This window comes from Papio anubis, chromosome 17, assembly GCF_008728515.1.
Source record: "Papio anubis isolate 15944 chromosome 17, Panubis1.0, whole genome shotgun sequence".
NCBI classification, from domain to species: domain Eukaryota; kingdom Metazoa; phylum Chordata; class Mammalia; order Primates; family Cercopithecidae; genus Papio; species Papio anubis.
The window spans coordinates 3,884,436-4,028,614 of record NC_044992.1 but is presented as its reverse complement, the minus strand read 5'-3'; the positions used below and the strand labels follow the sequence as shown (position 1 = coordinate 4,028,614).

Genomic DNA, 144,179 nt, shown 5'->3' with positions numbered 1-144,179 from the left:
GAGACCCGAGATGCCTGGCCACAGCAATCTGAAGCCTCAGAGTACACACAAGACCCAGCCTCAGCAGGAAGCCACCTTGTTCCAAAGTACTGGGTCTTCCTCTTAATATAGTACTGGGCCTTTCTCTTAATATTTGAAGCCAAAGGAAAAATACATGGGAATCAGAGGAGTCAAAACTGGACACATTTCCTGCTCCTCATTCCCCCTTCTTTTCGTCCTGAGTTTGGAATCAGAGGACTTGAGTTCCTGTCCTAAGTTAGCCCTGGCTCCCTGAAGAAGTCACTCCCCTTCTTGGGGCCTCATTTGCAAGAAGAGGGGCTTGGGCTCAGAAAGCTACATATTAACAGGTGTCCCCAGGTGGTTCCAAGGCAACTTTTTTTTTTTTCCAGTGACAGGCTTTTTTTTTTTTTTTTTTAGACAGAGTCTCGCTCTGTTGCCAGGCTGGAGTGCAGTGGTGCAATCTCAGCTCACTGCAACCTCCACCTCCCAGGTTCAAGTGATTCTCCTGCCTCAGTCTCCCGAGTAGCTGGGATTACAGGCATGCGCCACCACGCCCAGCTAGTTTTGTTTTTGTATTTTTAGTAGAGACGGGGTTTCACTGTGTTAGCCAGGATAGTCTTGATCTCTTGACCTTGTGATCTGCCCGCCTCAGCCTCCCAAAGTATTGGGATTGCAGGCGTGAGCCACCAGCCCGGCCTGTAGTGACAGGCTTTAAGAAGCAACTGTGGCCAGGCATGGTGGCTCACGCCTGTAATCTCAGCACTTTGGGAGACTGAGGCAGGCAGATCACTTAAGGTCAGGAGTTCGAGATCAGCCTGGCTAACATGGTGAAAACGTGTCTCTACTAAAAATACAAAAATTAGCCAGGCGTGGTGGTGGGCGCCTGTAATCCCAGCTACTGGGGAGGCTGAGGCAGGAGAATTGCTTGAACCTGGGAGGCAGAGGTTGCAGTGAGCTAAGATCATGCCATTGTGCTCCAGCCTGGGCAACAGAGTGAGACTCTGTCTCAAAACAAACAAACAAACAAACAAAGATAAAGGACGAACCCACTGGTTTGCAACAACTGGAATGAATCTTAAAATAATTATGCCAGCCTGGGCAACATAGTCAGACCCCTGTCTCTACAAAACATTTCAAAATTAGCCAGGTGTGGTGGTATGTGCTGGTCGTCCCAGGTACCTGGGAGGCTAAAGCAGGAGGATCGCTTGAACTCAGGAATGTGAGGCTGCAGTGAGCCATGATTTCACCACTATACTCCAGCCTGGGAGACAGCAAGACTCTGTCTCAATACTACTACTAATAATTAACTAATTAATTAAAAATAAATAAATGGCCAGGCACAGTGGCTCATGCCTGTAATCCCAGCACTTTGGGAGACCAAGGCAGGCAGATCATGAGGTCAGGAGTTTGAGACCAGCCTGGCCAACACAGTGAAACTCCCATCTCCACTAAAAATATAAAAATTAGCCGGGTGTGATGGCAGGTGCCTGTAGTCCCAGCTACTCGGGAGGCTGAGGCAGGAGAGTCGCTTGAACCCGGGAGGCGGAGTTGCAGTGAGCCGAGATTGCGCCACTGCACTCCAGTCTGGCGACAGAGGGAGACACCATCTCAAAAAAAATAAATAAATAAAAATAAATAATAAAATAATTATGCTGAGTGAAAGAAGACCAAAGAGAGTACATAGGTTTGCTTTCATTTATAAAAAATTCTAGAAAGTGACAGAAAGGGGATCAGAAAGCGGCTGGAGTGAAAGGAAAGAGGGAAAGATTACAGCAAGGCACAAAGAAAACTTTTAGGTGTGATGGAGAGGTTTATTATCTTAATGGGGTGATGTTTTCATGAGTGTTTACAGTATGTCAAAACTCGTAAGTTGTATGTCAATTATCAGGTCATTTTAAAAGGTGATGATGAATGAACATGTGTTCAGCATATACCCTAAATGCAGCCAGACACTGAAGTTGCTTGTGGAAATCAGCTGGATGCATTTTTTTTTTTTTTTTTTTTTTTTGAGATGGAGTCTTGCTCTGTTGCCCAGGCTAGAGTGCAGTGGCATGATGGCTTACTGTAACCTCTGCCTCCTGGGTTCAAGCAATTCTCCTGTCTCAGCCTCCTAAGTAACTGGGATTACAGGCACTCACCACCACACCCGGCTAATTTTTGTATTTTTTGGTAGAGACGAGGTTTCACCATGTTAGCCAGGCTGGTCTTGAACTCCTGAACTCAAGTGACCGACCAGCCTCGGCCTCTCAAAGTGATGGGATTACAGGCATGAGCTGCTGTGCTTGGCCATGGATGATCTTAAGAACAAAGAAAAGAAAACCCAACTTGAAGTGAGATAAACAATAATAAAATGTACCATCTCATCTACCTGGAAGGCCAGAGGCTACAGGGACAGTTTGACTGCTCCCCTCCTAGTACCAGACGCTATATTGAGCTACATCATGGAAGCTCCATAATTGTCAGGGAACTTAGCTACAAATAACGGAATCTACTCTAACTAGTTTAAGCAGCCAAGGAATGTATTTAAAGATATAAATGACTCACACAGTCTCTGAGAGGGATAGAGAATTGGGCTTGGAGGCTACTTGGCCGGGAACAATACCCAAATTTTGCTGCTGGACTGTTATCAGCAGAGCCTCTGCTTTTTGCCATCACTAGGCATTGCAGCTCACAAGTGGAAGAGGCGTCTCTACTCCCGGGGCCTCCACTCCCACTGCCCTCAAAAGCTCTGTGTCAGCCAGGCACAGTGGCTCACGCCGGTAATCCCAGCACTTTGGGAGGCCGAGGTGGGCGGATCACGAGGTCAGGAGATCGAGACCATCCTGGCTAACACGGTGAAACCCGGTCTCTACTAAAAAATACAAAAAATTAACCGGGTGTAGTGGCGGGTGCCTGTAGTCCTAGCTACTCGGGAGGCTGAGGTAGGAGAATCGCTTGGACCCGGGAGGCGGAGATTGCAGTGAGCCGAGATCGCGTCACTGTACTGCAGCCTGGGCGACAGAGAGACTCTGTCTGAAAACAAACAAAACAAAGAAAAAAAGCTCTGTGTCTACAGCATTCTCATCCTCGTACAGCTCACCTCTGAATGGATATCAACTGCATCTGATTGGATGAGCCCGCACTGTATGCCTGAGTGCTAGCTACAGGGGAAGCTGGGTACAAGAGTCTATCTTCTACCTTGGGGAGGCAGAACTCATCGTGTGTTGACACAGAATGGGTTTTCAAAAAGATGCTGAATGGCCGGGCGCGGTGGCTCACGCCTGTAATCCCAGCATTTTGGGAGGCCGAGGCGGGCAGATCACTTGAGGCCAGGAGTTTGAGACCAGCCTGGCCAACATGGTGAAAACCCATCTCTACTAAAAATACAAAAATTAGCCGGTCATGGTAGCACACACTTGTAATCTCAGCTACTCAGGAGGCTGAGGCAGGAGAATCCCTTGAACCCAGGAGGCGGAGGTTGCAGTGAGCCGAGATCGCACTACTGCACTCCAGCCTGGGCAACAGATGGAGACAGTCTCAAAAAAAAAAAAAAAAAGAAAAAGAAAAAGAAAAAAGAAAGATGCTGGGTGGTGACAATATTAAAAACATCCACTATAAGCCCTATTAGAGATTATTCCAGCCTGGTCAACATGGAGAAACTCCATCTCTACAAAAAATACAAAATTTAGCCAGGCGTGGTGGCAAGTGCCTGTACTCCCAGCTACTTGAGGGACTGAGGCTAGAGAATCACTTGAACCCCGGGCAGTCAAGGCTGCAGTGAACTATGTTCCTGCCACAGCACTCCAGCCAGAGTGACAGAGTGAGACCCTGTCTCAAAACAAAACAAACAAAGAAAACAAAACAAAAAAAAGAAAAGAAAGAAACTAGGAAATAAAGAAAAATCAGAATGCTGTACCTGTTGATGGAAGTTCACAATACTGCATATGAAAGAGTCTAGGAGGCCGCGGGCGCGGTGGCTCGCGCCTGTAATCCCAGCACTCTGGGAGGCCGAGGCAGGCAGATCACGAGGTCAGGAGATCGAGACCATCCTGATTAACACGGTGAAACCCCATCTCTACTAAAAATACAAAAAATTGGCCGGGCACAGTGGCTCAAGCCTGTAATCGCAGCACTTTGGGAGGCCGAGACGGGCGGATCATGAGGTCAGGAGATCAAGACCATCCTGGCTAACACGGTGAAACCCCGTCTCTACTAAAAAATACAAAAAAAGTAGCCGGGCGAGGTGGCGGGCGCCTGTAGTCCCAGCTAGAGGCAGGAGGGAGGGAGGCTGAGGCGGGAGAATGGCGTGAACCCGGGAGGCGGAGCTTGTAGTGAGCTGAGATCACGCCACTGCACTCCAGCCTGGGCGACAGAGCGAGACTCCGTCTCAAAAAAAAATAAATAAAAAATACAAAAAATTAGCCGGGCGTGGTGGCGGGCGCCTGTAGTCCCAGCTACTCGGGAGGCTGAGGCAGGAGACCCCAAGGTGATCAAGTTGCTACATCCGACTACTGCTTTACACGAAATACAGAAAATAGGAATGTTAAATGATACCGTGAGGACACAATCAGTAAAACCCAGATTTTGTTTTCTCTATCTGTTTGTTTGTTTTCTGAGATGGAATTTCACTCATTGCCCAGGCTGGAATGCAGTGGCCCCATCTTGGCTCACTGCAACCTCCGCCTCCCAGGTTCAAGCGATTCTCTTGCATCAGCCTCCAGAGTAGCTGGGATTATACAGGCGCCCACGACCACACCTGGCTAATTTTTTAGTATTTTTAGTAGAGACGGGGTTTCACCATGTTGGTCAGGCTGGTGTCGAGCTCCTGACCTCAGGTGATCCGCCTACCTCGGCCTCCTAAAGTGCTGGGATCACAGGCATGCGTTACCGTGCTTGGCCTTAAATCCAGATTTTAGGAAACTGTATAGGAACACATGACAAATGTTCTTTAATAAATTGCAAGAAAAAAAGAAAGATTTTAGAAGATGGAACCTCGTGATTAAAAGAAACATGAGAGACATATTAACCAACCAAAACATATGGCTCTTTTTTAGATCATAATTCAAACAAAGTGTAAAGAGAATAATGACGATGATGATGAGACAGTGGGAATTTTTGAACACTGAATATTTGATGATATTAAGGAATTATTTCACACCTGTAATCCTAGCACTTTGGGAGGTCAAGGCACTTGAGCCCAGGAGTTCAAGACCTGGGCTTGTGAGCAACATGGTGAAACCCTATTTCCACAAAAAATACAAAAATTAGCCGGGTGTGGTGGCATGCACCTCTCATCCCAGCTTCCTGGGAGGATCACTTGAGTCTAGAAGGTGGAGGCTGCAGTGAGTTGTGATCATGCCACTGCACCCCAGCCTGGTTAATAGGGCGAGACCCCCATCTCCAAAAAAAAAAGAGATAGAGGCCAGGCCCGGTGGCTCACGCCTATAATCCCACCACTTTGGGAGGCCAAGGCAGGAGGATCATGAGGTCACGAGTTCAAGACCAGCCTGACCAACATGGTGAAACCCCGTCTCTACTAAAAATACAGAAATTAGCCAGGCATGTTGGCGCCTGCCTCTAATCCCAGCTACTCTGGAGGCTGAGGCAGGAGAATTGCTTGAACCCAGGAGGTGGAGGCTGCAGTGAGCCAAGATCATGCCACTGTACTCCAGCCTGGGTGACAGAGCGAGACTCCATCTCAAAAAAAAAAAAAAAAAAAGAAGAGATGGAACTGCTGGGGGCTGGAAGGATGTTACAAGGTCTCCGTCAATTCGTACCGTGCTGGCAAAGCCGAGTCCAGTCAGAGAAAGCTGTAGCCTTCAGAGAGCTGCAGAGGGTGGTATTGACAGCAGGGCACCTTGGTAAGCCTGGGGCCATGTGTCATCCGCTGCAGTTCCTTTGGAAGAATTAATGTTATTGCTTTGATGATATGGCTATATTTTCATACACATTTCCAAAGCCAGGTGTGGTGATTTATGTCTGTAATCCCAGAGCTTTGGGACGCCAAAGTGGGAGGATAGCTTGAGCTCAGGAGTTCAAGATCAACCTGGGCAACATAGCAAGACCCCATCTGTAAAAAAAAAAAAAAAAAAAGAAGGAGGCCGGGCGCGGTAGCTCACGCCTGTAATCTCACCACTTTGGGAGGCCGAAGCGGGCACAGCACAAGGTCAGTTCGAGACCAGCCTGGCCCATGTGGTGAAACCCCGTCTCTACTAAAAATACAAAAATTAGCCTGGCATAGTAGCAGCTGCCTGGAGTCCCAGCTACTCGGGAGGCTGAGGCATGAGAATCACTTGAACCCAAGAGGCGGAGGTTGCAGTGAGCCGAGATCGCACCATTGTACTCCAGCCTGGGCGACAGAGTGAGACTCCTTCTCAAAAAAAAAAAAAAAAAGGCCAGGCGTGGTGGCTTACTGCTGTACTAGATGGCTTAGCCTCCCAAGTAGCTGGGATTAGAGGCAGGCGCCAACATGCCTGGCTAATTTTTGTATTTTTAGTAGAGACGGGGTTTCACCATGTTGGTCAGGCTGGTCTTGAACTCCTGACCTCATGATCCTCCTACCTTGGCCTCCCAAAGTGCTGGGATTACAGGTGTGAGCCACCGGGCCTGGCCTCTATCTCTTTTTTTTTTGGAGACGGAGTCTCGCTGTATTAACCAGGCTGGGGTGCAGCGGCATGATCACAAGTCACTGCAGCCTCCACCTTCTAGACTGGCCTATACTCCCAGCACTTTGGGAGGCCAAGGCAGGTGGATCACGAGGTCAGGAGTTCAAGACCAGCCTGGCCAAGATGGTGAAACTCCGTCTCTACTAAAAACACACACACACACACACAAAATTAGCCAAGTTTGGTGGCAGGCGCCTGTATTCCCAGCTATTTGGGGGGCTGAGGCAGAGAATTGCTTGAACCCAGGAGACGGAGGTGGCAGTGAGCCGAGATCGCACCATTGCATTCCAGCCTGGGCAACAGAGCAAGACTCCATCTCAAAAAAAAAAAAAAAAAAGGAATTATCCAGGCATGGTGTTGTGCACTCACATTCCTAGCTATTTGAGAAGCTGAGATGGGAGGATCCCTTGCGCCCAGGAGTTGGTTACAGTGAGCCATAAGCACACCACTGCATTCCAGCGTGGGTGACAGAGCAAGACCCCATCTCTAAAACATAAACAGAAACAATACACACTTCCAAAGTAGAGCCAAACAGAATAACCAGATGTACTTATGCTTTTTGGGGGACTGGGGAGGTACATGGCGTGTTTATGCGGACTCTGTCAAAGATAAATAGTCACGGGCTTGCTCTTGTGCAATTCAACATGCACCGTTCAGAGCGATGCGCTGTGCGGGAAACACCATCCAAGATGAGCCGTGCCGAAGAACTAAAGTACAGTTTCTATCTCAATCAGAATCTCTAAGGCAGTGGGTGAAATGCCTTTGATTTTCTTCAGGAATGATAGCTGCCTCTTAAGGGCAAGATTGCAAGATTTTTATGCCTTCGTGTAGGGCAGGAATTAGGTCTTGAATGCTGCAAGATTGCCCGTCATTGCCAGCTTTTTCTCATTTGCACATACCTGCTGAATGAATGTGTGGAAAATAAGTGAATGAATAAGCAAATGATTGTCTGAAGGAGCAAATAAGTGAAGTTTTAACCATATCAGGAATAAAACGGGGTCATTACATACAAGCTCCTTTTGCTCCTCTGAAAGAGAGCAATCTTTTTTTTTTTTTTTTTTTTTTTTTTTTGAGACGGAGTCTCACTCTGTCAACAGGCTGGAGTACAGTGGCCGGATCTCAGCTCACTGCAAGCTCTGTCTCCCTAGGTTATGCCATTCTCCCCTGCTCTCAGCCCCTCCCGGTAGCTGGGACTACAGGCGCCTCACCACCTCGCCCGGGCAGTAGAGACGTGGGTTTCACCGTGTTAGCCAGGGATGGTCTCTGGTCTCTGACCTCGCGGGATCCGCCTGCCTCAGCCTCCCAAAGTGCTGGGATTACAGGCTTGAGCCACCGCCAGCCTCAAGCAGTCAAGTTGTTGTTGAGACGGAGTCTCACTCTGTCACCCAGGCTGAGTGCAGTGGCCGGACTTCCAGCTCTCACTGCAGCTCCTGGCCTCCCGGTTCACGCCATTCTCCCGTCTCAGCCTCCCCGAGTTAAGTTGGGACTGGCTAGCCACCACGCCTTCAGCTAGTTTTTGTATTTTTAGTAGAGACGGGTTCTCTGACTGCAGTTGGGGCCAGGATGACTAGCTGAGTGCAACTGGCACTCCATCTTGGCTCACTGTACCTTCTTGCCTCAGCCAGAATTTCTCCTGCCATAGTCTTCCTGATAGGTGGGACTATAGGTGCTACCACTACCAGCTAATTTTGTATTTTTAGTAGAGACAGGGCTTCACCCATGTTGCCTACGGGATGGCCCGGATCTCTGCTGACTCCAGATCCCACCGGCCCCCAAAGTGCTGTGAGCCACCACACCTGGCAGAAAGCAATTCTTTAAAAATTGGACCTGGCCGGGCACAGTGGCTCATGCCTGTAATCCCAGCATTTTGGGAGGCCAAGGCAGGTGGATCACAAGGTCAAGAGTTTGAGACCAGCCTAGCCAAAATGGTGAAACCCCATCTCTATTAAAAATACAAAAATTAGGCTGAGTGCGGTGGCTTATACCTGTAATCCCAGCACTTTGGGAGGCCGAGGCAAGCAGATCATGAGGTCAGGAGATCGAGACCATCCTGGCTAACATGGTGAAACCCTGTCTCTACTAAAAATACAAAACATTAGCTGGGCGTGGTGGCAGATGCCTGTGGTCCTAGCTACTTGGGAGGCTGAGGCAGGAGAATGACGTTAACCCGAGAGGTGGGGGTTGCAGTGAGCTGAGATCACGCCACTGCACTCTAACCTGGGCAACAGAGTGAGACTCTGTCTCAAAAAAAATAAATAAAATAAAATAAAAAATACAAAATATACAAAAATTAGCTGGGCATGGTGGTGCACGCCTATAGTCCCAGCTACTCAGGAGGCTGAGGCAGGAGAATCACTTGAACCCAGGAGGTGGAGATTGTGGTGAGCCAAGATCGCACCACTGCACTCCAGCCCGGGAGACAGAGTGAGACTCCGTCTTAAAAAAAAAAAAAAAAAAAAAAAAAAATTAGCCAGGTGTGGTGGTATGCGCCTGTGATCCCAGTTACTCAGAAGACTGAAGCAGGAGAATTACTTGAACCCAGGAGTCAGAGGTTGCAGTGAACCGAGATCGTGCCACTGAACTCCAGCCTGGGAGACAGAGCAAGACTCTGTCTCAAAAACAAAAAATTGGACTCGATGGCCAGGTGTAGTGGCTCATGGCTGTAATCCCAGCACTTTGAGAGGCCAGGGCAGGAGGATGGCTTAAGCCCAGGAGTTTGGGACCAGTCTGAGAAACACAGCAAGACTCTGTCTCTAAAAAAACAAACAAAAAAATAGCTCGATGTGGTGGCACACACCTGTAGTCCCAGCTTTTTGAGAGGTTGAGGCGAGAGAATCGCTTGAGCCTGGGAGGTTGAGGCTGCAGTGAGCTGTGATGGTGCCATTGTACCCTAGCCTGGGTGACAGAGTGAGATCCTGTCTCAAAAAAAGAAAAAAAGGACCTGTTGCTTAGAAATGTTAAGTTTGGCCAGGTGTGGTGGCTCACACCTGTAATCCCAACACTTTGGGAGGCCGAGGCAGTCAGATCACTTGAGGTCAGGAGTTCAAGACCAGCCTGGGCAACATCGTGAAACCCTGTCTTTACTAAAAATACAAAAAATTAGCTGGGCGTGGTGGCTACCTGTAATTCCAGTTACTTGGGAGGCTAAGGCAGGAGAATAGCTTGAACCCGGGAGGCGGAGGTTGCAGTGAGCTGAGATGGTTCCATTGCAGCCTGGGCGACAAGAGTGAGACTCTGCCTAAAAAAAAAAACCAAAAATGAAAAAAGAAATGTTACGTTCAAAAGGCACAGCTCTCAGGATTTGAACCATTAAGGAATCAGCTCACAGCCTCTTCATACTCATCAAACTGCGGGTTCCTTTATCCTTATGTATTTGCATGCGCCCCCGTACCTGTAAAGAATGGGCAAGGGCGGGTGTGGTGGCTCACGCTTATAATCCCAGCACTTTGGGGAGCTAAGGCAGGTGGATCACCTGAGTTCAGGAGTTCGAGACCAGCCTGGCCAACATGCGGAAATCCTCTCTACTAAAATATAACAATTAGCCAGGCATGGTGGCACACACCTGTAGTCCCAGCTACTCGGGAGGCTGAGGCAGGAGAATTGCTCGAACCTCGGAGGTGGGGGTTGCAGTGAACCGAGATCTCACTATTGCACTCCAGCCTGGGTGACAGAGTGAGACTCCCTCTCAAAAAACAAACAAACAAACAAAAAACAACAAAAAATAAAAAACAGCCAGGCGCAGTGGCTCATGCCTGTAATCCCAGCACTGTGGGAGGCCAAGATGGGCAGAACACCTGAGGTTGGGAGTTCGAGACCACCCTGACCAACATGGAGAAACCCCATCTCTACTAAAAATACAAAATTAGCTGGGTGTGGTGGCCTGTAATCCCAGCTGCTTGGAAGGCTGAGGCAGGAGAATCGCTTGAACCCAGGAGGTGGAGGTTGCGGTGAGCCAGAGATCGTGCCATTGCACTCCAGCCTGGGCAAGAAGAGCGAGACTCCATCTCAGAAGCAAAAACAAAAAACAAAACAAAAGAATGGGCAAAAGTTCATGAAAAGGGCTGATTTAGGTTCTAGATGGGGTGAGGTATTAAAGAACTTTAATGTATAAGATGATATTTGTGGCCGGGCGCGGTGGCTCAAGCCTGTAATCCCAGCACTTTGGGAGGCCGAGACGGGCGGATCACGAGGTCAGGAGATCGAGACCATCCTGGCTAACACGGTGGAAACCCCATCTGTACTAAAAATACAAAAAATCAGCTGGGTGTGGTGGCAGGCGCCTGTAGTCCCAGCTACTCAGGAGGCTGAGGCAGGAGAATGGCATGAACTCGGGAGGCAGAACGTGCAGTGAGCTGGAGATTGCGCCACTGCTCTCCAGCCTGGGCTACAGAGCGAGACTCCATCTCAAAACATAAAATAAAATAAAATAAAATAAAATAAAATAAAGTAAAAATAAAAACATAAAAATTAGCTGGGCATGCTGGTGTGTGCCTGTAGTCCCAGCTACTTTGGAGGCTGAGGCAGGAGAATCGCTTGAACCTGAGAGGCGGAGGTTGCAGTGAGCTGAGATCATGCCACTGCACTCCAGCCTGGATGGCAGAGCCAGACTCCGTCTTAAAAAAAAAAAGAAAAAAAAAGAATGTCTGAGCCAGCCAGACAATTAGGCTGGGAGGCTCTAAACCTGTACTGTTCAGTACCACAACCACTAGTCACATGAGCGCCTGAGATGTACTTCTTTTTTTTTTTTTTTTTAACACAGAGCCTGGCTCCCAGGTTCAAGCGATTCTTCTGCCTCAGCCTCCCGAGTAGCTGGGATTACAGGTGCCCACCACCACGCCTGGCTAATGTTTTGTATTTGTAGTAGAGACAGAGTTTCACCATGTTGGCCAGGCTGGTCTCCAAGTCCTGAGCTCAGGCAATCTGCCTGCCTCGGCCTCCCAAAGTGCTGGGATTACGGGCCTGAGCCACCACATCTGGCCTGTTTTCCTTTAATTATTATTATTATTTTTACTTTTTTGTCTACAAAAAGTTAGTAAAGTCAATACAGGCTTATTCTGTGGTGTCAAGAACACAGAATAAGCCTCTGTTAACTTTACTAACTTTATTTTAGATAAAAATATTTTTAAAAGGCTGGGTGCGGTGACTCACACCTGTAATCCCAGCACTTTGGGAGGCCGAGGCGGGCAGATCACGAGGTCAGGAGATCGAGACCATCCTGGCTAACAGAGTGAAACCCCGTTTCTACTAAAAATACAAAAAAATTAGCCGGGCATGGTGGCGGGCACCTGTAGTCCCAGCTACTTGGGAGGCTGAGGCAGGAGAATGGCGTGAACGCGGGAGGCAGAGCTTGCAGTGAGCCAAGATTGCGCCACTGCACTCCAGCCTGGGCGACAGTGAGACTCCGACTCAAAAAAAAATATTAAAAAAAGAACATGAGGCACGTTATTTGGTAACACCCTCTGCCAGGTACACAAACCCAAATACCCAAATTTAATAAGCATAGTCCTATACTTATCCGGGAAAATTACCCTGTTATTAATTTTATAGGATTCATGAGTTCATTCAAGAGATATTTGTTAGGTGCTACTGCATAGCATTATATTAAGCTCTGTGAACAAAGACATGAAAGAGAGTCCTGCCATCACAAGCTTATACACAGAAAAGAAAAATAATCAATTGCAATCCTGCATGACAAATGCTAGGATAAGAGATGTAATACAAGCTGGAAGCAGGAAACAGGAAGATAAGATTAGTTTAGAGACTGCCAGAGGTATTCTGGAGGAAGTTGCTTCTTTCAAGGATCTGAAAGATGGATTTGTAGATATTAACCACAAACATTTAGCAGAAAAGAGCGGTGTTTGTTTTTGAGATGGAGACTCGCTCTGTGGCCAGGCTGGAGTGCAATGTGCGATCTCAGCTCACTGCAGCCTCCGCCTCCCGGGTTCAAACGATTCTCCTGCCTGAGCCTCCCGAGTAGCAGGCGTGCACCACCACGCCCGGCTAATTTTTGTATTTTTAGTAGAGATGGGGTTTCACCATGTTGGCCAGTATGGTCTCCATCTCTTGACCTCATGATACTCCCGGCCTTGGCCTCCCAAAGGGCTAGGATTACAGGCGTGAGCCAGTGCACCTGGCCCAGAAAAGAGTATTTTAAGCTACTGGAATACCAAATGGAAAGACCTTTTGGAGAAAGGAAAGAAGTGTAGTGTGTCAGAAGTAGAGTGTGTTAGGATGAGGCTAGAGCATCCCTGGAGACCAGATTGTGAAGGGCAGGCCTTTAAACCAAAATGGGGTCAGGCGTGGTGCCTCACGCCTATAATCCCGGCACTGTGGGAGACTGAGGCAGGCGATCACTTGAGGTCAGGAGTTCTAGACCAGCCTGGCCAATAGGGTGAAACCCTGTCTCTACTAAAAATACAAAAATTAGCCGGCTGTGGTGACGGGCGCCTGTAGTCCCAGCTACTCGGGAGGCTGAGGCAGAAGAATCATAGAACCTGGGAGGCAGAGGTTGCAGTGAGCCGAGATCCAGCCATGGCACTCCAGCCTGAGTGACTAAGCGAGACTCCATCTCAACAAACAAGAAAAGAAACAGGGTCTCAACCGGGTGTGGTGGCTCACACCTGTAATCCCAGCAATTTGGGAGGCCGAGGTGGGTGGATCACTTGAGGTCAGGAGTTTGAGACCAGCCTGGCCAACATGGTGAAACCCCATCTCTACTAAAAATATAAAAATTAGCTGTGTGTGGTGGCGGCACATGCCTGTACTTCCAGCTACTCGGGAGGCTGAGGCAGGAGAATAGCTTAAACCTGGGAGGTGGAGGTTCTGGTGAGCCAAGATCAGGCCACTGCATCACTGCACTCCACCCTGGGCAACAGAGCAAGACTACGTTTAAAAAAAAAAAAAGAAAAGAAAAAAAGAAAAGAAATGATAGTCAGGATGGGTGACTGGAAACTGAGAATCGGGGTGTGGTGTGGTTTTGGGTGACAAGACTGTCTCATGGGAGAGACCATGTCTCATAGAGAGGCCAGCTGGTGGGAAGGGGAGGAGAGGAAGTCATGTGGTGAGAGGCGGGGATACTGGATGGGTCATTCACGTGAGTAATTAGGTCCCCAAGGAGGAGGGCCGGAGTAGAAGGAAGAGAAGGGCTGTGAGGCAGGAACCAAAGTTCGTGATGAGTGGGTCTGCAGGTCACAGCACCAAAGGGGAGTAACAAGTGCTGCAGCTGGATGGCATTAACCTCAGACGAGCTAGGGGCTGGCTGGGTGCGGTGGCTCACACCTGTAATCCCCAAAATTTGGGAGGCCAAGAATGGGCGGATCACTTGAGGCCAGAAGTTTGACCAGCCTGGACAACATGGTGAAACCCCTTCTCTACTGAAAATACAAACATTAGCCAGGCGTTGTGGTGGGCAACTGTAATCCCAGCTACTTGGGAGGCTGAGGCAGGATAATTGGTTGAACCCAGGAGGCAGAGGCTGCAGTGAGCTGAGATCGTGCCACTACACTCCAGCCTCAGTGACAGAGTGAGACTCAGTCTCAAAAAGAAAGGGCTGGGTGCGGTGGCTCACACCTGTAATCCCAGCACTTTGGGAGGCCGAGGTGGGCGGATCACCTGAGGTCAGGAGTTTGAGACCAGCCTGGCCAACATGGTGAAATCCCATCTCTATTAAAAATACAAAAATTAGCTGGGTGTGGTGGTGTGTGCCTGTAATCCCAGCTACTTGGGAGGCTGAGGCAGGAGAATTACTGGAACCTGGGAGGCAGAGGCTGCAGTGAGCCGAGATGACGCTACTGCACTCCAGCTGGTTGACAGAGCAAGACTCTGTCTCAAAAAAATAAATAAATAAAAATAAAGGCCAGGCGTGGTGGCTCACGCCTGTAATCCCAGCACTTTGGGAAGCCGAGGCGGGCAGATCACCTGAGGTCAGGAGTTTGAGAGCAGCCTGGGCAACATGGTGAAACCCCGTCTTTACTAAAATACAAAAATTAGCTGGGCGTGGTGGCACACGTCTGTAATCCCAGCTATTTGGGAGGCTGAGCCAGGAGAATTGCTTGAACTCGGGAGGTGGAGGTTGCAGTGAGCCGAGATCGCGCCACTGCGCTCTAGCGTGGATGACAGAGCAAGATTCCATTTCAAAAAACAGAAACAAACAAACAAAAAAGTGAAGGCCCAGGTGCAGTGGCTCACAAGTGTAATCCCAACACTCTGGGAGGTCAAGCCGGAAAAGATGGCTTGAGGCCAGGAGTTTGAGAACTGGTTTAGTATGTATGTATGTATGTATGTATGTATGTATTTATTTTTGAGGCAGAGTCTCACTCTGTTGCCCAGGCTGGCACAATTTCAGCTCACCACAACCTCTGCCTCCCGGTTTTAAGTGATTCTCCTGCCTCAGCCTCCCAAGTAGCTGGAACGACAGGTGCGCCACCATGCCCGGCTAATGTTTGTATTTTCAGTAGAGGCGGGGTTTCACCATGTTGTCCAGGCTGGTCGAACTTCTGACCTCAAGTGATCTGCCCATTCTTGGCCTCCCAAATTTTGGGGATTACAGGTGTGAGCCACCGCGGCCAGCCAGCCCCTAGCTCATCTGAGGTTAATGCCATCCAGCTGCAGCACTTGTTACTCCCCTTTGGTGCTGTGACCTGCAGACCCACTCATCACGAACTTTGGTTCCTGCCTCACAGCTCTTCTCTTCCTTCTACGCCAGCCCTCCTCCTTGGGGAGCTAATTACCCATGTGGATGACCCATCCAGTACCCCCGCCTGTCACCACGTGACTTCCTCTCCTCCCCTTCCCACCAGCTGGCCTCTCTATGTTCCCATGAGACAGTCTTGTCACCCAAAACCACACCACCCCCTGATTCTCAGTTTCCAGTCACCCACCCTGACCACCATTTCTTATCCTTCCAACTTACTTGCTTTAGTGTTCACACCACGCAACTCTTCCACCTCAACAGGACCCCGTTCAGTGTGCCACTTTTTCACTCTCCATCATTTCCCTCCTGTTTTCTCTTCCCTCTCTTCCGAGCTTAGAGAATAGTCCATTACTACCTCCCTTCTCTGCATACACCCTTAACAAACTGGGTTGTTTGTCCCCCTCTCTCTGCATTTTACTTGCCTGGCTGATCCTCAAGCCTGAATGAACCCAACTACCAGTCATAACTGCACCTGAGCAGCCGAACATTACTGGAAAAAAAAAAAAAAAAAAGAAAAACCTCAACTGGACCTACAGGTTGCACTTTCAGTTCATGACCACAAACCTCAAATAAGCTCCCAGCATTGAGACCTCCACCTCCTTGCCCTATACTCAACCTTCAGCCCACACTGCTCTGGTGGCCCTCAGCACCGCTCCATCAACATCCTCCATCAGGGTCAACAGCAACTTCCCGGTTTCAGAATTCAGAGCACACCTCTCAGCCTTCATCTTTCTCTACTTCTCAGCAATACGGAGTTGTTGACCCTTCTTTCCTTCTGGGAACATTTTCCCATCTTGGCTTTTGCAACACCACACCAACTTTCTCTCTTCTTTTGTCTTTTCTGTCTCAACCTCCACGGCTGGCTCCTTCTCCATCTGACCTCTAAATCTTGAGGTGCTTCAGGGCTAATTTTTAGGCCTTTTTATCCTTATTTTATTTTATTTATTTATTTATTTATTTATTGGAGACAGAGTCTCACTCTGTCCCCCAGGCTGGAGTGCAGTGGCACAAACTCGGCTCACTGCAAGCTCCGCCTCCCGGGTTCAAGCAATTCTCCTGCCTCAGCTTCCCGAGTAGCTGGAATTACAGACACGCGCCAACACGCCTGGCTAATTTTTTTATTTTTAGTAGAGACAGGGTTTCACCATGTTGGCCAGGCCGGTCTCGAACTCCTGACCTCAGGTGATCCACCTGCCTCAGCCTCCCAAAGTACTGGGATTACAGGCATGAGCCACAGCACCTGGCCCATTTTTTATTATTTTTATATTTTTTGAGATAGAGTCTCGCTCTGTCTCCCAGGCTGGAGTGCAATGGTGCGATCTTGGCTCACTGCAACCTCCACCTCCCAGGTTCAAGTGATTCTCTTGCCTCAGCCTCCTGAGCAGCTGGGAGTACAGGTGCCCGCCACCACACCTGGCTAATTTTGTATTTTTAGTAGAGACGGGGTTTCGCCATGCTTGCCAGGCCTGTCTTGAACTCCTGACCTCAGGTGATCCACCTGCCTCAGCCTCCCAAAGTGCTGGGATTGCAGGTGTGAGCCACAGCACCCAGCCTATTTTTTTATTTTTATATTTTTACAGACAGAATCTTACTATGTCACTCAGGCTGGAGTGTGGTGGTGCCATCATAGCTCACTGTAGCCTTAAACTCCTGGGCTCAAGTAGTCCTCCTGCCTTAGTCTCCTGAGTAGCTAGAACTACAGGCACGCACCACCATGCCTGGGTAAATTGTTTTCATTTTTTTTTTGTAGAGAGAGGGTCTCACTATATCACTATGTTGCCTAGGCTGCCTGTTTGTTTTGTTTTTAAATATCATTACACATTCTCCCCAGGAAACCTAATACTGACCTCTACAAATTTACGTCTGTAACTTTGGTTTCTTTGCTGAGCTTGTCTTATTAGCATATGCTAATTTGACACCTTTGATTGGATGTCTAATAAAGACACAAAACATAACTCATCCAAAATAGATGACTTGATATCACTCCGAACCCTATTCTCTTCCCCATTTTGAAATCAAACCAGTTATTCCAGAAGTCATAAACCCAGGATTCATCCTTGATTCTTTCCTTTCCCCACCATCCACATTTATTAGCAAGACCTTTCCATTTTAATTCAAAACTGTATTTCAAATCCTTTCCCATTCCACTCTGCTGACAAATTTTATCATCCTTGCCCCTATTCTGGTTCAAACCATCAGGAACTTTGCCTCATCTTCTGTGACAGACTTCTAACTCGTCTTCTAGCAATCTTTTCTCTTTTATTTTTCTCCTCTCCTTTTTTTTACGTTTTTTTTTTTTTAGAGATGGGGGTCTCACCATGTTGCCCAGGTTGGTCTTGAACTCCTGGGCTCAAGCAATCCTCCCACTACAGCCTCCCAAAGTGCTGAGATTATAGGTGTGAGCCACTACACCCAGCCCTCTTTTCAATAAATAACAAAATGAGCTTTAAAAAATGTAAATCCGGCCGGGAGCGGTGGCTCAAGCCTGTAATCCCAGCACTTTGGGAGGCCGAGACGGGCGGATCACAAGGTCAGGAGATCGAGACCATCCTGGCCAACGTGGTGAAACCCCATCTCTACTAAAAACACAAAAATTAGGTGGGCGTGGTGGTGCGCACCTGTAATCCCAGCTACTTAGGAGGCTGAGGCAGGAGAATCACTTGAACCTGGGAGTTGGAAGTTACAGTCAGCGTTACTGTACTCCAGCCTGGCAACGGAGCAAGACTCCATCTAAAAAAAAAAAAAGGTAAATCTGGTGGGGCACAGGGGCTCACATCTATAATCCCAGCACTTTGGGAGGCTGAGGTAGGTGGATCACCTGAGGTCAGGAGTTTCAGATCAGCCTAGCCAGCATGGTGAAATCCCGTCTCTACTAAAAATACAAAAATTAGCAGGGTGTGGTGTTGCACACCTGTAGTCCCAGCTACTCTGAAGTTGAGGCAGGAGAATCACTTGAATCCAGGAGGTGGAGCTTGCAGTGAGCCAAGATCACGTCATTGCACTCCAACCTGAGCGACCAGAGCCAAACTGTGTCTCAAAGAAAAAAAAAAAAGTAATCCAGATCACTCTCCTCCCAAGGCTTTTATTTATTGCAACTAAACGATATTCTGAACTCTTCACTGTGGTCAACAGGGTCCTCTGGGATGAAACCTGCCTGCCTCTCCAACCTCCACTTATAGCTGCTTTTTCGTTAGGCTCTAATGGAGGTGCCCCACCCATGCTGACCTCCTTTCTGGCCTTTTTATTATTTTTCTAAATTTTTTATTATCTAAAAAAATGAGATGACTGGAACTTGCGGGTTGCGGGGGAGAGGGTGGGTGGGTCTCACGATGCTGCCCAGGCTGGCCTCAAACCCCTGGGCTGAAGAAATCCTCCTGCCTCGCTTCCCAAAGTGCTGGAATAACAGGCTTGAGCCACTGCATCCCACCCCACCCTTTCTAGTCTTTGTAGCAGCTGATAATTCTCAATTGAGAATCTTTCCTACCAGCGGGTTTTAGCGGTAGCCGTCTCCTCTGCATGGAATGCCCTTCCCCAGATTCATCAAATGGCATATCCTGTTTGTAATCTCATCCCAATTGAAATATTTTCAAAGGCCTTCCCTATCTTATCTAGAACAGACCCTATTCCTCAGTTTTTCACTCACCTTATTCATTTCCATCTTATCACTTATCATAATCCAATGCTGATTATTTTATTTTTATTTATTCATTTATTTTGGAAACAGGGTCTTGCTGTGTTGTCCAGGCTGCAGTGCAGGGGTGTGATCATGGCTCATTGCAGTCTCAACTTCCTGGACTCAAGGGATCTTCCCACCTCAAGCCTCCTGAGTAGCTGGCTAATTATTTTTTTTATTATTTTAGACGAAGTCTTGCTCTTGTTCCCCAGGCTGGAATGCAATGGCGCCATCTTGGCTCACTGCAGTCTCCGCCTCCTGGGTTCAAGCGATTCTCCTGCTTCAGCCTCCTGAGTAGCTGGGATTACAGGTGCCTACCACAACGCCTGGCTAATTTTTATATTTTTAGTAGAGACGGGGTTTCACCATGTTGGCCAGGTTGGTCTTGAACTCCTGATCTAACACCTTAGAAGTGCTGGGATTACAGGTGTGAGCCACCGTGCCCAGCCAGTTTTTAAATTTTTTGTAGAGATGGGGCCTCACCTTGTTGCTCACGTTGGTTTTGAACTCCTGGGCTCAAGAGATCTGCCTGCCTCAACCTCCCTAAGTGTTGGGACTACAGTTATGAGCTACCAGGCCCGGACAAATGTAGTCCTTAATAGTTGTCTCCTTTTTTTTTTTTTTTTTTTTTTTGAGATGGAGTCTCACTCTGATCTCAGCTCACTGCAAACTCCACCTCCCAGGTTCAAGCGATTCTCGTGCCTCAGCCTCCCAAGTAGCTGGAATTAAAGGCGTTTGCCACCGTGCTGGGCTAATTTTTATATTTTTAATAGAGACGCGGTTTCTCCATGTTGGCCAGGTTGGTCTCAAACTCCTGACCTCAGGTGATCCACCCTCCTCAGCCTTCCAAAGTGCTGGGATTATAGGCGTGAGCCACCGCGCCTGGCTGTTGTTTACTTTTTGACTGTTCTGTCCCATTAGATGTTAGTGTCATGAGGGTAGGAACCTGGTCAGTGTAGTTTACACCTAGACCTCAAATCCTAGGATTATGTCTAGCTCACAGTAGTTGCTCAGTAAATGTTTGTTAAATAAAGCAATACAGTTAGACAGTTGGGTGTGCAGGGGTTCAATCAGGCTTGAGGATCAGTCAGGCACTAAAAAGAAGAGAGAGGGAGACAAACAGCCAAGTTTGTTGAGGGTGTATGGAGAGAATGGTTGTAGTAATGGACTATTCTCTAAGCTCAGAAGAGAAGGAAGAGAGAACAGGAAGGAAATGGTGGATAGTAAAAAAGTGGTACACAGGGCCGGACGTGGTGACTCACGCCTCTAATCCCAGCACTTTGGGAGGCCGAGGTGGGCGGATCACGAGATCAGGAGGTTGAGACCATCCTGGCTAACACGGTGAAACTCCATCTCTACCCATAATACAAAAAAAAAATTAGCCAGGCGTGGTGGCACGTGCCTATAGTCCCAGCTACTCGGGAGGCTGAGGCAGGAGAATCCCTTGAACCTGGGAGGCAGAGGTTGCAGTGAGCAGAGATCGTGCCACTGCGCTCCAGCCTGGGTGACAAAGTGAGACTCCGTTTTAAAAAGAAAAAAAAAAAAGTGGTACAGAGAACGGGGTCTTGTTGAGGTGGAAGAGTTGCGTGGTGTGAACACTAAAGCAAGTAAGCTGAAAGGATAAGGAATGGTGGTCAGGGTGCATGACTTGAAACGAAGTATTGGGGTGTGGTGGAATTTTGGTTGGCGAGACTGTCCCACGGGAACACGGAGAGGCCAGCTGGTGGGAAGGGAAGGAGAGAAGTTAAGTGAATGACAGGGAGGGGTACTGGATGGGTCATTCACGTGGGTAATTAGGTCCCCAAGTTGGAGGGCTGGAGTAGAATAAAGAGAAGGACTCTGAGGCAGGAGAAGTCCGTGATGAATGGGTTTGCAGGTCACAGGACCAAAGGGGAGTGGCAAGTGCTGCAGCTGGATGTCATTAACCTCAAAAGCGATAGGGCCCAGGTGCAGTGACTCACGCGTGTAATCCCAGCACACTGGGAGGCCAAGGCAGGAGGATCGCTTGAGGCCAGGAGTTTGAGACCAGCCTAACCAACGAAGTGAGACCCACTCCCTGGACTTGGTCTGTCACACCAATGGCACCCAGTCGTCCATGGTGGTCTCCGCTCTTTCCTATATCCGATAGATCACCAAGGCCTATATATTCTTTGTACTTTTTTTTTTTTTGAGACGGAGTTTCACTCTTGTTGCCCAGGCTGGAGTGCAGAGGCGCGATCTCAGCTCACAGCAACTTCCCCTTCCCAGGTTCAAGTGATTCTCCTGCCTCAACCTCCCAAGTAGCTTACAGGCCTGCACCACCACGCCTGGCTAATTTTGCTTTTTTTTTTTTGAGACGGAGTCTCCCTCTGTCTCCCAGGCTGGAGTGCAGTGGTGCGATCTCGGCTCATTGCAACCTCCGTCTTCTGGGTTCAAGCAATTCTTCTGCCTCAGTCTCCCAAGCAGCTGGGACTATTATTAGGTGGCCACCACCCCCAGATAATTTTTGTATTTTTAGTAGAGATGGGGTTTCATTATGTTGGCCAGGCTGGTGTTGAACTCCTGACCTCATGATCCACCCGCCTTGGCCTCCCAAAGTGCTGGGATTACAGGAGTCAACCACTGTGCTAGGCCGTAATTTTCATTTTTTGTTTTTTTATTATTTTTTTATTTTTTAGACGGAGTCTCGCTCTGTCGCCCAGGCTGGAGTGCAGTGGCGCGATCTCGGCTCACTGCAAGCTCTGCCTCCCGGGTTCACGCCATTTTCCTGCCTCAGCCTCCCGAGTAGCTGGGACTACAGGCGCCCGCCACCTCGCCGGCTAGTTTTTTGTATTTTTTAGTAGAGACGGGGTTTCACCATGTTAGCCAGGATGGTCTCGATCTCCTGACCTCGTGATCCGCCTGTCTCGGCCTCCCAAAGTGCTGGAATTACAGGCTTGAGCCACCGCGCCCGGCCTAATTTTGTATTTTTAATAGAGATGGGGTTTCTCCATGTTGGTCAGGCTGGTCTCAAACTCCTGACCTCAGGTGATCTGCTGGCCTCGGCCTCCCAAAGTGCTGGGATTATAGACGTGAGCCACCTCACCTGGCCACCAAGGCCTAAATATTTTTATGGACACTCCTTAATCCAAGCCTTAGTTACTGCCACAATCTCCATAAGGGTCTCCATTGGTCTTTTAAAATTTTTATTAAAAAAAAAATATTTTGGGCTGGGCACAGTCTCTTGCCTGTAATTCCACTACTTGAGGAGGCTGAGGCGGGTGGATCACTTGAGCCCAGGAGTTCAAGTCCAGCCTGGCCAAGATGGTGAAACCTGTCTCTACTAAAAATACAAAAATTCGCCAGGCCTGGTGGCACAGGCCTGTAATCCCTGCACTCAGGAGGCTGAGGCATGAGAATGACTTGAACCCGGGAGGCAGAGGTTGCAGTGAGCTGAGATCGTGCCACTGTACTCCAGCCTGGGTGACAAAGGGAGACTGTTTCAAAACAAAACAAAACACACCTTTTTGTAGATGGGGTCTTGCTCTGTCGCCCAGGCTGGTCTCCAACTCCTGGCCTCAAGTGATCCTCCTGCATGGAGTTCCCAAAGAACTGGGATTACACACATGAGCCACCACAGCCTGCAGGGCACTGGTCTTGACCTTCCCTGCCTCATGTATTCTCTGCAGCCACAGCAAAACATTCAAAATGCAAGTCTGCTATTCTTCTACTCCTAGTTAACACTTTTCAGGGGCCTTCCACTGTTTGAGGATTAGGTTCAATTTCCAATCCTGTATCCAACTCTCATCTTTCACAAGATTTGGAGATTATTACAAAAAATAAATCTTAAGAAACTAGGAATAGGCCAGGCGCAGTGGCTCTCGCTTATAATCCTAGCACTTTGGGAGGCCGAGGAAAGCGGATTGCCTGAGCTCAGGAGTTCGAGACCAGCCTGGGTGACAGAGCAAGACCCTATCTCCACAAAAGTGTGTTTTGTTTTGTTTTGAAACAGAGTAAAACTGGGCAACATGGTAAACCCCATCTCTACTAAAATACGAAAGCAAATTAGCCTGGCCTTGAGGCGTGCATCTGCAGTCCCAGCTACTCAGGAGTCTGAGGCAGGAGAATTGCTTTAACCAGGGAACCCAGAAGGTGGAAGTTGCAGTGAGCCTGCACTTCAGCCTGGGCAACAGAAGGTAGGAATAGAAGGAAATCTCCTTGATTTGTTAAAGTGAAACATCAAAATTGTCCCTTTGGTCTATTCGATAGGGAGGCAGTGGTTCACATCTGTAATCCTAACACTTTGGGAGGCCGAGTTGGAAGGACTGCTTGAGCCCAGGAGTTTGAGATTAGCCTGGGCAACACAGAGAGACCCCTCTCTCTCTTTTTTTTTTTTGAGATGGAGTCTCTCTCTGTCGGCCAGGCTGGAATGCAGTGGCATCATCTCAGCTCACTGCAACCTCTGCCTCCGGGTTCAAGCAATTCTCCTGTCTCAGCCTCCCAGGTAGCTGGGAGTATAGGCGCCTGCCACCAGGCCGGGCTAATTTTTGTATTTTTAGTAGAGACGGGGTTTCACCATGTTGGCCAGGCTGATCTCGAACTCGTGACCTCAGGTGATCTACCCGCCTCGGCCTCTCAAAGTGTTGGGATTACAGGCGTGAGCCACCCCGCCCCGCCGAAACCCCCCATCTCTATAAAGCAAATAAAAAAATAGCAGGGCATGGTTGTGTGGTGTGTACCTGTAATCCCAGATACTAAGGAGACTCAGATGGGAGGATCCCTTAAGCCCAGGAGTTCCAAGCTGCAGTGAGCTATGATCACTGCATTCCAGCCTGGGCGACAGAAATAATTGCTGTCCATAAATAATAATAATAACAGGGCCGGTTGCGGGGGCTCAATAATAATAGGGCCGGTCGCGGTGGCTCATGCCTGTAATCCCAGCACCTTTGGGAGGCTGAGGCCGGTGGATCACTTGAGGCCAGGAGTTTGAGCCCAGCCTGGCTAACATGGTGAAACCCCGTCTCTACTAAAAATACGAAAAATTTGCCGGGCGTGGTGGCGGGCGCCTCTAATTCCAGCTACTCAGGAGGCGGAGGCAGAAGAATCACTTGAACCCGGGAGGCGGAGGTTGCAGTGAGCCGAGATCGCGCCACTGTACTGCAGCCTGGGCGACAAAGCGAGATTCGGTCTAAAAAAAAAATCTTTTTGTGCACTCTTCATGTAAAGAGAATTATCAGCATATATTGCCTCTATTTTGGTGTTTGGTTAAAATGGGGCACACCAGTACTAACTTCGGCTTTCTAACAATTCCTAATTCGCACACCATGTGGCAGTGTTAGATGGCTTTTGGGCGCTCGCCAACGACAAGACATCTACCACTTCTTTTGGCCCCTTCGCTCCCATATCCATTACTTCAATCCAGATGCTGTATTTGACCCTCCGCGACCTCTTTGTCATGGCGTCCGCGGGGCGTCTACCAGCGGAGACTTGGGCTGGCAGCCGGGCGTCGACCTTCCCAAAATGGCGACGACAGGGACAACTGCGCTCAGGGGGCGGGGTTCCGCCGCCGGGGGCGGGGCGGGAGGCCGAGGGGTCGGGCTAGCGGGCGGGACGCTTCCCAAGTCGGCTGTCTCAGCGCGCCTGCGCCGAGCGGCCCTGCGCGCAGTGAGGCAGTGGCGGGGGAAGGCACCGGTGGGGCCGACGGGCGGGTTGAAGGAGGGAAGCGGGCGAGCGAAGTCCCAGTGCGCGCCGCGGCAGCCCGGGCACCCTCCCCTTCCGGGCGTGAGTCGCTGTGAAAAGAGCTGAAGCGAGCGGACTCGCACCGGCAGCGAGGCGCCGCTCCCGCCGCCTCAGCCCGGCCTCCCTCGGCTCCGGCGCTCCGGTCGCGGGGCCCGGGTTCCTCGGCACACCCCGCTCCAGCCGCCCCCAGAGCCTGTCCCCAGCCCTTCGGAAGCCCCGGCGCCAGCCCGGGCCCTCGGCGGGGAGGATGACGGAGCTGCAGTCGGCACTGCTACTGCGAAGACAGCTGGCAGGTGAGCAGGCGGGCGGCGGGGCGCCGGGCTCGGCCGCGATCGCAGACAGCCGCTGCTCGGTCCCTCTTCTCCTCCTCCCGGGCCAGCGGCCGCACGGCCGAAGGGGTCCGGGCCTGCGAGGGTGGGTACCTCGAGGCTCCGGTCCCGGCCGGGCCCAGCCGTTCTCGCCTGGCTCTCGGAGGGCATTGGGGGCGGGGACGCGACCCAGCTCCGGGCCGGGGACCGGGCCTGGCGCCCGGGGGATCGGAGAGGAGGCGGCCCCCCTCCCCCACCGTTCTGTAGGACGTTGCGGGGGAGGGGCTGTGTGCGGAACCCCAGGCCGGGGCCGCCAGCCTGGAGGGGCGGGTCCCGGGCTCAGGTGCTGCCGGGGTCGCCGGACCTTCGGGGCCGGCTGGAGCGTCCGGGCCCAGCGTGGCTGCGAGTCCCAGGCTCGGTGTCTGAGCCGCGGGGGGCAAGGGCGGGCGGAAGGGACCTGCCCTGGCGGGATAGGTGAGGCGCACAAAACTTCTCCCCGGGCGGCGCTGGGTCCGCGGAGTTGGGGCCGACAACAAAAGCGCCGGCCTCGGCGGCCTCCACGCGGGCGCGCGGGTGCCGGAGACCCTGGCGGGGTGCGGAACGCCGCCTCGCCTGCCTCCGCCTGGCACGGGCTCCGGCTGCGCCGCCCGGCTGGGGGAGGGTAGGAGCGGGCCGCGGGGAGAGCCGCTCGCTGGCCGGCTCCGGGCTTTGTGCTCGCCGCGATTCCGGCTCCTGCGCAGGCCCGCAAACCCCGGAGCTGCGCCCGCAGACTCTGGCCCGGGGCGGCGGCCGGGTCGGCCTGTCTGAGGAGCCTGCGGCCCCCCTCCCCCATTGTCCCGGCCTCCGGCCGTTTGCGGCTTCCAGGTTGACTTTTTAGGGGGTTGGCTCCTACTCTGCTAGGACTGTGCGCGCAGAGCATGCGCACTGGAGACGTCCGTGTGCGGAGTGGAAGGGGGGAGGCGGGTTGGTGGCTTCACAATGCAGCCCCACGTGCTGCCAGATTTAAAGAGAAATGAACCAGCAGTTACCCCTGCTGTACAACGCCCGGCGTGTGTCATTCTCAGTTCAAGCGATCTTCCCCCTACCCACTCTACAACCAGTAGCCTCCAGCCCTCAGCAGAAGCCAAAGACTGGAGTGATGAAATCTGTCTTTGAAATACATTTACTAAGAGTTTGAGGTGTTCGTTAAATCACCTTTATAGCTTCTTAAGGAAAAGGTTGTCAGGGGTTCTTACAGATAGTATAATTGGGTTTATTATTAGACCATGAGCAAGCAGGTTTGGACAAGTATTAAAGTTCTAGATGCTCGGGGGAGTTCGCTTCCAGTGAATGGAGAAGTTCTAATGATACTACAGGATACTCATCAAAATTATGTACTGGAAAAGCACTGAGGCCAGGCGCTGTGGCTTACTCTTGTAATTCCAGCACTTCGGGAAGCTGAGGCGGGCAGATCACCTGAAGACAGGAGTTCAAGGCCAGCCTGGCTAATGTGGCGAAACACCCGTCACTACTAAAAATACAAAAAATTATTCGGGCGTGGTGGAGGGCGCCTGTAATCCCAGCTACTTGGGAGGCTGAGGCAGGAGAATTGCTTGAACCCGGGAGGCATCGCTGCAGTGAGTTGAGATCACCCCATTGCATTCCAGCCTGGGCAACAGAGCGAGACTCTTCAAAAAAAAAAAAGAAGGGCCGGCGCGGTGGCTCATGCCTGTAATCACAGCACTTTGGGAGGCCGAGGCGGGCGGATCACAAGGTCAGGAGATTGAGATCATCCTGGCTAACACAGTGAAACCCCGTCTCTACTAAAAATACAAAAAATTAGCCGGGCGTAGTGGTGGGCGCCTGTAGTCCCAGCTACTGGGGAGGCTGAGGCAGGAGAATGGCGTGAACCCCGGAGGTGGAGTTTGCAGTGAGCCGAGATCGCGCCACTGCACTCCAGCCTGGGCGACAGAGCGAGACTCTGTCTCAAAAAAAAAAAGAACTTTATTGCATCTTTTTTTTTTTATTTTGAGGCAGAGTCTCACTCTGTCACCTAGGCTGGAGTGCAGTGGCGTCATCTCGGCTCACTGCAACCTCCGCCTCCTGGGTTCAAGTGATTCTCCTGCCTCAGCCTCCCGAGTAGCTGGGATTACAGGCGCGCACCACCACGCCCGGCTAATTTTTTGTATTTTTGGTAGAGGCGGGTTTTTACCATGCTGGCCAGGCTGCTCTCCAACTCCGGACCTGGGGATCGCCCGCCTGGGCCTCCCAAAGTGTTGGGATTACAGGCGTGAGCACCGCGCCCATCTGCATCTTGACATTTATAAACAACTTTTCTGTATACTTTTTTGTTTGGAGGAGGGAATTAAGATTTCCCCAATTCTTTAATCAGAATAAGTTTTATGTGGTGAATTGTTAAACAACTTGAGGTACTAGGTATTAAAACATTGAATTCTTACATAATGGAAAAGATAAACATTTAAAAGGTTTTTAGAAGTTATGCATTACTAAGAAAGTAAAATAAGACATAACAGTGTCAGCAGCAGCAATGTGTCAAAACGATTTCCTATCCGTTTTTGAACCAACTCTAGATTTTGATGGTCACTTGGTTCCATTCTGCCCTTTTTTTTTTTTGACAATGTATATGCAAATATTAATAAAACGTCCCAAAGCTCTTTATTTTATTTTATTTTTTTTTTGAGACGGAGTCTTGCTCTGTCGCCCAGGCTGGAGTGCAGTGGCCGGATCTCAGCTCACTGCAAGCTCCGCCTCCCGGGTTCACGCCATTCTCCTGCCTCAGCCTCCCGAGCAGCTGGGACTACAGGCGCCCGCCAGCTCGCCCGGCTAGTTTTTTTTTGTATTTTTTAGTAGAGACGGGGTTTCACCGGGTTAGCAAGGATGGTCTCGATCTCCTGACCTCGTGATCCGCCCGTCTCGGCCTCCCAAAGTGCTGGGATTACAGGCTTGAGCCACCGCGCCCGGCCTCCAAAGCTCTTTATTAATGATTGACTTTCTGATGGGGCATACTAAAATACACTTTAAGATAGAGGAGAGAGCAATTTAATTTGTATTTTTTCAGGCCTCATTGTAAAGTTACTTAGCTGCAGATTTAAGTTTTCCTGCCTTCTTGATGAGAAACAATGGGATTGTTTTTAATATGTTTTGAAAAGTTTGAAGCATGTGAATTAACATGCTCGAAATGTACAAAGTAGTAGGGCAAGGCAAATGAACTTTAATTGAAATGTAAACATATAAAATTTATCGGAAAGATTTGATAACTACACAGAGTGTGAAATAAAAGCCTGTTTTATTTTATTTTTGAGACAGAGTTTTTACTTTGTTGCCCAAACTGGAGTGCAGTGGCGAGATCTTGGCTCAGGACAACTTCTGCCTCCAAGTTCAAGTGATTCTCCTGCCTCAGCCTCCCAGTTGCTGGGATTACAGGCACCTGCCACTGTGCCTGGCCAAGTTTTGTATTTTTAGTAGAGACGGGGTTTCACCATGTTGGCCAGGCTGGTCTCGAACTCCTGACTTAAGGTGATTCACCCACCTCGGCCTCCCAAAGTGCTGGGATTACAAGTGTGAGCCACCACCACCTTTCACGGAGGTTGGAGTGCAGTGACATAATCTCGGTTCACTGCAACCTCCACCTCCCAGGTTCAAGCGATTCTCCTGCCCCATCCCCTGCTCCTCCCCACCCCCACCCGCCCCCAGTAACTGAGATTACAGGTGTGTACTACCACGCCAGGCTAATTTTTGTATGAGTGGCTACATTTATTGAACCTCTAGTCTGTCAATCCTTAAGGATTTAAATTAATTACTTGGGAGAATATATGGGGTATGTTTTGTTGATAACTTAATGAAGAACCTGGTTACTTTGAGAATTGAACACAATGGTTCCTTGGGTTGTGGAGTTCCTCAGTTTTGGCGCCACTGACATTTTGGGTTGAGTCTCGTTGTGGGGCCTGTTCTGTGCGTTACAGAATGTTGAGCAGCATACGTGGCCTTCACCCACTAGATGCCAGTAGCATCCTCCCTTAGTTGTGACAACCATAAATGTCTCTATTGCCAAATGTCTCCTGAGGGACAAAATCATCCCAGGTTGAAGATTACTGAGTTAAAATGTTTCAGAAAAGACCATTATGGCTAATTGTTAAGCAAATAAAGACACCTAACATATTCATGAAATCAGATAGGTTGTGTATTTCTCTATGGATATTATTAGACTATGACTTACTCCTTTGCAAATTCAGCCGTGGCAATTCAAGTTTTGCAGTGCCTTATGTTAAACACTAAGAAATCCCTCAGCACTAGAGATACTTTTAAAACATTTTATCTTTTGAAAAGGTATTATAAGCATTGGTTAAAAATGCAAAGAGTACAAAAATGCATAGTCTTTTCACCCTGACCACAGGTTCTTTTCATGGAAGCAACACATCACTGACAAATGTCTTTTTTTTTTTTTTTTTTTTTTTGAGACAGTCTTGCTCTGTCGCCTAGGCTAGAGTGCAGTGGCACGATCTCGGCTAATTGCAACCTCCGCTTCCTGGGTTCAAGCGATTCTTGTGCCTCAGCCTCCCAAGTAGCTGGGATTACAGGTGTGCGCCACGATGCCCAGCTAATTTTTTGTATTTTTAGTAGAGATGGGGTTTTTGCCATGTTGGCCAGGCTGGTCTTGAACTGCTGACCTCAGGTGATCTGCCCACCTTGGCCTTACAAAGTGGTGGGATTACAGGTGTGAGACACTGCGCCCGGCCCCTCTATTGCATATGTGTATTTTTTTTGAGACAGAGCTTCACTCTTGTTGCCCAAGCTGGCGTGCAATGGTATGAGCTAGGCTCACCACAACCGCTGCCTCGCCAGGTTCAAGCGATTCTCCTTCCTCAGCCTCCCGATTAGCTGGGATTACAGGCTTGTGCCACCACGCCCGGTCAGTTTTGTATTTTTAGTAGAGACGGGGTTTTTCCATGTTGGTGAGGCTGGTCTCGAACTCCTAATCTCAGGTGATCCACCCGTCTCAACCTCCCAAAGTGCTGGGATTACAGGCGTGAGCCACTGTGTCGGGCCAGTTTTATTATATAGTTTGTTAATACACATTGTATTTTGTGATACTTTCACATATAGTTGTCAAATTAGGTGCATTGATCATTATTTAATAGAGTAGATCTAGGGTGTAAAATCTGATAATCCAGTGACTATCATTGTTGCCTTTTTTTTTCTTTTTTTTTGAGAGGGAGTCTCCCTGTGTCTCCCAGACTGGAGTGCAGTGACGCAATCTCGGCTCACTGCAAGCTCCGCCTCCCGGGTTCACGCCATTCTCCTGCCTCAGCCTCCCCAGTAGCTGGGACTACAGGCGCCCACCACCGTGCCCGGCTAATTTTTTGCATTTTTAGTAGAGACGGGGTTTCACTGTGTTAGCCAGGATGGTCTCTATCTCCTGACCTTGTGATCCGCCTGCCTCAGCCTCCCACAGTGCTGGAATTACAGGCCTGAGCCACCTCGCCCTGTCCCCTATTGTTGCCTTTTGACTTCCTTTTCTCAGGTGAAGAATGTCTGATTGCACTGTCAAGATGAGTTTCAATCCTTGCCTCTTTCGGCTTTGGGTACTTTAGTACAATTTTTTTGTTGGTGGGAGGGTATGCCAAATTATGGTAAACTGTAGTGTGGGCATTCCTTTGCTTTAAGCAAGAAAAGTATTTATTAAGCACTCTTTTAATGAGATCAGTTTGATTTAGGATAAATAATTTGGCATTTCTTAATTATTGAAATTTTTTTTAGATTTAAATTTTTGTTAGAATTTAGATGACTTCTAAGGGTACGTCTAATGTTACCTTTCATTGGTTTGTAGGAAATAACTTTTCAGAGAAGGAAGTGTGGGCTTATGGAAACACTCTGGCAAGGTAAACACAGTGTAGGTTTATATGGTTAACAGCATTTCAGGTACAGAAAAGTACAAATCACAAAAAGCAAACATTCTCCGAATTCTGGTAATGAACATGATTATTATAAACAGATAAATGATAAAGAATAAAATGTAGTTCCAGGAAATAAGATATTTAAATGTTACAATAGAACATTCTAAACTCTTTCCCCTTAGCGCAAGATAGTATTGGGCTAATTTGAGTTAATCAGAAGTTTTTTTTTTGAGATGGAGTCTCGTTCTGTCGCCCAGGCTGGAGTGTAGTGGCGAGATCTTGGCTCACTGCAGCCTCTGCCTCCTGGGTTCAAGTGATTCTACTGCCTCAGCCTCTGAGTAGCTGGGACTACAGGCGCACGCCACCACCCCTGGATTATTTTTGTATTTTTAGTAGAGACGGAGTTTCACCATGTTGGCCAGGATGGTCTCAATCTCCTCTGCCCTCCTCAGCCTCCCAAAGTGTTGGGATTACAGGCGTGAGCCACCGTGCCCGGTCTAATCAGAAGTTTTTATCAGTGCTGTTCCATTGATAGATTCTGGCCCTCAGAGAAACTTCTGGAATAAATACTCTAATGTATTGCTGTTGCTGTAGAGATGTATACCTCTTTTTATGAAGTTATGTTCTAGACTTGCAACAAGTTAATTTTTATAAGGGGAAAAATTTTATTTTACCTTTTATTTAACCTTTATACCCATGTCCAGTGACTTAGAAAAACTGCTACTGCTGTATCTTTGCTTTTTTTCCTTTAGCTTTTCTTATCTACTCTTCTGTTGGCTAGGGATATGTTAAAAATATAAACAAAGAATTTAAATTTTTACCTGGCAGCTGTTTGTTGTTTGCTTTAATCTTGTAAAGCAATATTGCTTTTAAGTAAGTTTATCAAATTGGAATTTGTAAGAAACGTTCTTTATGTCAGGAGACACTGTTTTCCTTTGCTTTTGAATGTACATGCATTTTAATTACATTATCATATTCTTATGTAAGGTATATATTTTCTAGGGTTTCTATGTTAAGACAGAGTAATGCTAGGCAAAGAGTTCTTTTTCCTCTTTTCTTTTTTTTTTTTTTTTTTGATATGGAGTTTTGCTCTTGTTGCCCAGGCTGAAGTGCAGTGGCGAAATCATGGCTCACCGCAACCTCTTGCCTCCCGGGTTCAAGCGATTCTCCCACTGCAGCCTCCCGAGTAGCTGGGGTTATAGGCATGGGCCACGACACCTGGCTAATTTTGTATTTTTAGTAGAGACAGGGTTTCTCCATGTTGGTCAGGCTGGCTTGAACTCCTGACCTCAGGTGATCCACCCGCCTCAGCCTCCCAAAGTGCTGGGATCACAGGCGTAGGCCACCGGATCTAGCCTATTTTTTTTGTTTTTTTTTGAGATGGAGTTCTGCTCTTGTTGCCCAGGCTGGAGTACAGTGGCGGGACCTTGGCTCACTGCAGCCTCTGTCTCCTGGGTTCAAGTGATTCTCCTGCCTCAGCCTCCCAAGTAGCTGGGATTACAGGCGTGAGCCACCGCGCCCGGCCTATTCTTTAGAACAGCTTCAGGTTCTCAGTGAGATTGAGTTAGAAGGTACAGAGATTTCCCAAATACCTCCTGCCCCCACTCAAGCATAGCTTCCCTCATTGTCAACATCACACAGCAGAATGTTACAAATGATGAACCTACTTGGGTAGTTCTATCTTTAATTTTTTGAGGAATTTCCAAACTTTTTCATAGGCCTTGCACCATTTTACAATCCCATCAGTAGGTAAAAGTAAGGTTCCAATTTTTCCACATCTTTGCCAACACTTATTTATTTTTTTTGATAAAAGTCATCCAAATAGGTGTAAGATGAAATCTCATTGTGTGGTTTTTGTTTTGTTTTTTGGTTTTCGTGAAACAGGGTCTTACTCTGTTGCCCAGGCTGGAGTGCAGTGCTGCGATCTCAGCTCACTGCAGCCTCGAACTCCTGGGCTCCAGCAGTCCTCCCACTTTAGACTCCTGAGTAGCTGGGACTATAGGCACATGCCACTACACCAGGCTAATTTTTGTATTTTGTTTTGTAGAGATGGAATTTCAACCATGTTATCCAGGCTGGTTTCGAACTCCAGAGTTGAAGCCATCTGCCTGCCTCTGCCTCCCAGACTGCTGGGATTACAGGTGTGAGCCACCACACCTGGCCCTCACTGTGGTTTTGATTTACATTCCTCCGATGGTTACAAAGTGGTGCATCTTTTTACATGCTTTTGGCCATTTGTTTGTCATTTTTGGAGAAACGTCTATTTAAAGTCTTGCCATTTAAACAGTCAGGTTATTTGGCTTTTTCTTTGCAGAGCGGTAGGGGTTCTTTTTGGGTATTTCTTTTTGGGTATTATTTTAGCTATTAACCCCAATAGAGACATGATCTGCAAATATTTACTCCCGTTTGGTAGGTTGCCTTTTCACTCTGTCGATCGTATCCCGTGATGCACGACCGTTTTAAGTTTGGTGTAGTCTAGTTTGTCTATTTGCTATTGTTGCCTGTGCTTTTAGTATTATATCCAAGAAATCACTGCTAAGTGCAGTGTTATGAAGCTCTTCTCTTACGTTTTCTTCTGGGAGTTACAGTTTTAGGTTTTATATTTAGGTCTTTTTTTTGTTTTTTTTTTGAGGCAGAGTCTCGCTCTGTTGCCCAGGCTGGAGTGCAGTGGCGCGATCTTGGCTCACTGCAGCCTCCACCTCCCAGGTTCAAGCAGTTCTGCCTCAGCCTCCTGAGTAGTTGGGACTACAGGCGCGTGCCACCACGCCCAGATAATTTTTGTATTTTTAGTAGAGACGGAGTTTCACCATGTTCGCCAGGATGGCCTCGAACTCCTGACCTTGTGATCTGCCCACCTCGGCCTCCCAAAGTGCTGGGATTACAGGTGTGAGCCACCGCACCTGGCCAAGTTAATTTTTATGTAAAGTGCAAGATAAACGTCCAACTTCACTATTTTGCTTGTGGATATCCACAACTTTTCCCACCACCATTTGTTAAGAGACTAGATTGTCCTTCTCTATTGGGTGGTCTTGGCACCTTTGTATAAAATTCTTGAAATGACAAAATTATAGTGATGGATAATAGTGTTCAGGGATTTAGGGACATGAGAGATATGTGGTATACAGCAACATGAGGGATCTTTGTAGTGATGAAGAGTTTTGTATCTTGATAGTGATTACACACATCTGCAAATGTGATAAAACTGCATAGAGCTACACACACACACACACACACACACACACACACACACACACACAGTGATGACATCTGAATACAACAGTCCTCCCTTATCTGCATGGGATACTTTCCAAGACCTCCAGTGGATGCCTGAAACTACAGATAGTCCTGAACCTTGTGCTTTTTCCTATGACAGGTATTCTATGATCGCATACCTGTAATGGGGTTTAATTTATGTTAGTCATGGTAAGATTAACAACAACGATAATAAAACAGAGCAATGATGACAATATGCCGGCATCACTACTCTTGCACTTTGGGGCCATTATTAAGTAAAACAAGGGTTACTTGAACCCAAGCACTGCGAAGTCATAGGCAGGAGGGACAGTGTGAGATTTCATCATGCTACTCAGAATAACACAAAATTTAAAACTTAGGAATTGTTTATTTCTGTTATTTTCCATTTAATATTTTCAGACTGGTGGGGGGACTATAAAGTATATGGATTGTACCACTGTCAATTTCTTGGGTTTGATATTGTGCTAGACTTATACAGGATGTTAACATTTGGGAGGAACAGGGTAAAGGTTACAGGAAACCTTTCTGTACATTTCCCCCTTGTCCTATGGGACTGTATTTCAGAATAAAAAGTTTTTTAAAAAAGTCACCTGTAACCGTGCATTATTATCCATCCTTTTTCAAATAAAGAACTTAATATTTGTAGTTACAAACACAACTACATAGTTGCTCTATTAACACGTTCAAGGAACAGGAAGTTGAAGTAGAGAAACCTGTAGTTTAAGACAGAAATTCTATCTTAATTTTTTTTATTATTTATTACTTAATTTATTTTTGAGATCAAAGTCTTGCTGTGTTGCTCAGGCTGCTCTTGAACTCCTGGGCTCAGGCGATCCTCTTGGCTTGGCCTCCCAAAGTGCTGGGATTACAGGCGTGAGCTGCCATGCACAGCCACCATCTTAATTTTAAATAGCAGTCTTCATTTAAACTTGTGTGGTTGCTTGCAAAATGGAATAAAGCATCAGCATAAAAGTTTATTTATTGAGCCCTTATATGCCATTGTATTGAGATGCTATGGGAACACAAAGGTAATTGATGTGATATCCCAACCTTGAGGTGCTACATTGAGTAGCACTATGTAAGAAAAGATTTTTATTTTTATTTATTTATTTATTTAACTGTTTTTTGAGACAGAGTTTCGCTCTTGTTGCCCAGGCTGAAGTGCAGTGGCGCCATCTCGGCTTACTGCAACCTTCACCTCCTGGGTTCAAGCGATTCTCCCGCCTCAGCCTCCTGAGTAGCTGGGATTACAGGCGTGTGCCACCATGCACAGCTAATTTTTTGTATTTTTTAGTAGAGAAGGGGTTTAACCATGTTGTTCAGGCTGGTCTTGAACTCCTGACCTCAGGCCATCTGCCCACCTCGGCCTTCCAAAGTGCTGAGATTACAGGCGTGAGCCACTGCGCCTGGCCGCAAAGTTTTAATGCAGTACATATATGTATCTGTACAAGGAACAGAAAGTGGCATTGAAGGAGAAGTGTTTAATTATGGGGGGAGTACAGAGAGATGAGGTAAGGCTTCATAGGAAAAAGACTATGTTTGTATACAGCAGAATCAACATTTCAGTTCTCTTAATAGCGTTAGGTTATATCCTTTTTTTTTTTTCTCGAGACAGAGTTTCGCTCTTCTTGTCCATGCTGGAGTGCAGTGGCATGACCTCGGCTCACTGCAACCTCCACCTCCTGGGTTCAAGGGATTCTCCTGCCTCAACCTCCCGAGTAGCTGGGGTTACAGATGTGTGCCACCACGCCTGGCTAATTTTGTATTTTTAGTAGAGACGGGGTTTCTCCATGTTGGTCAGGCTGGTCTTGAACTCTCGACCTCAGGTGATCCACCCGCCTCAGCCTCCCAAAGTGCTGGGATTACAGGCATGAGCCACCATGCCTGGCCTTTTTTATTTTATTTTTTTAAGTGAAACAAGTTTATTAAGAAAGTAAAAGGAATAAAGAATGGCTACTCTGCTGGGTGCGGTGGCTCTCGCCTGACCAGCCTGACCAACTTGGAGAAACCCCCTCTCTACTAAAAATACAAAATTAGCTGGGCATGGTGGTGCATGCCTGTAATCCCAGCTACTCAGGAGGCTGAGGCAGGAGAATCGCTTGCACCCGCGAGGCGGAGGTTGCAGTGAGCCAACACCATGCCACTGCACTCCAGCCTGGGGAACAAGAAATTCCGTCTCAGGAAAAAAAAAACAAAAAAGAATGACTACTCCATAGGCAGAGCAGCCAGTAGTAAATTAATTTTTTTTTTTTTTAACTCTTGTTGCCCAGGCTGGAGTGCAGTGGCGCGATCTCGGCCCACTGCAACCTCCCCCTCCTGGGTTCAAGCGATTCTCCCGCCTCAGCCTCAGAAGTAGCTGGGACTACAGGCATGCGCCACCACAACTGGCTAATTTTTCTATTTTTAGTAGAGATGGAGTTTCACCATGCTGGCCACGGCTAGTCTCAAACTCATGACCTCAGGTGATAACACCCACCCCTGGCCTCCCAAAGTGCTAAGATTATAGGCTTGAGCCACTTGCTCCCAGCCAGTAAATGAATTTCTAAGAAAATAGTCTGGCAGGCCTGGCGTAGTGATTCATGCCTGTAATCCCAGCACTTTGGGAGGCTGAGGCAGGTGGATCACCTGAGGTCAGGAGTTTGAGACAAGCCATGGCCAGCATGGTGAAACCCTGTTTCTACTAAAAATACAAAAATTAGCTGGTCGTGGTTGCACATGCCTGTAGTCCCAGCTGCTTGTGAGGCAAATCACAGCAAATCTTTGTTTTGTTTTGAGACAGGGTCTTACTCTGTTGTCCAGACTAGAATGCAGTGGCACCATCAAGGCCCACTGCGGCCTCCACTTCCTTGGCTCAAGCAATCCCCCTACCTCCCTCCCTATAGCTGGGACTATACGCATGCACCGCCACACCTGGCTAATTTTTCCTTTTGATAAAGTCTTGCTCTGTCACCCAGGCTGGAGTGCAAGGATGTGATGATGGCCCACTGCAGCCTCAATCTCCCAGAACCAAGTGATCCTCCCACCTTATCTGCCTGAGTAGCTGGGACCACAGGCACGCACCACCATGCTCAGCAAATTAAAAAAAATTTTTTTTTTGGTAGAGATGGGGTTTTGCTATGTTGCCCAGGCTGGTCTTGAAGTCCTGGGTTCAAGCAGTCCTCCCACCTTGGCCTCTGAAAGTCCTGGGATTAGACACATGAACCATTGTGTCAAATCTTTGCCCCAGCCAAATATCTGAAGTAAATAAAGAAATTGGTAATTTCTCCAGTCTCACCTTCTTAAATGCTGATGGAGCTGGCTAGCAGAAAGTTTTATTTTCTGATAAAACTCGAGCCCTTTCCTTCCCAGTGTGGTTTTTTTTTTATTAATATTTTGGGAGTTCTTCGTTTCCTTTGAGAATCTGGTAAGAGTTAAAAGGCCTCCTGAGAAAAGCGCACATACAAAACTTGGTATGTAATTTCAGAGGGTTCTTTGATCTGTGGAGTGAAGCTCATTTATGCAGATCTAATGCCGTCTCTTAAATCCGCAAGTTTGATGCCTGTTTTGTGTGCTGTCGGGATGCTGTTTGGGCATTTCAGGAACTTGTATTCTGTAGAAAAATAAAAGTTCCATAATACAGCTGCTTTAGGGTTGTCATTATAGAAGAAGTCAAGAAAAGCTGGCTTCTACCAGTCTGGTTCATGGAGGGCTTTGAGGAGGAGTTCATGACACTTCTGCTTGACCTTTAAAAGATCTGTCAAATTTGACACGCAGAAAGAGGAAAATATTTAAGGCTGATGGAAAAGAACAAGCAAGACAAAGTTTATGCTGAAAGAAGTTGTATAGTTGGAGTATATGATAAACTGAACTAGTGGGAAAACTATCTGGAAAGGTTGAAGTTTGTGGAAGACCTTAAAAATGCTGGGGTAGGCCAGGTGTGGTGACTCACACCTGTAATCCCAGCACTTTGGGAGGCCAGGCGGGAGAATCTCTTGAACCCAGGAGGCAGAGGTTGCAGTGAGCTGAGATCGCGCCACTACACTCCAGTCTGGGTGACTGAGTGAGACTCTGTCTCACTCACACACACACAAAAAAGGCCGGGCGCAGTGGCTCACACCTGTAATCCTAGCACTTCAGGAGGCCGAGGTGGGCGGATCACGAGGTCAGGAGTTCCGAGACCAGCCTGGCCAGCATGGTGAAACCCTGTCTCTACTAAAAATACAAAAAATTAGCTGGATATGGTGGCGCGCACCTGTAGTCCCAGCTACTTGGAGGCTGAGGCAGGAGAACTTCTTGAACCCAGCAGGTGAAGGTTGCAGTGAGCCAAGATTGCGCCGCTGCACTCCAGCCTGGGCGACAGAGTGAGACTGTGTCTCAAAAAAAAAAACAAACAAACAATTGAGCTGGGCACGGTGGCTCACGCCTGTAATCCCAGCACTTTGGGAGGCCGAAGTGGACGGATAACGAGGTCAGGAAATCGAGACCATCCTGGCCAACATGGTGAAACCATGTCTGTACTAAAAATACAAAAATTAGCTGGGCAGGTGTGGTGGCACATGCCTATAATCCCAGCTACTCAGGAGGCTGAGGCAGGAGAATCACTTGAACCTGGGAGTCGGAGGTTGTAGTGAGCCAAGATCACCACTGCACTCCAGCCTGGTGACAGAACGAGACTCCGTCTAAAAAAAATAAATTATATATACATTAAATTTTTATATATATAAATTTTTATATATTAATTTATATATATTAATTATATGGGGTATAAAATTTAATATATATGTTGAGATGGAGTTTTGTTGATTGACACTAGTTTATATCAGTTGATAATACAATATAGATACTTCACCACAATATTATAGGCATTCTTCCCCCTTCTTACATTTTTTTTTCTTTTCCATTTACTTAATTTCAGCAAGTGACACTTGTTGAGACACCTTCAGTGTCTCATCAAGGTCCTTATTTTTCTGTCAAAGTTTTTTTTTTTTTTTGAGATGGAGTCTCACTCTGTCACCCAGGCTGGAGTGCAGTGGCACGATCTTGGCTCACCGCAACCTCTGCCTCCCAGGTTCGAGCAATTCTACCTCAACCTCCTGGGTAGCTGGGACTACAGGCGCGCGCCACCACGCCTAGCTAATTTTTGTATTTTAGTAGAGATGGGGTTTCACCGTGTTTCCCAGGCTGGTCTTGAACTCCTGAGCTCAGGCAGTCTGCCCGCCTCGGCCTCCTAAAGTGCTGAGATTACAGGCGTGAGCCACTGCACCCAGCCTCATACTATTTTTGAATGAGCGGGATTCAAACATTTTCTCAGTAGGAATAGCAAAAACATCATTATCAGGAAAATGATACAGCTGTATTATCTGTAATACAGCCACCACGCCCGCCCCCAAAGTATTTTCTTTAATGAACAACTCTATCATGACTGTAGCTTTTCTAACTGTATAATTTTAAAAATTACTACAAAAATTAACATTGTTTTCTTTTTGGCTTTTCCTCCCATGTCTCTGAAGTTCCTGTCTGGTCCTCTGCTGTAGTGGCCTTAAATTTCCTACTCAGCTGACTGTCCATATTTTCCAAAAGAGAAAACTAAGTTTCACTTATTTGCAGGAGCAGAACCAAGACAGCTAGACTTCATTAATCTCCGAATTTGTCCTTTAACAAAGTTTAGGCTGGGTGCAGTGGCTCACGCCTGTAATCCCGGCACTTGGGGATTCTAGGCAGGAGGATCGCTTGAGCCCAGGAGTTGGAGGCTGCCATGAGCCGTGAGTGCATCACTGCCCTCTAGCCTGGTTGACAGAGCAAGACCCTGTCTTAGAAAAACAATATTTAAGTTAGATCTACACATCGAATGAATATAAAAATTAATGTTGATACGATGATCCCTTTTCTACTTAGGTCCTGGGGAGCCTGTGGGGTCATATGATCCTTTGATTTTATCACTGTTTTTGAGGGTGAGTCAAATATATTTAAAAGACGGAGTTTTCGCCATGTTGGCCAGGCTGGTCTTTAACTCCTCACCTCACCCGCCTCGCCCTTTCAAAGTGCTGGGATTACAGGCGTGAGCTACCGCACCCAGCCAAGACCACTGCATTTTATACCACTGCACACTGTCTGTTAAATTCTGAAGTCTTTGTAACTTTTAGAAGGGGAACTAATAACTATTGGTAATGGCCGCATCTGGTATTTTGAGTCTGTTTGTCATCTTTTGTGCTTTAGGACTCTAAAACTAAATTACTTATTTAAGGTTTATATAGAGAGAGGAGTGTTATTCTGAGGTCTTCCTTTATATTCTTTCACCCTAGGTAAACAGAGGATTGTATTTCCCTATTTTTTTTGTATTTAGCAGTGCGTAAGGTTTATATTATCCTCATTAGTACTTTAGGCTGTGATAATTTCTTTTTTCTGTTCATTCTTTTTTCTTTTTTTCACTTGTCACTGACAAAGCTCGGAATAATTTCTTATTTTCAGACTGCTGTGAACATTTATGGTGTGATCGTTCCCCCAGGAAAAGACTGTATTTTCGCTGTCTTCTCTGGTTATTTCTGCATCTCTGCCCTAGGATGGCATCTTTGCTCTTCTTCTGCCCTTAGCATTTGCCTAATGGAAACAACAAAATTGTTGTTATCCAGTTTGGTTTATATTTAACTCTTGCAGGTGCAGCAGTGGCACAGATGAGGGTATTGTGTTGCCTGCTACCCTCTTCGGCATCTACGTCATATGCTATGGCTGTTGGGGAAGCAATACGACTGTGATAGGCTTTTTGTTTTTAAATAAACCTTTTTAAAAGAGTTTCAGATATACAGAAGAATTGTGAGAATAGTACAGAGAGCTCTTATATACCCTGCATTCAGTTTCTCTTATTTTTAACTCTTTCCCCCACCCCCATGAGATAATCTCCGTCTGTTGGCCAGGCTCACTGCAACCTCTGCCTCCTGGGCAGAGGCGGTTCTCCTGTCTCAGCCTCCTGAGTAGCTGGGATTACAGGTGCACGCCACCACACCTGGCTACTTTTTGTGTTTTTAGTAGAGATGGGGTTTTGCCATGTTGGCTATGCTGGTCTCGAACTGCTGACCTCAGGTGATCCGGCCTCCTAAAGTGCTGGGATTACAGATGTGAGCCACCACGCTCAGCCTCATACTATTTTTAAATGAGCTAGATTCAAACATTTTCTCTGTAGGAATGGCAAAGACATCATTATCAGGAAAATGATGTAGCTGTATTATCTAAGAGTGATTTAAATAGATAACTTACAATCTAAATAATTATGTCTAAGTTGCTGGGTGCACATTTTTACAATTAGTTTAATTTGGAGAATGACACTGTTCAGAGCCAGACATTCTCTGAATTCTTTATTATTTATTTTGAAATGTTCAAGGTGATACTTGTTTTAACTGCCCTGACACTGTTCTTTTTTTGTTTGTTTGTTTTGAGACAGGGTCTTGCTCTGTTGCCCAGGCTGGAGTGCAGTGGCACACTTGTCAGCTTTACTGCAGCCTCCACCTCCCAGGTTCAAGCAATTCTCCTACCTTAGTCTCCCGAGTAGCTGGGATTACAGGCGCACCACCATGTTGGCCATGCTCGTCCCGAACTCCTGACCTCAGGTGATCCACCCTTGTCGGCCTCCCAAAGTGCTGGGATTACAGGCGTGAGTCACCGCGCCTGGCCGACAATGTTCTGAGTTAATTACATTAGCCATAATATGTAAGATAGAAATTTGCTCATTTGTGTATAAGAAAGAAGATTCCGAAAAAGTTTTAAGGGCTGGGTGCAGTGATTTAATTTCTGTAATCCCAGCATTTTGGGAGGCCGAGGCAGGAGGATTGCTTGATTCCAGGAGTTCTGACACCAGCCTGAGCAAGATGGTGAGGGCCCCCTCTCCCACTTTGGAGGTATGCTATAAGTAACAGGCCTTTGAAAGTCATTTTGGGTATTGTGAAGATGTTATATTACAGTGTCCTTTTATTTATTTGTTTAATTTGAGGTTAAACGTTTTTTGTTTTGTTTTTGTTTTTTTTTTTTTTTTTGAGATGGAGCCTCGCTCTGTTGCCCAGGCTGGAGTGCAGTGGCGCGATCTCGGCTCACTGCAAGCTCCAACTCCCGGGTTCACGCCATTCTCCTGCCTCAGCCTCCCGAGTAGCTGGGACTACAGGTGCCCGCCACCACGCCTGGCTAATTTTTTGTATTTTTAGTAGAGACGGGGTTTCACTGTGTTAGCCAGGATGATCTCAATCTCCTGACCTTGCAATCTGCCCGCCTTGGCCTCCCAAAGTGCTGGGATAACAGGTGTGAGCCACCGCGCCTGGCCAGTTAAAAGTTTTACTTTTAGACAACTACATGACATGTTTTTCTTAAAAACAATGCCTCCATTCCAAAGAAATTGCAGTCAAAATAAATGAAGAGTTCAAGATGACATCAGTTCCATTTGTCTTAAGTTCTGGTGTTGTGTGAATGACAAGCAGCAGCCAGTTATGATGGCAGGTGATCCGAAGTAATTGCCAAATTTGTTAACGTTTTTCCATTTCTAAACCATCCTTAAAGAAAAACATATATGGGGTCACACCATTCTCATTGACTTCTATTGAAAATGTAAGCTGGAGCTGGGCGCGGTGGCTCACGCCTGTAATCCCAGCACTTTGGGAGGCCAAGGCAGGCGGATCACCAGGTCAGGAGTTCGAGACCAGCCTGGCCAACATAGTGAAACCCCGTCTCTACTAAAAATACAAAAATTAGCTGGGTGTGGTGGTGCACACCTGTAGTCCCAGCCACTCGGGAGGCTGAGGCAGAAGAATCACTTGAACCCAGGAGGCGGACGTTGTGGTGAGCCAAGATCACGCCACTGTACTCCAGCCTGGGCAACAGCACGAGACTGTCTCAAAAAAAAAAAAAAAAAGAAAGAAAGAAAATGTAAGCTGTATGGATGAGACTGCAGAAACTCATCTACTGTGAAGGACCATACGAGCCAAGTGTATTAGCTGTCTAATACATATTTAGGATTATTTTGGTATAAGTCTGGATAAGGAGCAGCGAAGGGGAAGGGAGGCTGTGGTTTTTACAGGTAAGGATTTAGGCTTTAACTCTGAGTGAGGTATGCGTGGTTATTGTTAGATTAGTTACTAACATTTGATGTTTAATTAGTGTAAAAGGCTTTCAGAAGGTGGAAAGTATGAGTGTTAAAATTAGTCTTCAGATTACTGGTTGAAAATCAGATTGTATTTTAAGGTTAGTCATTTTTATAAAGAGGAAGTTGTTTAGCAATTCTGAATCCTATATTGTTGAAATATCAGTAGCAGATGCTAGAATCCTATTAGTAATCACAAGGTAAAGTGAATTCTAAAAGTGCAATCTTGAATTATTCAACGCTTGGTATCCAAATTATATGAAATATAATCATCCATTTTATGATTTTGAATAGAACTGTAGGTTGTTTTCTTAAATAAGAGTTGTTCTTCCTCTGCCTTCTCATTTTGAGTCCCTGGAATCTGTTCTATTTTTACTTGTGGATCTACATACTAAAGCTGTCTCTGATTTCATGCTCTGAAGATCAACAAGAGACCTCTTGTAAGATGAGAATTGTGTAGTAGGTGACTATCAGAAGAGTAAACAAGTCTTAAGCCTGTAAACATTTTTTCAGTAAAGGCAGCGGAGTACCAGATATCTCTTGTTACTATGACTAAAGAAAGTTCAATGGTCAATTAAGCAGCTGTTTACTAGCCTTGATAAGTAATTGCTAGAAGTAATAGTAATTGTTTTCATAGTGTTACTGAAGGTTTATTTACTGTATGTGTGATTTTTAAAGTTTTAAAGGGATCAATGAAAGTAATATATGGGGAATATTTGTAAGTTACTGGAAATAAGCCAGGAATTGAATTTTTAAAAGTGCCTTTCAGAGTAAATTATATTTTCATTTTCTTTATAGAATGAAAGTGGAACAATATTGTTTAAAATTCAAATTGAGCACCATTTGTACTTTTCAGGCCATTAGAATCTGCTCGAGGCGTGTGTGGGAAATATTATTTGATTCTTTATTATATTACCTTTGGGTAAAAATTGCAGAGAAGACTTTTTGACATCCTCCAAAAAAGTAATAAACAACTCCCTGAATCTAAAATAAAAGTTGGAAAAAAGTCATGAACACTAAGTTGCTCATGAGGGGCTTGGACTTCCTTGTATTTCTGGCCACCCATTTGGTGCTGTCACTCTGTTTGTCCCTTCTGGGCTTCTTGCTTTAATGTGCCATCATATCAGACTTTTAATTCTGAATTAATGTATTTACAAAGCTCATTTAAAATTTTCAGTAATTATGTTTGTAATTTGAAGTTTGATTCTTTGTTTCTTAGCCACATAAGCATTTTTGAATTTTGAATTGTGGGAAATTTCTGAAGGCAGGTAAAATACTTATGTTTTAATACCTTAACTCTCATCCCTTTTATTTTTTATATATTTAGAGACAGAGTCTCACTCTGTAGCCCAGGCTGCAATGAGGTGGCACAGTCATAGCTCACTGCAGCCTCAAACCCCTGGGCTCAAGTGATCCTCCTGCCTCAGCCTCCCAGGTAGCTAGGACTATATCACCACATGGTGCACCACCACACCCAGCTAATTTTTATTTTTGTTTTTTGTAGAGATGGGGGTTTCTCACTGTGTTGCCCAGGCCGGTCTCAAACTCCTGGCCTCAGCCTCCCAAAGTGCTAGGATTACAGGTGTGAGTCACCGCACCTGACTGAGAGCTTTTTTCATATGGAGTTTCACTCTTGTTGCCCAGGCTGGAGTGCAGCAGTATGATCTCGGCTCACTGCAACCTCCGCCTCCCGGATTCAAGCGATTTTCCTGCCTCAGCCTCCCGAGTAGCTGGCACTACAGGCGCCCATCCCCATACCCGGCTAATTTTTTATAGTTTTAGTAGAGATGGGGTTTCACCATGTTAGTCAGGATGGTCTCAATGTCCTGACCTCGTGATCCACCTGCCTTGGCCTCCCAAAGTGCTGGGATTACAGGTGCGAGCCACCACGCCAAGCCGGGCTTCTTGATTGTAGTTTCTTTGTGGTACACACTTTGTGTAACACTCAGTGTTAATAGCTCTAAGTACTTACACTTGATTGTTTTCTTTCTTAGTATACTATTTATTCCTCCTATGAACTTGCTTTATGATTGAGAATAACCTTGGCTCCTCCTTCAATAAATGAAGGACTTCGTGCTGTGTTAGAAACCTGTTGGAGTACCATTGTATTTGCCTGTTTTTGTCTTTTGGCAAATAGTCATTGCTATTTTTTTCCAGAAACACCCCCAGAGCTTTAGTCTCCAGAGTTTGTATCTGTTGCAACTGAGGAGAAATCTACCTGTGTAAATTTTTCCACTCCTCTTGAAAAAAGGTTTGAAGAAGAGTATAGTGAAATGCCACCCAAACCAACCTTCGTATATATGAAAAGAGCGCTTGGACATAAAAAATGTTTTTTTGAGATGGAATCTCACTCTTCATCCAGGCTGGAGTCCAGTGGCATGATCTTGGCTCACTGCAACCTCCGCCTCCTGGGTTCAAGCAATTCTTCTGCCTCAGCCTCCCATGTAGCTGGGACTACACCTCAGGTGACCCACCCACCTCGGCCTCCCAAAGTGCTGGGATTACAGGCATGAGCCACCGCGCCTGGTCTGGACTTGTTATTAATATAAAATTTTAGAGCCTTTAAGCCATAGGATCATGTAAAAATTACCTTACATTGGCACTTTCAATTTAAAGTGCTGACAGATCAAACGTAATCTTCAAATTTAATTCTACATTTCACAAATATTTGAGTGCCTACTTTTGTAAACATAGCAGTACATTAAAGAACAGGACATAAAAGTTTTGCTGGTACAAAGTTTTGCAGTTAGTGTGGGAAGACAGATGATAAACTAGATAATTAAGTTAAAAATGTGGTGTATTAGGTAGTGCCCTGGAGAGAAAATAATTATTGCCCTGGAGAGAAAATAAAGCGGGAAAAGGGAATGAAAAGTTGAGGGTGGAGCATTGAGGTCTTGAAGAGCTTTCCAGGCCAAGTGAGGAACAGTACAGGGGGCGTTGTGGTGGGAGAGAGGCCTGGCAGTGTCAGAGTAGCAGCAAAGGGTGTGGAGGGGAGGCTGTGTGGTTTTTTACAGGTAAGGATTTAGGCTTTTACTCAGAGTGAGGTAGCCGTGAGGTTTTTCAGCACTGGAGTGATATGACCTGATTTACATTTTAATGAGATCATTCTTGGCTTGCTATGCTGAGAATATAGACTGCACGGAGAGTCAGATGAGACATGATACTAGCTTGGACCTGTATTGGAGCCGAGGACAAAGTGGTTCGATTCTTGGGTATATTTCCTAAATAGAGCTGTTGGAATTTGCTGGTGGAATAGAATTCTTTTCCTTTTCTTTGAGACAGAATCTCGGTTTGTTGCCCAGCAGGAGTTCAGTGGCACAATCATGGCTCACCGCAGCTTCGAACCCCTGGGCTCAAGCCTCAGCTTCCCCAGTAGCTGGGACTATAGGCATGCACCACTGTACCTGACTAATTTTTAATATTTTTTGTAGAAATGGGGTCTCACTTTGTTGCCCAGCCTGGCCTCCTAAAATGCTGGGATTACAGGTATGAGCTCACTGCTTAGCTGTTCACAATATTTGAGGGTGGAGGTGTGTGTGTGTGTCAAGGGGTAGAGTGAGAGAGTGTGCCATGGTGCAGAGGTGTGAGTGTGTGTGTCAAGGGTAGAGTGTGTGAGAGAGTGTGTCAAGGGTAGAGTGTGTGAGAGTGTGTGTCAAGGGTAGAGTGTGTGAGAGAGTGTGTCAAGGGTAGAGTGTGTGAGAGAGTGTGTCAAGAGTTGAGGTTTTTGGCCTCAACACCTGAAAGGATGGAGTTGACATTAACTGAAATGGAAAAGAAAGACTGCAGGACAAGGAGGAGAGATTACCAGCGGCTCAGTTTTGAATTTGCTACTTTTGATTCGCCTGTTAGATATGGAAGTAGAGAAGTCACATAGGCAGCTTACTGTATTTGATCTGGAATTCAGTGAGGAGGTTTGGCTTAGAGATATAAAGTGGGAAATTGTTAGCATATGGATTGCATATAAACCATGAAGTTGGATGGGCTCAATAAGGGAGTAAAGGTAGATAGGTGAAGAGGATTGAGGACTAAGTCTTGGGACACACTGGCATTGAGAAGCCAGATAAATAACCAGAAGCTAGTGAAGGAGTGTGAGTGGCATCAGTGAGGTGTGAGAGGAGGCAATCCAGAATGCCATGGCCTGTAAGCCAAGTGAAGAAAGCTTCAAGGGAAGAGAGATCAGCTGTGTCAAAAAAGAGTTTGGATAAGATAAGGACGGATGAGTGACCACTAGAGGTGAATGGTACTTTGAGAAAGGCAGTTGCACTGGATGGATTGGTATGAGCCTGAGAGAATGGAAGGAGAGCAAGTGGAGATAAGGAATGAAGACAACTCTTAAAGTTGTACTGTAAAGGGGTGTTGAGAAATGGTGCAGTAACTGGAGGACTTGTGGGCTTCATTTGTGTGTGTGTGTGTGCATCTGCGTGTGTGTGTGTGTAAAGGTTGGAGAACTGCTAGTAGCATGCTTGATGCTGATGGGATTGAATTTAGTAGAGAGAAGAACTGATGACACAGGAGAGGGTAGGAATTTCTGGAGCAGTGTCTTTGAGGACATCTGAGTGGGGAGAATGAGATGAGATCTAATTACTGGTCAGTTTGGAAGCCTTATTAGGAGCAAGGGCAGTTGATCCAGAGAAACATGAGAGAAGGTAGAAAAGTAAATACATGGGCAGAGATTCAGGTTAGAAGATACGTCTGGGTAAAATGGGGAACATTTTCATACTTATCTCATTATTTTTGTGAGTATTAAGTTTAATACTTATAAAGGGATGATTACAGAACATAGTACTCAGTAAGTGTTGACTGAAATTGTTAAGTTTGTAATATTTATAAAGTTACAATGTGATTTACATGACCAGCTTCTTTCAGTGTGTGACTAATACTCTGAAAATACTGTCTTTTCATTTGAGCCAGATGGCTCAGTCAGTAATTTCTAGTTGCCATCTTTTTTTTTTTTGTAAAGGCACTGGGCACCAAAGGTGCTACTCACACAGAATATCAACTTGAAACTCACCCTGGAAAGACAAGATTTTCGTAGTTCTAATCAGAAACATTGTAATTTTGTTATGTTCATGTTACGGTATTGAAGGTGGTTTTTTTGTTTTTGTTTTTTTAAATATGTGAATAAAGGGGCCGGGTGTGGAAGGCCGAAATGGGAGGGTCACTTGAGACGAGGAGTTTAAGACCAGCCTGGTGAACACTGTGAGACCCCCATCTCTATTTAAGAAAAAAATAAAAAATAAACAGTATGTTGGATATTAGTTCGTTCTCATGTTACTATAAAGAATTGCCCGAGACTGGATAATTTATAAAGGAAAGAGGTTTAATTCACTCACAGTTCTGCATGGCTGGGGAGGCCTCAGGAAACTTACAATCACGGCAGAAAGGGAAGCAAACATCCGTGCTCAACATGGCGGCAGGACAGAGAGGTGCAATGCGAAGCGGGGAAAAGCCCCTTTATAAAATCATCAGATCTCGCGAGAACGCACTATCACGAGACTAGCATGGGTGAACGCCCCCATGATCTAATCACAGCCCATGAGGTTCCCCCGCTCAACGTGTGGGGATTACATTTAGGATTACATTTCAAGATGAGATTTTGGGCAGGAACACAGCCAAACCGTATCATCTGGGAAAAAATTCCTTTAGTAAAGTTGTAACATTGATGGAAAAGGGGATTTGTTTTCATTTTGGTTAGAACAGAAGTAGTAAAGAAATCACGTATCCATATATACGGTAATTGTAGTTTTAGGACCAGTTGTAAAGTTAGTGCAGATAAAGTGGGAACATTAGAAAGAGAGTTGGAACCAAGAGGTACCTGAAAAATCTACTCAAAACTCTCACTGGATTTAAGTATATTCCTATTTTGAAAATTCAGTAGATATGTTCTCTAAGAACATCAGAACCTCAGTATCAGTTTAGGGCAAGATGGAGGATGGAAGAATGAAAGAGGGGATATAAAGAAGTTTTATTAGGTTGGGCATGGTGGCTCATGCCTGTTACCCCAACATTTTGGGAGGCCAAAGTATGAGATCACTTGAGCCCAGGAATTTGAGACCAGTCTGGGCAACATAGGGGAGACCCTGTTTGTACCAACAGTTAAAAAAAAAATAGCCACATGCACCTGTGTTGCCAGCTAATCAGGAAGCTGAGGTGAGAGGATAGCTTGAGCTCAGGGCTGCAGTGAGCTATATGACTGCACCACTGCACTCCAGCCTGTGTAACCCCAGGCGGAGAGAAGTGAGACTCCATTAAAAGAGGGAAAAGAAAAGAAAAAGGAAAAGAGAGAAGGAATAAATTTTATTGTTATTTTAAGAAAATTTGGCTTTGGCTTTTTTTTTTTTTTTGAGACGCAGTTTTGCTCTCGTTGCCCAGGCTGGAGCGCAATGGCATGATCTCGGCTCACCACAACCTCCACCTCCTGGGTTCAAGTGATTCTGCTGCCTCAGCCTCCCGAGTAGCTGGGATTACAGGCATGCGCCACCACGCCTGGCTAATTTTGTATTTTTAATAGAGGTGTGGTTTCTCGATGTTGGTCAGGCTGGTCTCAAACTCCCAACCTCAGGTGATCTGCCCAAAAGAGTTAAGAATGAGTTAAGAGCTTGGACCAGGTGTGATGGCTCATGCCTGCAATCCCAGCACTTTGGGAGGCCAAGGCAGGTGGATCATCTGAGGTCAGGAGTTCAAGACCAGCCTGGCCAACATGCTGAAACCCCATCTCTACTAAATACAAAAAATTAGCTGGCTGTGGTGGCAGGTGCCTGTAATCCCAGCTACTCGGGAGGCTGAGGCAGGAGAATCACTTGAACCCGGGAGTTGGAGGTTGCAGTGAGCCGAGATCATGCCACTGCACTCCAGCCTGGGCAACAAGAGTGAAACTCCGTATGAAAAAAGCTCTCAGCTGGGTGCGGTGACTCACACCTGTAATCCTAGCACTTTGGGAGGCTGAGGCCAGGAGTTAAATATTTTGACTCCCACTCCAGATCATCAAATTGTTTTGAGAGTAAATGAGTTGAAGCACGCATACTGCCTAGTTAGACCAGTGTCTGAGATAAATACAATACAGAGTTTGCTATTATAATTTAGAATTTTTATTGAGTATACTCTGCTGTCTATGCACAGTTGGCTCAGGAAATGAATTGGGAAGCTTTTCTGTTTCATAGGATAGTTTAATAAAAGAATTGAAATTACTCTTTACTTACTATGAAAATGTCTGAGACTGGTATTTGGAGTGGGTGGGGAGCTAACTGTGTAACTCATGCGAATGTTCAGAAGTTATTGACGTATTTTCTAATTCTATTAGATGCTTTTGACAATTTATATTTTCCTAGAAAATCATCCATTGTATCTATGTTTAAAATTTAGCAGCTTAGGATTTACTGCAAATGTATTTTATGCTTATTTTGATTTCTTCTCTATTATCTTACTTCCTTTTCAGTCCCTCATTTCATATAATTGTTGTTTTAGTCCAGCTAATAGTTTGTCTGTTTTATTTTCGCCTCCCATCAAAATATAGCGCCTAGGTTTTTTTTTTTTTGAGATGGAGTCTCACTCTGTCACCCAGTCTGGAGTTCAGTGGTGCGATCTCAGCTCACTGCAACCTCCGCCTCCCAGGTTCAAGCGATTCTCCTGCCTCAGCCTCCCGAGTAGCTGGGACTACAGCCACGTGCCAGCATGCCTGGCTAATTTTTTGTATTTATAGTAGAGATGGGGTTTCACCGTGTTAGCCAGGATGGTCTTGATCTCCTGACCTTGTGATCTGACCGCCTCGGCCTCCCAGAGTGCTGGGATTACAGGCATGAGCCACTGTGCCCGGCCGCTCCTAGGTTTTAGAATTAATTCTGCAGGCTTCTGTTCTCTTACTTGAGTAACTTTGAATTCCCTTTATCTGATTTTTAAACGTTTATTTTTTAACCTTGAGTTGAATGCTCATTTAATTCTTGCTCGGTTGAAGGTGTTTAGGCTGTGGATCTTCCTCTGAGTATAACTTTATTAGTGTACCAAAGGTTTTTTCTCTTTCTTTCTTTCTTTTTTTTTTTTGAGATGGAGTTTCATTCTTGTTGCCCAGGCTGGAGTGCAATGGCGTGATCTCGGCTCACTGCAACCTCCACTTCCCGGGTTCAAACGACTCTCCTGCCTCAGCCTCCCGAGTAGCTGGGATTACAGGCATGCGCCACCACGCCCGGCTAATTTTGTATTTTTAGTAGAGTCAGGGTTTCACTATGTTGACCAGGCTGGTTTCGAACCCCTGACAGCAGGTGATCCACCTGTCTCAACCTCCCAAAGTGCTGAGATTACAGACATGAGCCACTGCGCCCACTTTCTTTTTCCTTTTCTTTCTTTCTTTCTTTTTTTTTTTTGAGACAATGTCTCCTGCTGTTACACAGATTATAGTGGTGTGAACACAACTGATTACAGCCTTGACCTCCTGGGCTCAAGGGATCCTCCCACCTTAACCTCTCAAGTAGCTAGGACTACAGGCATGCGCCAGGATGCCCCCCTAACTTTTTTTTATTGTTTGTAGAGACAGGGTTTTGCCATATTGCCCAGGCTGGTCTTGAACTCCTGAGCTCAAGCAGTCTGTCTGCCTGAGCCTCCCAAAGTGCTGAGATTACAGTCGTACCAGAGATTTTTATATGGGCAGTTTTTATCATTATTATTTTCTAGGTAATCTCTATTGATTTTGATTTACATTACTCCATTCAATTACTTGAAGTAATTTAAGGAGAGACAGTACATAACTGTCAAGTCTACTGCATTAAGGGGAGTAACTTCATTGTTTCATTCTCAGATTGTGGTATAGACTATTTCTGCTTTCTTGAAATGTTTGAGGTGTTAATGGCCTAAATAGATGATCAGTTTTTATAACTGTTGCAGAGAGACTTGATCTCATTCTTTCATATGTTCAGCCATTTTGTCGTTTATGTATTTGATCTTTCAGGAAATGGTAATCCTCTTATATTCTTACTTCTGCCTAAAGGTTTTTCTTATATTTCTTTAAAATTTTTGTTCTGGCCGGGCGCGGTGGCTCACATGTAATCCCAGCCTGGCCAAAATGGTGAAACGTCGCCTCTACTAAAAATACAGAAATTAGCTGGGTGTGGTGGTACATGCCTGTAATCCTAGCTACTCTGGAGGCTGAGGCAGGAGAATCCCTTGAACCCGGGAGGCGGAGGTTACAGTGAGCCTCGCACCATTGTACTCCAGCCTGGGTGACAGAGCAAGACCTCGTCTCAAAAAAAAAAAAAGAAGTTTTTGTTCTAACTATGTATTATGAAGATTTTGGTGTATATAGTTTTATAACATATCTTTATAGATTGTAATCTTGATCATTATAAGAAATGACCCTTTTCTGCCTCCTTTAATTTTTCAGTTTGAATTCAGCTGGTTTTAAAGGGGTGTTTATACTTGCTAGATATACTTTTATCTAACCTTTTACTTTTAACTTATCAAAGTCTGTATTTTAGGTTTGTGTCTTGTAGACCCTTGTAGTTGGATCAAGGTTAGTCTTGACTCAATTTGAGATGCTTTTAATCATTTACATTAATGTTGCATATTTTGCTTTGCTTATATAATATTATTGTGTTTGTTTTGTTGTCATCTATAGTTCACTTTTGGTTTTCTTTCTTTTCTTTTTTTTTGAGGCAGAGTCTAGCTCTGTTGCCCAGGCTGGAGTGCAGTGGCGTGATCTTGGGCTCACTGTAACCTCCGTCTCCTGGGTTCAAGTGATTCTCCTGCCTCAGCCTCCCGAGTAGCTGAGACTACAGGTGCCTACCACCATGCCCAGCTAATTTTTTGTATTTTTAGTAGAGACCGGGTTTCATCATGTTGGCCAGGCTGGTCTTGAACTCCTGACCTCAAGTGATCCGCCCGCCTCGGCCTTCCAAAGTGCTGGGATTACAGGGGTGAGCTACAGCCTCTGGCCTGGTTTTCTTCTTTTAAACTACATGGTTTTCTTTATTTGCTTTCCCTTCTCTCTTATATACTGTATTTCGTTATGTCTCAGATACCATTGGTGGTTGTGTGCTTCGTTATTTTGTATACCATTAATACAGTTAAATGCTGTCAAAGAAAGTATGACATTCCATTGATTGAAATATGGATGCTGATTTCAGATAGACAAATGTGAAAAAGGTACATCTTAGAATAAACATGGTAGTTTGTAGTTCTGTGGGTATTATAAAGCTATAGCTTTAATATATTTAAATCTATTGTGTTTATCAAATAGTTTTTTCAGGAGTGGTTGAGTGCTCTTATGTTTAAAAATGTCTGTTAGTGGCTTTCACAAGCAAAATGATGTTTTGGCTGGTTACAGAATTTTTGGGCTACATTTCCCTTTCCCTTAATACCCAGCAGACACTGTTCCATTATCTTCTGGCATCTAGGGTTACTCTAGAAAAGTCTGGGCCAGCCTGACTGTTTTTTTCCCTTTGTAGGTGACCTACTTCTGCCTGAGTATTGCTAGAATTCTTTCTTTATCCTTGAAGTTCAGTAACTTCATCAGGATATAACTCGGTCTTGGTGTGATTCTCTATTACATTTTCCTGTTAAATGGTAAGCCATTCAAACTGCAGATTCAGGAATATTTTCTTATATACCTTTTAATATGATTCATTTTTATTTTTCTTTACTCAAGAAACATCAGTTTTACGATAGTTTGTCTTCATTTCCTGTCTTCCATTTCATTAGTTTTCTAAATGCTTCCTTTGTTCTTTTCTGCTGTGCTCGATGTAATTTTCTTGAGATTTTGTTTGATACCATGTTTGTTTTCATCAGTATCAGGTTGACTACTTCCTATATGTGATGTGGTTTTCATTTTGCCAGTGGCTTCAGTACTTCATTCAATTTTATATATTTATGTCTGTGAGTTGTTCTTTCAACTTGTCTCATTTATTTCCCTCTTTTTAAAAAAGCTTTTACTTAACAGTGAAACAGGTAAAACCACCTGTCATCCCAGCACTTTGGGATGCTGAGGCAGGTGGATCACTTGAGGTCAGGAGTTCGAGACCAGCCTGGCCAACATGGTGAAACCCGTCTCTACTAAAAATACAAAAATTAGCCGGGCGTGGTGGTGGGCGCCTGTAATCCTAGCTACTCGGGAGGCTGAGGCAGGAGAATCGTTTGAACTGGGGGGGCAGAAGTTTCCGTGAGCTGAGATTGTGCCACTGCACTCCAGCTTGGGCGACAGAGACTCCCTCTCAAAAACAAACAAACAGGTAAAACCACATTGTTTTTGAGCAGATGGGTTAAAACCAGTTACACAGTGGCTAATATTAAAATTTACTCTCTAAGAAGTGATGAGTAAAATGATTTTATCAAGTATTGAGTTTTATTAATGGCATGAAATATAGAAAAGCCATTATTTGCAGGCTTAGATATACTGTTTTTTGCAGTTGGATAAACTTTTGTACACAGTAGAAATCTGATTTTGCTATGTGTTTTTGTTTATGAGGGAGAAGTGTTCAATGACTTTTTCCCCTGTCATTGAAAATCTTTTGAAGATTTTTTTTTCATTCAGTGAGTTACAAAATATACTAGAAAAATATAATGGAAATGTGCCTTGCATAGTGGCTTATGCCTGTAATCCCAGCACTTTAGAAGGCCAAGGCAGGTGGATGGCTTGAGCCTAGGAGCCTAGGCTGCAGTGAGCCATGATCATGCCATTGTACTCCAGCCTGGGCAACAGAGTGAGACCCTGTCCAAAAAAAAAAAAAAATTTTTCATGGAAATTATAACATGTTCTGCCATTCATGTGCCACAATTCAAGACCTGCTATGTGATTTTCTCGTGAATGCCAGTCACCTCTTTGTTTTATTCTGAAGAAATGAAGGTGATCAGTGATAAGCCCCCTGGTCTTCATTCAGGGCTGAAGGGAATAGTGAAAATTGTGAACGTGTGCAACTTGTGGTTACTAAGTGAGACTTTCACTGCGATTTATGCAAAAGGTGTAAGTCTTTTAATTTTTTTTTTTTGGAAACACAGTCTCTGTCACCCAGGCTGGAGTGCAGTGGCACGATCTCAACTCACTGCAACCTCTGCCTCCTGGGTTCAAGAGATTCTCCTGCCTCTGCTTCCCGAGTACTTGGGACCACAGGCGCGTGCCACCACGCTTGGCTAATTTTTAGTATTTTTAGTAGAGACAAGGTTTCACTGTGTTAGCCAGGATGGTCTCGATCTCCTGACCCCGTGATCCACCTGCCTCAGCCTCCCAAAGTGCTGGGATTACAGGTGTGAGCCATCACACCTGGCCAGCACCCAGCTGATTTTTGTATTTTTAGTAGAGATGGGGTTTCACCATGTTGGCCAGGCTGGTCTCGAACTCGTGAGATCAGGTGATCTGCCTGCCTCGGCCTCCCAAAGTGCTGGGATTACAGACATGAGCCACTGCACCCAGCCAGTCTTTTACATTTTAAATAGTTTAGCTGTTTAGAGAACAGGTTCTCCCGTAAGTTTTTTTCTTCTCTTCCTTTTTTTGAAATGATGGCTGAGATACAAACGTTCTTTACATTACTTTTGATGTTAACAAAGGTTATTTCAGTAGACTTGCACATTTAGAGTATGCCAGCAACTTACTCAATATTGCGATAGGTGGAATTTACGGTCTAGCGTCTGAATTGTAGCTTATCCTCAACCATCAAAATTGTTATCCAAATTTCTTGTGTTCCAAACTTAAGGATTGTTGTGTTTCACTGCCAGTGACATGGCGTTTTCCTAAAGTGATACATATTTTTAAGTAATTCATTTATTGGGCAAATATTTACTGCCAGAGACTGTCACAGGTCCTGGGGCTATATCAGTAAATAAACAAAAACCCTTGTTCTTATAGAACTTGCATTGTGGTCGGGGTAGGAGAGAGAAGAATTAATAGAAAGTGTAGAGTGCTGTGTGGAAACTAGAACAGGCAAAGAGGATAAAATAAGGAGTGTGTAAGGGGGTGGGGTTTCATTAAAAATAGGGTGACAGTGGACCGAGGAACTCAGGTAAAGGAGTGAATCATGTAGAGGTTAGGTACAGCAAGCACAAAGGCCCTGAAAGGGGGCTGACCTGAGCGCTGGAGGGAGGTGGCAGAGCAGTTAGCTGAAGGTTGGAGAGAGATGCTGGTTAATTCTGAAGGACCCTATAGGCCACCATACAGGCCACTGCTCTGAGTGAGAATGGGAAGCCGTTGGTATAGTGACATGACGTGACTCACATTTTTCCAGGGTTACTTCTGCCTGCTGGGTTGAGAGTAGATACAATAGGGAAGGTATTTTCCATAGTACCCCAGCACACGTATTTTATTAAACATTTATAGCTGAAATGAAAGTTTCACCAACAATATCCCTATTTTATTTTTCATTTCCGTTAGGAAAAATAGGTGCTGGTTATGTCCCACTAGATCTGTTTCATGACTGTGTGACTTAAGGTTGAAAAATACTGCCAGATAGGATATAGCCTCTGACTTAGTGGACAAGAAGTAAAATTGAGGTTTGTGTATGAAAGCAAAGTGAACACAATGTAAAATAAAAAAATAAAAACTTAAAAATCAACATTATCTATATATGTGTATATACTTAGCTTTAAAAAACCCAAATAATCAAATAGCAGTGATTCTAGAGGCCTAACAGTGAACAATGCATTCAGTGAAGGATAATGAAGAATTCCCCAGAGGCAATTGCTTTTAAAACCTTTCAGGTTCAAATCTCCTGGGGGCTTAACTCCATGCTTCTAAATAATATATTTATAGTGTTTATTTTTTGGTTTATCAACTTTAGACATTCTCTGTTGACTTCTTGCTATGACAGATGTTTTCAGTCCCACTTCTCACTACTGACCTTCCTCGTACGACGGTCACTGAACTGGCGCCTCTCTGGGGTTCTGCCCAGAAGATTAGCCTTCCTCCTTCGCTGCAGCTCCTCTGTGAGTATTCTGCTCTCTGCTCCCTCCACTCTGCTTACTCAGTTCACGTTCTTCCATCGTTTTCATCTTTCAGAGCCATGGGCAATCCACCTGGTCTTTTTAATAAATATTTTAAATTAAAAAGTTATTTTTAAATTTCTTTAGAAAAATTTATTTAACTTCTTAGGAGGGAGAGGAGATGAGCACATGTGCCCACACTGACACCTTTAAACTAGAAGACAAGATTCGGCTAAAGCTTTTTGTTGTCAAAAGTGTGTAGTGTATGTGTTTTAAGAGTTAGATATATTTAGAATATCTTATCTTTTAAAAAATTGTGAATATTTCCCCATGTCCTGAAATGCTCTTTTAAAGTGTTTTAAATAGATGCAGAGCATTCTTTCATATGCTAGTACTATCATATTCCCCACATCTTGACTTCTGGGTTTTCAAATTATAATTGTAAACCACTTAAATTATAACTAATGCTTCTGTGGATTTTCCTTATGAAAACATTTATACATAATCCTTGATTATTTCTCTTCAGATAAATTTCTGTTCATTTCTTAGTCAAGGAAAATAAATATTTTTGAGGTTCTTCATAAATATTACTGATTGCCTTCTAGAAAGGCTTTGCTAATTTGTATTTCCACTATTAACTGTATCAAAGTGCCACTTTTTATTGTGTTCTTCATACCACCAGGAACTTTAAAAAAATGTTTGATTCTGCTAGGTAAAAAGAATTATTTTAAAAATTCCCAAGAAAGGTGAACACCTTGACAGTTTTGAATTTGTGTGTGTGTGTGTGTGTGTGTGTGTGTGTGTGTGTGTGAAAGGTTTATGTGAGCAATTATTTGCCTTTTAATTTTTCATGACTATTTTGGCATTTAGAAATTTTTTTTTTTGGAGGCAGGGCACAGTGGCTCATCATGCCTGTAATCCTAGCACTTTGAGAGGCCAAGGTGGGTAGATCTCTTGAGGTCAGGAGTTTGAAACCAGTCTGGCCAACATGGTGAAACCCTGTCTCGAATGAATGAATGAATGAATGGTATTTATTTTTTTGAGATGGATTTTCACTCTTGTTGTCCAGGCTGGAGTGCAATGGTGCCATCTTGGCTCACCGCAACCTCTGCCTCCCAGGTTCAAGCAATTCTCCTGCCTCAGCCTCCCAAGTAGCTGGGATTACAGGCTTGTGCCACCACACCCGGCTAATTTTTGTGTTTTCAGTAGAGACTGTGTTTCACCACATTGGCCAGGCTGGTCTCGAACTCCTGACCTCAGGTGATCCTCCCACCTCAGCCTCCCAAAGTGCTGGGATTACAGGCGTGAGCCACTGCGTCTGGCCGAAATTTTATTTTTTTAAATCATCCAATTAAGTAGGCTTTCCATTTATTTTTTTGACACTTAGACTAATGTTTCCCATTCCTAAAATCAAGTAAGACTGTGAAAAATTTGAAGATAGCTTTGAATTTGGAGTGGGGTATGGAAAAGTGCCTGGGAGAAACTTGGCAACAGTTGATCTAGAAACAGTTGGGCTTTGGCTTGTGTTAGAAATCTGCTGTCATTTAGATTTTTGATTGTTGCTGTCTTCATGTTCCCTATTGCCTCATACTGTAGAAGGTGTTAAATTGTTAGACACTTCCATGAGTGTACTTCATACATGTAAAACGTTGTAGACTCATGAGACGTAACTCATTGCTCTGGGTAGTCTAGCTAAACTAGTCTTTCCACTTAGAGAGCATGATACTTAAGCGTTCTCCCAGTGAGTCATGAATTGTCATCAGGGAATTGCTCAATATTTGGCTTAATTCCATTAGGAATTGCTACTGGTGATAGTTTAGTCCTTATTTAGTTTTAGTCTAAGAGAACCTTACTGACATTACTATAAATCTTAAGGGGAAAAAAGCATACCTTTAAACAAGCCTAATGGCAATGGACTAGTCAGGTTAGTAAGAAAAAGTTATACTGGGAAGAGAGAGATGGTTTATGAATTGGTTACAAAAGATACTTCAGTATTATTTTGAAGACAACCCTGATTTCAGTCGTGGTTGAAATCCTTAATCAACCACAAAAATGTCTTACATTTTAAATATATTAAAGTCCTTAAATTATGGAAATAGTATCTTCTAAGAAGTTAATTAATAGTAGAAAGAAGAGTCTCAGTCTTTTTTTTTTTTTTGAGACGGAGTCTCATTCGCCCAGGCTGGAGTGCAGTGGTACCATCTGAGCTCACTACAACCTCTACCTCCCAGGGTCAAGCAATCCATCTACCTCAGCCTCCCTATTAATTGAGACCACAGGCACATGCCATCATGCCCAGCTAATTTTTTTTTTTTTTTTTTGAGACGGAATCTCGCTCTGTCATCCAGGCTAGAGTGCAGTGGTGTGATCGCAGCTCACTGCAACCTCCGCCTCCCGTGTTCAAGCGACTCTCCTGCCTCAGCTTCCTGAGTAGCTGAGACCACAGGCACGCACCACCACACCCAGCTAATTTTTGTATTTTTAGTAGAGATGGGGGGGTTTGTTTCACCATGTTGGCCAGGCTGGTCTCGAACTCCTGACCTCAGGTGCTCCACTCACCTCAGCCTCCCAAAGTGCTGGGATTACAGGCGTGAGCCACTGCACCCAGCCCCGGCTAATTTTTTTTGAAAAGTTTTTTGTAGAGACTGGGTTTAGCCATGTTGCCGAGACTGGTCTTAAATTCCCAGGCTCAAGTGATCCACTTGATTCGAACTCCTGGGCTCAGAACTGGTCCCAGACTGGTCTCGAACTCTTGGGTTAAAGCGATCCACTCAACTCAGCCTCTCAAATTGCTGGGATTACAGGTGTGAGCTGGTGTGCCCAGCCTCAGTCTCATTTCACCTGAATACAATAATGTATGGTTTTGGTGTATTTTTTTCCCACCTCCGCCTCCCGGGTTCGAGCAATTCTCCTGCCTCAGCCTCCAGAGTAGCTGGGACTACAGGCACACGCCACCACGCCTGATTAATTTTTTGTATTTTTGTAGAGACGGGGTTTCACCATGTTGCCCAGGCTGGTCTTGAACTCCTGAGCTCAGGCAATCCACCTGCCTCCGCCTCCATAAGTGCTGGGATTACACGGGTGAGCCACCACACCAGGCCGCCATTGTCATTTTTTAATGCAGCACAGAAGCCCATCAAGTGGTAGTCACATAATTTCCTAATTTAATTTTGAAAAAATTTTAGGTGAATTCCAATTTTCTATGTGCTTAAGTTTCTTTTATAAGTTTGAATAAATGTATACATAATTTCAGGGTTATTTTATGGGTTCTTGGTATGTCATGCAGATAAATTGTTGTAAATGGAATAAGATACAGAGGAATGCAAAAGAAGCTAAGAAGCAAGCGTGACAGCATCCTCTTTATTGCGTTCTCTGCAGTAGTCAGGGTATAGGGCAATGAATTCAGATCAGAATCATAGACTTTATTGTATCTCTTGTTAGCCAAAATATTTAAGTTATCTGACATTTACTAGGTCTATTAAATCACCCAAGGGAAGAACTTTTTTTTGTATGCATAGGTAGTAAAGGGCTTTTGCAAAAAATCCAATATGTTGATATTTTAGACATCATAAAATAATATACACCGTGTACATTTACTTTAAAAATTAACTTGTGAAAAGCATTTCTCATTTTGTTCACTTAATTTTTAAAGAGAGCCAGACTAGTTTATCTTAATATATGGGTTCTCTGCTGGGAGAACCAGATTAACCATCATTCTAGTCAAGGCTTAAGTTTCCATTCTGTAAAATAATGACTTGCAACTTGGTGGAATTTGATATTCTTTCCAAAACTAAGAAGTTCGGAGTTATTTCTACTATCTGTTTCTTTAACAGTGAGACTGAGCATGTCGGCCTGCTTGCACTGCACATGGGCCAAAATGGGCCTGTCATAGGAGAAACTCTACAGAAAGGAAAGGAGAAAGGGTTCCTGCAGAAGGAAGAGGAGGGCAGATTTGTTCTCAGAGGTCAGTTATATTAAGGCAAGGATGGCAGATGTCTCATCATGGATTTATTTGGCGGGTGTGGCTGCTGAGTACTGTATTGGGAGGAATCTTAAGTACATGGTAGATTATTAATGGTGCCTTCTTTGGGTGTGGGCCGCCTCGAAGGCTTGAGGGTGATTCAGAGTAATGACACAGTCCATCTGTATTTTAGGATCTGCCACACAAGGAGGTGGGAATATGCTTGGCTTCCATTTGATGTGTCCCACACTTCAGATTTGTATATCGGACTTTTTAACTCCTCCATTGTACTCTTCCCCCCTTCTCACTACTGCATTTAACTAAGTCTTAATAAACACACAAACCGGTAATTCCTCATCCCTCTTTATCCCCAGCCCCTGGCAACCCCCATTCTATTTTCTGTCTCTGAATTTAACTTCTCAAGGTATTTCCTTTTTCTTTCTTTCTTTCTTTTTTTTTTTTTTTTAATTGCGACAGAGTCTCACTCTGTTTCCCGGGCTGGAGTGCAGTGGCGCGATCTTGGCTCACTACGACTTCTTGTTCCCGGTTCTAAGTGAATCTCCTGCCTCAGCCTCCCAAGTGGCCGGATCAGGGCTGCCCGCTACTATGCCTGGCTAGTTTTTGTTTTGTTTTGTTTTGTTTTTTTGAGACAGAGTCTTGCTCTGTCACCCAGGCTGGAGTGCAATGGCGTGATCTTGGCTCACTGCAACCTCTGCCTCCTGGGTTGAAGTGATTCTCCCTGCCTCGGCCTCCCGAGTAGCTGGGATTACAGACATGAGCCTGTAATAGATATGCCTGGCTAATTTTGTATTTTTAGTAGAGACAGGGCTTGGCCATGTTGGTCAGGCTGGCCTTGAACTCCTGACCTGAGGTGATCCATCTGCCTCGGCCTCCCAAATTGATGGGATTACAGGTGTGAGCCACCGCACCCGGTCAATTTTTGTATTTTAGTAGAGACGTGGTTTCGCCATGTTGGCCTGGCTGGTTTCAAACTTCTGACCTCAGGTGATCCACCCGCCTTGGCCTCCCAAGTGCTGGGATTACAGGTGTGAGCCACCATGCCTGGCCACAAGGTATTTTCATGTAAGTGGAATCATACAATATTTATCCTTTTGTATCTGGCTTATTTCACTTAGCATAATATTTTCAAGTTCGTTCATGTTGTAGAATGTATCATAGTTTCATTCCTTTTTAAAGCTGAATAACGTCCCGTTGTATGTGTATATACTATACTACACATTTTGTTTATCCATTCTTCTGTTGGTTGACATGGGTTATTTCCACATTTTGACTGTTGTGAAAAATGCTGCTTTGAACATTGGTGTGCAAACATCTGTTTGAGCCCCTGCATTAATTCTTTTGCATATATAACCAGAAGTGAAATTGCTGGATCATATGGTAATTCTAAGTTTAATATTTTGAGGACATGCCATATTGCCTTTCACAATGGTTACATCCTTGTACATTCCCATTAGCAATGCACAGGGTTCTAATTTCTCTGCATTCTTGTCAACACTTGTCATTTTCTGTGTGTGTGTTTAATAATAGCAGTTCTAATTGGTGTGAAGTGGTATCTCATTGTGGTTTTGAATTTCTTCTATTATTAGTGATATTGAGCATCTTTGCATTGTGCTTGTTGACCAGCCATCTTTTCATCTTTGGAGAAATGCCTATTCAAGTCATTTGCCCATTTTTGCATTGGTTTTGTTGTTGTTATTGAGTTGTATGAGTTCTTTTTGTATTCTGGATATTAATCCTCTATCAGATACGTGATTTGCAAATATTTTTCCCATTTTTTGGGGGTTGCTTTTGATGAATAAAAGTTTTAAGTTTCAATGCAAATCATTTATTTTTTCTTTTGTCTCCTTTGATCTTGGTGTCATGTCCAAGAGTTTGTTGCCAAATCCAGTGTCATGAAGATTTTCTCTTATTTTTTCACCTGAGAGTTTTATAGTTTCAGCTCTTATGTTTAAGTTTTCATTTCATTTAGAGTTAATTTTTGCATAGCATGTAAGGAAAGAGTCCTTCATTCTTTTGCTTATGGATATCCAGTTTCCCTAGTGTTTTTTTCTGTCGCCCAGGCTGGAGTGCAGTGGCATGATCTCGGCTCACTGCAAGCTCCGCCTCCTGGGTTCACGCCATTCTCCTGCCTCAGCCTCCTGAGTAGCTGGGACTACAGGCGCCCACCACCACGCCCGGCTGGTTTTTTTGTATTTTCAGTAGAGACGGGGTTTCACTGTGTTAGCCAGGATGGTCTCAATCTCCTGACCTCGTGATCCGCCCGCCTTGGCCTCCCCAAAGTGCTGGGATTACAGGTGTGAGCTACCACGCCCGGCCCCTAGCTTTGTTTATTGAAAGATTTTCTTTCCTCATTGAGTGGTCTGGTCACCCTTGTTGACAATCAGTTGGCCGTATGTGCAAGGGTTTTATTTCTAGGCTTTTATTTTGTTTCATTGGTCTGTATGTCTGTCTTTTTGCCAATACCACACTGTTTTGATTATTGTCGTTTTGTAGTAAACTTTGGAATCAGGACCTGGGAGTTCTCCAACTTTGTTCTTGTTTTCAAGCATGTTTTGGCGATTTGGGATGTGAATTTTAGGATGGGTTTTTCTATTTCTGCAAAAAAAGTTGTTGGGATTTTGATACAGGGATTACATTGTATTTGTAAATTCCTTTGGGTGGATTTTTTTTGTGTTTAAGGAAAAGATTCAGTTGTTTAGAAGTCTCTTAAGCTCTCTTTATTTTACTTTTTGGTCTTTCCAGCATATGTCTCTTTCATATTTTCACTTATACAGAATAGTGGGTATATATGTGATACATGCAATGTAGATACATACAAGTTTAAGAGTTATTTTAAAACGAATACCATGTAACCGCTAGCAGGTGAAGAAATAGTTGGTTGAAGTTTTAAAACCACTGAGGTAGAGCATGAAAAGTCCACCCACGTCAGAAAACAGAACCATATTATTCAGGATGCCCTAGGAAGAGTACTGGTTTGAATATGTGTCATTATTTAAGGGTTACCCGAGTTCTGGGAGCCTGGGAGAACAGCCTAGTGGTGTAGCAAGAGTAGGGAATCTTGAGTACCTATCTGAAAACACTTTGCTCCGGAAACCACTTAGTTAGAGTCTAAATTTGTAGTCCGTTTTGTCCAGTATTGGGAGGGAATGAGATTAAGAATCAAGTAGCTAGAAAATACTTGCCTGTTACAGCTGATTGGTATTGTAATAAGACTTGAGGGCTGGGAGCGGTGGTTCATGCCTGTAATCCCGGCACATCAGGAGGCTGAGGTGTGTAAATCAGTTGAGCTCAGGAGTTTGAGACCAGCCTGGGCAACGTGGTGAGGCCCCATCGCTACAAAAAATACAAAAAATTAGTCTGCATGGTTGTACATGCCTGTAGTCCCAGGTACTCAGGAGGCTGAAGTGGGAGGATCACCTGAGCCCAGGAGGCGGAGGTTGCAGTAAGCCAGGATCATGTCACTGCACTCCGGCCTTGGCAACAGAGCAAGACCCTGTCTCAAGCAAACAGACAAACACATAAAAAAGACTTGAAGCCATTTATTTATTTATTTGTTTATTTTTGAGACAGAGTCTCATTCTGTCGCCCAGGCTGGAGTGCAGTGGTGTGATCTTGGCCCACTACAACCTCTGCCTCCCAGGTTCAAGCCATTCTCGTGTCTCAGCTTCCCCAGTAGCTGGGACTATAGGCGCACACCACCACATTTGGCTAATTTTTGTACTTTTAGTAGAGATAGGGTTTCACCATTTTGGCCAGGCTGGTCTCGAACTCCTGACCTCAGATGATCTGCCTGGCTTGGCCTCCAACCGCCCGGGTTGGCCTCCCAAAATGCTGAGATTACAGGTGTGAGGCACCATGCCTGGCCCTATAAGATACATTTAAATAGTGCCTGGTAACATAGACAAGAAAGTTAATTTGCCTTTCTGACTTAGGAAGATTTTAGGAGAATCTGGCATTTGAGCCAAGACTCTTTTTTAAATTATTTTTCATTTTTTTACTCGGAATCTTGCTTTGTCGCCCAGACTGGAGTGCAGTGGTGTGATCTCGGCTCGCTGCAGCCTCCACCTCCTGAGTTCAAGCAGTTCTCTGCCTCAGCCTCCCGAGCAGCCGGGATTATAGGCTCACGCCACCATGCTTGGCTAATTTTTGTATTTTTAGTGGAGATGGGGTGGTTCATGGCCCATGTTGGCCAGGCTGGTCTCGAACTTCTGACCTCAAGTGATCCACCCGCTTTGGCCTCCCAAAGTGCTGGGATTACAGGCGTGAGCCACTGCACCCAGCTTCTGGCCTGATTATTTTAAGTGGGAAAAAACAAGGCTTTTCTAGCCTACTAAAAATCCCCAAACTAAAATACTTCATTTCCTCTTCTCCTTGCCCCAGTTTGGTCGAACCATTTGAATGTGAGTAAGTGGCAGACATGATATCTCACTTCTCAGTTTAGTTTGCCATTCCTAAGAATAAGAATATTCTCATCCATAATCATAGTATCATTTTGACATTAATTACAGCTATTAAACTTTTCCCAGTTGTTCCAGAATGTGTAACATAGCTATTTTTTTCTGATCCTGGATCTGCTCAGTGTTTATGTGTTGCATCCCTCCCCTGCCCAACAATTCTTTGCCTTTTTGTTAATACTTAATTTGTTTAGAGCAGTTTTAGGTTCATAGCACAATGGAGCAGAAAGTAGAGATTTCCCATATACCCCACACCCCACACATGCACACCTCCCCTTTATCAACACCCTCCACCGGAATGGTACTTTTGTTATGACTGATGAACTACATTGACACGTCATCGCCCACAATCCATTGTTTATATCAGGGTTCACTTTTGGTGTCGTACATTCTATGGGTTTAGAGAAATATTTGACGTGTATCTACCGTTACAGTATCATACAGAATACTTTGATGGCCCTAAGAATCCTCTTGAGATTGGATTTTTGAAGATTTTAAACTAGTTGTTAAGTAGAGTATCCTATTCAACATTGTGGATTTTTCTAACTATTTTCTCAATAAATCATTTAACTGACTGGACATGGTGGCTCGTGCCTGTGATCCCAGCATTTTGGGAGGCCGAGTTGGGAGGATCACTTGAACCCAGGAGTTTGAGACCAGCCTGGACAATATAGTGAGACCCCATCTCACTTTATAAATAAAGCAATTATTTCACTTATTTCCACATCCCCTATATTTCCTGCAAACTATAGCAGTACTATCTAATAGAAATACGGGAACCACAAATGAGAGCCTAATACGTGTTTTTAAAATTGTAACCACGTTTAGAAATGTAAAAAGATAGGTAAAATTCATTTTAATAATTTATTTAACAATACACCTAAAATAAAATTTCAAGATGCAATCAGCATAACTTTTTTTTCTGACAAAGTCTTCAAAAATCCAGTTTATATTTTACATTTGCAGCGCATCTCTACTAAGACTAGCCACTTCTTAGGTGCTTAGTAGCCACATGCGACTAGTGGCTATTATATTAGAAAGTGCAGGTCTAAGAAGCTTGATTTGATTCAGTGTAAACATTTTGGGGGAGGGGCAAGAGTATGTCATAGATGAAGCTTGTGTATACCATTTTGCATCAGATAAGAAGATACACGTTCTTGGGTTAATGGTTCCAAATTTGAACAGTTATTTGGTGATTGCCAGATTTCTCTGTTGTCAAGATGCATTATCTCTTTGTGCTGGTGAGTAATCTGGGGGATGATACTTGGGCATCATATTCCGTTCTCCAGTGACCTTTTCACTGAATGGTTTTAGCATCCATTGATCATCCTTGCCTGGATTATTACATTAAGGGTTGTGACTGAAATGCTCTAAATATATCTACATAACAAATTTCCACCCCTTTCTTGCATTATATAAAGCCTTAAAAATACTAGTTTCTGTCAGGTACAGTGACTCATACCTGTAATCCCAGCACTTTGGGAGGCCGAGGTGGGCAGATCGCTTGAGCCCACTTCGAGACCAGCCTGGGCATCATGGTGAAACCCTGCCTCTACAAAAACTACAAAAATTAATTGTGCATGGTGACATGTACCTATAGACCCAGCTACTCAGGAGGCTCAGGAGGGTTGCCTGAGCCCAGGAGGTCAAGGCTTTAGTGAACCATGATTGTGCCACTGCACTCCAGCCTGGGCGACAAAGCTATTCTCTCAACCCAGTCTTCTTAGTAAGATCTAATAATTTTTGCTTTGGGAGATGACTTTCTGTAAACTTTGGAGGTCAGCAATAAATTGAAAGGGATTGGTTTCTTATTTGATTAATTCATTTTCGTTTTGATGAATTCATATGTCGTCTTAGGTTCTTCCTTAAAGTCCTTAGTTAAAGGAGTTTTGCCTTCATCATCATCCTGCATCAGAAACTGCATCAGTAATTGACATTTAATGTCATAGGTTGTGATAAGTCCTTGCGTTTGTTTTACAGGTTGGTCTTAAGTATTGTTGGGTGTTCAGAGTATATCAGCAAAGGCTTTAGCTTAACATCTCTCTCAGTTTTTTAAATAGAAAAGCAATGTTAGCCTGACACGTTTTCTTATCTTACAAAAGATGAATTCCTTAAGAAAGGTCTGTTTTTGTCAGTTACAAATTTGTTTTCTAATATTTCTATCTTTATTAATGGTTTTCTGCAATTCATTGGGGGAAAGTTTGTTGCAGTCTTGCTATCAGCAGAAGCTAATTTATTTATCAATGATATTTAATTTATGCTTTTATGTACTGTTCTTAAACCTCTCAAACAATTCAGGGTTTGCTTTGCAACTCAGCTGCTCACCAAATTCTCCTGTTTCTCCACTTTGACCTTCATAACTTTGGAGATAATAAATGCACATTGCTGTTGCCACACAGTGCTCAGTGGTTCCATGCTGCTTGCAGTTATAAATTTGTTGTATAAAGTATTATCGTAATGGTTAGAAAAGCACCATGCTATGTCCAAGTCATCAACATTGCCTTCATTTGTATTTCTCTTGCATAGAAACGGTCTTATGTGTGATGCAGGGGATATACTTAGAGTCGGGGGCTTGAGTTTTGGCTCCCTTGCCTTAACAAATGCATTACTTCCAATTTTTTCTTTCAATGTATGTGCTTTCCTAGGCCTCTTAGTTAGGTTCGCCTGTATTTTCCCAGGACATCCCATTTTCTTAGAAGCCATTTTTACTTAATATGGAGAAGATCGTGTACAAGATGCCTCTCAGTGGAAGTTATATTTCATGCACAACATTTCTGATCATGCGACAGGGCTCTCTTCTTTTGCTAATGTGATGATAAGGAGAAGCACATACAAATAAATAGTTATTTGAATCAGAGAAACATGATCTCCTAATGCCGTCTTAGGGAAGGGTTTGAGGAGGAGTTCAGGCATGATGGGAAGATACAGCAGAGAGAGAATTAGTGTCAGTATGTCACAGCTACTTCAACACAATCACACCTGTTGTTCCCCTTTGGAAGAAATCTTGGATTGGAGCTGGCATGGTCTGCTGCTTACATTATTCCTTCTTTCTTATGTCAAGAAGTGGGTAGAGACTACTTAGAGGAATGAGGAGTCAACACCGTCTTAATATGTGTTTGTGAGTACAACATTTTGTATTTGTATTACCTGTTCCAGTTTTTAACTTTGTGCATTTTATGTGAATCTACTTCTTATACTTGCATTAAAAGTAGTTTAATACTTGGTCATATCTTAGAAACCTGTCATTCAGATTGTTGTATTTCAAAATGTAGACAAAGCTGTCATTCTGACTTGTTTGGCTTTTGAGTTTCATATCATACTTAGTCCAATCGAAATACACAAAAGAAAGGCCGGGCGCGGTGGCTCAAGCCTGTAATCCCAGCACTTTGGGAGGCCGAGATGGGCGGATCACGAGGTCAGGAGATCGAGACCATCCTGGCTAACACGGTGAAACCCCGTCTCTACTAAGAAATACAAAAAAAAATAGCCGGGCGAGGTGGCAGCGCCTGTAGTCCCAGCTACTCGGGAGGCTGAGGCCGGAGAATGGCGTGAACCCGGGAGGCGGAGCTTGCAGTGAGCTGAGATCCGGCCACTGCACTCCAGCCTGGGCGACAGCGCGAGACTCCGTCTCAAAAAAAAAAAAAGAAATACACAAAAGAAAAATTATATTATCTTGCTAATTTTCTTTTTCACATTTCAGACTTTTGCTTTAATTATAATAAATTTTATAGACACACATTTGAATGGCACACTAATAGCCTAGGAAAATTGGGGGTTTAAATGTAAATATTGCCTTCATACCTTAGACTCTAATAGCAACAAACATTATGCAAATTGGCTGGGCTCACCTGTAATCCCAGCACTTGGGTGGGCGGGGCGGCAGGTGAGCTCAGGAGTTCAAGACCAGCCTGGGCGACATAGGAAGACCTTGTCTCTACCAAAAATACAAAAAAAAAAAAAGTCAGACATGGTGGTTTGTGCCTGGACAGGTCCCAGCTACTGAGGAGGCTGAGGTGGGAGGATTGCTTGAGCCCTGGAGGCAGAGGTTGCAGTGAGCCATGAACACACCACTGCACTCCAGCCTGGGCCACAGAGTGAAACTCTGTCTCCAAAAAAAAAGAAAAAAGGCCACAGTGCTTAAAAAGCCCATCCAGATAATAAGTAAAAAGAGAATCACTCAATGTAAAAAAAAGGGGTGGGGAAATAAAAATATATAAATGCACCAAAGATAAATTGCCAGTGGCAGAAGGATGCCCGGTGTTAGCTAGTGGTAAAAATACCCAGTGTTAGCAAGACTGGAGGGAAATAGTTACCTATAATGTTTCTGGGATAATACATTGAAGTAAACATTTTGTGGTTTGATATATATGTTCCTTTGACTTAGAGTTCAGTTTATAGTTTATATTCTAGATATACTTCCACAGATGTACAAGGAGAGTGCAAAGTTTTCTTTTTAAATTAAATTAATTAATTTTTTTTTTTTTAAGATGGGATCTTGCTCTGTTGTTCAGGCCAGAGTGCCGTGGTGCGATCATAGCTCACTGCAGCCTCAAACTCTCCTGGGCTCAAGAGATTCTCCCACTTCATCCCCCAGAACAGTTGCGGCTACAGGTTTATACCACCTGGCAATGGCAGCATTATTTTTTCTTTTTATTTATTTATTTTATTTTATTATTATTTTTTTTTGAGACGGAGTCTCGTCTCCCAGGTTGGAGTGCAGTGGCGCGATCTCTGCTCACTGCAAGCTCCACCTCCTGGGTTCATGCCATTCTCCTGCCTCAGCCTCCCGAGTAGCTGGGACTACAGGTGCCCACCACCACGCCCAGCTAATTTTTTTGTATTTTTAGTAGAGACGGGATTTCACTGTGTTAGCCAGGATGGTCTCGACCTCTTGACCTTGTGATCCACCCGCCTCAGCCTCCCAAAGTGCTGGGATTACAGGCTTGAGCCACTGCGCCCGGCCTTTATTTATTTTTTAAAAGACTTTTAAATACTCATCATTTCTTTTTACCTTTCTTTTTGTTTTTTCACTCCTCTCACCTCATACCTAGGCAGCATTATTTATATTTGAGGGGGGAAAAAAAAGAGGTGTGGTGGTGGAAACAAAGTATCGAATGTTCAGACTATGCTAAGTGGCCATCAGTTAGAAAAGGGTGATTCCATTTCTGTATAGTGTATGGTGGTATAGCCCAAATCTGAAAAAATACACAGCAAATTGTTAGCAGTGGTTGTCTTTGGAGAGCAAGAAGGTGGAGTGTCTCATGCCTTCTATTTTATTTTCCTATGTTACTTTAGGATAAATGGCCTTTTTTCATAATTTAAAAAATCAAAGTACATAAAAGAAAGTTGAAAATATTCTACTACTTGGTAATAACCACCACTACCTACAGATACCTCCCAGTGTTGGACATCCTTGCATCTACCTTTCAGGGCATGTACGCAGGCTGAAATCTGGGGTTGTAATAGGTATGCCATTTATATACTTTAAGCTGCAAGTTGCATACGAATGACAACCCAGCTAAGGTAATGTTGAAGAAATTATTGACCTATAGATAGATATTTATATCAAGAAGAGATTAATTTCTAAAAGAGTCAAAGTTGAGAGAAGAAAATTGATAAAAAACCTCTAAGTAGTTTTGAGACTCTTGACGGAACCCACTGACTTATTGATGTCCAGGATGAGGGAATAAACACATATGTGTTCCTTAGTACCTCTCTGCCTTTCCTTCCCTCCATTCCCTTCTCGTTTTCTAACCATAAATGTATATATTTAGTAATTTGTTATTATTTTTTAACATAGAAATCCTGATAATGTAAAATTACAATAATACAGAAAATAACAATGTAAAATCCTGATAATACAAATTTATATATAAATCCTGATAATGTGAAAATAGGACCAATGACAACAAGAAAATAATACACACACACACACGTGTGTGTGTGCCCCTTGGCAATGGCAGCATATATTATTAAATATATATATTTATAGAAAAGCTTATAGCATTCATGGTGGTTTGGTTTTATTTATGCATTTACATGGGGTTGGTAACTACACTGGTCCCTTTCACCTCCGTTTTTCTATGACAGAATTCTTTATTTTGATTCATTTCCCAGCATTTATTTCAAAAAGTACCAAAGTCCTTAAAGTTTACAATACTTATGAATGTGTATTGCCATCTTATTTTGACTTCTTGTTTGGGCTTTCTCTCTCTGTCTCTCTCTCTCTCTTTTTGAGACAGGTGCCTAGGCTGGAGTGTAGCAGCATGCTTACAGCTCACTGCAGCCTCGACCTCCTGGGCTCAAGTGATCTGCCCCCTCAGCCTCCTGAGTAGCTGGCACCACAGGCGCTTGCCACCATGTCCAGCTAATTTTTGTATTTTTTGTAGAGGTGGTGTCTCGCTGTGTTGTCCAGGCTGGTCTTGAACTCCTGGGCCTCCCAAAGTGTTGGGATTACAGGTGTGAGCCACCGTGCCTGGCTGCATTTCTCATTCTTTGTATCACATTCTTCTTCAGGATTCTGTATTTATTCACGTCACTGTTACTTACCTACATTGAGTATTGTGGGGAAATCTGAGGCTAACCTGGTTGGTTCTACCCACCCACCTATATTGGACTTGTTTTTTCCCTTCCTAAAGTTCAGTGCCTCATTTGACAGATGTTTTACTGTTTATTTTGTACCAGTTTTTTTCTGAGTTGTGGGATATGTTTTCAATCTGTTTTTTACTTATTATAGAAGGCTTTGTAGATTTATGCCATATTCTGATCTCTTCAGGAATGCCAGCTTAACTTATGTAAATCTCCTTTGTTTATTATCTTTACTCTTTTAAAATATCGATTTATCTTTTCGTTAGAAGTATTTCTTAAAGTTATGACCATGATTTGTTTTTAGTTGTTTTTTGTCTGTGTCTCGCTTTCCTATAAGGTCTCCTGTTGCTCTATAATGTTTTCTTTCGGGTCTTCTTTTAAAAATATGTTTCTGTAATTTCTTTGAGACTGTTTTTCTGAAGTCCTTCTTTTTTTTACATGTATTATTCGGTGGTTGAAATGAACTTAAAGTGAATTGGAAATTGAAGAATCTCATGACTGTGCTTGCTTCATTCAGCAGCAGCATGTTTACGGCTCACTGCAGCCTGAGAATCACTTTTTTGCCCCGCGTAATTGGGGGAAGGTAAAAGGACAGTTGAGAACCACTGGTGTTCGAGGGGAAACTGATTAGAGACCAAGTGGGATGTAAACTTAAAAATAGGGCTTTACAAATGAAGAAGGTGACATTCTTAGTTGGAAGTGACAGGAATTCAACTAAAATAAATTTAGACAAAAAAGGAAAACTGACTTTTAACTAAGTTTATAGAAGGGCAGGAGTAGCACCAGGTGTAAGAAATCAAATATCTGTTTGGATCTCTTTTTCTTGCTTATTCTTTGTTTTGGCTTCATTCTCCTTGAGACTTGAACTGTGACTATTGGCAGCTCTCAGGCCTTTATAGCCCAGCTTCCCCACTCTGAAAGACCACTCCCTCCTGTGGCTTTGGGGCCCGGGGGCCTTGTCTGGCAGTCCTGCTAGAAACATAGTTGGGCGTGATGTTTGAAGCCGGGTGGTATTTTCCAAAATAAATATTTCAGGCATGGGCTTGTTCTCAAGATTCTGAAGAGCATGGATGTATTCCTTTTATATCCTGTAGCCTAATTAATGAGCGGTTTTAAAGGAAGGAAATGGACAACTAACATTTATTGTACCTTAAGATGGGTCAGACTTTCGCATATACAGTGTCTCCTCTCTGTGTTGCAACGTTACCATGGGCTTTGCCATCCTTTACTGATAAAGAAAATGAGACTAAAAAAATAGAAATGATCTGTTTAAGTTGTCCAGGCTAGTAATACTGACAAAATATCATATGCTGTGCCCAAATTTTCCATTGTGAAGTGACATTCAGAAGTCCCCAGAAATCATCTTTATCAAATGTATTTGTGTAAAATAGGTGAGATCAAAGTAAGCTGTTTGTGTGACACTGTAAGCTAGTGCTAGGGCATAATTTCGGTATTGCGAGGAGCTCCTGCGGCAACATATCTTGGCAGAGATGTATGCTTATGCTATTGTGTATAATTTATGTGCAAGCAACAACATACTTAGGACTTAATATTGAAGAACCCTTACGCCTGTGATTGAAGAGGCTGTGATAAGCAGGGTGAAATACTGCAGGTAGCAGAATGTCAGTAAGTGTTACTTTAGGAATGTGGTCCAGAATTCTGCCAAGCAAATCCCTTTGGGAAGCATATTGACAAATTCTTATTAAGAGATCATCTCTGATCTGCTTGGCTTGTCTGTTTCATTTTCCTTGTGTTTTTGAAGCACGGTAAAAGAAATTGGGTTGGATATGTTTTGTTTTGTTGTGTTTTGAGACAGGGTCTCACTCTATTTCCCAGGCTGGAGTGCATTGGTGTGGTTTTGGCTCACTGCTCTTTCTCCCTCCCTCCCAGGCTCAAGCAGTCCTCCCGAGTAACTGGGACTATATAGGCACATACCACCATGTCCGGCTAATATTTTTGTTTGTTGGTTTTTTTTTTTTTTTTTTTTTTGAGACGAAGTCTCACTCTTGTCACCTAGGCTGTAGTGCAATGATGCGATCTCAGCTCCTTGCAACCTCCTCCCAGGTTCAAGCAATTCTCCTGCCTCAGCCTCCTGAATAGCTGGGATTAGAGGCACTTACTACCACACCTGCCCAATTTTTGTATTTTTAGTGGAGATGAGGTTTCACCATACTGGCCAGGCTTGTCTTGAACTCCTGACCTCAGGTTATCCCCCTGCCTCAGCCTCCCAAAGTGCTGGGATTACAGGTGTGAGCCACCACGCACGGGCAATGTATCACTATATTGCCAAGCCTGGTCTCAAATTTCTAGGTTCAAGTGATCCTCCTGCCTCGGCCTCCCAAACTGTTGGGATTAGAGGCCACTGAGCCTGACCTTGAATTTTTTTTTTTTTTTTTTTTTTTAATTTAAGAGACATGGTCTTGCTCCAAGCTGGAGTGCAGTGGCACCTTCTTGGCTTACTGCAGCCTCAAACTCCCGGGCCCAAACAATCTTCCTGACTCAGCCTCCCCAGTAGCTTGGACTGGGTCGCTGTATGTTGCTGTTGCCTAGGCTGATTTTGAACTCCTGACCTTAAGCGATCCTCGCACTTTGGCCTCCCAAAGCACTGAGATGACAGGTATGAGCCACTGTGCCTGGCCAAAAATGTTTTTGATTAGGAAATCAGCTAGCCTGTAGCCCATGTCGTGGTATAAATAAAAAATTTTAATTTTAAGCAAATTTTTAAAGTTTACCAGAAATTTGTAAAGATTATTAAATTGATGCATCTTAAAATCTAAAGAGGAAATAAACCTTTGTGATTGCTGTACTTGACTTTTTTCAGTATTAATTAATGGAAGGTTGAAGGACGGGAACGTTTTTGCAGTTACTTTTGGTGACTTGGTTTGTGGCATTTTTATGTTTTACGGTAACATGGCAATTTATTTCTCTGATGATAAGGTCAAAATTATTTTGACAAATTATCTCAATAGTTAGGAGTAATTATGTACTGTTTGGATAAAAGGGTCTATCTATGATCTCAGAAGTTCAAAGCGAAGCTGCTATAAAAATAGTTACTTTACAGACATACACCTTGCAGCCAACTGTGTTGTATAAATAAACTTGACAGGAACTCATATTCCCGGAGTAGGAGACCACAGTCATCCAGACACAAAGGAAAATCATTACTAGGCTATAAACCCCCCTTTGTATCTGACTTTGTAGAAGTTAGACTTAGCCAACAATTGGTCTTGGCAAAGTACACTTACAGTTAAAAGTAGCTTCTTTTCTTTTCTTTTTGAGATGAAGTCTTGCTCTGTCGCCCAGGCTGGAGTGCAGTGGCGCGATCTCGGCTCACTGCAAGTCCTGCCTCCCTGGTTCAGGCCATTCTCCTGCCTCAGCCTCCCGTGTAGCTGGGACTACTGGCGCCCGCCACCACGCCCGGCTAATTTTTTGTATTTTTAGTAGAGACGAGGTTTCACTGTGTTAGCCAGGATGGTCTCGATCTCCTGACCTCGTCATCTGCCCGCCTGGGCCTCCCAAAGTGCTGGGATTACAGGCGTGAGCCACCGCGCCTGGCCAAAAGTAGCTTATTTTTTTAGTAGTCAAGTACAAAATGACATCTAGTTGGGTCTTGGAATGTTATTCTGAGAATCTGTATTTTGCTGAGGTGCAGTGAAGGTTTATTTTTACGTAATGATCAACAATACTGAAAGCATTATTTTAGGCTATATTAAACTTTTTTTAGATTAAAGAAAATGTTTTTTTTTGTTTGTTTGTTTTGTTTGTTTTTTTTTTTTTTTTTTTTTTGAGACGGAGTCTCGCTCTGTCGCCCGGGCTGGAGTGCAGTGGCCCGATCTCAGCTCACTGCAAGCTCCGCCTCCTGGGTTTATGCCATTCTCCCGCCTCAGCCTCCCGAGTAGCTGGGATTACAGGTGCCTGTCACCTCGCCCGGCTAGATTTTTGTATTTTTTAGTAGAGACGGGGTTTCACCGTGTTAGCCAGGATGGTCTCGATCTCCTAACCTCGTGATCCGCCCGTCTCGGCCTCCCAAAGTGCTGGGATTACAGGCTTGAGCCACCGCGCCCGGCCAGAAAATGTTTTAAGGAAACTTTTAAATGCCCAATAATACCAAAGTAGACAGATAGAGATGGGCATAATGAGCCTCTGTGTGCTCCCCCAGCCCCCGGCGTGATTAGGTCATGGTCAGTCTCGTTTCACCCATCTTAGCCCTCTCCTTAATGACTGTGAAGTACATACTAAACATGATCATTTTTCTGTAAATATTTCAGTATCTCTAAAAATGGTAGGAAAACCCCCAGCACAACACCATTGCCAGACTCAAAAAAGAAAACAACAATTGCTGGATATTGTCTAATGTCTCGTTACTCGTCACATTTTCATTTGTGTCATAATTGTCATAAATCTTAAAAAATGTTTGAATTCATTGTCTTTTGTGCTCTTGGCAGTATATTTGCTGAAGATTCCATGTCTTATTCTTTAGAATATCTAGAGTAGATCTTGCTAATTGTGTCCCAGGGATGTCCTTGAACATATTTCTCTGTTTCTGTTCTTTGTGAATTAGTTATTGTAGTTAGGGGCTCAAACAGGTTAGGTTTGTGAGGTGACTTTACTTCATACGTGGTGGTTTGTTCATTTTTCAGGAGACGTGTAATATCTGGTTGTCTTTTAAAATGCCTGGATTAAATGATAAAATGGCTAATGTTTCAGTTGTTTTTCATTTTTTAGCTGGAATATTTTTATAGAGAGAAACCTCATTTGATCAAATAGTAATTACTGTTTTGATTACTTGGCAATATAATTTGTGTAATAAAAAAGGATCACACTAAATACTGATTCTTTTGCTTTTTAAAATTGGTTTTCAGAATAACAAAATGATTTACCAGCATCCTGTAGTGGTGATAAATTAGTTTTTTGTTTTTGATTTCACAGTTATAAACTCATGGATTTAAACTTGCGTATTTCAGTCATTTGTCCCATATTTGACCAGTGGAGGCCTCTTCAAGCTGGCTCTTGAGTCCCTTTCACAATACCATAGTATTACTCGATAGCTTCCTTTTTGTCTGCTATGTGTGAGATGAAGCTAACATTTCTTGCTCTAGACCTGGAGTCAGCCATTTCTCTGAAGAGCCCTGGTCTGTTTTAGTGATAAATTCATATTTAGAGACCACATTCTGGGTACTACTGGGCTGTTCATTTTTTCGAGGCTTTTTCAGTGGACAGATCTGAGAACTATATATTTGAAAGCCATATCATTTTATATTGATTCTTCCAATTCCGATTCAGAAATGCAGGGTTTTTACTTTTTATATGCTCTTTCTGTTCTTTTTAGTCTTATTCTTGGTAATGACTCTATCTTAGCAAGTCTGTTCATGCATTATTTTCCATTACTTAACACTTGAAATCATTACTCTCAAGGACATTTCCTTGTCCCTGGGTTTCCTTTTTATTCATGGCTTGTAGACCACTCTGGCCCACAGTGATTTCCAGATTCATAGCATGCAAGCACAACTCTCATTTAACAGTCACCAGACACTCCAGGATTTACTAGTTTTAAAAATTGAAGTATAACATTGACAGGAAAGTACATACATATTATGGACAGCATGCCTCTGTACCAGTACACCAGAAGTCTGTTCCATGCCTCTTCCCAGATACTGCTTTCACTTCCCGCTCCAAAAGACACAGAGAGAGAGAGAAAATGCCATTGTCCTGATTTGTAATACTATTGGTTAGTTTTGCCTCCTTTAGAACTGTAAACTTTTGTGTTTTAGCATTCATGACTTGTGAGAAAGAGAGGTCTTCTAGCCCTTTCCAACTCTTAATTGTATCTCTAGATAGCATTCAGAAAAGATGTTATCTTCATCTTTGGCACTCTCAAAACTCCTAATACCTTAGGAATATAAGTAGAAGGTCAAGCATGGTCACTTTTTGGTTTTAGTTCCCCTTTTGATTTACAGAAGCTCTATTTGTATTAGGGATTTTAAACTTTTCCCTATTATGTTGCAAATATTCTTTTTTTTTTTTTTTTTTTTTGAGGCGGAGTCTCGCTCTGTTGTATGTTGCAAATATTCTTTCCCAGTCATTTGTATTTAGACTTTATTACTGTACTGCACTTAAAGTATTTTGTGTAGCATTATTTGACTGTTGAGTTTTGTGTCCTGCATAGGAGGACCACCTCTACTCAAAATGATGTGAAAAAACTCAATTCTGTATTTGCTTTTAGTTAGGTTTTATACCTCTTTGTTTATATCTGTAATCTGTCTGGATTTGAATATAGTGTGAGGTATCCATATCAACATTTAAACACAGATAGGATGTTTTAACATCTTTCAGGCTTTTCCATTAAAATAAAACTTGCTTGAATTTCATTTACCTGGGACTACTACACTTTTCCATCTACCGTCAAACTTTTAGAAAAAATTTCCACTTGGGTTTTTCCACTTCATCTTCTCTTTGTCGACTCAGCGTTTCCTGCATGGATTCTATCTTACCTTCAGGCGACACTGCTTATGCCTAGGGCAACTGTGGCCTGTTTTTTGTTTTTTTTTTTTTAAATTGAATCCAGTGGACTGAATATAGACCCCTTCTTCCCTGAGCTGTATGTGTTTATCATCGTTGGATAGTTTCTCCTTTAAATGCAACTCCTTTAGCTTTAATAAAACGTTTTTGTGGCTTCTTGGCTGCTTCTTCTTTTTTTTTTTTTTTGAGATGGAGTCTCGCTCTGTCGCCCAGGCTGGACTGCAGTGGTGCAATCTCAGCTCACTGCAAGCTTTGCCTCCCGGGTTCACACCATTCTCCTGCCTCAGCCTCCCAAGTAGCTGGGACTACCGGATGCCTGGCTAATTTTTGTATTTTTACTGGAGATGGGGTTTTACCATGTTGGCCAGGCTGGTCTCAAACTCCTGACCTCAGATGATCCTCCCACCTCAGCCTCCCAAAGTGCTGGGATTACAGATGTGAGCCACTGTGCCCAGCTAGATTTATTTTTAAGACAATGTGTTTTTTGTCCCTAACAAAAGGCATTTAATACTAAGCCCATCACCATTTCTTCCCCTCTCCTGGAAAACCAGTACCACCGCCTATGTTTCTCATTTCAGTGAATGAACAGATTTCTAGCCTTGCATGGAAATCTGGTGTCAAAAAAAAGCCGGAGGGGGGAATTCACATTATCGGTAACGGTGTTAAAGTGTACCACTCAGTGGTATTTAGTGTATTCACAATGTTGTACAACCAACCACCAGCTCTCTCTAGTTTTAAAACTTTTTCATCACACCATTAAATCACCCCATACCCCTTAAGTAATTATGCCCCATTTCTCCCTTCTCTCATTGTGTAATCTACTTTCTGTCTCTCTGGATTTGCCTATTCTGGATATATCATATAAAATAAGTTGTATAATGTGTGACCTTATATGTCCGGCTTCTCTACCTTAGCCTGATGTTACTGAGCTTCATATATTAGTACTTCATTTCTTTCTATGGCTGAATAATATTTCATTGTATGTATATACTGCAGTTTATTCATTTGTCGATGGATGTTTGAGTTTCTGCCTTTTGATCATTACAACAAATGCTGCTACAGACATTCATGTACAACTTTCTGTGTGGACAGATGTTAGGTATATACCTAGAAGTGGAATTGCTGGGTCATATGGTAACTCTGCTCAACTTTTTTATCATATGTCATTTTCCTTTTTTTTTTTTTTTAAAAAAATACATGTTTATTTTTTAAACTGAGACAGGATCTGGCTCTGTTGCCCAGGCTGGAGTGCCCTGGTGTCATCTCAGGTCATGGCAACCTCCGCCTCCTGATCTCATCTTCCCACCTCAGCCTCCGTGAGTAGCTGAGTCTGTAGGTGCACGCCACCATGCCTGGCTACTTTTTTTCTTTTTTTTTTTCTTCGTAGAGACAAGGTTTTGCCATGTTGCATCAAACTCCTGGGCTCAAACCATCTGCCCACGTCAGCCTCCCAAAGTGTTGGGATTACAGGCATGAGCCACCACGCCCAGCTCATGTCATTTTTGATTTACTACTGTAAGCCCTACTTCTTTAACATCACCAGGTTAGGGTGATTGATTCTGTCTTCTAAATATCTCTGTTTTCTTCATTGTTTCCTCGGCTATATACTTGAGGTTCGCTTTTCAGGATTACTTGAATTGCTTGCTTTTTGTTTCTTTGTCCTCATCATGCCTTATTTACACAATCTTCTACATACTACAAGATTGGTTTTTGCAAATGTAAATCTCATGAGGTCACCCCATTGTTTAAAAGAAAAAGAAAAAAAGAACCACCCTTCAAAGGCTTATCATTGCCCTCTGGATAAAGTCCAAGCATGCAGGGCTTACAAAGGCCCTTTGCTGTCCAGCTTTTGACATTCTGTTTAGTTTCAGCTGCTCCCCTGCCCCCCGCCGTTCCAGTCATATACTGATTGCCCTATTTCAAGTTTTTGTACATGCTCCTCTACCTAAAGTAGAGGTTCAGATTCTAAACCTTGAATTTCCTCACCCAAATCCTTTATTTCTTTTCTTTGTAGAAGCCTTTTCTTATTCCTCATGATTATGTTATGTGCCTTTCTTTTTTGTGTGCCCTCAAATTCTTGTACTATTGTTGGAGCACATTGTAATTGCCTGTTTACTTCTCTGGAGATCAGAAGCCGATGTTGGTCAAGTGCCAGAAGATGTAGACGGACTGAAGTACAATCAATAGGAATTTAGCAGAAGCCAAAAGATTATTTGATAAATTATTTAGGGAAGACTTCATGGAAGGGGCTAGTATTGATAGGGACCTTGAAGGAAGCATTCATGAAGGTATGGTACGGTTCTATCGCTTTAAGTGGATTAAGCCTGTTAAATATTCATGCATCTAGACCTAGGAAGAGTCATGCTGGGGGCAGAAGCCATGACAAAAGTGAGGCGTTGGACATTTTTCAGCATTGCTTTTGTATTTACTTCCACAAGCAAAGGACACAATTAGGCCTGCAGAAGAGATGCATGGAAAGAATGGGCAAAAGATTTCAAGAACTTGGGGGTTTTGACAAGAGTAAGAAGCAATGATATACTTTTGAGTATCATATGGAAAGTGTAAGGAAATTTTCAAGGGTAATTTTGACCATGTAATTTTGTAATAAATAATTTCAGAGCTTACTCACCTATGTTTATAAACCCTGGACTTCTGGTGGAAAATGCAACAACTAGGTAATTTCTGGATATATTATAGAATCTTTCACAAGACTCTTGCGTACAGTGTTGCAGAAAATGGCCCAAGTAATGTAATGGTGTTTACCTAGAAAAAGGTTGGAAATGAGATCACTCATGTAGAAAATAACTCCTCACAGCGCATTTGTGTGTGCTCCACTCCATCCCTCAGTCGACAGGGAAGTGTGACTTTCTGTTTTACTAGAATGTCTGCAACATAGTTGGCACTCAGTACACACACATGCATGCATAAACAAAGTACCTGAAAATGCCATTCCCATCTTCATGTGTTTGCACTTTCAATATCTTTAAAAAGTATTTTAGATTAGCCACTTTAAAGTAAAATGCCTTTCTTGTGTATTGAAATACAGCGCTGATTTTAACTATTTGTAAAAGTCTAGTTTGCCTGTTATGCAAAAATATTAGACTTATACATATCTCCCCTCAAATTTCAAGAAAAGAAGCACTTCCATGTTTAAACATAAAGTTTTTATTTTTATTTTTGAGACAGAGTCTCGCTTTGTCACCCAGGCTAGAGTACAGTGGCATGGTCTCGGCTCAGTGCAGCCTCTGCCTCCCAGGTCAAGTGATCCTCCTGCCCCAGCCTCCTGAGTAGCTGGGATTACAGGTGTCCACCTCCATGCCTGGCCAATTTCTGTATTTTTACTAAAGACAGGGTTTCACCATGTTGGCCAGGCTGGTCTTGAACTCCCGATCTCAAGTGATCCACCTTCCTTGGCCTCCTGAAAGTGTTGAGATTACAGGTGTGAGCCACCACGCCCGGCCTAAATAATAAATTTTCACTGTTGACTTTCTCATATTTTGCTGGCATGTTGTTAAATCCTAGTCGTTGAAATAATACCATCTCTGATTACCCCCAAAATTAATATCTCCTCAGTTACCTACACATTGGTTCAGTCGTTGGTAGCTCTCCGAACTGTATTATACTGTGTTTCATCCTTAGGCAAAGCTGCGTGAGAATGATGGCAGGTAGTACACGAGAATTACACACCTGTTGAGACTCCCACCAAGTCCTTTTCAAACCACTCTACTCTTGCATGTTCTTTGTCCCCACTTTCCAATTTGAGCCAATGAGTACCCAATTCCACTGGCAGGTAAAATGTGATAATTTTGTGGGTAATTGATACGTGCATTCACTATTGTGATTGTTGTGTTGGTTCCTCTGGTGTATACATATATCAGTACTTATTAAATTGTTTTTTGTTTTTGTTTTTGTTTTTGAGATGGAGTCTTGCTCTGTCACCCAGGCTGGAGTGCAATGAATGGCGTGATCTTGGCTCAATGCAACATTTGCCTCCCAGGTTCAAGCAGTTCTCCTGCCTCAGCCTTCTGAGTAACTGGGATTATAGGCGCATGCCACCATGCCCAGCTAATTTTTAAATTTTTATTTATTTATTTATTTTTAATTTTTTTTTTTTTTGAGACAGAGTTTTGCTCTTGTTGCCCAGGCTGGAATGCAATGGTGTGATCTCAGCTCACCGCAACCTCTGCTTCCCAGGTTCAAGCAATTCTTCTGCCTTAGCCTCCTGAGTAGCTGGGATTACCGGCATGCGCCACTACACCTGGCTAATTTTGTATTTTTAGTAGAGACGGGGTTTCTCCATGTTAATAGGCCGGTCTCAAACTCTCGACCTCAGGTGGTCCACCTGCTTCGGCCTCCCAAAGTGCTGGGATTACAGGTGTGAACCACTGTGCCTGGCCAAATTGTGTAATTTAAGTCTGTGCAGTTCACCGAATGTCAGTTATACCTCATTAAACTGTTTAAAAATTTCTCATATGGTCTGCTCACCATTAGTAGGCCAGTACTTTATTAAGTCTGGTGTCTCTGGAAACATTTTGGGCCCTGCACCCCTGCTCACCTGCTCCTTAAGGTCCCTGTCTTGGCTTGTGTGCCCCCACCTCGCTAGTTCCTCGCCTCTCGTTTCCCACCCTGTCATTCTTTCTCCATGCCACGGCACTCTCTTTAGAAGAGAAGAACCTCATGATGCTACAGCCATTCCTGTATGCTCTAGCTATTACTCTTAAGCTAATCCTGTGTCCCAGAGGCTGTGGCTGTCAGAGGGTCAACATACACAGATAAGACTTATGGGACCTCTGCTTTCCTTGTGCTCAGAGATGGATGGGCACACAGGAGCACTGTAGGAGCAGGTCCCCACGACTACAGGGACATGTCAAATAGGAGTACAAATGTTAGTACAAATGAAAGTTATTAAGCTCAGTATATTCCAATGAAAAGGTATGATTAGACACTCTGAAAGCATACCCTAAAGACAGCAGCTTAAGAATTGCCAACTTGATTTGATTTCTGGGGTTCCCTCTGAACGAGAATCTCTGGGGGATGGGCCTGGATATCTGCATTTTAATAAGCTGCCTTAAAAGACCACTGTAGGGCCACCCAGAATGACAAGAGCCTGGCTGGACACCAGTAGAAGTTGATCTTCTGGAGAGTTTGCTTTACCCAGGGCTTTCTTACAGTATAGACATGAAAATATTTTGGCCATCAAGTAGCATCTTGCCTGGCAAGGTATATCTGTTTGATGGTTTAAAACTTATATATAACATGTATGCTCAAGTTCTGTAATTTATCTATTGGATGAAAATTTTGTGCTTAAATGTATTGATTAAACTTTGCTTTTTCCACAGAACTCAACAAAAATCCAGTGGAAGGCTTTTCTGCAGGTTTAATAGATGACAATGATCTCTACCGATGGGAAGTCCTGATTATTGGCCCTCCAGATACACTTTAGTAAGTATAATGGGACTGACATCTTCAAAGTGGAGCTCTTTTAATACATTGAATTAAAACCTATTTTGGCAGGCTGGGCGCGGTGGCTCACGCCTGTAATCCTAGCACTTTGGGAATGGGTGTGGTGGCACGCACCTGTAGTCCCAGCTACTCAGGAGGCTGAGGCAGGAGAATCAGTTGAACTCAGGAGGCAGAGGTTGCAGTAAGCTGAGACCACACCATTGCACTCCAGCCTGGGTGACAGAGTGAGACTCCATCTCAAAACAAAACAAAGCAAAAACACAAGTATTTTGGCAAACTGAAATGAAATTATTTTTTAAGGAGCAGGAGAAATGGCTGTATTCAGTATCCTTTGTACTGAATTGGATCATCGAAGAGTTTTTGTGTTCTCCTTGAATCTCTAATGTCTAAGACCTATTGCTATTAAAAATAATAGTTTCAGGCTGGGTGTGGTGGCTCACGCCTGCAATCCCAGTACTTTAGGAGGCTGAGGTGGGTGGATCACCTGAGAGGTCAGGAGTTTGATACCAGCCTGGCCAACATGGTGAAACCCTGTCTCTACTAAAAATACGAAAATTAGCCGGGCGTGGTGGCACGCCTGTAATCCCAGCTATCCAGGAGGCTGAGGCAGGAGAATTATATATTTTTTGGACATTTTAATTGAGAATGTATTATACACATCAATGTTTTAAGAAGGCTAAGGAGAATTTTCAAGATCGTCTATTTTCGTGGTTCTCTACTTGAGTCCCCACCGAATACTGGTTAGAATCTAGGTGTTCTTATCCTATACTAAACTAATGGTCACTTTCTCCTAGTTTGTTGAAAGTTATTGTTAGACTATATGATAATCTGTTAACTGACTATTAATTGTTAAACCAATGACTTAAGGATAGACAACAATGTAGTGGCATTAAATAAGAGTAGGAGAAGTAGAATTTTAAAAATATTTCGTGTAGTACATTTCTAGATGCAAAGACCACAGTCGTATTTTCTGCTCTGAGTGTTTGCAGACTAACTTAAATTTACTAGTATGTATTGTTTTGTAAGATGCATCTGCCGGGCACGGTGGCTCACGCCTGTAATCCCAGCACTTTGGGAGACTGAGGTAGGCAGATCACGAGGTCATGAGTTCGAGACCAGCCCGACCAACATGGTGAAACCCTGTCCCTACTAAAAAGACAAAAAAATTAGCCGGGTGTGGTGGCGCGCGCCTGTAATTCAGCTACTCAGGAGGCTGAGGCAGGAGAATCGCTAGAACCCAGGAAGTGGAGGTTGCAGTGAGCTGAGATAGCGCCATTGCACTCCAGCCTGGGTGACAGAGCGAGACTCCATCTCACACACACACACACACAAAGATGCATCAAGACTTCCTTAAATTGGTGACTGATACAAGTTGCCATGCTTTTTACAGCAGTTCAGGTATTGGGGGAAAAAAAGGAAGTGACCTTTTAAAGTCAACTGAGTGACAGGGACAGATCTAGATCTGAGTTTCTTGAGGTCTGGACTATACTTTCTCATTTAACCTTCATCTCAATGGTGCTAAGTGGGTAAGGATTTGGATGCATCAAACATTTTTTTTGGTGATGGTCAGGTAGTTGTTTTTAGGTTTTCTGAGTTAGTAGCTCTTTTCCTCCTCAGAAAAAAGCTGATGGAAAAGAAGATTTGGAGCTATTTCTCTGCCAGGCTAGGCTGATACGTAGAGTTGAACCGTAGTGTGGACATTTGTGTTTGTGATAACGATTGCCAATCCGAAATTTTGCTGATGTGTTTCCTGATAGTAGTTTGCATTGATAAGTTTTACAAATTGAGATAACTGAATTTGGCCACCCCACATGATTAAGGTTTTTGGCAGATAACAGTAGCCATTGAAGACCATCTGGAAGTGCTTCCTCCTAACCTTACTGTTATTTGAAAGCAAATTTCCTAACAGTTTTTTCACCAAAAGATGCTTGATGCAGCCAGATCCTTACCCACTTATCACACCTGGGATGTGAGCCCGGTGAAGTTCAGATCTATTCTTGTAGTTTTTCAACATCACCACCTTAGGAGACACAGCAACATTTCAGTGACAGAATCTAGTTACCCTTGTATTACGTACATGAAAACAAGAAAAACTCTCCTAAACTGATGTCTGTATGGAGCATTGGTTGGGAATCCAGATTTGAGCTCAATTCTAAGGGCCTCATTGAAATTTTTTTTTTTTTTTTTTGAGATGGAGTCCCGCTCTGTCTCTCAGTCTGGAGTGCAGTGGCGCGATCTTGGCTCACTGCAACCTCTGTCCCCTGGGTTCAAGTGATTCTGCTGTATCAGCCTCCCAAGAAGCTGGAATTACAGGCACCTGCCACCACACCCGGCTAATTTTTGTATTTTTAGTAGAGATGCCATTTCACCATGTTGAGCAGGCTGGTCTCGAACTCCTGACCTCTCAGGATTAGATATACACCATTTTGTTACAATTGCCTACCGTATACAGTACAGTAAAATGCTGTATAGGTTTGTAGCCTGGGAACTATAGGCTGTATCCTAAAGCCCAGGTATGTAAGTAGGCCATACCCTGTAGGCTTGTGTATGTTCACTCTGATGTACAAAATCGCCCAAGGATGCCTTTCTCAGATCATAACCCTGTCGTAAAGCCTCGCATAACTGACTGTATGTTGTGTACCTCCAGCTCCACCAAAGAGAAACACTTTTTCTTTTCACTAATAAACACCCATTCCTGGGCCGGCGCTGTGGCTGACGCCTGTAATCCCAACACTTTGGGAGGCCGAGGCGGGCAGATCACGAGGTCGGGAGATCGAGACCATCCTGGCCAACATGGTGAAACCCCGTCTCTACTAAAAATGCAAAAATTACCTGGGCGTGGTGGCTCGCGCCTGTAATCCCAGCTACTCAGGAGGCTGAGGCAGGAGAATTCTTGAATCCGGGAGGCGGAGGTTGCGGTGAGCCAAGATCACACCACTGTACTCCAGCCTGGTGACAGAGCAAGACTCCATCTCAAAAAAGAAAACAACACCGTTTCTGGTATTTGGTGTACATTTTTGAAAGTGTTGGCTGTTGACTTGAGATGTGAATCACAGCAGTGTTTCTGGCAGCTCCTCTGGAGTGTGTATACGCTGCTGAGAATACTGGTGGTCACTTCTGGACTGTGCCTTCCTGAGATCAGTAGCCTTTGCTCAGGAAAGAGAGAGAGCGTGTTCCTAGGGCAGGACCTGAGAAAGGCAAAGCAAGATACAGGGGGATGAAGAAAGGTTTGTTAGAAGTAGGCCTTTTAAAATGCTACCAAGGATCATGTACTTCATAGAATGGATTTGTCGTTGGCTGGGCGTGGTGGCGTAGGAGGCCGAGGTGGGCAGGATCATCTGAGGTCAAGAGTTGGAGACCAGCCTGACCAACACGGAGAAACCCCATCTCTACTAAAAATGCAAAATTAGCCGGGCATGGTGGTGGGTGCCTGTAATCCCAGCTACTCGGGAGGCTGAGGCAGGAGAATCGCTTGAACCCGGGAGGCAGACGTTGGCGGTGAGCTGGGATCGTGCCACTGCACTCCATCCAGCCTGGGCAACAAGAGGAAAACTCTGTCTCAAAAAAAAAAAAAAAAAAAAAGGTTGTCTTAACAGAAAGTAAGAAAGTAGTGATGTTCTTGTAATTATTTCAGTGGAATGGAGAGAGTAGAGGCCATCTTGGAATTGTTTGAAGAGCGCTATTGGGAGTGAATGTATATACCTTATGTATAAATAACTGCCTGTGAAGGGAAGTAGAGGCTTGTACTGGGGGGAAGGGGTGTTACAGGATTGAAAATAAATTAGTATAGGCTCAGATGGTACCCAGACCTAAGTGGTTAATTCACTACTTTATAATTAGGTAATAGAAATAATACTGAACCAAAATTCTGTAAAAGCTGGTGTGATTATCTCACCGTGCCGTCATTAGCCCTCATTTAGTCACTAGAGGGCACTCCACTCTCTTCAGTCTATGTGATTGATAACTGGTACATTCAAGGGTTACTTTGAGACTCCTATAGTTGCCACAAGTCTTAATTCAGTCATACTCATCTTTATATTGCATTACATGTTTATTTTTATTAATGAATCTTTCCAGTGCAGTAGTCTTTAAGGTTTTTCTAGGAAATGTACACTCTGAACTGGTAAGGTATACCAACTATTTTCAGACTGATTATCAAGCAGTATGGATAACCACTCATATCCACAGGAATTGAAATTTCAGGTAGAAGTGGCAACAGGTTTGTAGTAAGGAAGTTTAGGATGGGCACAGTGGCTCATCACGTCTATAATCCCTGCACTTTGGGAGGCCAAGGGTGGAACGTTTGAGCTCAGAAGTTGGAGATCAGCTTGGGCTACATGGCGAAACTCTGTCTCTACAAAAAAAATACAAAAATAAGTCAGGCATGGTGATGCATGCCTGCAGTCAGGAGGCTGAGGTGGGAGGATCACTTGAGCCCAGGAGACTGCAGTGAGCCAAGATCATGCCACTGCACTCTAGCTTGGGCAACAGAGCTAGACCATGTCTTAAACAAACAAACAAAAAACCCCAGAAAGTTTAAGAAACCTGGATATCACTGTATAATTATAACATTTTATAAATTATTAATGAATGATGTCTGTGTATTTTCTCTCTCTCTTTTCCTTTCATCACCAATGGCTGGTCTGTTCAAGGAGTATGCCATATCTATTTATTTTGTTTTTAAGCACTGGCAATGGTATGAAAAATTTGGAGAATCTTAAGATTATGTGTTTTTTTTTTTATTTTTTATTTTATTTATTTTTTTTTTTTTGAGACGGAGTCTCGCTCTGTGGCGCAGGCTGGAGTGCAGTGGCCGGATCTCAGCTCACTGCAAGCTCCGCCTCCCGGGTTTACGCCATTCTCCTGCCTCAGCCTCCCGAGTAGCTGAGACTACAGGCGCCCGTCACCTCGCCCGGCTAGTTTTTTGTACTTTGTAGTAGAGACGGGGTTTCACCGTGTTAGCCAGGATGGTCTCGATCTCCTGACCTCGTGATCCGCCCGTCTCGGCCTCCCAAAGTGCTGGGATTACAGGCTTGAGCCACCGCGCCCGGCCCCAGATTATGTGTTTTGTAGTATTGCCTTACCTTGGGTGGTTGTAGAAAATGAAGAATCAGTTAACCAAAACTCAGAATTACATTCTTTTACAGTTGCAAAATTCTATTCCAGTTATAAATTATTTTTATAATTTATATTCCAGTTATAAATTTATTTCCTGTAAGATGTAGAGGCAGAAGCCATCTGTTCTGTAATGAAATTCTGGAGGGAATGAACCTAATGCCTGCATTGCTTAGAAATTGAATGATCAGTGGTAATGCCTTGCTGTTTATCATGTAGTGTTCAAGGACATGGACTTTGGGGACTGCCTTTGGTTAGCTCTCTAACTCTACCACTCTTAGTTGAGTGACTTTGAACAATTACTTAAATTTGGTCTTAGCAGTTTCATTTCTAGGGTAAAAACCCTATGCTTAGGAAATGTTTCAGACTTTCAATGTTCTATTGCTTATAACAGCAAAAAAAAAAAAAAAAATCTTACTTTTTCCCCTTTTGCGGTTTTGTTATTTATCTTTGTAAATGTCAATTATAATTTGAAGGACACTTTGTAGTTACTAATTAGATTATATGAAAAACTGTATGGAAAGTTTGTACTCTAATATTGTGTCCCTAAGAAATTAGGGTCCTCAGTAACAGAGAAATAAACTCAGAAGGGTCACTGCTCAGCAGTCCACATAACCACAGAGTAGAGCACAAGCTACTGGTTGTGAATAGAAAGAGACTTCATACAAATCTTCACATATTTTCTAGCATTATTCCCTACCACTAAAGGGAATGCCTATGACAATGCCATTTTTTTTTTCTGCTATAAGATAAAGGAAAGGTCATATCCCTAAGATACATACATTATCATATCCCTAAGATAACAGAAGCTCCAGTGTTTTTCTTTTTTCACTGTTCTTTTCAGAAGTTCACCTGGATGTTCCAGAGCAGTTTTCTAAACCTTCCATTGTTGATTGGCCTTTTGTAGAATTCTTCAGCAACATACAGTACAGAAGACCCAGGCTAAAATAGTTCTCACAGATACACTTTGAAATAGGTGTATTTGGATATAAATATAACTTGCCATTCCATTATTTTTTCTAATGACTAAACTCTAAATTTTTTAAAATGGAGATTTTCAAACCAATGATGTGCAAAGCCATTCTCATGACACAGTCATTTAAACTTATTAAGTATGGGCAAATTTTGTTTCTCCCCTTTGTCTTGTGGAGTAATTGAGGTTCTCACCCTGGGCATCATTCACAAAATAAGAGTAAGACCACAGATAATAGTGACATAGAAACACAGGCAATGAAGAAAACTTGTAAAAAACAAATATCCCCGAGTATCCTGTATCATCCCAGCAGTGATGGAAATGATGGGCAACCCAAGATTCTGAATGGAGTGCGTGAAGCCATATGCAGTTCCCAGTTGATGTTCAGGAACTACAGATGCCACTATTGGCCATAATGCACAGGCAGGCAATGACTAGGAGATTCCCAGAGGACACATAGCAACCCAAGGGCTCCACATCATAAAGGCCAGCATCATGTGGGACACAAGAGTGGCTGTGACCACACACACAACCCAGATGCTGTTCTTCCCTGTGTCATCCACCGGGAGCCCAAATACTGGGTCGTGGGAGCTGATACGACATACACAACACTGTTCATTGCACTTGCTGCCTGGAAAGAAAATCCAAATTTCTCGTAAAGAAAACTTTCCCAAGTCTAATAAAAGGGAACATGGCAACACGCTAGCAGACACAGATGATAAATATGAGCCACAGGGGTAAGGAGAAATCCTTTACATCAGTTAATTTAAAAACTCTCCCCCCCCCCCTTTTTTTTGTTCTTTATGAAGGGTTCTCTCTGCTCTGGGATCTAAGTAAGCAAGAGCCAAGGAAGGCACAGATTAGTGAAAGAAGACATGTTACCTCCAGTCTTAAGTGTGACTCCAGGGGTTGTGTGACCAGCAGAACCCCACGAAGCTTCAATCTTAGAATACAGCCAACTCATGAAGTTCATGTTTACTGTACTTCCAATTCTAGCCACGCTAAATTGTTGGAGTCCAAACACCAGGTTTAATTCTTTGTCTTTAAACCAGTTTACAGCATATGTATTCTGGGCAACTGCTAAGCACTCCCCACCAATCCTAAACACAAGTCTTTCAAATTCTGTCAGCCAAAAAACATTAAATATTCCACTCAGAACAAAAACAACCTGTCCAATGCAAATGAAACAGCTAAAAATAATTGTGCCCCATCATATTCCAAATACTCGGTCTTTTAAAAAGCGACCAAAGAAACACAAAACCACACTGGGCCAAGAATACCAGGCATATAGCAGCATGAATTTCATGGTGTTCACCGCCATATCCCATTTATCCTGAGTCCGAAGGGCAGCAGTATTATTATAGCAAAAATATCTGCTGAAGCCAAGGAAGAACATCAATAACAGCATCAAAAGTCACAGACAGGCGGCTGGAGGCCACAGAAGGGCCAGCGGCAGCCGTGCTTTCTCATCCTTCTCCTCCACTACACCCGCGGGAGACCGAGAGGCGGAAGGGGTGATGACTCCAGGACCCGGCGGAAAGCAGTGCCCGCAGAGCACAGCCAAGGCAGTGATCACATGACTCCCAAATATCTTAGACTAGTAGATAGTGAACTGTGGGAAATAAAATGATCGGACAAGAGACAGGTACAACAGGACTACAGATTAACAGGAAATGTTGAGCTAATTTCAGACGGCAGCATGCAGCACATCATTTAAATAAAATAAATATGGCCGAGTGGTAGGTAGGACTTGATCCTTGTAAGATTTTTATAATTTAACACCAAAACAGTAAAGGAGGCCTCATGGAAGAAACTTGAACTAGGCCCGGGTTTTTCAACCCTTTCAAATTTGAAACTGCTGGTTACATATCTCCTTTTTTTTTTTGAAGCAGAGTCTCACTCTGTCGCTCACTGCCACCTCTGCCCCCCAGATTGAAGCAATTCTCCTGCCTCAGCTTCCCGAGTAGCTGGGATTACAGGCACCTGCCACCATGCCTGGCTAATTTTTGTAGTTTTTACTAGAGATGGGATTTCACCATCTCGGCCAGGTTGGTCTTGAGCTCCTGACCTCTTGATCCACCCAACTCAGCCTCCCAAAGTGCTGGGATTACAGGTGTGAGCCACTGTGGGCGGCCTACACATCTCTTTTTAATATCATGATAGTAATTGTATTGTAGTATCTGTGATGAAGACAATATGTAATGAAAGATATTTTGAATTCATTGATGCCTTTTTAAAATTGTATTTATTTTATTTTTTTATTATTATTATTTTTGGAGATGAAGTCTTGCTTTGTGGCCCAGGCTGGAGTGCAGTAGTGCGATCTTGGCTCATTGCAACCGCTGCCTCCCAGGTTCAAGCCATTCTCCTTCTTCAGCCTCCTAAGTAGATGGGATTACAGGCGCCCGACACCACGCCCGGCTAATTTTTGCATTTTTATTTTTTATTATTATTATTATTTTTTGAGACGGAGTCTCGCTCTGTCGCCCAGGCTGGAATGCAGTGGCCGGATCTCAGCTCACTGCAAGCTCCGCCTCCCGGGTTTACGCCATTCTCCTGCCTCAGCCTCCCGAATAGCTGGGACTACAGGCGCCCGCCACCTTGCCCGGCTAGTTTTTTGTATTTTTTTAGTAGAGACGGGGTTTCACCGTGTTAGCCAGGATGGTCTCGATCTCCTGACCTCGTAATCCGCCTGCCTCGGCCTCCCAGAGTGCTGGGATTACAGGCTTGAGCCACCGCTCCCGGCCTAATTTTTGCATTTTTAATAAAGGCAGGGTTTCACCATGTTGGTCAGGTTGTTCTTGAACTCCTGACCTCAGGTGATCTGCCCACCTCAGCCTCCCAAAGTGCTGGGATTACAGGCGTGAGCCACCGCGCCTGGCCACAATCATCTTTGTATATCAAGAGTGAATATGTGGCATGTTAATGTTTAGTCGACAGTGTTATTGTACTCTGTGGGTTTTGGGCTTTCTCTTTGCTAATTTGGCTGCTTGGGAGAAGTTTGCATGCACAAGTTGGGTACTACTGAGTTAAGCATTTAAAAAAAAAAAAAAAAAAGCAGGTAGGCCGGGTGCAGTGGCTCACAAGGTCAGGAGTTCAAGACTAGCGTGGCCAACATAGTGAAACCCCTCTACTAAAAATGCAAAAATTAGCCAGATGTGAGAATTAGGAGAATCACTTGAACCCGGGAGGCGGAGGTTGCAGTGAGTCAAGATTGTGCTATTGCACTCCAGCCTGGGCGACAGAGCGAGACTCCGTCTCAAAAAAAAAAAAAAAAAAAGAAAAGAAAAAGGCAGGGGCAGGTAGAATTTCCACAGGTAAAATAGAAGAAGGAGGGGTTCACAGACAGGAGAAAACAGAAGCACCATGGTGGCTTTAGAGTGCGCAAGGCCATTTTCAGATAGAGTGAAAGTTGAGTGCTTTAAATCTTTAGGGCCACCCTTTTAGTTGAATTTGGTGGACATTTTAGAGGTTGAAAACAATTTAGAGGGTCTAAATCGGTTTTTCACGATGAAGATTCCAGTCAGCTGTTGCGAACCTTTTGCGTGAATGTAACCAGTCCAAAGTAAGTGACACGGGAAAGCTGACTCCATGTTGTCAGGGAATCAAGTGGCACGTGGCTGCCAGGAGAATCCAGTGCAGGGGCTTTGTGGCTGTGCCTTTGATGTTCTTTTACATAGACTCTCTTTTTTTATTTTATTTTTTTATTGAGACGGAGTCTCACTCTGTCACCCAGGCTGGAGGGCAGTGGCACAATCTAGGCTCACTGCACCCTCTACCTCCCAGGTTCAAACAATTCTCCTACCTCAGCCTCCCAAGTAGCTGGGATTACAGGCGCGTGCCACCACATTTGGCTGTTTTCTGTAATTGTGGCTTTCAAACCCGTAATTAGAAATACTTTACATCATGGCCCAGTGCATACATATGTGTATATAGATTAGTGAAGAAAACACATACATAGATTATATAACTGACGCTACTTGTGATAAACTCTGTTTTCTATTTTTGTTAGCAAAAAAATTTTGCGAGTGATTCATTAAATTGCTTTTGCAGCCCTGTTTGAAAAAATAGTCAATGTAATCAGTATATCCTAAGACCCATTTTGGCACTAACTCACATAGAGCAACAGGATGAGAAGATAAAGACTTAACTCTTGGTGTAATGCCCTCTTCACAACAGCTATTCCAGTCTCTCTCTATTCCCTCAAGCCCTCAGGCTTCTTCCCTTCCATAGACAACCTCATCAGTTTTGAAAAGGAAGGCCCTACGGTGGGCCTTAATTCAGTTCTTCATTTTTTCTGAGTATCTCTTTTAAAGCCCTTGATTTGTACAGTTTCCCCATCTAGTTACTATCTTCTTCAACTGTTAAACTTTTTATATAAATTGTCCTGTTTATTATGCTTGAGTACTTTACTACCCTGTTCTTTAACCCTTTACAGTTTTTTTTTTAATTGCGTTTTACTAAAAAAATTGTGTGGTCAAGGTCACTGACTTTTTATACTGTGAGTCCTGTGACATTTCCTAATTATTCAGGAATGTTTAGTGTTAATGATCTGTCTCTCTCTCTTTTTTTTTTTTTTTTTTGAGACAGAGTCTTGCTCAGTCGCCCAGGCTGGAGTGCAGTGGCGCAATCTGGGCTCACTGCAAGCTGCGCCTCCCGAGTTCATGCCATTCTCCTGCCTCAGCCTCCGAGTAGCTGGGACTACAGGCACCCGCCACCACGTCCAGCTAGTTTGTTTTTTTGGTATTTTTAGTAGAGACGGAGTTTCACCATGTTAGCCAGGATGGTCTCAATCTCCTGACCTCATGATCCACCCACCTCGGCCTCCCAAAGTGCTGGGATTACAGACGTGAGCCACCACACCTGGCTGATCTGTCTCTTGTTTTAAACTTAATCTGCACCTCCCCCATGTCTTATGATCAGAAAAAGCGCTTGTGAACAGTTCAAGCTATATTAAAATGAGCAGAGAGTAAAAGATCTCGTAACGCTACACTGTTGTTAGTTAACTATTGTTATGTATTGATGTCCTGTTTCTGGACATTTTTCTATGTGTATACCAACACACCCCCAATTTTTCACTTTTTCTTTCCTTTCTTTTCTTTTCTTTTTTCTTTTCTTTTTTTTTTTTTTTTTTGGAGACAGGGCCCTGCTCTGTTTCCCAGGCTGGAGTGCATTGCAGTGGCACAATCACAGCTCTCTGAAGCCTCAACTTCTTGGACTGAAGGGATCCTTCCCGCCTCAGCCTCTTGAGTAGCTAGAATTACAGGCATGAGCCACTGTGTCTGGCCTCCCACTATTTCTTTAAAGACAAGTGAGCTAATTTTAGAAATACCTGCTCTTAAAAACTTAACAATAGATTCCTCATATCATTCCATGACCACACTTACTACTGATAATTTTTCTTGGTAGATATTTTCCTTCTGCCACTAAAATGATAAGCTCCACAGTGCTCTCTAATGCTCTGTTCTCTGTTGTATCCTTTTATGTAGACCAGTGGTTAGAGTAACTGGGTAATCAATGTGTATTTGTTCAGTGAATGGAAACCATTTAATGAGCTGAGAATTTCATTTCTCACTGATCTGAAACAACCACAATCATGACTCTAATGGTTGGACACATTACAATAGAAGAATCACATGTGCAAGTGGTATTGCAATAAAGAAATTTTAAGTGGTCAGTGTACTAGAGGGGACCTGGTGGCTAGTTTAGATTTTAGTCAAATGAAATCTTTCTAGAGGTAACGTTTAAGCTGAGTACTGAATGATTATCAGAAGACAAAGGGAGAAAGGTATTTCCAACAGAGGAAACATTTAGTGCCAAGGCCACAAGACAGGAATTTAGTATTTTTGCCCTTTAAGGCTGACTGGATCTCTTTGGTTTTAGTTAGTGTGTACAAGTCACTGTATTGTTCTTTTGGTGATTCCTTGAGAGTGATTGCTAATTCAGTGTGAGTGGTCTGAGGTGCGTTGTCTGAAGTAGCAGTCACGGGCTTATTTCACATGGCTGGTGGCTGCGTTATTGGACAGCACAAATACAGAACATCTCCAATATTACAGTTCTCTTTTACAGTGCTGTTCTGGAAAGTCACTAGAATATCAACTCCTTGAGATTTTTTTCGCTGCTATACCCCTAGAGTTTGACACATAAATGCCGAGTAAATATTTGGTAAATGATCAAATGAATAAATGGATAGATGGAGGCAGTATGTCTGTTCCTAGATAAGGAAAAAGAAAATGTGCATAAGTTTTGAGATGAGAAAGGGTTTGATGTGTTTAAGAACAGAAAGAAGACTGGTTAGAACAGAGAGGAATGACAGTTTGAAATCAACGTAGAGAAACTAGTGATGTTAAACCTTCTGAATTTTGTTTTAAGTGCATTGGGAAGTGATGGAAGGGTTTGTAGCATAGCAGTAATGTGATCTGATCTGATCTGGTCTGAATGTCTTTTTAGCAGATGATTTCATTTTACTAGCTCTCTTAAAAGTTTAATTAAAGTGATAGCGATGACAGTTTATTCAACTAGTTATTTGAGAAAGTAACTGCCTGTGGGGAATCCAGATTATTTGTTTACTTCATTTTCGGTGTTAGTGCTAGCCCCCTTGTTTTATATTTGTTTTAACAATTCTATGCTTAAAAGCAGGAACTTATAGGCAAGAACTTCTTTTTGTTCTTTTTTCCAGTGAAGGTGGTGTTTTTAAGGCTCATCTTACTTTCCCAAAAGATTATCCCCTCCGACCTCCTAAAATGAAATTCATTACAGAAATCTGGCACCCAAATGGTAAGTTTATCTAGTTTTACTTTTACATTTGTAAATGTGATGACCTGTCATTGAAGTGTTGAAGGTCAATAAGAAAGATCTGTTTCTCAGTGAAATTGCTTTGGCATGTTTGTTCTGTGTTTATTGTGCACATGGCTGTGTACTGAAACCTTTAAAAAGAGGAGAGGCCAGGCACAGTGGCTCATGCCTGTAATCCCAGCACTTTAGAAGGCCAGGCAGGCAGATCACTTGAGATGAAGAGCTGGAGACCAGCCTGGCAAACATGGTGAAACCCCGTCTCTACTCAAAATACAAAAATTAGTCACGCGTGGTGGCACATACCTGTAATCCCAGCTACGTGGGAGGCTGAGGCATGAGAATCGCTTGAACCCGGGAGGCGCAGGTTGCAGTGAGCTGAGATTACACCACTGCACTCCAGCCTGGGCAGCAGTGTGAGACTATGTCTCAAAAAAGAGAGGAAGAGAAACAGAGATCATGGGGGAAAAGTTATTTTTTAATTTATTTACTTAGTTTTCAGTTTGGTTTGAGACTCATATTTTAAACCAGAGGCACGGTTACGGAGCGATAACATCAATAGAGCTCCTATAATTAAGCGAATAATTATCAAGGTATTAGGTGATTCACTGGCTATTACAAAGAACACAGAAATTATGAAACCTGGTTTTGTAATTTATAGTTTTTCCTATTATTTTTATACCATGGACAACTCTTCTATGTATATTCTTAGGTGTAAGATTACTGACAGTGTCATATGAAACAACATACTATATTTTTTAAGCCTGGAAAGCATCTAGTATGGCTGTGCATGTAGCGATGACATTGACTTTTTTTGCTTAAAGAAGAGCTACCACTTCAAATCCACATTGCGGCCGTTCTCCTGCCTAGCCAGCTGCCGCTGGACTCTCTCCCCTGTATATAAGCCCCCAGTAACTACGTCTTATTTAAAAAACAACAGAAAAAATTCTCTATTTTTATAAAGTAAAATAAAATCCCCAAAGGTTAGGCTAGATAAGCTATATTTGTAAAACAGTCTCTGAACTTTTGGCTTTGTTTTGTATGATAGAACTTGCAGAGCTTTCTTTTCTAATTATTTTGACTATGTAATCAGAGTTGTCTCTTTAGGCTATTACACTAATTTGCATTTTGCTTCTCATCATCAAGACTTCTGGGTGCAGAGAATAGAAACACGTAGATAGTGGTTTAAGCTGGAATCAGTGAGACAGGAATGAATGATTGAATGAAGTTAAACAAGGATTTATCAGAAGGATATGGAATGTGTAATAGAAGCCAAGGCTTGAAAAACACATGGGCGTTATGAGAGACTGGAACTGGCAAATGGAAAAGTACTGGGAGCCAAGGGACTTAGCATATTTTATTGCATCTAAGGCAGCAGTGATCATAAAAGATAGTTATTTTTCCTACCAGTAAGAAGGGGAAAATATCTCTTAACAGTTTGTGGCAGAATGCATTAACCGTATTCCTGCATGATGCGGGCATGCATGAATGGGTGACACTTGCCTCCTGTGCTTTGACTTTTATCTCTTCCTAGGCTTTCGGCAGTTTCTTCTTCTACCTTCACTTGCATTACTCGATTATAATAGGCAATCGTTTTGCACCTGTTTCGAAGAAGCTATAACAGATTCTGAATGTTGGCTTCACCACAGATTAGCTGTGTAACTCTAGGCAAACCCTCTTGGAGCCTTAAGCTAGCTTGCCTGCCTGCCTCCCTCCCTCCTTCCGTCTCTCCTTCCCCCACTCTGCCCCTCCTTTTCTCCTTCCTTCCCTCTCTCGCTCCTTCCTTCCCTCCCTTCCCTTTCTCCCATCCCTTCCCGTCCTTTTTTTCTAAGACAGGGTCTCACTTTGCCACCCAGGCTGCAGTACAACGGCATGATCACAGCTCACTGCAGCCTTGACCTCCTGGGCTCAAGTGATCCTCCCAAGTAGCTGGGATGACAAGGACATATCATCACGCCCAACTAATTTTTGTATTTTTTTTTGTAAAGATGGGGTTTCACCATGTTGTTGGCCAGGCAGGTCCTGAACTCCTGGGCACAAGTGATCTGCCCACTTTGTCCTCCCAAAGTACTGAGATTACAGGCATGAGCTACCATGCCAGGCCTATGTTTTCTATCTGTGAAAATTAAGTGAAAACATACATGTAAGCAAATACATGGGAGACTTCCCTTCTGGTAAGAAGATAGCAATCACCTAGGTAGTTTAAGAGGACAACTGATAAAATGGTGTTATGTTTTGTTTTAAGATTGAAGAGACTTTTTATTTTTTTCTTTTCTTTTTTTTTTTTGTTTCATTTTTTTTTTTTGAGACAGAGTCTTACTCTGTCGCCCAGGCTGGAGTGCAGTGGGACGATCTTGACTCACTGCAACCTCCATCTCCTGGGTTCAAGTGATTCTCCTGCCTCAGCCTCCTGAGTAGCTGGGATTACAAGCGTCCACCACCACGCCTGGCTAATTTTTGTAGTTTTAGTAGAGACAGGGTTTCACCATATTGGACAGGCTGGTCTCAAACTCCTGACCTCAAGTGATCCACTTGCCTCAGCCTCCCAAAGTGCTGGGATTGCAGACATGAGCCACCGCGCCCGGTCTTAGATGGAATTTTGAACGAAGATGATGCTTGGCTTGAACTTCATTCTTGAGGCTGTAAGGCCTTGTTTAATTAATGACTTTTAAAGCTGTGCATAATAGTAGGTTGTCATGACAAAAAGAGAAAATGACAAAAAATAAAAAAGCTATGTAATAGGTTCCTCTTGTATTTTCCTTCTTGAAAGATTACACTCATAGAGGATTGGAAGGGGAAGTCAGAGAGATAGCAGGGAGGTAGAGCATTTTAGCAATCATTTGAGTACAAAACAATAAAAGCTTGCACTAAGAATAGTGTCGCAGGAAGGGCAGTTTAGTTTCTTTGACTTGACTGCCAGAGGTGGATGGTAATGGAGAAGTAAGAATTTAGGATTGACTGGCCATTTGCAAAAATAATTATAGAGTGAAAACCATAATGAAATGCACTTTTTACCCACTAGGATTCCTATAATCAGAAAGATAATAACAAGTGTCAATGAGGAAGTAGAGAAATTAGAACTCCAGTGTACTACTGGCAAGAAGGTAAATGGTGCGGATGTTTGGAAAAGACGCTGGCAATTCCTCAAAAGGTTAAGCATAGTTACCATATGACCTGCAGTTCCAGTCCTAGGAACCTAACCAAGAAAACTGAACATACATGTTCAGAAAAAACTTGAATATGAGTGTTCATAGCAGCGTTTATTATTCATAACAGCCAAAAAGTAGGAACAGCCCAAATGTCTATCAGTTGATAAATAGAAAAACAAAATGTGGATCCATGTAATGGAATATTATTTGGCAATAAAAAGAAATGAATTACATGATACTGTTTTCTTAAGAAAAGAAAGAAATGGCCTGTAATCCCAGCATTTTGGGAGGCCGAGACGGGCGGATCACGAGGTCAGGAGATCGAGACTATCCTGGCTAACACGGTGAAACCCCGTCTCTACTAAAAAAATACAAAAAACTAGCCGGGCGAGGTGGCGGACGCCTGTAGTCCCAGCTACTCGGGAGGCTGAGGCAGGAGAATGGCGTGAACCCAGGAGGCGGAGCTTGCAGTGAGCTGAGATCCGGCCACTGCACTCCAGCCTGGGTGACAGAGCGAGACTCCGTCTCAAAAAAAAAAAAAAAGAAAAGAAGTGAAGTAGTGATACATGTTACAACATAGATGAACCTTGGAAACATTATACTAAGTGAACAAAGTCAGTCGTAAAAGGTGACATAGGTTACGATTCTCTTTATATGAAATGTCAAGAATAGGCAAATCCATAGGGACCGAAAGTAGGTTAGTGGTTCCTTACTCCTGGAGGGGAAGTGAGGGGATTGAGGAATGGTTGCTAATTGGTACTGGGTTTCATTGTAGGTTGAAAATAGTCTAAAATTGATTGTAGTATCGATTGTACAACTCTGTAGACATACTAGACAGAAACCATTAAATTGTGTTCTTCAAATAGGTAAATTGTATAGTAGGTGAACTATAGAGATGTTATAAAATTATTATAGGGAAATAGTTTTATATGACTGACCTTACATATATTCAGGTTTTTCTTGTGGTATACTTGCTACATCCAGTTAGATAATTAGGTAAAACTAGTCTAGGGTTCAGCAATGAGCTTAAGGGCCTTGGAAGTTACTGTATCAAGATGATAGATAACGTCATAATGAGTGGGTTAATTTTCCTAGGGAAAGTACAGTTAATGTTGGGGATTAGGATAACATCCAAGGTCAGATTAAGGAAGATGAAAACTAGAAAGTGACTGAGACAATGGTTCAAGAACCAGGGGAAAACAAGAGTACCACAGATGCCAGGGGAGGAAAATGTATCCAGCAAAGTGTTGTCATAGTATTAGTTGTCTTGGCCCAGAGGGGTGACTTCAGGTAGGTAAAAGTACCCAGGAGAATAAATATGTTATCCAGACCACTTGTGGACACAGTTGTAGCATCCTGCTAAGGAGAAGAAGCCAGTTTCTAGGAGAATAAAGGAATATCTGAGTAGTAAGTAAGTAGATAAGATGAGGGTAAATCAGTTTTTCAGAATTTTAGATGCATGGCTTCAAGAAAAAGGAGATAGCTAGAAGTGTATGCATTGTTTAGGTAGCTTAGTTTTGTTTGTTTGTTTTGGTTTGGGTTTTTTTTTTTTGAGACAGAATCTCACTCTGTCACCCAGGCTGGAGTGCAGTGGCTCATTGCAACCTCCGCCTCCCAGGTTCAAGCGATTCACTTGTCTCAGCCTCCTGAGTAGCTGGGATTACAGGTGTGTGCCACCAAGCCTGGCTAATTCTTGTATTGTTATTGGAGATGGGTTCACCATGTTGGCCAGGCTGGTCTCGAACTCCTGACCTCAGGAGATCCGCCTACCTCAGCCTCCCAAAGTGCTGGGATTACAGGCCAGCCGTACATTACAGTGGGCCAAGCCATTGTGCCCAGCCCAGGTAGCTTAGTTCCATCTCTAATGAACACTGAAATGAAAGAAAAAAGTAACAAGCAAAAATCATAGGGGGAAAACTGAGAAACATTTTGGCAAGAGAAAAGTAAACATTAAGTACATAACTGGCTAAAGGATAAGAACAGACATTTCACAAAAGAGGAAAGACATACAGGTTATATCCATGGAAAGTTGTCACCCCAAAGCATTTAGAAAAGTGAATTAAACCAGATGTCATGTATAAAATTTAAACAGCATCAATAAAGGAAAATGTTCATCTTGATGAGGCAATGAAATGGACATCTCAGATTGCTGATGGCAGTATAAATTGATACAGTCCTTTAAACTATAGTTTGATAGTAGGTATTAAGCCTAAAAAATCTTCTCATTCTAAAATAAACTGTATGTTTAAAATGACATGAGAAGGTTAAAAATGTAAAGATCCCGGATTAGCGATAGCTTGATTTTTTAAAAAAGAAAAATGGATCTTATATTGTGGTGTTACTTAATAGCATGTTTTTAAAGAAAAATGATTTGGAAAAAATCCTTATTACACAATAAGTACAGAAAACATTGTAAAACAGTAATACTCTATGCTGAACTTTGTAGCGTTACAAGTTTCGATGGTCTTTTTTTTTTGAGATGGAGTTTCACTCATTGCCCAGGCTAGAGTACAATGGTGCGATGTTGGCTCACGGCAACCTCCGCCTCCTGGCTTCAAGCAGTTCTGCTGCCCCAGCCTCCCGAGTAGCTGGAATTACAGGTGTGTGCCACAATGCCTGGCTGATTTTGTATTTTTGGTAGAGATGGGATTTCTCCATGTTGGCCAGACTGGTCTTGAACTCCTGACCGCAGGTAATCCACCCTCCTTGGCCTCCCTAAGTGCTGGGATTACAGGCTTGAGACACCACGCCTGGCCCTCAATGTTATTCTTGCCCCGATTCTATTTTAGTTAATAGATTTTACTAGCAGATAGGGATGGATTGGGAAGAGGAACCTTAATTATAGAAAAACTCATACATAAAACATTGAAGACGTGGGCCTTTCCTGTCATATATTCACTGCTGTACTTCTCTGTCACATGTGTGCCTGGCATGCAGTAGGCATTGAAAAAGTATTTGTTGGCTGGCGCAGGGGCTCTTTCCTGTAATCCCAGCCCTTTGCGAGGCTAATGTGGGAGTGTCCCAAGTGTGTGGGACCAGCCTGGGCAATATAGTAAGACGATATCTTTACCAAGAAAAAAAAAAAAGCCAGGAATGGTGCCATGTGCCTATGGTCCCAACTACCTGGGAGGCTGAGGTGGGAGGATTGCTAGAGCCAGGAGTTTCAGACCAGCCTGGGTGACATAGTGAGACCCCATCTCTACCAAAAAAAAAAAAGCCAGGTCAGCCAGGCATCATGCCATGTGCCTGTGGTCCCAGCTACTTCGGGGACTGAGGCAGGAGGATCGCTTGAGCCTGGATAGAGCTGTGATCATACCACTGCACTCCAGCTGGGTGACAAAGTGAGACCCTGTCTCGAAAAAAACCAAAACAGCAACAACAAACAACACCAAAAAATAAGAATTTGTTGAATTAAGAGAGCAGTGATATTGATTGGTATATACAAACTTTGATTCTGATTACCCAGAGTTCATAACAGCAGAAATACTGATGTTATGAAATGAAAAATAAGATTTAGAATTATATTTATTCACAAATTTGTTAGACTATATAGGATAAGTTAGGAATGAAATATACATAAATATTGTCACTACTCAAATTCCTTTCTAAAATTTCTTCCTCAAAGTATGCTTTTAAAAAAAATTTACAGTGGGTAAACGTTACCATAAAAGATTGGTTTCACAATAGGGATTATTTGTATGATGTATAAATGAATTAGTGGATTAAGATCTTTTTTTTAATCAATAAGTAGTATTTTACTTTTTGCCGAACCACTTAAACAGGTCAATACATGTCTCCTAAAAATAAGGGTGTTTTTCTTATTAAATGTGTTCATGGAAAGGAGGCCTCATGAGTGTCATATATGTTGATGAGTTTTCATTGGCAGTATGACATGTTTGTTTTGTGAATTTGAATATACTCCTTTCCCAGAAAATACAATTTTGCCTTTATATGATTGTAAAAATACATTTCTTAGGAAAATCTCTCGGCCTTTGACTATCACTAATTTAAGTCGGTAAGTTAGTGGGGAAACTAGGAAGCCATTACATAGAAACTCAGTTGCTGGTATTTGGAAAAATATGCTTTCTGCAAATGAAGAATGCATCCAATAGTTGCTATTTATTCATTTATTATATTATACTTAGGACATGTAAATGTTAGGCACCATCTATATACTAGATAGCTTTATGTTTTACATAAATAAAAAGATAGCTTACATTCCTAGTGGGTTTGTCAGATGGATCCTGTGTATTTGGTAAAATCTATACTATAGTCTTCCTAAAAAAGTCAACACGTTCCATTTTGGACATTAACTTCTGTGTATGTGTCATGTTTGATAAAGGCACTGTGTGAATCAGGGTCACATTTGTAATTGATAATTTTGTGTATAACCAAATTAGCAATATATGAAACAAGCCTCTTCTTGAATTTTGCAGTTGATAAAAATGGTGATGTGTGCATTTCTATTCTTCATGAGCCTGGGGAAGATAAGTATGGTTATGAAAAGCCAGAAGAACGCTGGCTCCCTATCCACACAGTGGAAACCATCATGATTAGTGTCATTTCTATGCTGGCAGACCCTAATGGAGACTCACCTGCTAATGTTGATGCTGCGGTAAGGCGGTCACACGTCTTCCCTTCACTTTCCCTTGTGATAAAACTTGAACTATAGTTAGTATGTATGTAAGTATGCATGAATGTGTGCATGCATGTGTGTGTGTGTGTATATGTATCTTTCCATAGTTCTTATTTTTGACAAAATAAATATAAATATATTTATTTATGTATTTATTTATTTTTTTTTTGAGACAGGGTCTCTCTGTCACCTAGGCTGGAGTGCAGTGGCACCATCATAGATCACTGCAACCTCAAACTCCTGGGCCCGAGTGGTCCTCCAGCCTTGGCCTCCCAAACTGTTCCAATGACATGTGTGAGCCACCATGCCTGGCCAAAAGTGCATATTTATTGTATACAACTTGTTGTTTTGAAATATGTATATGTTGTGGAGTGACTAATTGAGCTAATTCACATACGCATTACCTCACATACTTACTAATTTTGTTGTGGGAACACTTAAATTCTCCTCTCCGCAGTTTTCAAGAATACTCTACGTTATTAGGATGGAAACTGTGACACCCAATTTAGAATTGGGGGTGGGATGGGCAGAGCAGAAGTGTAGTTTTTCAATGCAGTCAGATTTTTATCAACTTAAAATGGCTTGTCGTAGCTATGAAATTTTTTTGTAAGCCTCATGGTAACCACAGAGCAAAATCCTACAGTAGTTAACACAAAAGATGAAAAGTAAGGAATCGGGGCTGGGCACGGTGGCTCATGCCTGTAATCCCAGCACTTTGGGAGGCTGAGGCGGGAGGATCACAAGGTCAGGGGATCGAGACCATCCTGGCTAACATGGTGAAACCCCATCTCTACTAAAAATACAAAAAATGAGCTGGGTGTGGTAGCAGGTGCCTGTAGTCCCAGCTATTTGGGAGGCTGAGGCAGGAGAATGGCTTCAACCCGGGAGGCGGAGGTTGCAGTGAGCTGAGATCATGTCACTGCACTCCAGCCTGGGAGACAGAGCGAGACCTGGACTCTAAAAACAAAAGCAATTGTCATACCTAAGACAATTTAATGCCTAGTCTAAAGTTCATGTTATTATCCCCAAGTTCTCAATTTTCAAAAGTTTCACATCTGTAGAAAAAAATGTATTAGTTAAATGAACACCACCATACCTTTCACCTAGATTCACCAATTGTAGAAATTTTGCAACACTTTTTTCTAAACAGTTTGAGAGTAGTTTATAGATACCATAACCCTTCACCCCAAAATGTTTCAGGATCTGCTCCCTAAGAACAATGCTGTCTTTCCATATGACAGACTTACTTACAGACTTACACAGTACAAGTCTGTCATTGATGTGGTACTATATACAATCTATATTCACATTGGATTGGATTGTCCCGTATTCTTTATAGCTGCCACGCCCCCATCCTGCAGCTTTTTTTCTTTTTAAATCCAGAGGCTAGTCTAGGAACCTCTGTTATATTTGTATTCAAGTTTTATTAGTTTACTTTAATCCAGAATAGTTCCTAGTTCCTTAGCCTTCTCTCCTTCTTTGAAAAGCCTTTCATTCTTATTCTGAGAACCTTTGTTAGTACTATATACCAAAGCCAGGGCATTAAAATTTACTCTTTTTCTTTTTCTTTTTTTTTTTTTTTTTTTTGAGACGGAGGTCTCGGCCTGTAGCTCCAGGGCTGGAGTGCAGTGGGCCTTGATCTCAGCTCTGCAGTCTGCCTCCTGGAACCACATGCCATTCTCCTGGTTCCTCAGCCTCCCCGGGAGTATTGATCATGAGACATACCACGATCTCGGGCCTCGGGTTATTTTCATTTCTTAGTAGAGACGGGTTTCACTGGGCCTGCCAGTGTCCTCTGGCCCCTGACTCAAGTGGATCCCATCTCGGCCTCCCAAAGTACTGGGACAGGCTTGAGCCACCGCTACCGCCCACCTTCTGCCTTTTTCTTAGGTTAATAATAACTTGGGTGGAATCTTATATATAGACTAAGACACTATAGATAACTCCCTTTGAAAGCTATGACGGAAATTAATAATAGAATTGAACTAAAAACTGCAGAAAACTATCTTTCTATTTAATCAAGTATTAGTCTAAACAATGTAAGAGATGATAAGGGAGAAGGGGTGATAGCTGCATTAAAAGAAATCCTAGGGAATCACTTTGAGAGAGAACTGATGAATGTTTATTTGGTTCATGCTCAACTATCAGCAATTTTAATAATAAGATCAGAGTTGGCTGGGTGCGGTGGCTCACACCTGTAATCCCAGCTCTTTGGGAGGCTGAGGCGGGCAGATCACAAGGTCAGGAGTTTGAGCCATAGTGAAACCCCCGTCTTTACTAAAAATACAAAAAAATTAGCCAGACGTGGTGGCACGTGCCTGTAATCCCAGCTACTTGGGAGGCTGAGGCACGCAAAATTGCTTGAACCTGGGAGGCGGAGCTTGCAGTGAGCCGAGATTGCACCACTGCACTCCAGCCAGAGTGACAGTGCGAGACTCTCTCAAAAAAAAAAAAAAAAAAAAAATCAGAGCTGGCAAGTTGCCTTTTTTATTTTACGTATGTATTTGCCCTTTTGAAACAGAGTCTTGCTCTGTCGCCCAGGCTGGAGTGCAGTGGCGTGATCTCACCTCATTGCAACCACAACCTCTGCCTTCTGTGTTCAAGCGATTCTCCTGCCTTAGCCTCCCAAGTAGCTGGTATTACAGATGTGCGGAACCACACCCAGCAATTTTTTTGTGTGTTTTTAGTAGAGATGGGGTTTCACCATGTTGGCCAGGCTGGTCTCGAGCTCCTGACTTCAAGTGATCCGCCCACCTCGGCCTCCCAAGGTGCTGGGATTATAGGCATGAGCCACCACATCCAGCCCCCTTTTTTTTTTTTTTTTTTTTTGGTGACAGAGTCTCACTCTGTCGCCCAGGCTGGAGTACAGTGGCGCGATCTCGGCTCACTGCAACATCCACTTCCCAGGTTCACATCATTCTCCTGCGTCAGCCTCCCGAGTAGCTGGGACTACAGGCGCCCGCCACTACCACTGGCTAATTTTTTTGTATTTTTAGTAGACACAGGGTTTCACCGTGTTACCCAGGATGGTCTCGATCTCCTGACCTCGTGATCCGCCCGCCTCGGCTTCCCAAAGTGCTGGGATTACAGGCATGAGCCACCGGCCCCTGCCCTGGCCCTTTTATCTTAAAGAAGAGTAAATTAATAGCCAATAACCAAGACCATGAATATGCAAAAATGTTTATTAACCCTCAAAATAGCTGAATCCCAAAAAAAGCCAAATGTACTGCCAAAGTAAAGTTATTCTCTTGATGTTAAACATTTTCCTACGTGTTGAAATAGGCCTTAATGTGAAGTTGAAATATGCAAACTTGAGTTCTAGTCCAAACACCACAAATTGTGCAAAATCTATTCCATTTTTTTTTTCTTGAAACCCACTGATTCTTCCTTCTGATTTAACTAGTTAGTTGTCTCATATTAAAACCAAAAACCATGACTTATACACAGTTTACTATTCTTTTTTTGAGACAGAGTCTCACTCTTACTCAGGCTGGAGTGCAGTGGCACAATCTCAGCTCACTGCAACCTCCACCTCCCAGGTTCAAGTGAGTCTCTTGCCTCAGCCTTCTTAGTAGCTGGGATTACAGGCGCGTGCCACCACATCTGGCTAATTTTTGTGTTTTTGGTAGAGACGGTTTTGCCATGTTGGTCAGGCTGGTCTCAAACTCCTGACCTCAGGTGGTTCACCCACCTCAGCTTCCCAAAGTGCTGGGATTATAGTCGTGAGCCACCACACCTGGCCCAGTTTACTGTTCTTACTTGCTTTTTCTTCTTGCATATTACACCTTTGATCATGTTTTCATAGTATTGTTTTTCTGACCTCTCAATCAGCAGTACGTATTCCAGGAAACCCCCATTTTTCTTAGCCACCTCTTTCCTGGATCCCTTTATTCTTTGGCTCCATTTTTTTTTTTTTTTTTTAAAGATGTAGTCTCACTCTGTCGCCAGGCTAGAGTGCAGTGGCACAATCTCAACTCACTGCAACCTCTACCTCCCAAGTTCAAGCAATCCTCCTGCCTCAGCCTCCTGAGTAGTTGCGACTACAGGCACATGCCACCATGCCCAGCTAATTTTTTGTATTTTTAGTAGAGACGGGGTTTCACCACGTTGGCTAGGATGGTCTTGATCTCTTTATGTCTGATCTGGCCGCCTTGGCCCCAGATTTGATTGACTTTCTCAGCCTGCTGCTTAGCTGACTTGCTCAGATTACCCCTTCACTGCTCTTCTCAATTGAATCTTTTGTTTCATGGATCCCATTTCTTCTTTTTTTTCTTGGTTGATTTCCTCCTTCATCCTAGAGTAATCTCTTAGGGTATGTGGCAATGAAATCCTTAGTCTATTTATGATGTAAGGTGCTTTTATTCTTCCCTTATACTTGATTGATGCTTGGTTTCTAATATTATAGGAAGAAAATCAAATTTACGTAGAATTTATATTTTACCATTTATTATTGCCGATGTGAAAATTGATGCTAGGTTGATTCTTTTCCATTTTTAGGTGACTTGTTCTTTTTTCCTTTTCTTTTTTTTCCCCATTGTCTTTAGGTTCTTTTCTTTATTGTTGGTCTTTGGAAATTTCACAGAGTTGTGTGAACTCTTTTTAATTTGCCAAATTAAAATTTGCTTTAATTTTAAAGACTACCAGCCCTGGGAAATTTTCCTTTTAAATTATTTTGAGGCTGGGCGTGGTAGCTTATGCCTGTAATCCCAGCACTTTGGGATGCCGAGGCAGTTGAGTTACTTGAGGCCAGGATTTCGAGATCAGCCTGGGCGACATGGTGAAACCCAATCTACAAAAAGTACAAAAATTAGCTGGGTGTGGTGATGTGTATATGTAGTCCTAGACGCTCCAGAGGCTGAGGTGGGGGGATTGATTGCATGAGCTCAGGTGTTCAAGCCTGCAGTGAGCTATGATCACCGCTGCACTTCAGCCCAGGCAACATAGTGAGACCTTATCTCAAAAAAAAAAAAAAAAAAAAAGAGAGAAAAAGAAGTGACAGTGACAGTCTGGGGAAAAAAGAAATGGTATTTATGTCATTCAAAGCTGTATGGCTATATAGCTATATGGAAGACAAAGCAGGTACTAAACTGAAAATAAGGGTTGGAGGAAGAGGTGTCATTTAAATTCCAAAATGAAGGAGTAATTGTTTTTGGCACCAATACCCACACTAGCAGTTCTTTTATTTATTTTTTGTTTTTTCTGAGACAAGAGTCTCGCTCTGTCGCCCAGGCTGGAATGCAGTGGCACGATCTCGGCTCACTGCAACCTCTGCCTCCCGAGTTCAAGCGATTCTCCCACCTCAGCCTCCTGAGTAACAGGGATTATAGGCGTGTGCCACCATGCCTGGCTAATTTTTTTGTATTTTTAGTAGAGATGGGGGTTTCACCATGTTGGCCAGGCTGGTCTTGAACTCCTGACTTCAGGTGATCCACTTGCCTCTGCCTCCCAAAGTGCTGGGATTACAGGCATGAGCCACAGTACCTAGCCTAGCAGTTCTAATTATAGTATTCTTCAGTATATTTATACAAAATTTATATATTATCATTATTATTTTGGGAAAGTTAACATTTTGATATAGGTGAGGGAAAATGTTGAGTATACAGACTTTCAGTTAATCTCTATTTTCAGTCCCTCTTTTTTTTGAGCGACGGAGTCTTGCTCTGTCGCTCAGGCTGGAGTGCAGTGGTGCGATATTGGCTCCCTGCAACGTCTGCCTCTCAGGTTCAAGCGATTCTCCCGCCTCAGCTTCCCAAGTAGCTGGGACTCCAGGCGTGCGCCACCATGTCCAGCTGATTTTTGTATCTTTTAGTTGAGATGGGTTTCATCATGGTGGCCAGGCTGGTGTTGAAGTCTTGATCTCAGGTGATCCTGAGGTCCTGCCTCGGCCTCCCAAAGTGCTGAGATTATAGGTGTGAGCCACCATGCACGGCCTCAGCCCCACTTTTTATTCAGGCTCTTCTCAGATTTGCCATTTCCAAATGTTAGCTTCTTTAGGCCTCTGTTTAATAGACCCTTTTCCCTTTGTTTCCCCTCTCCCCCAATTCCTCTCTGTCTGGCTCTCTCTCTCTCTCCTTCCCTTCTCTTCCCCTCCCCTCATTACCCCACTGTTCTGTTCCATTTTTGCATGTCAGACAGTGACAGTGATAATTGTCATGTGTTTTTCTCTACACTAGAAATGGTACTTAGTATCATCTCAATATGATGCATCCCACCTACCTACCTTACGTTGCAGGCATGTTTATGTTTATATTCTGGTAGTTTCCAATAGGGAGAGTTGGTAATCCTTCAGATTAGCAACTGAATGTCTTTTTTTATTTTTTATTTTTTTGAGACAGAGTTGCTCTGTCGTCCAGGCTGCCGTGCAGTGGCGCCATCTCAGGTCACAGCAACCTCTGCCTCCCCGGTTCAGGTGATTTTCCTGCCTCAGCCTCCTGAGTAGCTGGGATTACAGGCATGGGCCACCACGTCTGGCTAATTTTTGTACTTTTACTTTCAACATATTGGTCAGGCTGGTCTCAAACTCCGGACTTCACGATTCACCCACCTCGGCCTCACAATGTGCTGGGATTATAGCCGTGAGCCACGGCGCCTGGCCTGAATGTCTTATTTGTGTATTTTAACTTTCTTTTTCAGTGTAATACAAAACTGTAAATGTTCTTTTGTGATCTTTTTCTTTTTTAAAGATAATTTTTAATGTAGAGGGAATTTGCATAGGAGATTTCTGCCTGTATATCCTGGTAGTGTCTTGCAAAAGTATGTCTAACTGCTTTCTACCTTATCAGCTTTATAATATTTTTGAAGTGGACAAATCACCAAGGGATTACATTCAAAATTAAAATAAATATTTGAGATTATAAAGAGGAGTTTGCATGAAATCACTTGATACTGCTTTTTTAATCTACAGAAAGAATGGAGGGAAGATAGAAATGGAGAATTTAAAAGAAAAGTTGCCCGCTGTGTAAGAAAAAGCCAAGAGACTGCTTTTGAGTGACATTTATTTAGCAGCTAGTAACTTCACTTATTTCAGGGTAAGTTTATTTTAAATATCATACTTTTGTTTTTTTGTAAGTATCATATTAGTTTTTGGAAATTGTATGATTTGGGTATTTGAATTACATTTTTTCATTGACTTCATTTTTTAATGGTATTATCCAGTAGTCTCGTTCTTAAAACTACTGTATAATCTGCTTGCTTTTCTCCTAAGACATCAACTGTTTTTGACTAGATATTCTGCTTTCATATGGCTAGTATGCTGGTGGCCTATTTCTTTTCACTGATGGTAAAGTTTCTAATGATAAGGTTCTTATTTCAGTTTAGTTTCTTTGTTTGACTTTTTGATCTAGCATCCTGATCACTTGGGCACTAATGTTTCTTACATCTTTTTTTGTTTTTGAGACGAGTCTCGCTCTGTTGCCCAGGCTGGAGTACAGTGGCGCGATCTTGGCTCTCTGCAAGCTCTGCCTCCCGGGCTCACGCCATTCTCCTGCCTCAGCCTCCCCAGTAGCTGGGACTACAGCACCTGCTACCATGCCCGGCTAATTTTTTGTATTTTTAGTAAAGATGGGGTTTCACAGTGTTAGCCAGGATGATCTCCATCTCCTGACCTCCTGATCCGCCCGCCTCGGCCTCCCAAAGTGCTGGGATTATAGGCATGAGCCACCACTCCCGGCCTCTTATATCTTCATATACTGTATTATGTAGGGTATAGGCAAGACTATTAGCTATCTACCTATTCAAGGTTGGTCTTCTGGCTGGGCGCAGTGGCTCATGCCTGTAATCCCAGCACTCTGAGAAGCCGAGGTGGGTGGAACACCAGAAGTCAGGAGTTCGAGACTAGCCTGGACAACAAGGTGAAACCCTGCCTCTACTAAAAATACAAAAATTAGCTGGGCCGTGGTGGCGTGCACCTGTAATCCCAGCTACTCAGGAGGCTGAGGGAGGAGAATCACTTGAACCCAGGAGCCGGAGGTTGCAGTAAGTCAACATCGCGCCATAGCACTCCAGCCTGGACAACAGAGCAAGACTCTATCTCAAAAAAAAAAGCAAAAAACAAACAAAAAGAAGTTGGTCTTTACAGATAGGGCCAGTAGTAAAAACTTGCTTTTCATTGTGTAACATCTGTCTACAGTTTATGTTAGGTCTAGAAAGGAGTCAAAGATGGAAGGCACCCATCTACCTTAGAAGAGGAAATAATATAGATTAATTGCCCACATGTGGGTTATTTGGTCTCTTCTTTAAAAAAATTAAATATTGAAATGATAGAAACTGAAGTGAAGACTATCCTTTCAGGGGTCGTTTCTATAGTTTGTTACTATAGAAGTTTTCTGAAGGCTTAGAGCACCAAAGGATACAACATTGAGCTTGTTTCAAATTCAGCTACTTTGATTCAGCAAGCTGCAACAGTTAAAAACATAGCAGAAAATATTTATTTAGTATCTCTGTCTCTGAAAAAGGAATAGTTCTGCAGGTTTGTGAATAAGGTCTAAGAGTTGTCCAGCTACAGAAACAAGATGCCAGATGATTCATAAGACCTATTTGTGACATTTAAATTATGCAATAAAAGACCTATTGATTTGTGAGGGTTAAGGGAGAAACTGAAATACAGTGTCTAAAAAAATCACACTTCATGGTACATCTTGAATCTACCTATTTTAAGAAAACGAACATTACCATTATCTTCTGTCCCCTACACACCACTGCTTTCTTCTGTCTCTTTCTCATATTCCTAATTCTGGGTTTACTATTGCTTTTCTTCATAATTTTACCAAATTTGCATTTTTAAACAATGTATTTCATGATTTTGAACTGTTTATATGTGGAATGATAACGAATGTATTCTTCTGTTACTTTTATTGCTCAACATTCTTCAGGTTGATCTGTGTTGTTGCAAATAGGTGTATTTCACAAGTGTGCTGTTTCATTTGGTAAATTACTGCTCTACTCCTTACTGTCATTGCAGTTATTTTCTGAATTGGTGTAGGGGTGTTTTTCTTTTTCTGTGATAGAGGGTGGCTCTCCTTGTTTCCTGATTTGCATGTACTGTAAGAGTTTCTCTAGGGTATATACTTAGGGGTGGAATTGTTAAATCAAGGGTACACGTATGTCATTTTGACTAGATAATGCCAAATTATTTTCTAAAGTGTTCCTTCTTTACATAGTCCCATTGGCAAGGATAAATGTTCCCTTTGCGGCCGGGTGCAGTGGCTCATGCCTGTAATCCCAGCACTTTGGGAGGCTGAAGCAGATGGATCAGAAGGTCAGGAGTTCAAGACCAACCTGGCCAATATGGTGAAACCCTGCCTCTTCTAAAAATATAAAAAATTAGCCAGGTGCGGTGGGAGGCTGAGGCAGGAGAATTGCTTGAACCCGGGAGGCAGAGGTTGCAGTGAGCCGAGAGCGTGCCACTGCATTCCAGCCTGGGCAACGAGAGCAAAACTCCTTTCCAAAAAAAAAAAAAAAAAAAAAGATTCCCGGCCGGGCATGGTGGCTCACGCCTGTAACCAAGCACTCTGGGAGATGGACAGATCACCTGAGGTCAGGGGTTCGAGATCAGCCTGGCCAACATGGCGAATTCCCGTCTCTACTAAAAAATACAAAAATTAGCTGGGCATGGTGGCTTGGACCTGTAATGCCAGCTACTCGGGAGGCTAAGGCTAGAGAATCGCTTGAACCCAGGAGGTAGAGGTTGCAGTGAGCCGAGATTGCACCACTCCCTTCCAGCCTGGGTGACAGAGCAAGACTCTGTCCCAAAAGAAAAAGAAAAAAAAAGAAAGATTCCCTTTGCTTCGTATACTCAATAACATTTGAGATTATCAGAAATCTGAAAGATTATCAATCTGACTTGGCATGGTAGCTCATGCCTGTAATCCCAGCATTTTGGGATCTCAATGGGCAGATTACTTGATGTCAGGAGTTCAAAACCAGCCTGGTCCATGTGGTTGAAACCCTGTCTCTACCAAAAAAATATAAAAATTACCAAGGCGTAGTGGTGCAGTCCTATAGTCCCAGCCACTCGGGAGGCTGAAGCAAGAGAATTGCTTGAACCCTCTCAATCTGGATATTGTGGACTTAGTATGCATTGCCCTAGTTACCAATGAAACTGCGTATCGTTTCATGTGTTTGACCATTGAGGTTTTCTCTGCGAAATGCATGCTCAGGTTTTTAGACTACTTTTTCAGTTTGTTGATTTGTATACTTGTTCTTCTATTTTCTTTCTTTTTTTTTTTTTTTTTTTTTTTTTGGAGACGGAGTCTCGCTCTGTCGCCCAGGCTGGAGTGCAGTGGCCAGATCTCAGCTCACTGCAAGCTCCGCCTCCCGGGTTTACACCATTCTCCTGCCTCAGCCTCCCGAGTAGCTGGGACTACAGGCGCCCGCCACCTCGCCTGGCTAGTTTTTTGTATTTTTTAGTAGAGACGGGGTTTCACCATGTTAGCCAGGATGGTCTCGATCTCCTGACCTCGTGATCCACCCGTCTCGGCCTCCCAAAGTGCTGGGATTACAGGCTTGAGCCACCGCGCCCAGCCTCTTCTATTTTCTTCATGGTATCCTTTGGACAAACTGAGGTTCATATATATTCATATATATATATATTTTTTTTTTGGCAGAGTTTCACTCTGTCGCTCAGGCTGGAGCGCAGTGGTTCAGTCTCAGCTCACTACAACCTCCGCCTCCTAGGTTCAAGCAATTCTTGTGCCTCAGCCTCCCAAAGTGCTGGGATTACAGGCATGAACCACCGCACCCGGCCTGAGGTTCTTAATTTTAATGCAGGTGAACTTACTAGTCTTTTTCCTTTATGGATTTTACTTTTCGTTTCTTAGCTAGAAAGCCTGCTCTTTTTTTAACCACCAAAAATCTGTTTTGCCTTTCATATTTGGGTTGAATCCACTGAAATAGATTTTTGTGTATGGTATGAGGTAGAGGTTGAACATTAACCCCCTTTTCCCCTGATGTATAACTGTTGACTATACCATTTATTGACAAGTCCTTGCTTTCACCACTGGTACACAGTGCTTGTTATGTTATAAAATCAGATTTCCAACACATCAACCAGTATGTGTTGATCTGTTTTGGGCTTTTTTTTTAGTTGGAGTTTTGCTCTCATTGCCCAGGCTGGAGTGCAACAGCGTGATCCCGGCTCACTGCAACCTCCACCTCCCAGGTGCAAGCAATTATCCTGCCTCTGTTTCCCAAGTAGCTGGGATTACAGGTGTATACCACCACTCCTGGCTTATTTTGTGTTTTTTAGTAGAGACGGGGTTTCACCATGTTGGTGTCTTGAACTCCTGACTTCAAGTGATCCACCTACCTTGGCCTCCCAAAGTGCTGGGATTACAGGCGTGAGCCACAGTGCCTGGCCATGGGCATTTGTCTTTTTCAACAGTTGGCTTGTTTATCTTAATTTTAATTTGTTATTTTTGTGATTAAATGTATCAGATGCGAAGGTTTAAGTCAGAAGTAAAGCTAAAGTCTATCCACCATTTATTCTGTTTTCATGTTTAATATCTCTGGTTTCTAGAAAAAATTTAGATGTGCTTTTAGATCTTCTTCTTATAACCAGAAGTGCTCCCCTTTACTACGAGATATACCATGCAGTCTAAAAATTGTTCCTATTTTCACTACCTTTTAAAAATCTGCTAGGGAAGTAAATGCCTCAGTAAGTACCTAAACCAATCGTTAGTTGAACTAAAAGTGTAATCATTTAAAAATTGGATTAAATATACATCACACCAAAATCTGTGACTTCACTTGTGTGTTCTAACAATGGGTTATACTCAGAGTATAGTATGCTAGCTTGTCCAGCCTGCAGCCTGTGGGCCACATGTATCCCAGGACAGCTTTGAATGCAGCCCAGCATAAATTCGTAAAATTTCTTAAAACATTAAGATTTCTTTTTCTTTTTTCCTTTTTAAGTTCATCAGCTATGGTTAGTGTCAGTGTATTTTGTGTGGCCCCAGACAATTTGTCTTCCGGTGTGGTTCAGGGAAGCCAAAGGATTGGGCAACCCTGCTATATCAAATGCTTAAATAAATGAGTTTGTCTTCTTTTTATTGAGATGTGCACCTAATTTTTAAATGTCATTGTCATTACACGATTTTTTTGTATTTAGGCTTTATACCATGGAAACCTGTTTCCTTAGGCCGGGCACGGTGGCGCATGCATGTAATCCCAGCACTTTGGGAGGCCGAGATGGGTGGATCACTTGAGGTCAGGAGTTCAAAACCAGCCTGGCCAACATGGTGAAACCCCGTCTCTACTAAAAATACAAAAATTAGCCAGGCGTGGTGGCGGGTGCCTGTAATTCCAGCTACTTGGGAGGCTGAGGCAGAAGAATCACTTGAATCCCGGAGGCAGAGGTTGCAGGAGGCAGAGGCAGTGAGCCAAGAGAGTGAGACTCTGTCTCAAAAAAAAGTATAAAGATACCTGTTTCCCCAAGTCTGGCTTTGTAGACTGAATAGTCAGCAGCCTCACCTGTCTCTTGTTGGAGGCTGGCTTTTCTCACGGCTTTGTCACCATGCACTTTCTGAGTATTTTTTGTGTTTTCAGTCATGTGATGGGACATAGATGTGAATGAAAACTCACTATAAACACTTGAAAAATGTATAGTCTGTCTGGGCTGAACTGAAAATGAAATCAATTTAAGATTATTTGAAAATACATATTTATCTACATTCAAGTCCATGAGCCACACATATTTTCTCAAAATGCACGGATTACTGTGGATGCTGCTTGGCCCAGGCTTTATCTCACATTTTGTTAGTGTTTACACCTCGCCCTATATAGAGATTATTAGTTTCTTATACCTTATGTTCTAATTCAGCTGTGGGGTAGGAAGAATAGAGAGGAGAAGGAAACAAATCCTCCCCTTGGCACGGATCAGCACCATGGCTACTGCATACCACTGGAAAGGAGGGCTCTGCTCGGCATTAAGGCTAGAGGGACTGTATTCGTTCTTTATTGCTACCTAACAAATTACTAAAACGTAGTGGCTTGAAACAACATTTATTATCTCATGATTTCCATGGCCATGGGATCTGGGTGTGACTTGGTTGACTCCAGGTCCCTCACAAGGCTGTGGTCAAGGTGTTGACTCAACTGGGGTGCATCTGCTTCCAAGCACGACTGAGTTCCTCCTCACTGCCTGTTGGCTGGAGTTCTCCCTCAGTTCTGTCTCCTGCAGGCCTCTCCGTGAGTCAGTTCACAACATGGCAGTTGGCTTCATCAGAGGGAGCAGGTGAGAGAGGGTGAGCCCGGTGTCAGCAGACTGCCTTGAGGGAAGCAGTCATTCCCAAGCTTCTGGAATCCCTGGTGCTTACCTGCATTCCATGACTAGTGGATTAGGTGGGTGGAGTTGGGTTGGTACAGAGGCCTGGTCAACTGGCTCTTTTGTCTTGTTTGGGAATTCTCGGGAAGGTCATTCTAACATAGTATTTGACTGAGGCCTTTGTTTCAACTACCTTGAATTAGTTTATCTTCTCCCTTTGTCTAAGCTTGCATCCCTCACTCTTGTTTTTGAGAGCACCTCCTGACAAACCTCAAATCTCTGCTTCAGAATCCATGTCCTGGGGAACTGCCCCAGCGTAAGTGCTATGCATCATGTAACTCCGCACAGTAAGGTAGAAGGCTATGCGTCGGGTAACTCCGCACGGCAAGGTAGAAGGCTATGCATCGTGTAACTCAGCACGGTAAGGTAGAAGGCTGCCCGCCTTACCTCGTTGCAGATGTGGGGCATGAGTCCATAGTAATTTCTCACACATTTGCAAAGGCACTGTCCTCTTGGGGAAGGAGGGAACACATAGAATACGACAGATACATTATACTGGCCTGTAAAGAGCTGTTTGTCTAGCCAGGTAGACCAAGCATAAAATAAAGTAAGGTTAAACCACATTAAAAACTTCAGTGGAGGCCAGGGGCAGTGGCTCATGCCTGTAATCCCAGCACTTTTGGAGGCCGAGGTGGGTGGGTGGGAGTTTGAGACCAACATGGCAAGACCGCTTTCTACTAAAAATAGAAAAAAAATTAGCCGGGATGGTGGTGTGCGACTGTAATCCCAGCTACTCGGGAGGCTGAGGCAGGAGAATCACTTCAACCTGGGAGGCGGAGATTGCACCACTGCACTCCAGCCCGGGTGACAGAGGGCGACTCTGTCTCCAAAAAAACAAAAAAAGGCTTCAGTGGGATTAGAAGCAGACCATGACTCAATTTTGGGTGTTAGAAGTAGGGCTGCTGGTGACATTGCAAGTCTCCAGAGTAGAGATGAAGATCTGTTTGGTGTAGAAAGAGCAGTACTTACCAGGGTCAAGGACAACAGCTTGGAGACTGCACATTTAGGGGACAGGAGGAAGAGACAGAGACTGGCTTGGTAACACGCAGGAGAGTTAGGAGAGTGAGTTCTCACAGAGAGCTCGGAAAGGAAGTTGGTGTTAGAGCTGCTCACCAATCTCATGGTAGAAGAAGAGGAGCAGCACGGCCCCAGTGTGGGGGAAGAAGTCAGTGGATTGGTGATGGGTCAAGAGTACACTGGGTGACTGTGTAGGGTGATTTGGAACTTTTGGAAGCATTTTTTGTGAAGGGTAATGGGGAAAATTTCATTGGTATTGGCTGTTTTCACTTACGAGATCATTGAAACACTTAAGATCATTGAAATACTTGCCTGTGATTGAAGAATTACTTTTATTTTTGTCATTAACATCAAAAAGTGGCTTCTATTTGGGAGCACATTGGTCTGTTTTATATATCTTTTTAGATCTTTTTAGAAGATTCGGTTTTGTAGCCATATGGAAAATTAAAGACTTGACTCTAGTTTTAGAAATATTAATAAATGGAATAAGACACTCAAGTTCTTTGGTGGTAAACCATCTCCAGATTTTTAGGTTAAAAAGCAGGCATAATTATGAGAAAATTTGAGGCAAATGACCAGTGCAATTGATATAATTTCAATTAATATTGAAACATAAATTCTATGAAGTGGATATGCTTGAAATGTAAATGACTGTTTCAAGTCAGCACCATTTATTTGCAGTGCTGTGCTGGTAATTCAGTTTTCACGTTTACCTTTCTGGAGAAAAGAATGACAAAACCTGCCTTTTCGGTACTGAGGCCTTGTCTCTTTAGAATTTAGTATAAGTTTTATTAAAAGGGAAGAGGGATGGATTTTCCTTTTCCCCTGCTGAAAAGGGTAATGCTATCTAAAACTGGAACTATGCTATTAAAAGGCTAGGTCACCTGATTTTGTGTTTTTTAAGATGGGAGTCTTGCTCTGTTGCCTAGGCTGGAGTGCAGTGGCGTCCTCCCCTGCCCTGTTCTGCTCCTTTTTTGAGACAAGGTCTCACTCTCACTGTCACGCAGGCTTCAGTGCAGTGGTACACTCATGTCTCACTGCAGCCTTGAACTCTGAGCTCCAAGTTATCCTCCCACCTCAGCCTCTCGAGTAGCTGGGACTACAGGCATGTGTCACCGTGGCTGGCTAATTATATTATTTATTGTAGAGACAAGGGTCTCCTGTTGCCCAGGCTGGTCTTGAACTCCTGGTGTCTAACAGTCTTCCCACCTTGGCCTCCCAAAGCGCTGAGACTACAGGCAGGAGCCTCTGTGCCTGGCCATCTCTTGAGTTTCAGTGTATGTCTTTTGATTTTCTAATAAAAATATGTATGTGCATATGTGTATCTGGTGAAGGTGATATATTTGTTATTTAGTACATTTCATGCTTTGCTAAGGGCCATTTACATTGATTGGTACATGTATTTTGGAAAGACATTTAGCAGTCGTTCTACCTCTCAGGATCTTGCAGGGAGGTCGTCTAAACAGCTTTCTTTCTCCCCACAACAGAGCTTTTGCTATGGTTGCATTTGAGTGATTGTAAAATTGATAAATTTGGCCGGGCGCGGTGGCTCACGCCTCTAATTCCAGCACTTTGGGAGGTCGAGGTGGGCAGATCACGAGGTCAGGAGATCGAGACCATCCTGGCTAACAGGATGAAACCCCATCTTTACTAAAAATACAAAATATTAGCCAGGCATGGTGGTGCACGGTGGCAGGCGCCTGTAGTTCCAGCTACTTGGGAGGCTGAGGCAGGAGAATAGCGTGAACCCGGGAGGCAGAGCTTGCAGTGAGCTGAGATCTCACCACTGCACTCCAGCCTGGGTGACAGAGCAAGACTCTGTCTCAAAAGAAAAAAAAAAAAGATTGATAAATTCATGTTGGGCTTCAGAAGGCACGCTGAATTTTGAATGTGTCTGGTGTGAGTTAAAATTTGCCATAACTCTTAAGTATATTTGGCTTCTCTGTGAGGAATTTAAAATTATATCCCTTGATTTCTTAGTCATCTTCTGTTTGAATTCTTTTGCCCAAAATTGTGCATGGCAGTAGATTCAGAGTTTCTGAGTTCTTTGGAACACTTGACTTAAAGATGTAATCCTAATAGGTGTTTCCTTTTCTGCTGTCCTTGGCGCCCCCACCCAGCCCCCTTTCAAAGCACATATTAATATAATAAAGACTCTGAAAAGTGAGACTTTTAAAGCTTTAACCACTGGGTTCAGTAGCACATGGCTGTAATCCCAATGCTTTGGGAGGCCGAGGTGGCAGCGTTGCTTGAGCCTGTGGTTCAAGACCAGCCTGGGTGACGTGGTGAGATCCTGTTTCTACAAAAAAATTTAAAAATCAGCTGGGCATGGTGGTGTGCACCTGTGGTCCCAGCTATTTGGGAGGCTGAGGTGTGAAGACCACTTGAGCGCGGAGGCTGCGGTGAGCCGTGTTCATGCCATTACACTCTAGCATGAGGGACAGAGTGGGACCCTGTCTCAAATAAATAACAAACAAAAACTTCAACCTAGTGTTTTTCTAACTTTTTGAACAGGAAAGCCATTTATTGGCTATGTGAACTTATCTCACCTTTAGACGGGGAGACTCCTTCATAATGGTGATGTGAGCATTCAGAAAATGAGTTTGTAAAGCACTTAGCATGCTGCTGGGCATGTAAGACTTGATGAGATGGTCCTGCTTTTTACGTATATGTGTTCTTGACTTACAGTCTAATTTGACGATACGAGGCCAACAGATTGAAAACAGAAACTGTAATTGGGATGGAGGGTCATTTGTGGCAGGCTTTGTGGAGAAAATGGGTTTGAAGGGAGCTATAGTGAGGTGGATAGAATTTAGCAAGTTGGGAAGTGTGGCAGTCTTAAGCTGTTTCTCTGAATATCCTCAAATGTTTAAATCACTTGACTTTTAAATCTTCTCTTATGGATTCTAGATTTAATATGAGTTGAAAGACATTTGAAGTATTGAAAAATCTAAATTAGCGCTGTCCATTAGAACTTTCTGTGATGATAAAGACATAGCTGTGCCGTTCAGCTTGCCAGTCACTAGCCACATGTGACTGTTGAGCACGTAAAATGTGGTTAACATGACTGAGGAACTACATTGTAAATTGTACTTAATGTCAGTTAATTTACATGTAAGATTGAATAGACCCTCGTGGCTGTGAGCTACCATAATAGACAGAGACAAAGTGAGCTCAGAATGAAATAAGGATTTGTTGCCCAATAAATCTAATACGGAGAAAACCTACTTACAGTTAATTCTTTTGTAATTGATAAATTGACTATATAATGTTGTTTTTGTTGTTGTAGGTCTCCAATTGAGAAACATGGCACTGTTTTTCCTGCACTCTACCCACCTATTGCTGGACTTCTGTTGTACAAGTTGGCAAACACTGGCTGGAACTGGGCTGCAATAAAACATGCCAGTTATCAATGCTGACAAGAGCCTAACAAGTGCCAACTTACAGATGATTACGCATTTGGAATTCTAATGAACTGTTTTAACCTTCAGGAAGAATTGTAAAGACCTGTACATAGCACAACATGATCCGGATAATATATATACTGTTCATGTACATCCACAAATACACCTTGTACCAAATAATGCTTTCTTGTAGTAGAATAAGAATCGTGTAAATTCTAAAAGATTTTAGCAGGTTTTCTTTCCTATTCATTGTTTCTTATCAGTTTAAAAGGATTCCTTTAAGCATGTCAGATGAAAAGCAATTAGGATTAAAAGTTTCCATTTAATTTCCCTTAAACCATTGAGGCTTCATTAAACTCTTTTCACTTACTAAACTTTTGTATCTTCTTTGTTTTGACACACTCCCCTTTGCTTTTATCTCTTATCTGCCAGAATGTTCTCAAATGATTTAGTTCCAATACTGAAATACTTAATGAGCAATTACTTGATTTTTAATGATGACTTCAAAGGAGTCATCACTAGGTGCTTTGTCCTTTTTATATTCTAGTTGCACCCACCTCTTGGATTGGATATAGCAATAACATTTATTGGCTGTTGTGAGCTCTTGATCCCAGTCATTACCCCCCGAGAACTAAAAATAGATGGTTCTTAATTCAACTTATGGAAAATTTCCCCCAAACAATAGCAAATCTGACTTTTCCCCCTTCGGTTGCCCGGTATTAAGGTTGGATAAATGAAGCATGCACAGCTACAGGCTTTCTACCTAACTTCTGGGTTTGCTATTACAAATACTATTTACTCTCATACCCTTCTCTTAGTCCTTCATATTTCTTTGCCTCTATTCTTCTATACTGCAGATTTTTCTCACCTATTGTACAAAGAAATTGCGATGTATATTTTCATGTAATTTGATTTTGGAATTCTGTCACCTTATGTAGTGAGTTCTTCCAAAATATAATTTTTTTTCAATAATTGTCAAGTTGTTGGCTTTTATTGTATTGAATGAAGGCTATAATACTGAATGCCAGAGAAGTGGTTTAGGAAAATCTCAGGTTGATTCCTTATGCAAATGAACTTTTAATACTTGAAAATCACATGGCCATGGCAGTATATGTATTTGGTTCTATCTAGACTCTCATGTGAATCTAAAAGCATTACAGGGGTAAACACTTTGCTATCTGACGTATCCCATCACTAACAATAGTACACTTGGATTTGATTAATGTTTGAGCTTAAATATATTTCATATCATACCGTTTTCTGAAACAACTTAAGCAATTGGTAAAATGAACATGTGCAGTGTTAAAGGCAGGCCCTAGGCTCCTTTATGTTGATTGTGAGGTTGTGTGTGGGAAGTAGTCTTTGGCTTATAAGGGATAGAACTTGAAACAGTAGCAGATGGGACATGGTGTTTGATTGTGAGAATCAGTGAGAATTCGTGCATCTCTGCTCTGTGGGGTTTGCAGAAATGCTTTGGCAGAAGAGTGAAGGAACTGCTGCCAAGAGCCCAGACCTCTACAAACGTTGTATGTCCTTTTCTAAGCAGAAATAAAATGGTTGAGGATGTCGTCACAGTAGAGAGTGATTTTTTTCTAAACCCCTGTCTGTTCTCTACTCCGAAGCATTATAAAAACCCGTAAACATTATACAAACCCACAAACCTTATAAAAACCCGTAAATGTGTTGTGACTGGAAATTGATTCATTGGAAACCAGTGTTCTTCAAGAACTTTGTGAGTTGGTTTTTTTCCAAAGACTCTGTAAAAATAGTTGCCCCAAAATGTCAGCACTGTACACCCTCAAGGGACTTGGAATGCAATCCTTTTTCCCCTTTTTTTTTTTTTTAAGAAACTGGGTCTCTCTGTCACCCAGGCTGGAGTGCAGTGGCAACGATCATAGCTAACTGCAGCTTTGACCTCCTGGGCTCAAGTGATCCTCCTGCCTCAGCCTCCTGAGTAGCTAGGACTGTAGGTGTATGCCACCATGCCTGGCTAATTAAAAAAAATTTTTTTTAAGAGATGGGATCCCTCCCTTTTTACTCTTAAATCAGAAATTGTTCACATGGTGGTTGCTTGTGGCAAAATGGAGTTAGAATTTTGCTCTCCTATTGCTGTAATTCTGCTAGCAATCTATTGAGGTGAAACTTGGGATCTGACTCTTCAGCAAGCAGCAAATGACCTAGTAACTCAGGGACAACTATTTTTGAACTTTAAGTGCCACTTTAATGCAGTTACTTTGATAAAACCATGTGTGTTTTTTTTTTGTTGTTGTTGTTGTTTTTTTTTTTTTTTTTAGGGCTAGCTCTATGGGAGTGGAAGTAAGAGCCAGGAATGAGTGTGTCTCTCTTCACGTGCTTTTCCACCTAGTGCCCTGACTCTGTTACACACTGAAACAGGCCTACATAGATGTTACGACTTCCCTTCCTCTGTCAGAGATGTCATCTGTGCCTTTCTCAGTGTTCATCTGATAATGTAAATTTAAATGCCTCTACATTTGATATGAAACCCACACTCAGGTGACACTGAACCAGGTGGCTTTTGTTCCACCAGTGCCTCACCATCAATGTGAGGCGATTCTTCTCTGCTTTAGGAAAACGATATTTTCCCCCTGAACTTGTGCCAACCATCAACAATATTTCCTTAGATCTTATGGATTGTAGAACTGTTGGCTGTTTCCTAAATTTATTCCAAGTTCTCGTAGAGGCATGTAGATTTCAGTCTGTGCTCGTATGGGATAGACGATCTCAGTGGCTTTCTGGCCTCTTGAGTTTAAAATCCATATGAGGTTGACTTCTTGTTATTCTAAGGTAACGTGTGTGAGGTTATTCCACTAGTACTGTGATCACGTGGGTGTCAGTATCTTTAACGGCCTTCATTCTTGGTTGGGAAATTTGATTTGATGTGCTTGCTCACCCTCTACAAATTTGCCCACTCTGGGCTGTGGTGCCTGTGTATCTTTGCCCCTCTGGTCTCCAGTTGGTGGAATTACCTTTTTTTGTACTGCCACTTCTCAGCATCTTTGAAATTTGACATAATGTTGCTTCGTTTCAGTTTTTTTAGTTCTGTAATTTGTTGATTGTATTTAACGATGTGAGTTCTGTTGTGATGTTGACTGTATTGTAAAGCACCTCGTTCATGTGATGGGTGCTCTATAAATCAATAAATGACGACTTAGAGGCTGTATCATGAGCTGTTTTGGTTTTAGGATGCAGGTCTCAAAAGCAAGTTGTGGGACTCTTTCTGTATAAACAGCACATGATGCCAAAGGGACCACAGGGAAACCTCGTATTTCACAGACTTTAAAGAAGGAACCAGAGACGTTAGCTTACCTTCCAAGCTGATGATGATGCTCTTTAGATTTCCAGGACGTGGCCACGCACCATTTTAACTCAGAGTCTGTGTGCACTGTGATTTAGAACCTTCAGGTGAGCACATATGAGAACATTATTGGGGATTTTGCCTTTGGCCTCAACTGGCTCTGCCATAAAGATAAGCTGGAAGGTGAGGAACCCAGACTCAAATGTGAACTGTCACATCTCAGTCACCACCTCTGTCCTCTAAACGGATGGGAAAATGCCCCAATATCTGCCCAGGGGTCATGTAGTAAGTTACTGACGAAAGAGGTAAGACTGAGTAGAGGACCTTCTTTACAAGATATACAAGATATCAACATCCAGCTTTTTATCCTGAATCCTTACAGATAGTTCATACGGAGTTAGCGTTAGGTGTTGAAAGCTTATTTGTCCTTGATATAAATCGCTAGTGACTATTAAGGCCTCTTCCTTACAAACTCGGAGAAATGAACGTGGAGTCAGACCTCTTATTCAGCTAAATTATAAACAAGGAAATCCCCCGAGGAGTTTTGGGAAGATGAGGGGTTATTTCCAGAGTGCAAATTCTCGACAAATATATTTGGAATAAACTTGTGGAAGGGTCTAGACAATATCCCCAAACTTACATCAGTTTTAGACATAATCAGCTACTCAAGGTATAGAGCCAAAACGTTTTATTTGCATGCTGCTTCAAATGCAAATGAAGAGGTTTTCGGTGGTGTATGTGAGGCACTAGGCTTCCAGGAAAGATGTGGATCTCCCTCTCCCTCTCATGGGATAGGGCTGATAACAACCTTATTAAATTCAACCCTTTCTGCCTTGGGGAGGCCCACAACCCTCAGGATTCAGTTCACAGATCACATTATTTGCTGGGCATGGTATTTCTGGTCAGTTTCAGATGTGTGTAATCTGGCTGCCAAGGCAGGATTAGGCTTTTTGGCTGGTTGAGTTGGTACTCCTCCCTGAGCTTTAGTGAAATGATGAAAGAATTTTGAATTCTGTTCACACAGGTAAATAAACTGAAGGAAAAGCCTTTCACAAAAGGCAACCAAACACATCCAAAGTCATAGGAGCAGCACAGAAAGTCCTAGGCAAGAAACTTGATTTTTTTCCTCCTCTCAGCAATATCCAATGTTCACAGTGACTTCCATTTATTCCCAACAAGAGCGCTGGAAATCAGGTTTTTTCTTTTTGTTGAGCCTCTCTTTTGTGGCAAGCTTGTGCTATGTGTTTTTCCTAAAGGTTTTAGTCACATTCTTAGACGAAGCTTCCAAAGTAATAATTTCTCATGAGGAAACAGGCTCAGGTTAATTTGCCATCGCTGTGGAGCACCCAAGTTGCATGGCTGGGATTCAGTTCCACCGCCTCCCTGACCTACTGGGTGCTATTAGCCCTTCTTCACAGGTCAGGAAACCAGAGCCCAGGAACACTGACTTTTCTAGGGTCAGAGAGAGCATGGATGTGTCGAGACTGGTACTTGACTCAGTTCATCCGAGTACCAGTGGAGGTGTCCTCCTCTTCTCGCCCTGCCGTAATACCGCACTGCCTCCCGAGTCTGTTCCCCTGTGCTCTTGAAGCTAAGGCAAACGGCATTTATTCCCTTCCTGTTCTTCATGTACCTTGCCTGAGACACCACCACACTAAGTTCCTCTGAATCTGACTGCAAAACCTGAAGTGGGTCTAAACTGAACCATGCTCCAGTGCTCAGATTTTTCAAGACATCTGTATTTCTGGTTATAGCTAATGTTATAGCTCCATCCAAACCTGGTGGGTGTTGTAGTTTACTGAGTACTACGAGTGCTTTGTTTCACAGGCTTTACTACATTCTCTGTAACTCTGGGGTTACAGGCCAGTAAGAGTCCCCCCAAAAGACAAGGGCTGGCTGGGCGTGGTGGCTCACGCCTGTAATCCCAGCACTTTGGGAAGCCGAGGTGGGTGGATCACAAGGTCACGAGTTCGAGACCAGCCTGACCAATATGGTGAAACCCTGTACCTACTATAAATAAAAAATTAGCTGGGCGTGGTGGCATGTGCCTGTAGTCCCAGCTACTTGGGAGGCTGAGGCAGTGAGGATCAAGGAGGCGGAGGTTGCAGTGAGCTGAGATTGCGCCACTGCACTCCAGCCTGGGCAACAGAGCGAGACTCCATCTCAAACAAAACAAAACAAAACACACGAACAAAAACAACAGACAAGGGCCCAGGGATACCGTTAAGCCATTTCTAAGATGGGTACTTTGACCTCTGGTAGAGGGCTCCTTAGCGTGAGGTTGTGATGAAGAGGCAGTCAAGCCCCTGAGGTGAGCAGTCCCTTCAGGCGAGTTCTTCTTTGATCATGGACATCTAGTCCAAGCACACTCTGAAAGGGCACACGTTTGTTTATTCCTGCATGTGTGCTACTCAAAGGGAGAGGGTCTCTGGTTTTCATCAAATTCTCAAAGAGGGTCTTTAGGAACCATGGATTCTAGTCCCATTTCCTCAGGAAACAGGTAAAATCTGAGAGGCAGCATAAGGCTTGCAAGGACTTGCCCATCATCAACACAGCAAGTCAGCTGCGGAGCTAGACTTGAACTCAGGTCTCTTAACTCCCAGAATAGCACGCAGTGGAAACACCTCATCAAACATGTTGAGCGCCTGCTCTATTCCAGACCCTAGGCTGGTGCTGCTGAGGTGATGATGGTCATCACGCAAAATCGGGAGTCAGCAGTGACGGTACTTTACAACAACTTCCATGTCGCTTTTACGTTATGGCCCAGGCAATATTTGCAGGGTCCTCCACAATAAAAAGATGAGGCTGCTTGCATCCAGAGGAGCCTGGCCTGCCTGGCCACTCTGAAGGCCCCAAAGACTCACCGTGGGGCACACCTATAAACCATTCTCAACAGAGAGGGACGCTTTGAGCGATGGCCCTTCCATGGAGCCTGGAAAGTTCTCCCCCACCCTTTTTGTCTCAGTGTTGCTTGCTCAGTGCAGTTCCTCTAAGCATCTCCCTGACTCATACCATCTTCACGCCTTTCATCTCCTGCCACAACAAAAAGGCTTACACATTTCAACACCGTCTCTCATCTCCCAGGTACCTGTCAGCCAGAATTCCTATCCTTCCTCAAAAATTTAGTGCTTGACTCGATGTTTCCATGATCTAAGCTCCAAATTCCTCCTCCACTGCACCTCACTACCCACTAATGCTTATCCTTAACAGTACCTAAAGCTTCTCCAACTTTAAATCCTCCCTTTCGGCCCGGCTCGGTGGCTCACGCCTGTAATCCCAGCACTTTGGGAGGCCGAGGTGGGCGGATCATGAGGTCAGGAGATCGAGACCATCTTGGCTAACATGGTGAAAACCCATCTCTACTAAAAATACAAAAAATTAGCCGGGCATGGTGGCGGGCGCCTGTAGTCCCAGCTACTCTGGAGGCTGAGGCAGGAGAATGGCGTGAACCCGGGAGGTGGAGCTTACAGTGAGCTGAGATCGCGCCATTGCACTCCAGCCTGGGAGACAGAGCGAGACTCCGTCTCAAAAAAAAAAAGAAAAAAAAAAAAAAATTCCTCCCTTTCGTTTCTGACACTCTTATTCCGTTTTCAGATCCTTCTTTTAAAATTTCTTTTCTTTTTCTTATTTATTTTTAGAGACAGAGCCTTGCTCTGTCACCCAGGCTGCAGTGGCAGCAGCAGGATACAGCTCACTGCGATCCCAAAGTTCTGGACTCAAGCGATTCTCCAGTCTCAGCCTCCCAAGTAGCAACAACTAAAAGCCTACACCACCAGGTATAGCTAATTCAGATCCTTCCTTCCAACCTTTTCTCTCTTACTCCTGGCTGTCCTCCAAGGCCACCACTTTCCCGGCAATCCTGAACTATTGATGCATTCTTTTGATTCTTCCTTGAGTAAAAGTCTTTTTTGAAAAGGTCTCATGCCAGGCTGGGCATGGTGGCTCATGCCTGTAGTCTCAGTACTTTGGGAGGTTGAGGTGGGAGGATTGCTTGAGACCAGGAGTTTAAGACCAACCTGGCCAACACAGAGACTCCATCTCTGGAAAAAAAAACAAACAAACAAACAGAAAGAAAAGCAAGAAAAGTCTCATTCTATTCAGCTATGTTACTGTTTAGTCCTCCATTCTGCAATTGTCTAACTAATCATATAGTTAGTCCTCCCCATATTCGCCAAAGATTTTAGCACTTGAAGCTCCCTTCCTTTCCTACCTCTAAATCCCAACATCTAATTTTCCTGGCTTCTCACTTCCACTTCAGTCCTCTGTGGCTCTGGACTTTCTTTCTTTTTTTTTTAAGACAGTCATACTCTGTTGCCCAGGCTGGAGTGCAGTGGCACAATCTCGGCTCACTGCAACCTCCGCCTCCCAGGTTCAAGCGACTCTCCTGCCCCAGCTTCCCAAGTAGCTGGGATTACAAGTGTGCACCACCATGCCCGGCTAATTTTGTATTTTTAGTAGAGATGGGGTTTCACTATGTTGGCCAGGCTGGTCTTGAACTCCTGACTTCAGGTGATTTACCCGCCTCAGCCTCTCAAAGTGCTGGGATTACAGGCGTGAGCCACCAGGCCCGGCCTGTCCTGGACTTTTATCATCTCCTAGTGCTACTTCACTATGAACCTGTTTGCTACTATAACCACCAAGCTCTCACAACATTGCCTGCACTGCACTGGCCTTCAATTATTAGAGACCTGCAGTTTCGTGGCTCCTCCGTCAGTCCCTAGCCAGTCTGCATCCCATGTTTGATGGCCTGGGCTGTCGTCTCATAGCACCCTCAATTTATTTTTTATTTTATTTTTTTTTTTTGAGACTGAGTCTGGCTCTGTCGCCCAGGCTGGAGTGCGGTGGCCGGATCTCAGCTCAATTTATTTTGGGCAATACAATCCCAAGCCCTGGACACAAATGCTAGAATTCAATGTATCTGCTACTGCAGCCTGGTGGCTGAGTTGTAGAAAAAAGTGATTCATCAAGACATACATGAGGCATTTGAAACCAGGCCTTCCAACTTCAGCGTCCTCTTCCAAAGTTTCTTCGCTCTTCTTGGTCTCCTTCCTTGTCTCATAACTTCACCCATAAAATCGATGTCATCAAACGATCTCCCTGATTTTCTTCTCCCCTATATATCCGCACGCATGTTCTTGTTTCCTAACGTTTTAGTGGAATAACAGGTGACCCGCCTCTAGGCCAAATTTAATCCGTTTTCCTGAGTTCTGCATCGCCTGCCGAGCATCCTACCTCCCCAGGCACCTCTCCACTGGCTCCTTTCTCCCAGCCTCTCCTATCTTTACAAGCTAAGGACCAACAAACCCCCTCTCTTGACCCCTCTCACTGCCAAGCTTCTCCGAGGAGTCGTCTGCATTCGTTGTGTCATCCTTTTCGGTGCCCTGCCAAGGATGTGGAATATGACAGGGCTCAGTCAGTGCTCAATAAATCTCGAGCCTCAAAAACACCCGGTAAAAATAAACCCGGCTCTCCGCTTCCCCCAGAGCCCAGCATCCCCCTCCACTTTCATTCACCCCTTTCCTACCCTCGGCTCCGCCCTTTGCCGCGCCTCCCATGATTCTCGCGAGACTTGGTGATTCCGTTCCGCACCGCCCCGGCTAAGCCGCGCACTTCTCGCGAGGCTGCAGGCAGTGCCGGGCCAGACATGGCGGAAGGTAGGGTTTTTTGTGGAGCCGCGCGGGAAGACGCGGAGCTGTGGGGGCGCTGCTGGCCGGGAGAAGCTGCCCTGGGAGGGGAAGGCCGGGCGTGGTTGCATGGGGGCTCCGCGGGTCTCGCGAGCCTTTCTGTGCAGCCTCTCCTGAGCTTCTCGGGCTGGGGTCCGGAGCGCGGTTCCTATGACAACGCCCCTCCCGCGATACCGACCCCGCGGGACTGCGGCCGGCTGCGGTGCGGGGCTGGCAGGTCTCGTGCCGGTGCAGCGTGCAGCCGCGGGGCCCCGAGGGCAGCAGGGGAGGCTCTTGATTGCCGGCGGTGCCGGGACGCCGGGGGAAGTAAGCCTTCGCCTTAGGAAATCGAAACTGCTGTCCTGGCACGTCCTGCATCCGGAAGGGGTCCATCCCTTGCTTGCGGAAGAGCGTGGGACTCCTCGGGCTGGGGTCAAGCAGGCGGGCGCACTGGCGGCTCCAGCTCCGCAGCAGCCCCTGCCTTCAGGCCAGGCGTACAGATGAAGACGGGAGGAAGGGGTTTGCGGGAAGGGGGTTGGCCAAGGTCACACTGCTCACAAGAGGGCTGCTCAAACCAGACCTCTGTGCCTTTGCCTCCCAGTCCAGTGCCTACCCTGTGGTCTGGTGCACTTCTCATGACATTGCAGGTTAAGGCACTCTGGTCTCTCAGAGTCTTCCTCTCTTAATGTAGCAGTAATTAGAAGCCTTCATTGTCAAAGCCTTATTGTACACGTAGGGGGAAAGAAGGCCCAGAGATGGGGAGTTACCTGTCAGGAATCGTGCAGCGACGTTGTTGTATCTGGGCAGCGTGATTCTCCTCTTTACACCGTTATTGGAGAAGAATATTCCTTATTTGACCTTTGTTTATTGAGTGACTGCATTGTGCTTGGTCACGACTTGTCCTGTTGGTTTTGAGCTTTGAATGAACCTGTCTCTTGATGGATCTTAGATTTGGGCAGCACATGACAGTTGGTCGGCTTTTTTCATTTGCGTTAGACTTTAGATAACCTCGTGAAGGAGGCCTGGCGTGTATATTTGCCCTTTATTGATAAAGGAATTTAGGCAAAGTTACAGAGATAGCTGGCACTGGCACCCATTTGGTTTTGGGGTGTGTGTGTGTGTCTGTGTGTTTTGAGACAGGGTCTCGCTCTGTCCCACAGGCTGGAGTACAGTGGCGCGGTCACAGCTCACTGCAGCTTCAGCTTCCTGGGCTCAAGCGATCCCCTTACCTCAGCTTTCTGAGACCACGGGCGCTCGCCACCACACCTGGCTCATTAAAAAGTTGTGTCTGTGTGTGTGTAGACAAGGGCTTGGCCCGGTGTGGTGGCACACGCCAGTAATTTCAGCACTTTGGGAGGCCGAGGTGGGAGGATCGCTTGAGGCCAGGAGTTCAAGAGCAGCCTGGGCAACATGGCGAAACCCCGTATCTACAAAAAATACAAAAGTTAGCCAGGTGTGGTGGCATGTATCTGTAATTCCAGGTACTCGGGAGGATGAGGCACGAGAGTCGCTTGAACCCGGAAAACGGAGGTTGCAGTGAGCTGAGATGGTGCCACTGCACTCCAGCCTGGAGTGAATGGAATGGTGGCGGGTGCCTGTGGTCCCAGCAGTAATACTAGGGAGGTGGGAGGATCATTTGAATCTGGGAGGCAGAGGTTGCAGTGAACTCCACCAGCCTGGGCGACAGAGCAAGATCCTGTCTCACTATGTCGCCCAGACTGGTCTCCAGCTCTTGGGCTCAAGCAGTCCTTCCGCTTTGGCCCCTCTAAGTGCTGCGGTTACAGGCATGAGCCATTGCGCCTAGCAGGCAGCCAGTTTTTGTCTTTGCTTTTTCTGCCATATTCCTGGAGGGGAAACTTGAGGTGAAAGCAGGGGAGTAAGAAAAGGAGCGAAAACCCAAGACATTCTCTGACGTTACTTTTTGGGTCAATCACAGAATGTTGTTGTACACAGCAAATAGCTGTTCCTCACAGGAGTGAGGTGGGTAGAAAGGTTCAGGAAGGTCTTCTGTGAGGTAATGGGTAGTCTGGCGCTTTTACACTAGGAAGGTAAGTTCAGTGTTTTGGGAATACAGTAGCAAGGTTGAGATTGTGGAGGGCGGCTGGTTTTTCATTCAGGAGCTTTACTGACCCCCTGCTGTGCTTTGCAGTCGGGTTCCAACCCCTGAGGAGCTCATGCAGGTTGAGTCAGCATGCTCATCATCCATACTCATCATCTGGCAAGTGCCTTCAGAGACATCCCGTCAGTGGGGTATCTCTCCTTAAACACACGAAGACGACATCCTTTCAGGGTTAAATTAGCAGGGGGATAGCTAGGTAAGCAGTCATGAAGTTCTGACTTTGCAGTTTTTCTTCCTTCCTTCCTCCCTTCCTCCCTCTCACTCTGTTGCCCAGGCTGGAGTGCAATAGCGCGATCTCGGCCACCGCAGCCTCCACCTCCCGGGTTCAAGTGATTCTCCCGCCTCAGCCTTCCAAGTACCTGGGATTACGGGCACCCACCATCATGCCCGGCTAATTTTTGTAGAGATGGGGTTTCACTATCTTGGCCAGCCTGGTCTTGAACTCCGTACCTCAGGTGATCCGCCCGTCTCGGCCTCCCAAAGTGCTGGGATTACAGGCTTGAGCCACCGCGCCCGGCCGCCAGTTTTTCTTTTACCTTTTTTGTGTCCCAACTTTTTGTTGGGATTTAAGCTTTTTAGAAACAATGTTGCAAACTTCAACTAGGAGGCATTCTGGGCCATTTAGCTCATTAACCTGAAGCTATGCAAAGGAAGACAAGATTAGGTAGAAAATGTTTGTGGGATATTAATCCTGCTTGTGCTTTAATCGGATTCTCAGAGCCTGCTATGCTTGTTTGGAGAGACGTATTTAAATATAAATAAATAGCAGATATCTGTGTCATATAACTTGAATGATCTGTAAACACACTATGGGAACTTCCCTGATAATGGTTGGTTGGCTGTGTGAGAATGTGGGAGATAGTGCCTAGGAATAGTAAACAGAATTCCTGAGAGACTAAGTGTACCTCTTCTTATGTGACTTGTTTAGAGGACAACCTTCTTTCCTTCCATCTATCCATGACTATGGATTTGACCATATATATTTAGCTAAAGTCTGTCGTAAAATTAGTTTTTATTCCCCATCTCTACATCTCTGTAGCTGTCCTGCTAATCTAAGCTTCGTTTGTGGTACTTTTTTTTTTTCCCCCGAAACAGGATCTCATTCCGTCACCCAGGCTGGAGTACAGTGGCGTGATCACAGCTCACTACAACCTCCACCTCCCAGACTCAAGTGATTCTCTCACCTCAGCCTCCCAAGTAGCTGGGAGTGCAGATGTGCGTGCCACCACATCCGGCTAATTTTCGTATTTCTTGTAGAGTTGGGGTTTCGCGATGTTGTCCGGGCTAGTTTTGAACTCCTGGGCTCAAGCCATTCACCTGCTTGGGCCTCCCGAAGTGCTGGGATTACAGGTGTGAGCCACCACTCCCAGCCCTAAGCTTCCTTTGTAACCCCAGTGAACTACTTCAAAAGGTTCCAATTAAAAGGTTGCTTTTAACTTTTCTGCCTCGATTTTGCTTTCTCACACTCTAATTTCATAGTTTCTAGTGTTTCATTTAAGACATCAATCAGATCATGTCTCTCCCACTCTTCTTAATACTCCTGCCCCTCATTGCCCAGCTCTCACAGTTCTCCGTAATCGTAAAATATATTCCAATTCTCCCAATGACCTTTAAGTACTAACAGGGTGTGGGCCCCACCTAACACTTCGAGCTTGTTTCCTGCTTTCATTCACTGTGCCCCACCACACTGACTTTGTTGCTGTTCTTTGTGCGTGCCCAACATGCTGCTACCTCTGCGTCTTTGTCCTTGCAGTTCCCTTGGCCTGGAACAGTCCTCCAGTGCTTCTCCACAGAGCTGACCCACTTTATTCACTCGGTGCCTGTTCAGTTGTCATCTCATTAGAGGGCGTCCCTCACTGGAATAAAAACCCCATGAGGGCAGGAACTTGTTCTGTTTTGCTCACTCCTGTGTCTCCCAGCTTAGAATCATGGCTGTGGTTGAAGGAAGGTATGAATTTCTCGAGCATCACCTGCTAGCCATCAAGAAAAGTTACCTGGATACATCCTTAGCTTCTTGCCAAGCAAATCCAGCTTTTATTATGCTCTGGATAACAAGTCTGCTAAGAGCTACCTAACCTACTTTTCATCCTGCCCATTTTTGTTTTAGCAACTAAAATACAATGTTTAAGGCCGGTCACGGTGGCTCACATCTGTAATCCCAGCACTTTGGGAGGCCGAGGTGGGCGGATCACTTGAGATCAGGAGTTCCAGACCAGCCTGACCAACATGGTGAAACCCCATCTCTACTAAACATACAAAAATTAGCCAGGTATGGTGGTGCATGCCTGTAATCCCAGCTGCTCAGGAGGCTGAGTCAGGAGAGTCACTTGAACCTGGGAGGTAGAGGTTGCAGTGAGCCAAGATTGTGCCACTGCACTCCAGCCTGAGCAACAGAGACTGTCTCAAAAAATAATAATAATAAAATAAAATGTAGTGTGTGAGAGCTCCGACTCTGCAGCTGGACATGGATTTAAATCCTAGTTTAAGCTATGATCATAAGCAAGTCAATTAATTGCTCTCAGTCTCAGTGTCCTCAGCTTTAAAAGGGGATCATCTGTAGCTCACAAGTAGCTGTTGGGATCCTAGGATATTTCTCAGGCGCAGGAAGAGCCTTTTCCCACAGTGCCTGATGCTTTTCCCACAGTGCCTGATGCTTTCACCCTGGCGTGCAGTCCTTCTCTCGAGTCTCCTCTAAAATCACTCTCCACTTCTTTTCCTCAGTAAAAGTAAAAATTGAAAAAAAAAGTAAGGTTTTTTTTTTTTGTAAATAGTATATTGAACAGAAAATTTATCATAAACTTTTATTAACTTGATGGAATTTGATCAGAAAAATACTTTTGACAACAACCCAAGTAACATGGGGAAAACATTCCATGTCCTGGGTATTCATGGACCAACACATTAGTCACTAGCCACATGTGGCTACTTAAATTTGATTAAATTTAAATAAAATTTAAAATTAACTTCTCAGTTGTGGTAGTCCTATTCCAAGTACTCGGTTGCCATGTGACTAGTAGCTCCCCCAATGGACAGCACAGATTAATAGAACACTGGCATTGCCAGAAGTGCTTTGGGTAGTACCGTTCCAGAAAATGCCTCGTTAGTGTAGGTTGGTAGAAATAAGGAAAGAAGGAACTTTGCTGTTTCTACTTTTGAAATTTATCTGTTTATTGTTCTACTTATTGAACAAATGTCCCAGGTCATTGATAATTATGTGTAGTCTAGAGACCTCTCGCGGACTGTTCCTTTCATACCGTTGTTTTCTTTTCTCTCCCTTTCCTTACTTTCACTGCTGTCACCAGCTGTAGCTGTTAGCTTTCTCCTTGTGGATTATTTTTACTGAGAAATAAAATTTATCCATTAGTGGACATTTCAGAGTAAAGCTACTGACTTGTGCTGAGATACACAGGATTCTGTCACTGGCAGGGTGATTTGCTGTGGGCAATTTGAGATATTATCATGATTTGCAGCCTTGCTGAACAAAATGAGAAATTGCTGTGTCCCCAGAATCTCCTGTTGAACCTGTGGTATTTATTGAACTCCATTTGGTAAGGTATTGTCAGGAGGAAGAGGAGATAACCATGGAATGGGTATAGAGGGAGAAGTAATTGGTAGTTAAACAAGAATAGCCAGAACTAAAGCTTATTCACAGGGAGTTCTGAAGTCTAGGAGGGATGATAAAAGAAATTGTGTATGAAAAACTATATTGTAAGGTGAAAGGTAAAACATGCTTAGGAGTTACTTTGAAAACTCAGAATAGGGAGAGATTTTTAAAGGAAGTAATGGGGAATGTATTTTGGATGTTCAGGGAAAGTCTTGTTGCAGAAGACATTACTTGAGCTGAGCTTTGAAAAATGGCCCTCCTTTGGACATGGGGACATGAGATTGAGGAGAGGTCAGTGTTCTAGGTGGAAGGATTGGTGGGATGTGAGGTTGGAAGAGTATGTTAAGGGCCAGGTTATTAAGGGCATTTGTTCAGCGTTTGGATTTTATTCTGAGAGTCATGGAGCAATACTACTGAAAGGAATCCGCCACGGTAGCGACATAACTGGAATTGTCTGGGACATGACACAATGACTGCAGTGTAGAGGATGGATTGAGAAGGAAGGAAGTCAGAGAGCAAGCTGTAGCAGTGAGCCATTTGGTAGGGGCCGTGCGGCTGGAGAGGACTGATGGGAGAAAGACCGCAGGACATATGAAAGACAGGACTTTTGAAATCTGGTTGAATGTTGAGAGAGAATCAAAGATGACTCAAGAGTTCTAGGTCTGGATGACTCAGACAAATGGCTGAGCTGCTAAGAGGTAGAGAAGGAATAGATTTGAGAACAAATATTTTGACCTCACTTTTGGACATATTTGCTTTGCCCAGTATACTTCTATGTGGTGGTGTCTAAGTTGGAAGTGTTTCCAGTCAGGAGTTTGAGGTGGAAATAGCTAGTTACCTAATATTTGTTGTGCATCTCTTGTGAAACCAGCCCAGTGGTCACTGCTGTACAAGGTGAGCTTTTGAAAGATGTGTAAGTCATGCCACTGATTGTAACATGAGGCAGATGAACCTCACAGAGCTCAATTGCATTCAGGAAAAACGTATTTTACGGTAGGTGCAAGCTACTATGCCAGAGATGACAAAATGAGCAAGACACAACTTAACCTTAATGGAACTTGCAGAACAGAGAGGAAGGCCAAGTATTTCAAAGTAGTGCATGTTTTGTTTTCTAGTTATACTGGGTTTTCTCTTCTACATTCATGATTAATGGCACTACTGTTCAGCCAGACTCTCAAGTCACTAACCAAAAAGTTATCCCCGACTCCCCCGCGAAGTCTGCATCAGTCCCCAAATCCCCTGGATGCTGTACACCTCTCACATCTGTGCTTTCCTCTCTCCTTCATTCCATTAGTACATAGTTCTCAACCTGGAGAACCCTGCACGGTACAGTCACCTGGGACCTTTTAAACATCCAGATGTGTGGGCCACGCATGGTGGAAGCTCACGCCTGTAATCCCAGCACTTTGGGAGGCCGAGGCGGGCAGGTCTCAAGGTCAGGAGTTTGAGACCAGCCTGAGCAACATGGTGAAACCCCGTCTCTACTAAAAGTACAAAAATTAGCCAGGCTTGGTGGTACACGCCTGTAATCCCAGCTACTCAGGAGGCTGAGGCAGGAGAATTGCTTGAACCCGGGAGGCGGAGGTTGCAGTGAACTGAGATCATGCCACTGCAGTCCAGCGTGGGCGACAAGAGTGAGACTCCGTCTCAAAAGAAAAAAAAAAAAAGAAAAGTAGTAGTGGTGATAATTCATCACCAGTGAAGAGCTTTTCTAATCTGATGCCAACAAGGAAGATAGTATTTTCTGGGAAGCTGACACTTTAATGAAATATTTTATGTGGAAGATCCTAATATAAGCCTGAAACAAAAAATTATTCTTGTAGTTCTCCAAAGAGAATGTTATCACAGCCTTTACAATCATTTCTCTTTTATCTGATGGACATAGTTAAAGCAGAATAGGAATAAAGTCATTTAGTCATTAAAGAATTACATGAAGAGGCCGGGCATGGTGGTTTATGCCTATAATCCCAGCATTTTGGGAGATCGAGGCCAGGGTATCACCTGAGGTCAGGAGTTCAGGACCAGCCTGGCCAACATGATGAAACCCTGTCTCTACTAAAAGTACAAAAAAATTTAGCTGGGCATGGGGGCAGGCGCCTGTAATCCCAGCTACTTCAGAAGGCTGAGACAGGAGGATCGCTTGAACCCGGGAGGCAGAGGTTGCAGTGAGCCAAGATCACACCGCACCGTTGCACTCCAGTCTGGGCGACAAGCGAAACTCTGTCTCAAAAAAAAAAAAAAAATTACATGAAGAACACTAATTCACTGCTACAGTTTTGGCTAGAATAGAAGAACTATAGGAATGTAGAGAAAGGAAATGCCAGGGTGGTGGTAATCGAAAAACACCGAATACAGCGTGGGTTAGAACTGGAGTGGCCAGAGGGCAGTAGAGTGCATTTACGGTAGGAAATGGAAGGAGCTCATTTAATTCCTGCATTAAGTAATGACTGATCTTGATGTTCTGATATTGGAGCTGAAATCTGGCATCATGGTATTAATGGGATGGGCTCTGGCCTGAGATCCCGAATCTCGAGTCTGTCTTCTGCTAATTGTGTGATTTTAGGCAACCCACTTAACCCAAGTGAATTTCACTGTTAGTATATTACTTTTTCAATATAGTTAGAATCTGAGATGATGAATGTGAAGAACTTAACTGCCATAGGAGACAAAAAGTACTAATTCCCTCTTTCTCTTTATTGCAAAATATTACAGGAAAGCATCCATTTCCTTTTACCCCATCAAATGATGTTGACACTAATCTAGCAAAAAGTTACCAGGGCATTAAAGTCTTCCACTCTACAGAATTTTTTGTTTGTAAGTATAGCTGTTTGAGTTTCCTGTGGCTGCTGTAACAGATTTCCACAAGCTAGATGGCTTAAAACAACAGAAACGTGTTCTTATGATTCTGGAGGACAGAAGTCTGATTGAAATCAGCATCGCTGGTCTCAAATCAAGGTCTCCGTAGGGCCCTATTCCCTCTGGAGGCTCTAGGAGAAATTCTTTTTCCTGATTCTTCCACCAGCAAGAGGCTGCTGATGTTCCTTGGCTATTGGCTGCATCGTTCCAGTCTTCAAGGACAGCATCTTCAAATTTCTCTCTGTTCTGTGTTCACGTGACCTTCTACTCTGAGTGGGTCAAATCTCCCTCTGCTTTTTTTTTTTTTCCATGGAGTCTCACTCTGTGGTCCAGGCTGGAGTGCAGTGGCGTGATCTCGGCTCATTGCAACCTCCGCCTCCCGGGTTCAAGTGATTCTGCCTCAGCCTCCCGAGTAGCTGGGACTACAGGCACCCACCACCACACCTGGCTAATTTTTGTATTTTTAGCATAGATGGGGTTTCGCTATGTTAGCCAGGATGGTCTTGATCTCCTGATCTCGTGATCTGTCTGCCTCGGCCTCCCAAAGTGCTGGGATTACAGGTGTGAGCCACCATGCCCGGCCTAGAAGGGCTACAGTTTTAACCCTTCCATTTAGATATGTGTGATTTTGAGTTAGTTTTTATATGTAGCGGTATCTAGGAATAGGGCTTTGCGTTTTCCATATAGATCTCCAATTGTTCTGGTCCCATTGCTCTTTCCTCATTGAAATGCCTTGACACCACTGTCAGAGCATTTGTATATGTCAGAGTCTGTTCCTGGATTCCGTCATATTGCATTGCTCTGGATATCTGTCTTGATGCCAGTATGATGCTGTCCTATTTGCTGTAGCTTTATACGCAGCCTTGGGTCAGGTAAATGCTAAACCTTTTTCTTTCCCCCCATGCAGAATTTTTTTGGCTATTCTAGGAACTTTGCATTTCCACCCAAATTTTAGAATCAGCTGCCTGTGCTTGTGCATGCGTGTAATCCCAGCAGTTTAAAAGACCAAAGTGGGAGGATCCCTTGAGGCCAGGCGTTCGAGGCCAGCTTGGGCGCCATCCTGAGACCCTGTCTCTACAAAACAATTGGCCATGTGTGGTGGTGCTTACCCGTAGTTCTCGCTGTTTGGAAGGCTGAGGCAGGAGAATCACTTGAGCCCAGGAGTTCGAGGCTGCAGTGAGTTGTGATCAGGCCACTGCACCCCAGCCTGGGTGACAGAGGGAGACCCTGTTTCTAAGAAAAAAAAAAGTAGAATCATTCTTTCAAATTCTACGAAAATAGTTCGCTGGGATTTTTATTGGGAAGTTATTGAATCTATAGACCAATTTGGAGAGACCTGACATCTTAACAGTACTGAGCTATTGAGCCTTCCAGTCCATGAGCGTAGTATATCACTCTGTTTATTTAGGTTGCCTTTCATTTCTGTCAGCAGTGTTTTATAGTTTTCAGTGTGCATGCATTGCACATTGTGTTAAATTTATCTCTAAATAGTTCGTATGTTTGGTGTGCTATATAAACGCATTACCATAGCCTGTACGTTGATAACTTAGGGCTTTGATAACATGAAATGAAGTAGGAAGAAGACTTTGATTTAAGGAAGATACGAAGTTTGATTTTGAACTTGTTGAGTTTATAGTACCAGTCAATCATTCTTTCAGCAGGAGCTGTTGAAGGAAAGAGAGATTTGGGTCCATTTTTATAGCAGTGACAGTAAAGTTATGGGTGTGCATGAGACCACATTCAAAGAAGAAGCTTTAGGAAAAGTTCCGTTGTAGGTCTGAACCTTGCAGCACTGTGCCTTTTTAGAAAGTGGATAGTCAGAATAGATGAAGGGTCTGTAACAAGGTTAGGAAGAAAGCTAGAGTACAGAGTTAGGAAGCCAAAACAAGAGTTTCAAGAATGGGGTGATTGACAGGCTACAGAGAGGTTGAGGAGCTTGAAGAATAAGGAAAAGGTCATCGAAGTGGGTGATTTGATCATTGTGACTTTAGCAGAGGGATGTGAGTAGGAGCCAAGTTTCAGAAGGTTCGGGAGGCAAGAGAGGAAGTAGTGACTAAAGAGGACTCTTCAGAAATTGGTGGAGAAGGCAAAAAGTGTGATAGACTGGGCAGTCAAGAGCATAGCCGTGTGGAAGAGGTGTTTGTCTAGGGGTAGGAGGCGTTACTGTGAGCCTGTTTCTGAGGGTGAGGAGGTAAGCTTAGAGAGAGGCATATCTTGAAGATGCAGTGGCTGCTGCTGTGGCTTAGGGTGTGGTAAGAAGTGAGAGGTTACAGAATTCTAGGCATTCCAGATAGATAAACTGCTTTCTTCCCTTTCATTTGGCTCTGGGTGTCATTTTAACATCCTAATTCTTTAAAATCACCAGCAGGGGAGCAGGGCTTGTATGGCCTCTCAGCCAAATCTGACCTGAAACCTGTTGACTTGTTTTTGTGCAGTCCTTAAGCTAAGAATTTGTTTATATGTTATAGATGTAACATATAAAAATAGCTTATACATATTAACTATATTTTAAATATTTTAAACTGATTGAAGAAAAATCAAAACAATGTATCATGTTGTGAAAATTACATGACATTCCATTTTCGGTGTTCATAAATAAAGCATTTTTAGGGAAACAGCCACACTCATTCATTTGTACTTTTGTTTTACAACTGGCAGAGTTGAGTAGGGCCACGGAGACTGTGTGGCTCCCAGAGCTAAAATATTTGCTATCTAGCCCTTTACAGAAAGTTTGCCAACTCCTGAACTAGAAGGAGGAGTGTTCCAAAAGTCAGTCTTGGTTTCTCTCCTGACTGTGCCATGTAACTTCTGAAGAGGTAATTTGCTGATTAACTACTCTTTTGCAATAGACATTACACTCTTTATTTTAGGCTATTCATAATGAATGCAGATTTTTTTTTTTGGTCTTAAGCATGTTTTGTTAACTCAACAGTGATGAACTATCAGAAAGGATACTTACTGAAAGACTGACCATAGACTGCACTCATGGAGAACAGCTAGATATTATTTGGAAAGAAACATGAGAAAATTGGAAGTTCCTGGCATTCTTTTTTTTTTTTTTTTTTTTTTTTTTTTTGAGACGGGGTCTTGCTCTGTCACCCAGGCTGAAGTGCAGCTCACTGCAAGCTCCGCCTCCCGGGTTCATGCCATTCTCCTGCCTCAGCCTCCCGAGTAGCTGGGACTACAGGCGCCCGCCACCTCGCCCGGCTAGTTTTTTGTACTTTTTAGTAGAGACGGGGTTTCACCGGGTTAGCCAGGATGGTCTCGATCTCCTGACCTTGTGATCCGCCCGTCTCGGCCTCCCAAAGTGCTGGGATTACAGGCTTGAGCCACCGCGCCCGGCTGTTCCTGGCATTCTTCACTGATACTTAGTGTAGCTTTTTTCGTGAAACTCTAGGTTTTATCTATTATTTAAATTTCTAGGTTTGCTGTCCTCTCCTCTCTCCTCTCCTTTTTTGAGACAGGCTGTCTCTGTCTCAAAGGCTGGAATGCAGTGGCGTCATCTCTGGGACTACAGGCATGCGCCACCATGCCCAGCTAATTCAGTTTCTAGGCTTGCTTTTCAAATGAAAGTTGGAAGGGGACAAAGAAAAAACCACGGCTGAAAACTGGGCACTGGATGAAGAATAAGTAGGCGGAGAAGCAGCAGCAGTGGTAAACCTGACTAAACCAGACACTGCTCCAAGTGATTTAACCTATCCTAATGACTTTCCACATCGTTCTCTAAGACAGTGGTCCCCAATCTTTTTGGCACCAGGGACTGGTTTCGTGGAAGACAGTTTTTCCATAGATGGAGTAGGGAAGGGAGTAGTTTCAGGATGAACCTGCTCCACCTCAGATATCAGGCATTAGAGTCTCGTAAGGAGCGTGCAGCCTAGATCCCTGGCGTGCGCAGTTCACAGCAGGGTTCGCGCTCCTGTGAGAATCTAATGCTGCTGCTCATCTGACAGGAGGCCGAGCTCAGTCAGGTGGGCGAGGTGGCTCGCCCGCAGCTCACCTCCTGCTGGGTGTGGCCCGGTTCCTAACAGGCCACAAACTAGTACCTGTCCACGGCC

At 43.8% G+C, this 144,179-nt stretch overlaps 2 protein-coding genes and 1 pseudogene across 6 annotated transcripts in view; 2 read left to right on the top strand and 1 right to left on the bottom strand.

The window, feature by feature from the left end:
- Window positions 1-24,591: 24,591 nt before the first annotated feature.
- On the top strand, window positions 24,592-125,747 carry UBE2G1 (ubiquitin conjugating enzyme E2 G1). 4 transcript variants are annotated; one of them, XR_004179313.1, is made up of 7 exons: window positions 24,985-24,999; window positions 57,042-57,156; window positions 84,036-84,138; window positions 96,927-97,024; window positions 104,625-104,803; window positions 111,729-111,852; window positions 122,452-125,747. XR_004179313.1 is itself a non-coding variant. In XM_017950278.3 (7 exons), exons 2-6 carry the CDS (start codon window positions 61,021-61,023, stop codon window positions 111,813-111,815), a joined length of 564 nt encoding a protein of 187 aa, XP_017805767.1. In that variant the 5' UTR covers window positions 57,042-57,156; window positions 60,987-61,020; the 3' UTR covers window positions 111,816-111,852; window positions 122,452-125,747. The 4 variants fall into 4 exon arrangements, 2 of the variants coding, with proteins under 2 accessions (XP_003912172.1, XP_017805767.1); XR_004179314.1 differs by lacking the exon at window positions 24,985-24,999 and adding an exon at window positions 53,189-53,811; XM_017950278.3 differs by lacking the exon at window positions 24,985-24,999 and adding an exon at window positions 60,987-61,117.
- Window positions 90,356-91,583, bottom strand: LOC116271006 (annotated as a pseudogene).
- A 5,730-nt stretch (window positions 125,748-131,477) lies between the features above and the next one.
- Window positions 131,478-144,179, top strand: part of ANKFY1 (ankyrin repeat and FYVE domain containing 1) — a 99,515-nt gene continuing 86,813 nt past the window's right edge. Inside the window, exon 1 of one of the 2 annotated variants that reach the window (XM_021928582.2) lies at window positions 131,478-131,536. In XM_021928582.2, the coding sequence (XP_021784274.1) occupies window positions 131,527-131,536 (10 nt within the window). In that variant the 5' untranslated portion in view covers window positions 131,478-131,526. The remainder of the gene's footprint in view (window positions 131,537-144,179) is intronic. The other variant, XR_002517935.2, reaches the window with a different exon arrangement.

Excerpts from the sequence above, each read along its gene's own strand:
- UBE2G1 (XM_017950278.3), top strand. The coding sequence starts at position 61,021 with ATGGGCCAAAATGGGCCTGTCATAGGAGAAACTCTACAGAAAGGAAAG. Across the intron at positions 84,139-96,926 it reads GGCCCTCCAGATACACTTTA|TGAAGGTGGTGTTTTTAAGG; the intron begins GTAAGTATAATG and ends TCTTTTTTCCAG. Across the intron at positions 97,025-104,624 it reads AGAAATCTGGCACCCAAATG|TTGATAAAAATGGTGATGTG; the intron begins GTAAGTTTATCT and ends TGAATTTTGCAG.